This window comes from Perognathus longimembris, chromosome 6, assembly GCF_023159225.1.
Source record: "Perognathus longimembris pacificus isolate PPM17 chromosome 6, ASM2315922v1, whole genome shotgun sequence".
Lineage (NCBI taxonomy): Eukaryota > Metazoa > Chordata > Mammalia > Rodentia > Heteromyidae > Perognathus > Perognathus longimembris.
In genome coordinates this window covers 28,099,168-28,243,346 of record NC_063166.1, presented here as the reverse complement: position 1 = coordinate 28,243,346, position 144,179 = coordinate 28,099,168, and the positions used below count along the sequence as shown (strand labels likewise).

At 40.3% G+C, this 144,179-nt stretch overlaps 1 protein-coding gene across 2 annotated transcripts; it reads right to left on the bottom strand.

Moving 5' to 3' along the window:
• Positions 1-48,089: 48,089 nt before the first annotated feature.
• LOC125352256 (androgen dependent TFPI regulating protein) lies at positions 48,090-127,502 on the bottom strand. 2 transcript variants are annotated; one of them, XM_048347377.1, is made up of 7 exons: positions 127,441-127,502; positions 109,524-109,764; positions 103,362-103,496; positions 100,975-101,076; positions 72,465-72,580; positions 56,594-56,745; positions 48,090-48,975 (listed from the first exon to the last, which is right to left on the bottom strand). In XM_048347377.1, exons 2-7 carry the CDS (start codon positions 109,674-109,676, stop codon positions 48,941-48,943), a joined length of 693 nt encoding a protein of 230 aa, XP_048203334.1. In that variant the 5' UTR covers positions 109,677-109,764; positions 127,441-127,502; the 3' UTR covers positions 48,090-48,940. The 2 variants fall into 2 exon arrangements, with proteins under 2 accessions (XP_048203334.1, XP_048203331.1); XM_048347374.1 differs by lacking the exon at positions 127,441-127,502 and adding an exon at positions 110,379-110,508.
• Between the last annotated feature and the right edge of the window lie 16,677 nt (positions 127,503-144,179).

Genomic DNA, 144,179 nt, shown 5'->3' with positions numbered 1-144,179 from the left:
GAGGACTTTCCTATTTGTATAAAGTGCTTCTTTAACCATTTCATTCCTTCTCCATTAAGTGGATCTGGGTCTATGAATTTACCAGGTGTAGGATTGGCCCCAACACTCTATGCAGGCTGAGCATCCCTGATATAAGAATCTAAAATCCAAAATGCTCCCACATCAGATTACTTTTCAAGTACCAACATGACTCCGAAGTGGAAACTTTCACATTATTTCATAAATACAATTATTAAAAAATATTGCATCAAATTACCTTCAAAGTACAGGAATATATGAAACATAAGCAAATTTTATGTTTAGATGTGGATCCCATCCTCCAAATATCTCATTTTGTGCAGGAAAAATTCCCTAATCTAAAAAAAGTCTTAAATGTGAAATGCTTGTGGTACTACACACTTTGGGTAAGGGATATTCAACCATTTACCAGATCTGGAGGTTTTGTAGGTTCTGTGTATCAACTTGTATTCAAAGTTCCTCCATCAATTTGCTTTACTCTAAGATTCTTGGCAGGTCAGTCCTTTCAGATGAACCCTAATATCTACAAGGCAGCCATGCTCAGTTGGGTCTGACTGTTTAAAGAGATCTACACGTCCTCTGCCACCTCAGGACCTTCCTGTGTTCATCATTATTAAGTCATCCTTCTTAGTGGCAGCATCTTCCTCCAGTATCCCTAGCCCTTTCCAAACATTCTGGCATTCCTCTCACCAGTGTATATCTCAGGCCTTGTTGATGAGATGGTCCCTAGGTGAAAATGTGGTCACTGTCCCGACTCCCAATGCTTTTGAATTTGTGTGTGTGTGTGTGTGTGTGTGTGTGTGTGTGTGTATTGAATATCATTATTTTTGGCACTCAGCTTTCCTAGACTGAACTCTCACTGGAGCCCAAACTTCTTAAGCCAGAAAGTGGACTATCAGAACTACACCCAAGTGTTCACATTATTGCCTCTAGGTCCAGAATCATTAGCGAAAGTGTCCACATTTATTCTGATTGAAATGTCCTTCCGCCCTCCCTTCCCCTTTCCCTCCCTCCCCTTCTCTCTTTCTTTTCCTCTCTCTCTTTCTTTCACTGGTCCTGAGGCTTAAACTCAGGGCCTAGGTACAGAGTGCTTTGAACCTCTTTATACTCAAGGCTAATGTTCTACCACTTGAGGTATAGCACCATTTTCAGCTTTTTCTGAGTAGTTTATTGGAGATAAGAGTCTCATGGACTTTCCTGCCTGGGCTGGCTGCCAACTGCTGTGTTTAGATCTCAGCCTCTTGAGTAGCCAGGATTACAGACGTGACCCATCGGTGGCACCTGGCTTCTTTCTTTCTTTTTTTTTTGGCCAGTCCTGGTGTTTGGACTCAGGGCCTGAGTATTGTCCCTGGCTTCTTTTTGCTCAAGGCTAGCACTCTTCTACTTGAGCCACAGCGCCACTTCTGGCCATTTTCTGTATATGTGGTGCTGAGGAATTGAACCCAGGGCCTCATGTATACGAGGCAAGCACTCTTGCCACTAGGCCATATCCCCAGCCCCAGGCTTCTTCTTTCTTAATCATTAGTTCTTAGCATCACTTTCATCACCTACTTCCATAGTTTTGTCAGTCTAATGAAGAAAAGTCCTATAAATCTTCAGGTGAATAAATCTCCTGCTTTATAAACTCCCACCTCTCTTAGAAAAGTACCTGCATTTTATAATCATCATACATGCTTCATGCATGTTAAATGTTACATACATAATACATACATGTATATATGAAAACACAAACATTCCTATGAAGTTTCATCATTACCATTCAGGCAATATTAAGATGATAAGACTCGCTACTAGACTTGGAGATAAATTGAGTAAGATAAAAAAGAAGTTGATGTGTATATGGCAGACTCCTGTTTGCCAGTAGATATGGACTCCATTTTAACTTGAAAGGAATTGATTAGGAAAGTATTGGCAGACAATACTTACATTTACTGCCAAAGTACAGTGATATAAACCAGTACATTTCTTGTCAAACTTGTTACAAGGGCTAATAGGGAAGTTAACCAAAGAAAATAGTTCACATGGTGTGTGAGAAATAACAACAATGATCAACCTTTTGTTTCCATAATGGAGTTTGTTCCACTTAGCTTCATCTTATGTCATCATATGTACATAACTATTGAGCTATTGTGATTATCTGCTAGGACTATCCTAGACATATACTAACTATTACCACTGGGGGAAATCATGTAATCTATGTTTCTTTGGGTCTGGATCACCTCACTTAATGATTTTTTCCAAGTCTTTCCAGTTCCTTACAAATGAAGCAATGTCATTCTTTCTGATAGAAGCGTAGAATTCCATTGTGTATATATATATATATAGCACATTTTCTCGATCCATTCATCTACTGAGCAGCATCTGGGTTGGCTCCATATTTTAGCTATGGTAAATTTTGCTCCAATAAATATAGTTATGCTGGTAGCTTTAGTATGGCCTTGTGAGCCTTTGGGTAAATGCCTAGAAGTGGGGTTGCTGGATCATAGAGGAACTTTACGTTTAGCCTTTTGAGGAACCTCCACACTGCTTTCCAGAGTTGTTGGACAAGTTTACACTCCCACCAACAGTAGAGTAGGGTTCCCTTTTGGCCACATTCCTGCCAGTATCTGTTGTTATTATTTTCTTGATATTGGCCGTTCTTACTGGGGTGAAGTGGAATCTCATTGTTGTTTTGATTTGCATTTCTTTTATGGCCAGAAATGTTGAGCACGTCTTCATGTGTCTACTGGTCATTCTCATTTCCTCTTCAAAGAAATCTCTTTTTAGCCCATTTATTAATGGGACAGTTGTTTCTTTGAGGATTTATTTTTGGGGAACTTATGAGGCCCTTGCCTACCGTATGGTGAGTGAAACTCTCCCAATGTGTGGGCTTTCTATTTATCTTGCAAGCTACGTCCTTTGCCATGCAGAAGCCCTGTATTTTGATGCAATCCCATTTGTCCAATCTTTCTTTGATTTGTTGCGTTCCTGGGTCTTTGTTAAGAATGTTTCAACCTGCGCTAAGGAGCCCTAGTGTTTCTCCTATTTTTTCCTGTAATGTTTTCAGGGTATCTGCTTTTACCTCAAGGGATCTTTGATTCATTTGGAAATGATTCTGGTGTAGGGTGATATATAAGGATCTACCTTTAGTTGTGTTTTTGTTTGTTTGTTTGTTTGTTTTTACAGGTGTTTAACCAATTTTGCCAGCACCATTTGTTGAAGAGGCTGTCTTTCTTCCATCCTATTTGTTTTTGCTCCCTTATCAAATATTAGGTGGCCATAGGCCTGCAGGTTCATTTCTTGGTCTTCAGTTCTATTCTATTGGTCCTCGGGCCTGTTCTTGTGCAGTACCAAGCTGTGCTTTTTTTAAATTTAATTTTATTATTATTATTATACCTTTGTAACAGAGTTTGAAGTTTTGTATTGTTATTCCTCCAGCACTGTTCTTCCTGCATAGGATTGTTTTTGCTTTTTGGGATATTTTATTGTTCCATATGAATTTTTGGATTGCTTCCTCTATTTCATTAAAGAGTGGTGTTGGGACATTGATGGGTATTGCATTGAATTTGTCGATAGCCTTTGGCAGTATTGCCATTTTCACAATGTTAATCCTCCCAATCCAGGAGCATGGGAAGTTTTTCCACTTCTTTAATTCTGCTTTAATCTTATTTTTCAGGTTTTAAAAGTTTTCATCTTAGATGTTTTTCACTTCCTTGCCTAGGTATTTTTTGAGGTTATTTCAAAAGGAGTTGCTTTCTTTATTTCACCTTCACTCTTAGGAGGGTTTGGGGAGAAATTATCCTTCAAGCAAATACTGTTGGGACACTGCCTAAAATGGTCTTTAAAATAACCCCTAAAGTAGCTAACTTGTTTTAAGGCAATTTTTCTTCTTTCACAAAATTCTCTCTTATACACATGTACATATGATTTTTTTTAAATCTAGCATCCAACAAGTTAAAATGAGTTTGAAATTACTGAGCATGCAAAAGATGATGAGGAAAATATAAATAATAGGTGCTGGGGATATTGCCTAGTGGCAAGAGTGCTTGCCTTGTATACAGGAAGCCCTGGGTTCAATTCCCCAGCACCACATATACAAAAAATGGCCAGAAGTGGCGCTGTGGCTCAAGAGGCAGAGTGCTAGCCTTGAGCAAAAAGAAGCCGGGGACAGTGCTCAGGCCTGGAGTCCAAGGCCCAGGACTGGCCAAAAAAGAAAAAAAAAAAAAAGAATAATATTGAAGATAGAAATCAGGTAGTCAAAATTGATAATCGAATAAAAGCTGAATTGTCAAAATGACAGGACAAAGACATTATTACCACTATATCTTATTTGGTGAAAAAAGCTAAGATAAAGATTTCACATGTTAAGTGAAGTTGTAGAACATGTTTTGAAAATTGACCCAAATTGAACTGGTAGATGAGAAAACAGAAATGCCAGAAAGTATTGTATGGGAATAACAGCACATCATACATTGCAGGAGAAAAGATAAGTGAATTTGAAAACATATAAGTAGAAAGTATCCAAATGAAACACAGAAATAATAAGAGACTAAAAGAAAATGAAAGTCCATTGAGATCTATGGGGCAATTTCATGCAACATAAAGAAATCCCTGAAGAAGATAAGAAGGAGCTCAGAAAAAAAACAACAACAACAAACAAACATTTGAATGAAGAATGGCTGAAAATTCCCCAAATGTGAAGAAAATGGTAAGTCTATTATTTCAAGGAAGCACAGCAAGCTTTAAGCCGAAGAAAGACAAAACGATATCATAATCAAATTAAACAAAATTAGTAAAGAGAAGAATATGAAGCACAGAGAACTATTACTGCATGTACAAAGGGACAAAGAAGGGTAACAGCACATTTCTTTTTGGTAGTACTCAGGTTTGTACTTAGGACATCATGCTCATTTGGCTGCTGCTCTTGAGCCATGTCTCCAGTTCAGCATTTGCTAGTTAATTGGAGATAAAATCTCACAAACTTTCATGCTGAGATCTTCAAATCTCAGCCTCCTGAGTTGCTAAGTTTACAGGCATGAGCCACAGGTTGCCAGTGTTAGTAAATTTTCTACCAGAAACAAACAAAGGAAAGAAAGATTGCAAACCTAGCAATCTATACTAGTAAATATAAAATTCAAACAAAGGTTAAAAAAATATTTTGTTTCAGATATAGAAAGCCTGAAAGAACAAAAATACCACAATTACTGAAGTTCTTCAGTTAGGAAAAAAATGATAGTAAAGGAAACCTAGATAAATAAATGTAGGTAATGAAATTCACCAGAAACAGCACTTACATTGGTAAAAATTAATATTTTTATTAGTTACATCTCTAAAACATTAAGGATGTAATGCGGGACTTATTACATATCTGAAAGTAAAATGTATGGCAAACAGCAGAAAGGCTGGGAGAAATTGGTAGAAATACATAAGGTTCTTAAAATGTATGTGAAGGGTTGTAGCATTACTGTAAACAATATATATAGTAAATATCAATTTACCCCATCTATCTAGAAATACCGAGATAGATCTAGATAGATAGAGCTATATATCTGCATCTCTCTCTTTCTCTCTGTATATATGAGGAATAAATATACACACTAACTGCTATAATAACAAAGATACCTGGTTGTGCTAAAGATGCTTTTCATGGAATTGCTTTTCCTGCTGCTTCCTGGAGCTAGATGCCCCACTTGATGGCCAGAATGAACCCTGTTCATTTTCTGTATGTGCTGATTCTGGAGAAGAGACCTGAGTCTTCCTAGGAGGGCCCTATGCCATGTATAACCTCAACTAGAAGCTGGAAAAGTGCATGTTTGTCTTGCATGACAGAGGGGACCCCACAAGTTGAGTAACTAAGAAAAATAACAAATGTGAGCAGTCAGGAACATCTTCAAGCTAACCCACAATATCAATATCCTTAGCGAAGCAAGGGTATTATGATATTTCACACTAATTTATTTTGGTAACAGTCAAACTAGACACACATACATGTTCAATATTTACAGATGTTGCCACTTGTATGTACTGCTATATATATATATATATATACTACTCTTTTCAATATAAATGAAAAATGTTATTAAATTTGGAACTGAGCTGCATCTTTGGGCCAACTAAAGCCTTGATGGCATAAACAAGAGTTAAACCACCAAGGAAGAATGCCCACATGACCAGTGATAGGACAGTTTAGGAGAAAGAGGAAGGTCTAAGTACCTATCATGATGTGAGTGAAAGTTAGAGGTATAAATGAAGGGGAAAGATGATTCAGTTACTTGCTAAGGACATCCTATTCAGCTATTTCTGTAACTTTAAAATGCAATAAGGCATTGGAGAAATGCCTCATGCTTGTAATGTTAGCTTCTCAGGAGGAGATCAGGGGGCTTGTGATTAAAGCTAGGGGAAAATGTTAATGAGAATCCCACCTCAGCCAATGAAAAGTTGAATGCAATGGCTTGCACCTGTCATCCCAGCAAACTAGACAGTACACATAGGAGGGTTACAATTTAAACAGCTCCTAGCAAGAAGTGAGATCCTATTCAAAAAATAACACTCACTGCCTTACATATGAAACTTTAAACACTCTGTACTTCACTTTGACAATAAAGAAAAATAAATAAATAGCGTAGAGCATGGCTCAAGAGATAGATTATCTCCTTAGCAAGTGTGAGGGTCTGAGTTCAAATCTCTGTACTATAAAAAAATGAACACAGTATTACTGATGGCTCAGCAAAAGCACTGCAGTTAATACATTTATATACTTTGTATATAATGCATGCCTATTACAAATATTCTGAATAAGAATATTTTTTCTATTGTGTTTTTATATGAATCTGTATAACACAGATTATGTATGCAAATCTGAGGAAATCACATTGCTTCCACTCTAATGTAATTGTGTGTTCAACATTGTCTGACTGTATTATCTTGTTGTCTCATATTACAAAAACCATGACATTTGATTATTCCAATGGAGCTGACTAGATACTTAGAATCTATGCACAGTTTGTCTCCTGGCTTCACTTGCAGTTTGTACAGTGGCCATGACTGTCAATAAAAAGCATTTGTATCATCAGGACATGCAGATGAAGCATTACAAAACAGCATCGATTACTGTAGGTATTTATTTCTTATATTTTAAGCAAACGCTGTGTCTCAGAAGAGTTTTAGAATTATAGAAAAATGTGAAGATAGTTTTCATGTATCCCACTCCCAATTTTTCCTACTGTGAGTATATTATGTTGTATGAAACTTCTGTTAAAAGTGACAAAGTTTTGCTATGTCAGCACTAATCAAAGTCTATGCTTTATTAAAATATCCTTAGTTTGTATCTAGTGTCCCATTCTGTTTCAGCGTCACATTGAGGACACCACACCATATCATGCTTCCTTAGGCTCCTCTGAGGTATGATAATTTTATAGACTACCCTTGGTTTTGGCTTTGTGAAGATTTACAGATCAGATGTTTTGCAGGTAACCATCCATTGGAATTTATTGTCATAGAGTAATGCTATGAGCTTTTGGAAGGAAGACCATAGAATTTGGGTGTTTATCATGAATGTGTGTTATTTACATGTTCAGTATTATCTATTCTGCACTTGGTCACCTGAGTGAGATATTCAGTAATGTAAGCTACTCTGCTATATCTATCTATCTATCTATCTATTTATCTATCTATATCTTATGTATCTTATACTGTAGAGTATATATATATATATATACTGTCTCTACATATACTCTACCATATATATATATATATATATATACTGTGTCTATATATACTCTACCATATATATATACACACACACATACGTTGAGAGTGTGTGTGTGTGTGTGTGTATTTTGTCGGTCATGAGCCTGGGCACTGTTCCTGAGCTTTTGTGCTCAAGGTTAACACTCTATCCCTTTGAGCCACAGCTCCACTCCAGTTTTCTGGGGATTAATTAGAAGTAAGTCTCAGGGACTTTCCTGCCTGGGCTGGCTTTGAACTAGGATCCTCAGATCTCAGCCACCTGAGTTGCTAGGATAACAGGTATAAGCCATCAGTGCCTGGCTCCATTTATATGTCTATATTATATATTTATTATTGTTAAGTAGTTGTAAAAAGAGTTTACCATTCAACATACCAATTTGAGTACAATGCATCTTGGTTGGTGTTACCCCTCTGATTTTTCTTCCCTTATCCTCCCAACTCCACTCATAGCCTCAATTTTACTATTTTTTTCATTGATTTTTCAATATTTTACAGTAAGAGTTTCAGAGCATATTCTAATGTTGAGATTTTCAGCCTTCTATAATATTTTATATGTATTAATTGTGGGGGGTGATAAAAGAGGCCACAATTCAACCCATAAAACTCTGCAACTTTATTTCTTGTGTAACTTCTAAAATAATTTATAATAATTATGTATTTGATGCACATTTTTTTTTTTTTGGCCAGTCCTGGGCCTTGGACTCAGGGCCTGAGAACTGCCCCTGGCTTCCTTTTTGCTCAAGGCTAGCACTCTGCCACTTGAGCCACAGCACCACTTCTGGCCGTTTTCTGTATATGTGGTGCTGGGGAATCGAACCCAGGGCCTCATGTATACGAGGCAAGCTCTCTTGCCACTAGGCCATATCCCCAGCCCAATTGATGCACATTTTAATACTGATATTTGTTTGCTTAAGTCATGGGTTCAAACAGTTTCAAAGGATAAATATTTTGACATTTTGTAAATACTACTTTTATAAAAAGGCTGTATCACTTTTTAAGTATACTCAGAAAAATCTAAATACTACAACAACTTTATTCAATCATAACCCACAGTAAATATGTATTCATATCTTCTATGAAAATTCTGTATCTTTATTTTTCTTCTTTTCATTCCAACTCTTAAATTTTATTCCAATTCATCCAATTTTATCCTACTGTATTATGTCTTCATTACAGGAAATGTCTCTTTTGAGCAACTTATATGTCTCTTTGGCAAAATTGTGGGTAGAAATCAAACTTTTAAAATAAGGCCATAAGGCCAGGAGCCAATGCTTACTGGGATGCCTGCAATCCTAGCAACTCAGGGGGCTGATATCTGAAGATAGAAGTTCAAAGCCAGCTAGGGCAAGAAAGTCCTAAGATTCTTATCTTGAATAAACTACCAAGAAAAATCCTGAAGTGGAACTATGGCTCAAGTAGAGTTCTAGCCTTGAACCAGCACCAATAAATAAATAAGTAAAGCCATGAGATTGTGTTAAACACTTTTTTTTTGGGGACTGGGAATGTCACTTAATGGTAGAGTGCTTGCCTAGCATGCATGAAGCCCCGGGTTCAATTCCTCAGTACCACATAAACAAACAAAAATACCCCAAAACAAAAAAAACAAACTTCCCCCCCTGGATTGATTGTAGTTACTTTTACACAGTTGATCAGGGTAACAAAACTATACACAAAATAAAAAATGTTGTACTTTGTTAAATAAGAAAACTAAAACCACTTCAGATACTTCTCTCAATGACATATGGATTGCTTACCCCTTCCATTAGTTCCTGCATTCATTAGTGATGGACTTAATGCTTGAACTAAAGATGTCTCCCTCCCCAACATTGTAATAGAAATATCTGCTGAAAGAATTATTCATGGTAACAAACAAATGAGGATGAAAGGCATTAGTTGAATTCATCTAGTTGAATTTTATCCAACTCATATATCTCCAGTAATTTGCCATAAAATATTTTAGTTCTTTCTTTGCTAAAAATTCTATTAAGCACTTCTTAAAATTTATGTAAGTATTGAATGTTACCTGACACAAGCAAGTTCTACTGCCTGATACAATGATCTCAGGCTCTGGAAGACACACCTCTATGACAGGGGTCCACTAAGACTTCCACCAGAAAATTGGAAGGGGTGCTGGGGCTGAATGTGAAAGAGCATTAATTGAGCAAACGAGCTCAGTGACAGCACCCAGTCCCTGAGCTCAAGCCCCATGGCAGACAGAAGAAGAACAACAAAAAACCCTTTGTAGCTCTACTAAGACTTAGTAGCTCTTCATTGCATCTATCCGTTTGTCATTAAAACATCTGATTTAGAATGGACATGTTTTAGTTTTATTTTCCCTGGAAGAAGGTCATAAGATGAAGTCTTGGGTTCAGAAAGTTTACCTGAGAGGAGATCATTTAGTGTACAACTGACACAATGAGAAAAGTGAGACAGAACAGGAAGCAAAACAAATCAAAAGCTGGGTTAGCTAGGGGGTTCTCCTGCAAGCAAGGAGCCCAACCTCACTTCTTGGGGTTCCTGTTCCACTTCCTGATTGTGTATCCTATCCCACTTCCTGGTTATACTGACCTACTTCCCAAGTACCCTGTTGGGAACGTCTCAGAACTGTTCCGCCCAAGGACAGAGAAGTGAGGGATGAGTGCATGGATTCTTCATCTTTCACTACTCTCACTGAAACTTTCATTTTTTTTTTCTCTACAGGAGGAGCTGGAGAGAGCAAGAGTGCATCCTTCCTCGGAACACAGAAAGATTTGTGTTTTTCAGACTACAAGTATAAAGAGCAATGGGATGACTCTCTAAAAGACAAAGCAGTTGATCGTTCGTATCTATAATTGCTGGAAAAATAGACACCTTGCTAACTTTATTTTGGTAAAAATTTTTATCCCATAATATGTTGTGAAATATATTTTCATTAAAGTCCTGAAGCTGCAGAAAAATCTCATTTAATTTACAAAAATGTTCTTCCTCTATAGAGGAAGCCAATACCCTTTGTAAAACCTACCTCAAAATGAGATATTTTTCCTAACAAAAATAGCCTAACTTCATTTATAATTCAAATAAACATATTAATAAGAGAGTTAGTGTCATCAAGGATTTTTTAAATTTAATTTCCATTTAATATTAAATAAATATTCCTAAAACCATTGCAAAATACATTTCAAAATGCATATTCTAAAGATTTAATTGATGTAGATATGGTACAATTAATTTATTCAGTGTTTAATAAGTTATAAAACCAAGAAATGGATCATGATGCTGTTTTCATTAATTCATAAAAATAGTTCTGTTTAGCTCATGTAAGTTTCATTTGAGGTGATGTATATGGTAAATTACATGGTATTCTTTTTTTATTTTTAGAAAATATGTGCTAATATGATTACATTCTGCTTTAGTGGAGAACTAAATTAGAACTAAATATAAGTATCATAAATAATGTCATAATTTCTAAACCTCAGTATAAAACTTTCCTAATATTTAAGGAAAGAAGAAAGTCATCTTACTCTAAAATTTACCAATGTGAATAAAAGCAGGTAATTTTATTTATTTATTCACAGGAGCAGAAAGCATTAAGCATAAAATTAAAGATCCATTTCCATTAGACTATATCTTTAATGCTATGCTTATTTGTTTATTCATTCATTTTTGTGTTGGTTCTGGGGCTTGAGCTCAGAGCATATCCCTGAGCATTTTTGCTTAAGGCTAGCACTGATAACATGCAAGCCACAACTCCACTTCTAGCTTTTGTTTTGTTTTGTTTCAGTTTGGTTTGGTTTGGTTTGGTTTAGTGGTCTGTTGTGGATAAGATTCTCACAGACTTTCCTTCCCAGGCCTGGCTTCAAACCATGATCCTCAGAACGCAGCCTCTTAAGTAGTTAGGATCATAGGCATGAGCTACCAGTGCTCAGGTAATACTGTGTTTTCATAATATATATTTTAGCTGTTTTGTCAAAGAGTATACACATAAAATCAGGAAGAAATTATGAAGAAATCTCACTTGTGAATTTTATCTAATTTACTTTGGGAAATTTGGTTAGTCTAGAAAACATTTGAAATAGTTACTTTACTGTCCCATGTAACTTCAGAAACTCCTAGTCTTCATTAGATGAACCAGCCTTCCCTGTAGATTACAACCTTATTCAGTAGTTTCCACTAAGGCACACTACTCAAACACCTTTGATGTGCTTGTTGGAATCCTTATGGACACTGATTTGCCCATGACAACTGGCATTTTACCATCATACCACTTAAAGTTTGCTTAGCACTTTAGTTATGCTATCACTCAAGCCATTGACCTCTTCCAAGTTGATAAAACTCCTACAGCAGATTTGTAGACTACTCTGGGCCAGCAACCAGACCTCTTACTACCATTCCGAAGGTTTTCTGTTCTTAGCTGTTCCAGAAGCACAAATGAGACATAGAGGAGGAGAAAAGTAGACTAAGGCTCTAAGGTCCTGATAAATCACTTAGGCAGTCAAGGTAGAAGTTGGGTGGCAGAAGCTGTAGTAGTGATTTGTTCTGTGATAATTCCTTTTTTTTTTTTTGCCAGTCCTGGGCTTTGAACTCTGGACCTGGCCACTATCTCTAAGCTCCTTTTACTCAAGGTTAGCACTTTACCACTGGAACTACAGTGCCACTTCCACTTTTTCTGTGATTAGTTGGAGGTATGAGTTTCACAGACTTTCCTGCCTGGACTTGTTTTGAACTGTGTTTCTCAGATCTCATCCCCCTGAGTAGCCAGGATTACAAGCATGAGTCACTGGGGCACAACAACTTTTTCTCTTTTTTTTGGCCAGTCCTGGGCCTTGGACTCAGGGCCTGAGCACTGTCCCTGGCTTCTTCCCGCTCAAGGCTAGCACTCCGCCATTTGAGCCACAGCGCCGCTTCTGGCCGTTTTCTGTATATGTGGTGCTGGGGAATCGAACCTAGGGCCTCGTGTATCCGAGGTAGGCACTCTTGCCACTAGGCTATATCCCCAGCCCAACTTTTTCTCTTTTTGTAATCACTCATTAAGCTTATTTAGAAAGTCCCACTGTATAAAGACAAACACAAAGTAGCAGATAGTTCAACAAACAAATAGCACAGGATCAACAGCTACATATAGCAAAGATGATCAAATCAACTAGAAAAGCCAACAAAAGAAATCGAATGGGCAAAGACATGAACTGATACTTCACACAGGAAAGAATTAGAGATAGAAAATAAACCCAAGGAAATATGTTCACCTACATTACTAAATATGAATTAAAGCCATGTTCTATCTATCTATCTATCTATCTATCTATCTATCTATCTATCTATCTGTCTGTCTGTCTGTCTGTCTGTCTGTCTGTCTGTCTATTAATTGGCTGTTCTGGGGCTGGAACTCAAAATGTGTGCTGTCCCTTAGATTTTTCACTCAAGTAGGATTAGTTGAAAATAACACAATCTCACTTAAACCACTTATTATCTCCATGTAATCCTCTTGCAACTGGAAGAGGTAAATTTTTGTCACTAAATGAAAAAAGTAAAGTTCTCTGGCATGATTTTGGAGAAAAAGAAGCTTAAGAAATTCAGGGAAGCTGGGCACAGGGGGCTCAGGTGTAATCCTAGCTACTCAGCAAGCAGAGAGCTGAGGATCACAGTTCAAAGTCAGCCCTGGGAAGGGCAGCCCATGAGACACTTATCTTCAATAAACAAAAAAAAAACAAAAAAAACCTTAAATGGAGATTGGTTTAAATAGTAGAGCCCTTGCCTTGAGCAAAAAGAAACTCTGGATGAGCCCCCAGGTCCTGAGTTCAAGTCCCAGGACCAGAACCAAAAAAAAAGAGGGGAAAAGAGAATGCAGGAGATTAGTTTTGCTTTTAAACATTTTTAGTGCAGAAGGAAAAAGTGCATCTAGGAGTAATGCCCCTGTGATTTCACATCAGCGTGAGTGCTGTCTTATCTGGGATTTTTCCTATGATGTAATTCCAAATCGGTTATTTTTAAGCTATGAGCACCAACATTTATTTCTTGGCTGCTAGTGTTCTGTCTCACCTCAGCTGCTATTTTAGCATCTGTCCTATAAATGGACAGTGCTGGAAAGAGAGAAGAGAATGCAGAGACCAGCCTGAGCAATGACGTGAGGCAGAGGGCAAGGTCAGCCAGCGTGGATGTTGTCAGCAGCAATGGGAACAGGAAAAGTGAGAGATGCAAGCACTGAAAAGCCTGTCTTGTGCTAGGCTTTGTTGTTTATGGGGAGAAGCAAGGGGCTTTGAAATGATGCATTTTAAACACACTTGGAAGCTACCTAGTATTTTCACTAGCTAGGGTCTTGTTTTCTGCATATCATTTCAGGTAAGCTCTGAGAAATCTCAGAGGTACATCATTCTGATAAGAATGTCAAGAATCCTACTGAGGAAGGGGCTGGAGGGAGTTGACAGTGTCTTATGTTGTAGAACGTCCTATATTGAAGAAGACTTAGTCCCCTTTCAATCAGAAGTACCTGGATCTGTGAATTGCCTTGGATCTAGAAGGTTAGTAAGGGCCATCGTTATCTTCTATGTAATGACTTCAGTCAACTTCCTGTTGTCAGATGAAGTTTATTTATTATCAGTTGTAGAACATTGCGTAGTCTATGCCCATTTCTGACCTGCCAACTTTGTTTGTAACTAAGAATAGGTGTTATATCTTTTTATGGTCAGAAAAAAGAACTAAAAACACTATATAGTGGAAAATAAAAATTATACGATGAATGTTCAGAAATAAAATTTTCTTGAAGCATAATTATACTCATTTGGTTATTTGTGGCCAATAGATGTGTTCATGCTACCATGGAAGTTGAATGTATGCAGCAGAGACCATTTATGGTGCCTTGATCATTTATAAAGTGACATTGGACACTCTACAAATTATGGGGTGCAATTATGGCATTACTCAACAGTATTTTGAGTGCCATAAAAATCACTATATTGTTTCTTAATTACCAGTCAATACAAACCTACCATGATCAGAAAATGAGGGAAAAGTAGATTTTACATTTGTGCCTTTATGGCACTGTGAAAGGTCAATTATTTATCCTCAAGTGAAATGGAAACCCATTATGTGTATTCAGCAATGCCACTGTAGTTTCTAAGTGGTTCATTTGTTAGCCAAGCAAGCAAGAAAAGCCATTTCCTGATGGTGAGTTAATTAAATCACACTTGATCTAAATAGCCAAAGAAATGTATCCTGAGAAAATAAAATTTCTTAAGATTATTAGCATTTCAGCAAGAAAAGTGGCTTGGATAGTTCAGAACATTCAGTGCAGCATCAATGGTAAATTAAAAGACAAGGCACATGATTCGGAGTAGTTTTCTCTAGCTCCAGATGAGTTGACATTTGTTTGTGATACTGCGGAATTGCCTATTCATGGAGTCAATACATGACTGGTTTGAAGTGGCTTAAGAACTAGCCTCCTGTGACAAGGTAACAAACAGTACAAGAAATGTATCCAATGCCTAACGTATGAAACTGTAACCTCTCTGTACATCAGTTTGATAATAAAAATTTGAAAAAAAAAAAAAAGAACTAGCCTCCTGGAAGAGTCTGTGTAAATCACTGTTGAACAAAGGGCAGGAAGGCAGATATTCAAAGAAGTGGAGCAAATACAGTTTCACAATAACTGGAAGTCGAATTTGCTGTGGTGTATTGCAATTGGGGGTAGTAAAAACTATTTGTAAAGCATGCACACACATATTCACACATACACACAAGCTTAGCCATATTACCAAGCATGTGAAAATGGGAGTTATAGAGCTTATGTTTATTAAGTTGAATATAAATGCCCTTAAAAATACACACTAAGAATATACAAAACTATCATTAAGTACATACTCTGAGAACATATGAATCTATTATTAAACCAGTGGAATCAAAGGTGAACTTTCCACTGAAGAATTAACTATTATCAATGTAATGAGTTTTGGTTGAAATTGAAATATCTCAAAATGTCATGTATTTTTCTATCACTTGATTTTATGATTTGACAGTGGTCAATTATCTGAGAAGGCTGAGATCAACTTTTTTTCCCCTGAAAGAATAGAACTGTCCCATTTGTCCATCCTTTCTTTGACTTGTAGCATTTCTGGGTCTTTGTTAAGGAAGTTTCGTCCTGTGCCAAAGAGCCTATGTGTTTCTCCTACTCCTTCTTTTAGTGTTTTCAGGGTATCTGTTTTTATTTCGAGGTCTTTGATCCATTTGGAATTGATTTTGGTGCAGGGTGATATATAAGGATGTAGTTTTAGTTTGTTGCAGGTGTTGCACTAGTTTTGCCAGCACCATTTGTTAAAGAGGCTATCTTTCTTCCATCCTATTTTTTTAGCGCCTTTATCAAAGATTAAGTAGGCATAGTTCTGTAGGTTCACTTATGGGTCTGCAGTTCTGTTCCATTGGTCTTCCGGCCTGTTCCTGTGCCAATACCAAGCTGTTTTTATTACTATAGCTTCATAATACAGCTTGAAGTTTGGTATTGTAATTCTTCCAGCACTGTTCTTTCTGCTTAGGATTGGTTTTTCTATTCATGGTCTTTTATTGTTCCATATGAATTTCTGGATTGTTTTCTCTATTTCATTAAAAAATGGTGTTGGGATATTAATGGCACTGAATTTGTAGATAGCCTTTGGCAATATTGCCATTTTGACTATATTAATCCTCCCAATCCAGGAGCATGGGAGGTTTTTCCATTTCCTTAGTTCTGCCTTAATTTCATTTTTCATGTTTTTAAAGTTCTCGTCATAGAGGTCTTTCACTTCTTTGTTTAAGGTTATTCCTAGGTATTTTCTCGCAAGATAAACAGAAAGCCCACAGATTGGGAAAAGATCTTTACCAGCCATATAAGGACAAAGACCTCATATCTAAAATATATGGAGAACTAAAAAAATTAAATTCCTCCAAAACAAAACCGCAAAGAACCAAGAGCCCCCTCAAAAGTGGGCTAAAGACTTAAAAACAGACTTCTCTAATGAGGAAATGAGAATGGCCAAGAGACATAGGAAAAAGTGCTCTACATCACTGGCCATAAAAGAAATGCACATCAAAACAACATTGAGATTCCACCTCATCCAAGTAAGAATGTCTTTTATCAAGAAAACTAGCATTAATAAATGTTGGAGGGGATGTGGCCAAAAGGGAACCCTACTTCATTGTTGATGGGAATGTAAACTGGTTCAGCCCCTCTGGCAAGCAGTATGGAGATTCCTCAGAAGGCTAAACATAGAGCTCCCCTCTGACCCAGCAGCCCCACTTTTGGGCATCTACCCAAAAGACCACAAACAAGAACACACTAAAGCCACCAGCACAACAATGTTCATGGCAGCACAATTTGTCATAGGTAAAATATGGAACCAACCCAGATGCCCCTCAGTAGATGAATGGATCAGGAAAATGTGGTACATATACACAATGGAATTTTATGTCTCTATCAGAAATAATGACATTGCTCCATTCATAAGGAAGTGGAAGGACTTGGAAAAAATTATACTAAGTGAAGTGAGCCAGACCCAAAGAAACATGGACTCTATGGTCTCCCTCATAGGGAATAGTTAGCACAGGTTTAGGATAGTCACAGCAGAGGATCACAAGAGCCTAATAGCTATGCCCTTAGGAATGCATAAGATGATGCTAAGTAAAATGAACTCCGTGTTATGGAAACAACTGTTATATCACTGTTGTAATTACTTTCAACATGCCATGTGAAACCATAGCTTCTATCGTTGATGATCCTCTTGTATCCCTTTCCTGTGGTTGTACCCGCACTATCACGGTACCTTATCTGAGTACACTGGAAACTGTATATACTGGTATTAGAACTAGGGAAGTGAAAGGGCATATCAAAATTGAGAGATAAAGGATAAAAAAAAATGACTCCAAAAGCAATACTTGCAAAACCATTTGGTGTAAACCAGCTGAAGAACTCATGGGGGGAGAGGGAGAGGGGGTGGGGGGAGTGAGGGAGGAGGTAACAAACAGTACAAGAAATGTGCCCAAGGGCTAACATGTGAAACTGTAACCTCTCTGTACATCACTTGACAATAAATAAGAAAAAAAAAAAGAATAGAACTGACTTTAAGCCACTATTTTCAAACTGTGCATGAAATTAAAATTTGCTACAGACTTAATGGTGTTTATTGATACATTTAACCTAAAATCATAAGGCAAATGATACATATATGTGAAATGTAACATGATACAATTATTTTGACCACTGATGTTTGAACTGCAATTTAGGTTCAAGCTGCTTTGTATAATTCCTTAGGTATCAGTCAAAGAAGCAAGATCTCACTTGGTATGGTGAATCACCCCTGTAATCCTTGAAGGTCAGGAGGCTGACATCTGAGAATTGTGGAACCTACCTGGATAGAAAAGTCTTAGAGATTCTCATCTCCATAGCAAAATGAACTCCTATATTTGGGGTGATATGTTAGGTGATACTTAACTTGGCTGACAGTGGTATGTGGGTGTAGAGCACAAAACCATGTACAGGGTACTTGATCATGACAATGAATGACTATGTTACTGGTTTATGTTTTTACAGGATAACTTTTCATTGGTATTTTCAAGAGTATTCTTCTTCTAAAAATGAAAATTTACATGAGGTGATATGCTGTGTCATGCTGGAAGATCTCATGTTTGACAAATCGTTTGATTGTGCTTACAAAGTGTCTTGATTGTACCAAGAAGCTTCGTCAGTGATTGACCAATGCCATCTAGGTTTGTGTAAGTCATCTCTATAGTGTGTGTACAACCCCAAAATTGCCCAAGAGCACATTTCTCAGAACACATCTCCCTTGTGAAGCCACGCATGATTATGTAAAAGTAAAACCTCTAAACCAGGCAATGAGATTTCATACCTATAATCCTAGCTACTCAGGAACCTGAGATCTGAGGATCAGCCCAGGCAGGAAAGTCCATGAGACCCTTATCTCTAGCTAACCAGCAAGGAGTGGAGCTGTGGCTCAGGTGGTTGAGTGCCAGCCTTGAGCAAAAAGAAAATAGAAAACTAAAAATAACCTAAGGGATTTTGCCTAGATCCTGAGATCAAGTCCTATTTCTGGTACAAAAAAAAAGATAAATAAATAAATAAAAATAAAATATAAAAAGAATCTAATAGACTTCTATAATTAACTTCTAATTATAGTTAAAGTCTATAATTAACTACATAATAGGGATGTTCAAGATACATGCTTCTGAACAGATGTCAATATCCAGCAATAACTGCATAAACATAGCTTCAAAGATTAGATTAAATATATAAAGTTTCTTAAAGATCAGCATTAACAGATGTCTTTGGCCAATAAAGAGTTTTGGAAATGCTAACCTGGAAAACACAAACTTTGAGTCTGACCTGAGTGAAATATTATACTCCTAGTTCCAGAATCCTCACTATAGGCTATGTATTATGAGAACATACTCAATGATAGTATTATATTATATTTTTATTTTATTGTTAAGAACTTTGTCATTATTATAAAAATGATGTACAGACTAGTTACAGTTATATACGTCAGATAATGAGTACAATTTCTTTTATGACAATGTCACTCCTTCCTTCATTCTCTCCCAGATTGTTCCTCAGTGTTACACTTCAAATTTCATCAATAAAATTGAGTGCATTTGTTTTATCTTTTTTATATCAAGTACCTCTGTTGTGTCTTTGTATTATATTTGCCTCTTGGCCTTCAACATTTAGCAAACTCTGACCCAAGTCAGATGACTTTTTCATAGGTAGCCCATCTAGTTCATTCACAAGCACATTGTGATCACCAAAGATCATTGCAAGTTTAAAATGCTAATTATCCTTTTCTTTGTGCTGTGTTTTTCTGTAAATATTTCTCATCTTTGATTATTACTACTACCAATTACTTGCATTATTCCAGGATCTCATATTCCCACTGATATCGCAGTGAGGTGGCCTCAGTGTAAAGAGAGCAGCAACCATGTAACTATTCAAGGATGTGGTGTTCCTCCACCAATGAATTTCTCAGAGCTTTAGTGCAGTGCAGGAAGTTTCTTTGGGTCACAGTGTTGTGTCAAGTAGCAAATAATAAATACTACATTCTTGCCTCTTTAAGTCTTTCGAGGCTCACATTTTATCATCGTAGTTCAAACATTAACATAAGCCATGACTCAGTCAATTTACCAACCAAGCATACGTCTTTGTGCATGGAATAAAACTTTACACCCAGACTCTCTGCTCAGTGTATCCATATCAATAAGTCTGATAAAATCCAGTCCACTGTTCTATTTCATTCTCCTTGGTTTAACATACCTGGAAGATATTCGTGTGTGTGTGTGTGTGTGTGTGTGTGTGTGTGTGTGTGTGTGTGTATCTTTTAGTAGTCTGTCATAAATTTGCATAAACTTGCAATTATTTTGGAGTGTACATGATTTCTCCCTGGGTCGATTTTGTATTTGCCCTTTGGCAATACAGTAAGATCTCATCCTAATTTGGGGTGTATTGGCAAAAGGAACAGTTTAATGGGGCTTGAGAACAGGCAATCTATGGCAAGGAAACTACTCATGACTAAAGTTTATTTAAGAAGAGAAATCTGGGCTTGATAAAAATAATGGAAGTAAATTTTTTCTGGCCAGGGAAGATCTAGTATGTCCAGGGTTTAGAACTCAGAGCTTCATCTGAATCCACCAAACAGGGATCTCCATGCTGTCTGAGGTTCCTTGTCTTTCACAACTAATACTCTAATCATTGCTTATGAAACTTCACAATCTGGGAATTAAACCCCAATTTTAATTCTGCAGTTCACACAATTAACTTCAGTGAATTATTTTTAGACTACAAATAAGAGAAAGAATCAAGACTGCTTGAAGCTATCTGGTTTTCTATCTATAACTTGAGCTGAGCATTTAGAGATGTGACCTTGTCTTCTATAAGGGCCGTGGGGAATTTAGAAGCGATCTCATCCCAGTCCATGTAGTCATTATTACTGATGCTGCAACCTCTTGGTTCTTCCAAATCTCTTGCTTTAGTAAGCATTTCACAGCCAACCACAGGCACAAATTTAATTAACTGTGATGCTGCTGCATGCCATTAGTTACTAGAATTCTATTCACCACTGGCAGGGAGCTCCAGAGCTCCACTCAAGACCTAGGAGACAAATCAATCTCCACATTTCCTCGTCAGTGTAACCAAATTGTTCATTTCTAGATACCATTTCTTGTATGAAGTTTTGAGTAAATTGTGATCCTGTGAAGAGAACACAAACATTCGCATCTTTTAATAGATAATTCTATATCTATCTATCTCTATGTATGTATATATGTATGCAGGTATGTATGTACGTACGTATGTATGTATGTATGTATGTATGTATCTATCTATCTATCTATCTATCTATCTATCTATCTATATCAATAATTAACTAGAGAATACTGTGAATTCCTTCAAGTAGAAACAGTGGGAAGCAATTACCTCTGTTAGAATCAAGAGAACAAAGAGATGGAAAGTTTTAAGGCTTATGTGCTTAGAGGATTCCCATAGATCTAAAACTCAGAGCTTTGAGAATGGGCATCCTTTAGCTTACTGCTGTTGTCTTTCAGCTTAAAGGAAGGGTCCCATTGATCTGGGCCCTGAACGCTAAAGAAAGCGCACTAGACTGCTGGTGTTTCTGTGGGGGAAATGAAGGATGGAAAATGACACCTTTGCTGTCCCAGGAGAAGAATTGAGCAGGGTGATGCTGACAACAATGGTAAGAAAAAAAGGGGGGGTGGGGGTGTTATGGCTTATTGCTCTCTAGTTGCCAGTCTTCTGTATCTCCCCCTACTGGAAGAGGCAAGCTTAGAGGGAGGCTAATAAAGCAATGGTGGGGATTACAGCCTCAGCTGCAGTTGAACAAAGTGAAGTGTAGATTCATGAGTTTGAAGCTTTAAGAACAGCTTAACTCCTAGCTCCTGAACCAAGTGCCCTGAGGTAAGGTCTAAGCCACTCTTTCACATAGTCAATTTCTAAGACATGATCGGACTAGAGCAGTAATTAAGAATGTAGGCAATGACATGTTTTCCCTAGGGAAGGAAATATTATTGGCTTTCTTATGAAAATGCTTCTTTCAAAGGTAGCTGCAATGGGTTATGTCTTTCTACTATGAACATTATTTATTAGCTCATGCATTTATTTAACACATGCCACAGTGTCTGCTGCCTGGGGATTCTGTAGATGGAAAGAGAACTCATTTAAAGTTAAGTTTAGTCTTCTACTGTGCTGATAGCAAATTTATCTGAAGCCAGCCAGGGTTCTAGGCAGGATTTTTTTTAAACTATGGCCCATATATATCAAGAAGAGTCTATGTTACAGAGATGGGGGAGAGGCACGGAGAAAGCATAAAGTTAAATACATGCATCATTTCCTCCCTACTTAGTCTACTTTTACAATCACCTAGGGATCTAGGGAGAGAGAAGTAGGTTTCAGTCTCTCTCTTTTGGCAATGACTATGTAAGATGAGATGAGTTTCCTCTTACATGGTCTATGGAATCCATCTTATTGTTTTGAAGTAATTCTTCTGTTCTACCTAAGTTTATTTGCGTCTCACTAAGTACTGGATAAGGGACAGCCTAGGATAGAACTTGGCCTTCCAAGAGTATCTTGGGAACTTTTCAGAATGTGGCTGAAGGAAGCACTGTGTCAGCTCAACATGCCATCACCCATGTTTGTTCTGCGATGGAAGAGGAAAGTGAGAGGCTGCCCAAAGGAGGAGAGCTGGCTATCTTCTTGGCGGTACTGAAATGAACTTGTGTCTTTCCAAGTGTTGGGAGGCTTAAGCGAGTACAGAAACAGGAGCAGGTCAAATGGGGTGAAGGTTCTCTTATCTTAACTGTAGTTAATTAATAGCTATAACGTGACATTAACATATTGTGTATGTGTTCAGTCATAGTTGGATATAGTATTTTAAAAACCTAGATCTCTCTCTTACACACTTATCTTTTTCATGTAAATACATGGGTATAAAGACCTAATAAATGTTTACTCACATATCCTTAGACAAAATATTTATTTGTACATATCAAACTATATCTTTGAAAACTTACATCTCCCTTCATCTTTCCTTATCCTGCCTTTCAAAAGATTCTTTGGGAAACTTTTTAGGATGGTGATGAAAGAATTCTACCCACAGATATGGTGATATAATGAATTTATGATTTTTTAAGCTGCTCAGTGTAGTAGTTCACTATGTAGTAATATAGAACTTGTACAGTTATTACCCAGTGATCCACACCAAAGAGAGAGGCATAAGGAAAATATATTCTTTCTTCTCAGTTAATCCACTCTTAGAACACACATTTGTTCAATCAGATGTGCCCATCTGAATTTTGAATCTGGAGAGATGGACATTAAGTCTCAGGGACTGTAAGCAGTGAATTCCAGAACACATAATCTTCAAGGGTTGATGCCTAGTGTGAGCAGGTGCTGAGGCAGCTTTCAAGTCATAAGTCATATGTCACACAGAACCAAGCTCCCTTAGTTCCTGGCTGTTCTCCATATACTAGATTCTATGAACTCTCCACTGTCCTTTTAAGGCCTTTGTTTTGTTGCAATTATCCAGAAATGGCTCTGGGGATCAGATATATAAATGTGATTTGCAAATTGGGACAAACACTATAGTTGTAATTGACTGTTTTTATCGCTTGTCTTCTTTCCCTCTCCTTCAAATTCCTGTGCATGCCATTTCTGAGCTATTTTAATACTTGGTGTCATTTTGTATGCTTGTATTGTGACTAATAAATATACTTCTGTATTAATAAATGTACAAGTGGAAATAGTGAATGTGTGTGAAAACAAAATGGTCATTAGCAGATTAGATGAGGTAGAACATTTAGAGACTCAGCAGAAGAACCATTTCTTGGGATTTTGAAGGGATTGTTTAGATTTAAACTACTTGCTTTCAGTTGAGCTCAAAGGTCAAATAGAGAAATCTCTGTTTAAGCCTTCTATAACTTTAAAATAACCCATGTCTACTGCTGCAGTATCTGTAGAGAAGGCATGTTTTTGACAATGCTTTGGAGTCAGCTGGAATCTCAAACATATATTTTTGTGTACAAGGTCCACATTTTTATTACCTTCAATGAACCAGACAGAGGTGTATATGCATCAACTGACTCTTGAATTTATGTCACAAAAGATGCAGAATGAGACTCAATGCAATGAGAAGCATCATCTCAAAATCAATAATTGCAAGGCATTATTTAAAGAAAACCTCGCTGTGTTCATCAGAGCCATTGCAGGGGTTATAGATAAGAGTGGCAAAGAGGGATGGAGCTTTGGGCAACTGGCCACATTCAGTCATTGCAACTATTCTCGCAGGTTTCTTTGTTGAGTTTTTTCGGGGGGCGGGGGGGGTGGGGGTTGGCCAATCCTGGAGCTCGGGACTTGGGGCCTAAGCACTCTCTCTGGCTTTTTTTTTTTTTTTTTTGCTCAAGGCTAGCCCTCTAGCCCTCGAGCCACAGTGCCACTTTTGGCTTTTTCTGTATATGTGGTGCTGAGGAACCGAACCCAGGGCTTCACATATGCCAAACAAGCCCTCTATCGCTAGGCCACATTTCCAGCCCTATGTTGAGGCTTTAAGATCATAATATTTGATAATTATTTGTTTGGTTATCTAAATCTGCACCTAATTTGTTAATTTTCATATAAGGAGGTTGAAGGACTATTTATGCAAGATCTCTGTGTTTTAAGGAAAGAGCAGGTAACAACGATTTTCTCTAGTCACCACATTTGCATTGTTTCCAGTGACAATGAATTTTTTGCCTCAGATCCTTGAGAAGAGAGCTTTGATAAGGCAGGAAGCTGGGTACAATCACAGAGCATGTGCTTTCCTACGCAAGGAGAAAGCATTCAGAAGTAGAGTTAGGTTTTGTGTGGTGCTTTACCAAATAGCTTCCCCACATAATGACATAGGGACTTGCTTTAGGTTCCTAAATAGTGAAGAACTGCCAGCATGACCTTAGTTTGAATATCTAGGAAGGTAAAGAATTTAGGCAATCATGTACTATATAACTATGTTCTTTCAAGAAAAGACTACATGCAATGGTAGTACTGTCAGGTGTAATGGAACTGAAAAGGGCCTGATGCCCAGGTATAGCTGTCATGACTCTAGCACAGTGCATTCCTCATGTGTCTGATGGTGCTGGGGCAAACATCCCTATTGTGCTATTGGCCATATGAAAGACTAGGATATAAAGCTATGGAGAGTCATGAAACTTGGTAATGAGAATACATGAGATGTACTATGAAACAATCTACATGTGACACCAGCAGCAGCCTCCAAGGCCTTGTTTGCCATGTTTCTTCGATGGCATCAAAAGACCACACTGAGTGATAGCCTACCCCCTCTAGGCCTGTGAAACATTCTACTCTATGCTATTCCCAAAACTACTGAACTTCTCTAATTGTGCTTTGTTCTTAAGTGACATATTGCTACTTTGGATGACCTTAAATCTTAGAACAGAAAGAATGGACAGAGTAGAAAGTGATGGAAGGAGAGACATGGTACATTGCCTTGGTAGTAAACAGAAGCTGTAGAGGAGTCTGAGCACTAGCAGGAAAGTTGCCCACCAAGTTTACCAGCCCTAGATCCAATTGGAGGGTGGGGCGCCTAGAGAAGGCCAGTCTGAAGAGCATCCCAATTCCTGGTGGTGGGCCGAGCCCATCTATCCTGAAGGACCTTCATGCCTGGCCATTCCTGGAATGGCCAGGGTATATGGTGGTATTAGAATTCCAAGGTATCCATATAATCTTTGAGCCTTTGTCCTCAGAGACATAGGGTTGGCAGGAAATCAGGGTTAGGTAGCACTAGATGCAGCAGAGTCAACCAGACACTTTTGGTTGATAATGAAGTCCAAGTAGTTGGGTCTGTGTACCTTAGGTTTGCATTTATGGACATGGTGTGTGATTTAGTAAGACTGTGGTACTTAAAATGATCTTCCTATAAAAATGGCACTTCTGGAACTGGTGTTGAGGCTCAAGTGGTAGAGAACTGGCCTTGAGCTGAAGAGCTCAGGGACAGCACCCAGGCCTTGAGTTCAAGCCCGATGACTGACAACAAACAAAAACAAAAATGACACTTCTGCTAAGAGGTTATATAATTTTAGTATTTCAAAGCTCAAAAGATAACAGAACTAGTTAAAGTTTAAATTCTACTTTCGAGTTATGTAAGAATGGATAGAACTGTTAAGTTGAGACAGTTTAGTTTTAGAAAAAGTTCATCAATTTACACATATGGCTCATTTTATTCCCATCACTGGGAAGCCAGAGATACAACTTCTAAATTGAAGTCTTAAGGTCCAGCAGAAAAGGAACACTGATGTTTGCAATTACTTCATCTATTACTAGAACCTAACATGGTTGATGCTGGGGAATTTTTGCTAATGGGCATTCTAATTGCTTTAGAGAAGCTGAGAGAAAGCACTTCACAGAGCCTGATTAGGCGTCCCCTTACCTACCAGGGAGTGAGGAGTTGGTAGAACTGAAATTATAAACCACAAATGGGACTTGAGTAAGTCAAGAGCAAGATAGCAGCAGCTCTGTATTGAGTATTTATTCAGTATTAATGACAGTGTTGGTGTGTGTGTGTGTGTGTGTGTGTATTCATCTTCAGAACATGATAGAAGAAATTATTATTCTAGTGTTATAAGTTTATAGTAGCCTGCCACACAGTAGGTGGTCAAATGATATGATGATTGATGATGATGATGATGATGATGATGGGTCGGGGACGATAATAACCATGAGATAGTACCATGAATGATGCTTTTTATGTGGAAAGACTATATGAAACAAACAGATTGCATTTGATCCCTATAGTTTATGAGTGATGAGAGTATTGCTACCATTATATTAATGCTATATGGCAAAACTTGATCTGAAAGCGGTTTTAAAATGCAATACCCAAATAGCAAGTCTAAGTCCCTTTTCCGTGTCCACTGTGGGTGCACTGACTTTTAGCTATGTGATCTTATGCAAGTTACTTGTTTCCTGGTAGTGACTGCTCAGAGTAAAAGGAATGGATGTGATCATCTTGGTCCTCCTGATCTCAGCCTCCCAAATAGCTAGGATCATAGGTATGAGCCACTGGTGCCTGGAGATTATATCCTTCTTTCAAAGAGTATTTCCTCCTCGATAAATTGAGCAGAGAAGCCAAGTGTGTTTGCTCACATCTCTAATCCTACCTACTCAAGAGACAGAGATTAGTGGCATTGAAGTGGGCCCATCAGATCAGCTACACAGGAATAATAAATGGGGTGGGGGAGGGGAGGGACTAGACTACTAGTATGACCTGGGCATAAATATGAGATCCTATCTCAAAATGCTAAAAAAAAAAAAAAAAGCAGGCTGGAGATGTGGCTTGTATAAAGTCCTTGCCCAGCCAGCACAAGGCTCATCAATAAAAGAAAATAGAAAATAAATACACTAAAGCAACACCTAGTCAATGCTTTCTTTGTGTACTTTACTGTACAAGATACTTAAGATAAAACAATGACCTGGCCCTCATTTCCAAAGTCCACAGGACAATCATTTAGGGTAATTAGTGTAGGGGTCCTTCGCCCCCAGCGCTCTCCTGGCCAGCAGGAGAGGCAGGGAGTGTACCCCACGGGGCGAACCAAGATGAGGTAGAGTCGCGAACCGCCTGCTCCCAGCCCTCCTTTCCACCCTGTCGATAAAGGTGCCAAGGTCCTCCGTAGTCCTTTGAGTAATTCCCTGGTACCGGGGGCTCCAAGGAGCCCCCCCGCTAACCTTTTCCATGCCACCAATCCCAGGGCCCATGCCTGTTCTTGATAGGGGGCAGGAAGAGCAGCCTGTTGGAGGCTTGTAGAGTACGGATCAGTGGACCCTAACAACATTTCAAAAGTTATGGGGACTGGGGGATCGGCAGCTTGATTTCTCTCAGCCTGAGCATAGCACGTGTTTCTAAAAAAAAAGCACACCAGTTTATGTACAGTGGCCTGGGAAGTATGGTCATAGCTAAACTCCCCCAATCTTCCTCCAATCTTGGGTGCTGCTAAGTCGATGAGCCAGGCCACGGAGGAGTTTAGAGCAGGCGTGGGCCCTGGGATGAAAAGGTTAGGGGAGGGCTCCTCGGAGCCCCCGGTACCAGGAATTACTCAAAGGACTACGGAGGACCTTGGCACCTTTATCGACAGGGTGGAAAGGAGGGCTGGGAGCAGGCGGTTCGCGACTCTACCTCATCTTGGTTCGCCCCGTGGGGTACACTCCCTGCCTCTCCCGCTGGCCAGGAGAGCTCTGGGGATGAAGGACCCCTACAGCTGGTGCCCAGATGTGGGGCTGGAGAGCGTAGGTTTAGAAACTCTACTGGTGAGCCGAGCAAGCGGCCCCCAGAGGTAAGGGTATCCCGGAAAAGAATGGGGCAATCTCAAAGTCAATGGAGCGATCCACCCTTCAGGGTGCTGAGATTTATGCTCTAAAATACCAGACTGGACATTTCAGACTCCCAGGTGGTAAAGATTTGGGAGACTGCGTGAGACAATCCCCCAATCATCTGAGTGTCCTTCATTAACGTAAGGAGGGCTGGGAGCAGGCGGCTAGCTACTCTACCTCCTGTTGGTTTGCCCTGTGGGGTACGCTCCCCACCTCTCCCGCTGGCCAGGAGAGCGCTGGGGGTGAAGGACCCCTACAACTAGTAGTTTGGTGAGCACATTTTTGCCTTGCTGTTCCACTTGTAAACATTTCTTCAAGAGAAAGAAAATGTCCATCTATCAAATGCGTTGCACATGAAAATCCAAAACAACTTTATTTATAATAATGAGGGACAAGGTAACAAACAGTACAAGAAATGTATCCAATGCCTAAGGTATGAAACTGTAACCTCTCTGTACATCAGTTTGATAATAACAATTTGAATAAAAAAAAGAAAACAAAAAACAGAAATAAAAACCACAAAAAAAAAGAGCTCAGACTGAAGGGAAGATGAATGTGAAGATATGAAGGACTCTCAAAAAAATTCTGCCTCTACCAAAATAATAAAGCCAGATAATACATGCATATCTTCTATCATTTATTTGAAATTCTGCAGTAGAAAACAGAAATCCAAACAGGGATTGCCTAGGATTGGAGGTTGAATTGGGAAGGGACATGAAGAAGCTTTCTGGAGTGGTTAAAATGTTTCTATCTTGGGCTGGGAATGTGGCTTAGTGGTAGAGTGTTTGTCTAGCATGCACAAAGCCCTGGGTTCTATTCCTTAGCACCACATAAGCAGAAAAATCCAGAAGTGGTGCTGTGGCTCAAGAGGTAGAGTGCTAGCCTTGAGCAAAAAGAAACCAGGGACAGTGCTCAGGCTCTGAGTGCAAGCCCCAGGACTGGCAAAAAAAAAAAAAAAGTTTCTGTTTTGATTGGATGAACAGCATTTGGGATAGGACATTCACAGCTGTATGCATTTGTGACAATTTGTCAGACATAACATGTATGATATGAATATTTTAAATAAATGTAAATAAATTCTACCTTAATAAAAAATGTTCTGTGTATTTTGTGTTTGTGTGAAATATATGGTATCTTGGGGAAGCTTCAATTTCAGATTGTTACTCATTTGAATTTATGTATGGATATTGTATCTTACAACATTGATACATTCATTAGTGAGCTCTAAAATTATTTTATAAATGTAACTTTCTTAGATTTACATATGGCAGACTCATTTCAAAACTATTATCTTACATTCCCCATCCTTTCTTTCTCTGTTCTACAGCTGGCATGAAATTTCTTTTGGTCTATATTTTAATTTTCTCTGGTTTTATCCAATTTGTTGTCAAGTTCATCCAGTAGCCTTTTAATTCCATTTCCATGTATCTATTTTTGGAAGTTCTTCTGGATTCTTGTTCTTTCTTCCTATCAGCAAGGTCCTTCTTTAAAAAATTGTTTTGCATTTTCTGCAGTTGTTTTCTTTGGTTGTTTTTATAATTACTTGTACCTGATTATTTCTATGCTGACATCTTTCAAGGTCTGTTTGTAGAATATGGTTGCTGCTATTTCTCTCTCATGATAACTTCTTGTCTTGCGATTGTTTTTAACCATTACCCATGTGTTGCAGCTTAGTCTGTACATGAATGTTGGTGATTTGGGTGAATTTCACTGATTCTTATCACTTGGGTGATGGTACCCTCTTTTGGACACTTTGCATGTGCCCCCGTGCAGCATTTGGGAGCATTACCTCTGTAACTGATTTAAATTACGTACATGGCTTAAAGGTTTTTGGACGTCCCCATGGTTTTGAATTTTGGTTATGAATTTTAAGGAGGATGGATATCTAGGTAGAAGCACTCAGGGAAAGACTGCATGTGTGCACTCTCTTCCTCTTCACAGAATGGTTCAAATACCCATTTCAGGAGTACTTTTGCTGGGGAATAGGCAGCTTTGACTTTCTGAAGGTTCTCTATTTGGGATTCCAGGTTAATGCCAGGTCAAGTGCAACATTTGCCTTCTAATCTAGGTGGAAATGAGCTTTAATTTTTATTCTTTTTACTCTAGGAGCAAACACACTTCTAGCATGTGTCCTCTGGGAGAAAGGCTATGGCTGTTTTTCTTATCTTTTTGGACTCTCTTAGACCTTGTTCTGGTAATTCCTTACTATCTTGTCATTCCTTAATGCTTTTAAGGAGATTAGAAAATTATATTATCTCTTAAATTTTTTATTTGATTTTAGTAGGATGGTTGGTCCAGTTGACCTAGTTCTTTATTATTGGAAGTAGAGGAAATTCAGCATATATTTTATAGTATTTTAAAAGTATTTCTAAATATAAAAATAAAATTGATGCTTCATTTCTCAAAAACTAAAAAAAAAAGTACCTGCTGAGAAAGAGAAAAAGGGGAAAAATATCACAAAGGAGAACAATAGACATTCAATAAACAGGATGAAGTATTTGAAACTCCAGCAGTAGAGAAAGGACTAGTTTTCTTAGTATATTGAAAACAAATATTGTTAATTATGTGTTACAATTAGTACAAAACTTAATGGCTCAGAATAAAAACACACTGGTTTCAGTGTGTTAGGAATCTGGGAGCAGCTTCATGAGTGGTTCTGGCTCAAGATTGCTCAGGAGATTGCAGTGGAGATGCTAGCCAGGGGTGCAGTAATCCTGGATCTTGCCAAAGACAGGAGGATCACTTTTTTTTTTTTTGCCAGTCCTGGGCCTTGGACTCAGGGCCTGAGCACTGTCCCTGGCTTCTTCCCGCTCAAGGCTAGCACTCTGCCGCTTGAGCCACAGCACCGCTTCTGGCGGTTTTCTGTGTATGTGGTGCTGGGGAATCGAACCTAGGGCCTCGTGTATCCGAGGCAGGCACTCTTGCCACTAGGCCATATCCCCAGCCCAGGAGGATCACTTTTAAGGTCATTCATGGGACTCATGACTGGAGGCCTCTGATTCTTATTAGTTGTTTTCTAGAGTTTTGGCTCCTCGTCATGTGGCTCTCTGTATCTGACATGGCAGCTATCTTCTCCCAACACCATCATTCAGAGACAACCACTAAGGTAGAGGTTGAATATGAAATCATACTATTCTTCAAAATATAGATAATAGATAATAATAGCTGATATATAATATAGAAAATATAGATAATGTAGATGATCTAGAAAATATAGATAATCTAATAGATGATCATTTCTGCCATGTTTTATTGGCCACTCAGACTAACTGTGGTATAATGTTGGAAGGAACCATATAAGGGTGGAGGTCAATTGGCGCTGTCATGGAAATTCAAATGGAAAAAGGACAGAAAAATTCTGCTCATAGAATACATATATATATATATATATATATATATATATATATATATATATACATGTCTGGGGGTCTAGCTCAGTACTGGAATTTGCATCTTATGTATAAGACCATGATTTGTATTCTCAGCAGTGCCAAAAATACATATAATAAGTAAATAACTTATAGCTTATTACTTAAAATGATATACTTTAGGAAATGCTTAATATAACTCAAAATAAGAGTATTGTAAATTGAAACTATAGGAGATTCCATTTCTATGTATAAGACTGGTAAGTATAAATGAGAGTTAAAACTTAGAGTACTGCTGAGGACTTGGGGAAAGAGAGCTTCATAATTTGTCAGTGAGAATAGACATTACTATAGTCCCTATGAAGAGTAATTTGGCAATAACTATCAAAAGTAAAAATATGCATATCTTTGATCCAGTAATTCCTCTTCTAGGAATTTATTCTAAGTATATCCTGGCACATGCACAAAATGAAGTCTGTTTGTAGTTACTTATTGCAGTGCCAACTTGCAATAGTGAAAGGTTGGAAACCATCTGAATTTCCATCTATAGACAACTGATTAAATAAATTATGGCAATATACATACACACATAATAGAATTTTATGCAATTCTTTAAAAAGAATGAAGCATCTCTTTTCATATTAGATAAGTTATGGTAATATACACATAATAGAATTTTATTTATTCCTTTAAAAAGAATGAAGCAGACTTTTCCTGATTTAGAATTTTCAGCAATGTATTCTGAAGATACCAAAGCAAAACACACAATAGCACATTATCATTTGTGATCATATATGTGTGTGTATCTATATCTATCTATCTATGTATCTATTTATCTATCATCTATCTATGCTTATACCTCAGTGGAATCTCTTTAGAAGCAGGAGCAAGAGATTGGGCTTGTAGCTGCTTTTGTAGAGGAGAGCCTGGTGGTTGAACCCATAGAAAGGTAAAAGAGCAGTCCTTTTTATGACTTCATACCTGTATACTTTGAATTTTCTATTCTGCTGAAGTATGGCCCACTGCCTCAGTCTGTTTTTGTAGCTGTAACAGAATACCTAAGACTGGGTGATTTATTTTTTATAAAAATGTTTATTTTGCCTCATAGGTCTGGAGGTTGAGGAGGGTGGCACCAAAATTTGACTGGCCTCTGTTAAGGACCTTATGTTGTGTCATATGGAAGGAAGAGCAAGTGTATGCAAAGAGCAGCCACGATTGTAAGGGGGTGTGTGAGAGAATGAGAAAGACAGAGGAAGAGAGAGATGAGATAGAGAGAGGTGGGGGGAGGAAGAGGGATACAGAAAGAGGGAGATGGAGAGGGAAAGAGGGAGATAGAGAGGGAAGCAGAGGGTTGACCCACTTTCTAGCAAACCACTCTGTCAGTAACTTATCCAACCCAAGAAACGTAAATCACTCCCCAGAAAACGAATCTGATCTCCCTTGAGGGTGACATTTATTCTTTCATGAGGCAGTGTCCCCACAACCTATTCACCACTCCCTGGGCCCCTTAAAGGACTTACCACCTTTCAGTACTGTTACACATAGGACTTCACTTCCCATGCATGAACATTTGGAAACAAACCACAGTATCTACTCAAAACTAATTTTAAAAATATAATTTAAAAATGCAATTGTAATAGTCTAAAATGATCAGGCCAGAAATTAAGCTGGTGTTGACAGGAATGGAAGAATGGTGGCAGGAATGGAAGGAAGGTGGCGGGAATGGAAGGAACGTGGCAGGGATGGAAGGAAGGTGGCAGGAATGAAGGAAGGTGGCAGGAATGGAAGGAAGGTGGAAGGAATGGAAGGGGGTGGAAGGAATTAGACAGGAGAGTGAGAAGATGCCGGGGGCCTGGGAACATGGGAGCACACCTCTGCTAAGAAAAGTCGCACATTTAATAAAAAGGCCACGTCTTATAGAGAAGAGCATGTCGCTACAAACTCATGGTCTTTCTTTGCTTGCAATCCAACGTTATATCTAAAATCTCTTTGCATCTCTCACAGTGCCAAATATAATGTGGGATTTGTTAGAATTGCCCAGCAAGTATTTGTCAGAATAAATGTTCAAAAATTTAATTTCTAAAAAAACAACAACCTCCATGTTTTATCTTTTCAACAGATGGATTAAACATTTGCCTCAAAGCAGATTAGAAGTACAAAAGACTGAAAATACAATAATTCATCAGCTATTTACTGAAAGGGTGAAGGGACACAATTGGAGAATAAATGAAGTTCATAGAGCAAATTGCTAATTGGAACAAGACAGGGATTTCACAAAGGAAAGAAGCAACTTAGCCACCAGAGGGCTCTCAGCTTCTCCTTTTATGAATCTACAACCAAATATGACATCAAGACAAAAAAAAAAAAAAAGACTCTTAATGATGAGAAGCGAGAGAGTGTGTTTCAAATCCTCCCCCATGAATTCATACTACCATTGCAAGAACATTCTGCCAAACCATCTTACTGCAGGATGAAGGGACTGAAGCTAAGCAAATGTGCTTTAAGCACTCCCATCCCCAAATGCTAAGGCAGTCTCCTTGTCTTTGTTAATTCCAATTCAGATTTGTCTCTCGTACTCTGCAATGCAAGGACTGTGTGAAAGCTTTCCCTGTACGTGGGATGGAAGGCGAGAGGAGGTTGCAGCTTTAAGTTAGTAACCCTACTGAAATTGTTTCTTGTCGAGATCGTCCTGCTTTATAGAGAGACTGAAGGTTCTAAAACCCAAGATTGTTGGATTTTGTAGCATTGGCAACTTTTTTTTGGCTTTTCTTTCCTCATTTTAATTTCATTTACACTTCAGCTTAACAAATAGATGTGGTATGATTTGACACCTTGGTGTTGATGTTGTGACTTCATGTGGAAAGTACATGGGTTTTCTTTGCATTCATATGTCCTGACTGTTGTCACCACTGGTGCCTTTGTGCTCTGTGATTTAACCCTAAATCTACCAGGACTAAAAATTATAACCTATAAAATCCCTTATTGGATGAATAGATCTTTCGAGTTAAGAGAGCACAGAAGGAAATGAATGTTTATTGAGTTGCTAACACTAGGCTCAAAATTCTAAGTCCATTATTATTACTATATATCCTTGTAGTAACTCTAGCAGAAAGTATTGCACTTCTAATTTGCATAGGAGGAAGTCAAGCTCTGAAATGTTGAATGAATCACCCATGATTCTGAGTGCTCTGGAGATGGGACTAATTGAATTTTGAGTGCCTATAAAGCTTGTATTCTTTCCCCCTGATATCTTAGTAACCCCAGCAATGTGGACCTACCCTTTGGGGTTACTTCCTCCCTTACATACTACCTGCTCCTTAAGCCATTCAGGGTCTTTGAGGAGAGTCACTTGTTGATGGAACTATAAGGCTATCTACTGTACAGCCCCATAGAGCCCCCTGGGATTATGGCTTAATGGTAGTTGCAGCAACACCATGAAGGCATTTCTCCACATATGGTAGGAAGAAGAAGAGGGTAGTGTCCTTCCTCCCATATCATCCACAATGATGGGGTGGAGGCAGTGAAAAGACTTTTGCAGATTTTTTTTTCCCAGTAACTGCTATGGTTTGGCTATAGCTACCCTTTCCACTCCAGCTACTAATGGGCTCTGAACTGGGATGCACCCCATCCATGATATTTTGCTCCTTATGATGACTATGTATTGATCACTGACATTGAGGTTGTGTAATCATAAACCTTGTTTCTAGGAGGAAGGAACAGTGGTACACGATCCAGAGACTCTGGTGTGTGACATCACCAGCCACATGGGAGGGGGGCCAAACAGAAACCTATGTGACACAGACAAGAACCATTTTGCACAGCTGTCCCTAAGGCGGAGCATTTTACTGATGTGTTGGAACAGTCTCAAAACTTAATTTTCTAAGTAACACTTCTACATGAGGGTTCTCTGTGAGATCTGTTCCACAGAGAGGGTTCATGTGAGGGAGGACAGGCTGTTGTTTCCTTGATTAGATGATGTGGGATTTGGGGAGACTCTTGAATGAAGAGGGGAGAGAGTTTGGCAAGTGGAAGCTGAAGGATTATTATAGGCCTATGAGTCACAGAGACAGCAGGCAAAGGATGTGGAATGGGGCGAGGGAGCGAGGGCGGGTGCAGAACAGGCTGCAGGCAGACTGAGAGAAAGGAGGTGAGGTGGGGGAGGAAAGCTAGAGTAGAGTATTAGGACTCTGCAGAGAAACAGGACCAACACCATGCAGTAAGAGATTTCAGGCAAGGAATTGGTTCACCTCCTAAGGGACTCAGGCCATTCAGTATCTGCAGACTGGAGACTATAGCTGTCATTTAAGTGCTAAGGTTGGCTGCCTACAGAATCCCCACAGGGAACAACCATGGCTAGTCTAACATTCTGGGCTCTTACAGCTAGGGGTGCACATTGACAGCTGTGGGTAGGCATGCGAAAGAAGACCTCATAAGGAAGGTCTGCAGGAGTTTAGGGACCACTTCCCAAGCTATGGTCCACACTCTGCCTTACCTGTAAGTCACCTCTGCCTTTGAGTCTAAAGACATCAGGCTGATCGTCATGCCACTGTATTTGCTGAGCATGAGCTGGCATGGCTAGGCAGGAGCTCTTCCAGGTCATTGAAGGAAAAGTCAAAGGAAAATTCTCTTGCACCAAGAAACAAGGTGGATTCCAACCTGGTTTGCATATTGGAAAAATCTGGAAGAGATTCTACAACTCCAAATTGCCCAATCCAGGATTCAATCCAATTCAGAATCCCTGGAGGATGGATCTGGATAAGAATATTTTTATAAGATTCTAAGTGACTCCAGATAAGCAAGGAAGACCGTACAGCTTTTCCATGTACCCATGTCTTTGTCCATTATCTATTATTACAACAGAAACATAGAGTCTGGGTCATCTATAAAGAAGGGAAGTTAACTTGGCTCAGAATCCTGGAGAGGCTGGGAAGTGTGAGAATATGCTGTCACTATCTGCTCAGCTTTTGGTGGGGACCTGTGGTGCCATACAGCAAGGGCTTGCAAATGTGAGACAGAACATGCACGCTAGCCTGGCTGGCTCTCATCTTCTTTTTAGAAAGTCATTAATGGTACCACAAGGGCCTCATCCTCATGGTCTCATCTAACCTTTATTACCTCCCAGAGAAAAGCCATTAATACATGAATTCGAGGATTAAGTTTCTAACATATGAATAATTGGGGAACATCATAGCACTCTCTTAGAATTTGTATTTCCTTTTCCTGTTCCAGGTTTCTTTCAATGTCCATCATTGCTTTTCTTTTCATACAGTGCTGGGAATTAAGTTGTGTCTCTCCACTACTAAGCCTAACACTTTACCACTGAGTTCCATCCCCATCCTCAACCCACTTTCTGCCAGCTAAAGTCAGTGGGGCTCAGGGAAGAGGGTATTTTAACAAGGGTACTATTTTCTCTGAGACTGTACCCTACATATATGTTGGCTCAAAAAGAAAGATCCAAAGGGAAAATGTTTTGACCTTGTGGAACGAGAGTGAAAGTTGATTTGTTTCAAACACCATGAAGGAGACAAAAGCAGGATTTGGTAGAAGTTAGGGGGCAACTGTCATAGCCACACTGAGCTTTGGCCCTCTCTTTTTCTTAAGTAATTCTTTGCAGTGATAATCCATCAAATGACCCAAACCTCATTTTGTGTTTTTGTTGCCACTGGGATAATGATGTGTATGTCTTTAAGCTGTGGTAAAACCTAGAAATCATGAATAGCAAATGTCTTTCATAGTGGGCACGCATTCCATAGAGAGCAGAAATCTTTACTAGGATACATAAATGAGAAGAAAGAACTGTTATACAATCACTTTGGGTGCTGCATGTCATTTATTGAACAAGAGTCATGTGTTGGGTAGACTAGTGTCTCTTCTTCTGTCCCCTTACTATCTCCAAATAGCATGCTCACCTAGAACCTCTGAAAGTGAGCTTATTTGGAAATAGGATTTTTCACAGATGTGATTCATTAAGGATCCTGAAATGGACCCTCCTCCAATGAATGCTATTTTTAAATTATATTTTTATTATTTTAAGTAGTTGTACAAAGGACTTACCATTCAACAAGTCAGTTTAGAAATACATCTTGATTGATAGCATCCTTTCATCATTCTTCCTCATCCCTCCAAAACCCAATCCCTCCCCTCAATTTTCATAGTTTCATAGGATATGTGTTGAATAGTAAGACAGCTTTCTAGCCCTTAACTCCCTTCAATCACACTCTTCCCCCAGACCTCCCCCTACACCTTTCAAGTGCTGGCTTCCTGGTATTCATTTGTTGGGTTGTAAGTTCAAGGGTTTTTTGGTTTTGTTTTGTTTTGTTGCCAGTCCTAGGGCTTGAACTCATGGCCTGAGCACTGTTGCTAAGCTTCTTTTGCTCAAGGCTAGTCCTCTATCACTTGAGTCATAATGCCACTTCTGGCTTTTTCTGTGTATGTGGTACTGAGGAATCAAATCCAGGGCTTCACAAATGCTAGGCAAGCACTCTGCCACTAAGCCACATTCCCAGCCAAGTTCATGTTTTTATAAGAGAAAGGAGAGAGGGATTTACATAGAATCCAGATTTCCTGTATTGTAAGAAACAGAGGATGGGCTGGGAATATGGCCTAGTGACAAGAGTGCTTGTCTCATATACATGAAGCCCTGGGTTCGATTCCCCAGCACCACATATATAGAAAACGGCCAGAAGCACTGCCACTCAAGTGGCAGAGTGCTAGCCTTGAGAAAAAAAAAGAAAAGAAAAAGAAGCCAGGGACAGGCCCTGAGTCCAAGGCTCAGGACTGGCAAAAAAAAAAAGAAAGAAAGAAAGAAAGAAAGAAACAGAGGTGCCTAGGAAGGAGTGTCCTGTGAAGGTAGAGACAGGAATGGAAGTTATGGTATAGCAAGCTAAGGATTGATTGCTGGAGCCCCTGGCCCCCATAAAGGTTCTTTCTGATAGCCTTTGGAGGGAACATGATGCTAACCTGTTTAACTTCAGACTGCAAGCTTACAAAACTATGAGATCATGGCTATTGTTTTGAAGTTTCCCCATTTGTGGTACTTTGTGACAGCATCTCTGTGAACCTGTGACACATAAAAATATCTATGTGGGCCTGGGAATGTGGCTTAGCAGTAGAGTGCTTACTTATGCATGAAGTCCTGGGTTTGATTCCTCAGTATAAACAGAAAAAGCTGCAAGTAGTGCTGTGACTCGAGTGGTAAAGTTCTAGCCTTGAGCAAAAAGAAGCTCAGGGACAGTGCTCAGGCTCTCAGTTTAAGCCCCAGGAATGGCAAAAGAACTAAGTTACTTTTAGGTTTGGGGGAGCTGTAATTAATTTATACTGTAACTATAATTAGATTTCATGATATAATAGTTTTATCTCAGTGTTAAATGGACTTTTTTAGATATTGAGAAAGTGTTAAGGTCCTCTGTTCTAGAAGCCAAAATCACTGACAAAATCACAGGGTTTTTCCAGAGTGACCCTGGAAATGACAGGTGTAGAGTTGGAAGAGTTAGTAAGGTAGTAAGTCAACACCAAAGGGCTGCCCGTCCTGTGGATCTCCATCCACCAACAAAGGAAGAAGGGCTGGTCATCCTTTGGTCACTGTAGCCCAAGCATAGCCCCTGTACCACTAATGAGGTCACACTTGTACACAAATAGCCAAATTCCATTGGCTCTCAACTTGGAGATCCCCCAGGAGTTGTTTTCAATCTCCTCCCCAATAAGTAACCATAGCACCAAGTTTCACATGCCAGCTTGTTCATTGAGTTTCCTAGAATGAAGATGTATGTTGCTTTTAATATCATGACTCAAGCATTCTCCCCTTTATCTAAGCTTTGCCTTTCTGAAGTTTCTTATGGATCAACCACCATCTGAAAACACATGAAAAAGTCCAGAAATAAACAACTCAGTGACTTTTTATTTTTCAGTACACCATTTCAATTGTTCCATTTTATTATCATTTCTTAGCTTACTGTGCCTGGGGGAAAGAAAGGGGAGCTGCTATATAGATAGGGATTAAAAAGTGGGCAGACATAACATGTGGCAGATAATATGTAATTTATCATGGCACTTCTTTTTCCCATAGTGCTTTGGTCTCCTGCTCAAATGCTGCTTCTTCCAATAATACCCTGAGTTCCCACTCAATCACTTTTTCTCAATGTCCTGGGTGTGAAAAAGAGTCAAGATGGCACACATACAAGCAATCAGCAACAAAGCTTTAGGGAAGAGGGAGACACAGGAGGATCCCCATACTGTACAATCTCTCTCCAACAGGACTCCATTGGACTCTTCTTTGAGCCCCCTCTCCAAATGCAATCTTGCTACTTCCCTTTTGCAGCCTTCCTTTCGCTTTCAAGTAAACTTGCTTGGTCTGCTTTAAATGCTTTGCCATCTTTTAATTCCTTCAGGAGTGGAGAAAATGATTCTGTACCCCTAGACAGCCTCAGTGACTAATTTAAATTTAACCTTGTCACAGGTATATGTGTAAAGGTAAAATAATGTGCTGTAGACCAGTAAGTACTAGTCACATGGTTAGCATCTGGGAGCTTAGGACTTATCACCCCTGGATAAAGAGTGGGGTATGGTTCTGTATGGATGCCTGTCTTACATATCCAGGTCTCCCTGCCTTAACATGCTACATGGTGCCCACATGGGTTTTCAGAAGCTCACCTTTGAAGCACTTTCTACAGCCACTTTTTCCCCATCTCTTGATCTGAGCATTACACGGGAATATATATGGGAAAATGGTGACAATATTGTAGCCCCCAGCTCTCTTAGCCTCTTCATTTTACCTTGGCGATGTGTGAGGACCATAAAAGGTTACGATGGCAGGAAGAGTCTGGCAGAGGCAAACAGTGGCAGTGCCAATGAAATCTGTTTCACAATAGAGGGTTTTATTTAACCACACGATTTCAAAAATTGGCAAAGTTGAGTTAATGCATGTACATAAAATGACAGCATAATTGCCTTTCAGAATGTAATAAGAAATGTTTTTTTTTTTCATACGGAATAAAGCATATCTAGCTTGAAAATTTTTCACAATCATACAACAGATTCCCAACAAGGTAAAACCACGCAGGATTTGTTTTCCTAATTCCACATTACCCAACTTCATAAATCTTTGTAAACTGGTGTTAAGTGAAAACAAATCCCTAAAGTGTAACCAAATATATCTGCTCAGGACAGACTTGAGCTTCTGCAGGTCTGTAAGCTATTGGCGTTGGGGCCATCTTTCTCTTCTTCCTGTCAGCAACTCAGGGCATCCGGATCAGCAGAGCAGCCGCTATTAGACTGAGCTAAGGAAACCAGGTCTTCTCTGCCTTCTCAAGGGGTCCCCAAGATACAAACCCCTCATCTTAATGCAAATGTTCTGGTCAGAAGTCACCATATTCAAGATAAACAGAAAGCCCACAGACTGGGAGAAGATCTTTACCGGCCATTCAACGGACAAAGGCCTCATCTCTAAAATATATGCAGAACTAAAAAAATTACCTTCTTCCAAAACAAAACCGCAAAGAACCAATAGCCCCCTCATCAAGTGGGCTAAAGACTTACAAAGAGACTTCTCTGATGAGGAAATGAGAATGGCCAAGAGACATAGGAAAAAGTGCTCTACATCACTGGCCATAAAAGAAATGCAAATCAAAACAACATTGAGATTCCATCTCACCCCAGTAAGAATGTCATATATCAAGAAAACTAACAATAACAATTGTTGGAGGGGATGTGGCCAAAAGGGAACCCTACTTCATTGTTGGTGGGAATGTAAACTGGTTCAGCCACTCTGGCAAGCAGTATGGAGATTCCTCAGAAGGCTAAATATAGAACTCCCCTATGACCCAGCAGCCCCACTTTTGGGTATCTATCCAAAAGACCACAAACAAAATCACAGTAATGCCACCAGCACAACAATGTTCATCGCAGCACAATTTGTCATAGCGAGAATCTGGAACCAACCCAGATGCCCCTCAGTAGACAAATGGATCAGGAAAATGTGGTACATATACACAATGGAATTTTATGCCTCTATCAGAAAGAATGACATTGTCCCATTTATAAGGAAATGGAAAGACTTGGAAAAAATTATACTAAGTGAAGTGAGCCAGACCCAAAGAAACATGGACTCTATGGTCTCCCTTATTGGGAATAATTAGTACAGGTTTAGGCAAGTCATAGCAGAGCATCACAAGAGCCCAATAGCTATACCCTTATGAACACATAAGATGATGCTAAGTGAAATGAACTCCATGTTGTGGAAACGATTGTTATATCACAGTTGTAACTACTTTCAACGTCCCATCTGTATCTGTAGCTTCTATTATTGATGATGTTTTTGTATCACCTTCCTGTGGTTGTACCTACACTATCTCTGTAATCTTATCTGAGTTTATTGGAAACCATGTATACTGGTATTAGAAGTAGGAAATTGAAAGGGAATACCAAAATTGAGAGACACAGAGTAAAAAAAAAGACAAACAACTACAAAAGCAAAAAAACTGTTTGGTGTAAGTGAACTGAACACCTCAGGGAGGGAAAGGGAAAGGGGGAGGAAGGGGGGTATGAGGGACAAGGTAACAAAGAGTACAAGAAATGTATCCAATGCCTAACGTATGAAACTGTAACCTCTCTGTACATCAGTTTGATAATAAAAATTTGAAAAAAAAAGTCAAGGAAACTCTAAAAAAAAAAAAAGTCACCATATTCCTATTATTAGTTCTCATGTGGCCATATACATAGGAGGCAGTTTATAATTATTTGAATGAATGAATGAATTCTGTAGTGCAATGGAGAACAGTGCGATTCAGCTCATTAAGTTGAATAGTATTGATATATTACAAAATCATTTTAATAACAGTATCATTGGGTTTGAGGATCAATTCAATGGTCACAGCAGAGTTTGATGGAGGATAGAGACAATGAAAGAAAATAATGAAGTCTCCCCTGCATTTTAACAGTAAACAAGATTTTATGAAATTTTGTTTCATCTATATACATGTATCCAAAGGTCTGGGGAAGAGTGAGAAAGACAGAGTGTATTTCTGTAAGGTCGTAGTGTAAGATTTGTGCCTGTTGAGAATGAAAGCTGTTGGTGGAGGAGAAACTATTTGGGTTTGTGAGACAGATCTGGAGTTGAATTCCATTACCACCACACGTCACTGAGCACATTACTTCAAGCCGGGTAGGCACCACCCTTACATTTAAAGTCTATCACTCCTTCTGCTCTGCTCTGTGGGAAAGTACAAAAAGGATCTCTGCAACTGCTTGGTTAGTAGACAGGTATTTGAGTAACAGGGCCTGGTGGGAAAGCTCACTGCTGCCTCAGGCTCTTCAGTGTCCAATGGAATATGGTTTTATTCTTTCCTCTTGTTTCCTGTCTTCTGAAGAATGGTGTCTATTCAATATCCACTTTCCACTCCAGGCATACAATATGATTAAGCTCCTCAAGTGTAAACCTGGAGACTCAGAAGAGTGTCAGAGCTCTGCCTGCTCTGTCCACTCCTCCTAAGACATCCAATACTCAGTTGACCAATCAGCTCCTTTAGGGGGACTGTAAACATCATTAATGCTCTTCACACCTACCCAGGCATCTCTTGGCAACTCATGGTAGACAATTACAGACTCAATTGTGTGCCCTGGTGGCTGCAGTGCACCCCTTTTTGTTCCTGTTCTTTTGCACACCATCTTCATATTCAATAACTCAGCAATGCACACCCTCTGTCATACCAACATTCCATTGCAAACTAACCATCCACCAGTGACAAAAACATGCACGAATGTACTAGGAGATGGTTTCATGTGAACATTTAAAAAATGAAGGCTTTATGCCCAGCAAAAGATATTTTTTTATTTTACACTTGAAAGATACTTGCTATGACAGAGCAGAGGCCCTTTTATGGCCTTTAATAAATCTCATGAAACTGATGAGGTTATAGTGAAATTGATGCAGAAAAAGAGTAGACCATATGAGACTGAGAGCATATATCATTTGCTAGAAAGAAGTGAAGGACCATTGTGTACAATATATTCTAATGTAAGCAAGGTTGTTCCCTTTTTGCTTCTCTATTAAGGATCACTCTCTTGATTTGGACCTTTCTATCCCCGAGTCGTTTAAGTAGGACCTTTCAGTGTCCCACTCTGGAGTTCCACCTACATGAAGTCTTTATACCCTAGGGTATTCCTCATCTCCTTCACCAAAATTGGTTGTGTGTTCCATTTTCTTCATAGTCTTTCCATTGCCACACTAAGAAAACTATGCTTAGATCATCATAGTTAGAGATTCTAGTCCTAAGGACCTAGAACGGATTTTAAATAATCATCCCTAGAGCTAGGGAGCTCAGTTTCTGGGGAAACATAGGGTGGAAGATAATTGGCGAGGTCTTTATTTTCCAGTTCTTTCTAGTGGTTCAGTGTTAGGTTTTATTGAGGTTGTTAGCATTTCCCCTGTCTTAGGCCGTCAGGTCCTCCCATTAGCCCCCAGATCCACCCATACCTAAACTCACTGCCCTAGAGCTATAATGGGCCACTCCTACTCACCATTAAGACTTATCTACTTCCCCTTTAGCCCCAGAGAAGCTATCACCTGGATAAGGTGCAGCCACCATGTTTCTCTCTCTCCCGTGGGAGATATGGCCCCACTAATAAACCTCCTTGCAAACCCTCTTCTCCTGTCCGTGACTATCTCTGCAAGGTCCCCTCGGATGGCTGAGACATATCCTTTCAGAGGTAGACAAAGCCCTTAGCCTCAGGAGTTTATAATTAGGGAGGACAGAAAGGGGAAATCTCACACACCAGGCATCTAAAAACATCACTTTAATCATACCCAATCATGGTAGATAATAATCCTATCTGTTCAGATAAGAAATGAAGACTCAGAAAGGCAAACTGATTTCCCCAGGTTCAATACAGTCAGTCTGTGGAGTCAGACATGAACTCATGTGTGATCTGAGTCCAAGGTGGATTTGTTTTCTAGCACTGTGCACCTTTATGAAAATGGATGACAAAGGACCATGTGTGTATAGATGCAGAGAGGGAGCACCTGGGTGGACCCTGGGGTGGAATCTGTGGGGGGGGGGGGAAATTAGAGAAAGACAGAGGCCTTGGAGGGTTGATAGGACAAAGCTCTTCAGGAGATCTGAGAGATGGCCTTCTCTTGAGGTCTATGGCCATGGGCAATGACTTATTCATTCCAGGAGTTAGAAGACACAGGTCTTCCAAGATAGAGTACCTCAAGCAAATGCTTGGGGGAGCTGTATTAAAAATATATTGAAGACCAACATGGCGGAGACCCATGAAAGAAATGAACAGAATCCCTTGTGGGCCACCTGCTCTTTCATGTCATCATGATTCAGTGGAGGGTACATGAGCCAGAAGCAGGACAGAGAGTCCTTTAAAAGGGACAATGGCCAACTGGACTTCCTCACAAAGCACCTAGAGACACTACCTTAGGAGGAAAGTTTGGGGACTCCAGCTCTGCAGGCTAGGGTCCTTTCTTCAAAAGTTTCCCATGGGTACAAACTTCTGTGGGCTGAGGTTGGCCACTGCTGGTACCTGGTGGCTCTCCTTTCCTTTTTTGGAATGCTGGCCAGTCTCAATTTACATAACACAGTTTAATCCATAGAAACAGGAGCTGCAAGGCAGGTTCTTTCTTTCTTTCTTTTTTTTTTTTTTTCCCTCTCCGAGACACGGAAACCTTTATTTTCTCCCTACACCACAAACCGGTGCTGTTAAATAATATTGGATAATTGCACCTGTCGCATTCCCCATATTGTGCCGAGGAAAAATAATTGCTGGTTTTCTGCTTTGCCGTTTAGCTGTGACTCTGTCATTTGACTCGGAGCATGTCATTTTCTCCCATTTTAGACTGTGTACAGTCAAATGGTGTGAAAGGACTCCCAGATAGCGGCCCTGCATGTGTGAGTGGGCGCAGGCCTCATTCAGCAATGATTTCTAATTTATACAGCATTGAAAATCCACAGCTATAAATAAACAGTTCTGACTGGCTTTGCTGCCTACTCAAATGCTTTATTAAAAAAAAAAAAGGCACTGGCAACTGAATGAAGGAAAAAAGTAAGGCTGTTTGGATAGAGCTCTGAGTCCTGGGCAGGGATGGAGGAGGTTCTGGACACCTCTCCCCAGTCCTCCCTCAACCACTCCTACCCCCTTTTCTCCCAGCCCCAAATGTGTGGACCAACATGTTTGGGGATTACAGCATATGAAACTGGCTTCCTGTTGTGACAAATACTGAGAGCGAGTAGGCGCATCTGAGCTCAAAATAGCTTGGGGAATGTGTGACCCTTTTGAGGGGAGGAAGAGGCGAATGTATTGTTTAGGCAATATATAAGTCTTCTACACAAATTCCAAATTGATTTCACATGTGGGTAGTAGTCTAGGAATGGAGTTTGAGTATGAGCCAGTATGTACCACCCCCCTAGGGAAAAACAGTTGCCAACTTGAAGACCTTTGATCACTTTTTCTTGCCCAGCTTTGCAAGGTGTGTGTGTGTGTGTGTGTGTGTGTGTGTGTGTGTGTGTGTACGTGCGCATGCACACACGCACCAGTACTGGAACTGGGGCTTGAATTCAGGGCCTGAGCTCTGTCACTTAGATTTTTGTTCAAGGCTGGCTTTTTACCACTTGAGCCACAGCTCCACTTCTGATTTTTTATTTTTATTTTTTGCTGTTTAATTGGAGATAAAAGTCTCAGGGACTTTCCTGTGACAGGCTTTGAACCTCAATCCTCAGATCTCAGCCTCTCAAGTAAATAGTATAAGCATGAACCATGGACTACAATTCTGTTCTTAATAAAGACTTTCCAATGAGCACCTATTGCTTTGCTCTGTAATGAAAAGGAAGGAAGTGAAGTGGGAGAATCAGCTTACTATGTGGACTTGAAACTGTTGTTTCCCAGCTGGGGATATGGCCTAGTGGCAAGAGTGCTTGCCTCTTATACATGAAGCTCTGGGTTCAATTCCCCAGTACCACATATACAGGAAGTAGCCAGAAGTGGCATTGTCGCTCAAGTGGCAGAGTGCTAGCCTTGAGCAAAAAAAAGCCAGGGACAGTGCTCAGGCCCTGAGTCCAAGCCCCAGTTCTGGCCAAAACCAAACAAACAAAAAACTGTCTTTTTCCTGTTCTGCAACCAGAAGTGTGCTGGAGAGAGCCTCTAGAGAACCAAAGGGTGTGTGCATCTTTTCCCAACTCTGCATTCAGTGATGTGTTGGTACCTTGGAAAAGGTCTATTTTGGAATGTTTACACCAGGGAAAAGGGCAAACACTGGTTGTAATCTAGACTTTAGTTCTTCCCCTCCTACCCCCGCCCCTCAAAAAAACCCAAAAAACTGGTTGCTAAACATTGATGGGCATATCACCATCATATTGTACAATGAGAACATGATGCATTATTTTTGTGAAGCTAAAATGGGTTAGAGTGATTTTAAGTTACATGACACTATACACATGTCATTGCTATTATCATTATTTGGTTTCTACTACTATCATTTTCTAACTACTTGACTCCTTACAGTCCTACACAGGCAGCACATGTTAGTTACCAAGCCCTTGTGTGAATGTTTATTGGGTATTCATTACAGGTGTTTTGTTGCTCAATTGTGCCCGCACGTGTGTGTGTGTGTATATGTGTGTGTGTGTGCGTGTGTGTGTGAAGTCTGTGCTTAATAAGAAAGGATTCTGAGGTGTTGGAATAGACCATGGAATGACCATGTCTGTTCATACTAGCAATCAAGGTTAAATTTGGTTCAGGGGAGAGTAAAGCCACAAGTATAAAGTGACAGGCTTGTCTCAGCCAAATGCACACAACACCTCTGAGAAGAATGTGTCCCAGTCATCTTCGGGGTGTGGAAGATGTGGGTGATCCCCTGTGAGCTTCACATCTGGGGAACTTCCACTGTGACAATTGCTTCTGGCTTCTGCTAAGGCCAGGTGTTCAGATCAGTTAAGAGCTGCTTCAGGTGAGAGGAAGGGAGGGCTGTGTTCCCAGCTCAAGCCAAAAGAGGCTAAGTGCTCCTATCTTCCCATTCATGGGGAAGGGGTGGGGCTGAGCAGGTTTTGTAATCTCTGCCCTACCTTGGAACATGTCATGTTGGAATATGTGTCCCTTGGTGTTGTTTGCTGTTGGTGTTCATTTTAACCTAATTCCTCCTGTGTAATGTTAGGTCCAAGTAAAATTCACCATAGTATCTACACCCCAACCCACATGCATGGTAGTTACACATTAGAGACTCGGTCATATTTTCCTGCCACTAGTCATTGGCTCATTTGTGTTCTTTTAAAAATGGGCCTATAAATAAAGTCCTGTAGTGAGCCGCTTGTAAAATGGACAGCAGGTTTGTGAGTCTTTGTTACTCACCTGAACATCAGTTTGTAAAACTATACTTTCTCAGCCAAGTACCTTGTACCATGGCAATCTCAAGAGCCTCAAAATTATATCATTTTCTACCCAGATTCTTTCTCACATATAATGTACAACAGTGCTTACTGTACTATTTGTTGTTTGTTTTTGTGCTCATCCTGGGGCTTGAAGTCAGGGCCTGGGTACTGTCCCTGAACTTTTGTGCTTAAGGCTAGTGCTCTACCATGGGAGCCTCAGCTCTAGGACTTTGTGGTAGTTAACTGGAGGTAAAAGACTCACAGATTTTCTTGCCTGGGCTGACTTTAAACCATAATCCTCAAGTCTCAGCCTCCTGAGTAGTTAGGATTATAGGCATGAGCCTGTAATTCTGGCCCAGCCAGAATTAGTATTTGCGTGGGAAAGATTTTGATAATGTTACTATGTTGAATATTTATATCAAACCCCAAATGTCTGCTCTGAGAGAAACTTCCCAATATTCATTAGAAATGGTTTGCTCCTTGCCTTGATTAATTTTTCCTAGTTTCAGGTAGACAGTTTGAATAGCATACATTTCTAAAGCAAGAAAAGGAATAGATGAGATGCTCGTGAAAACAACTGGCTTACTAAAACAGGTCTTTTTAGAGAATTGGAACTACTGGGCTATGGCTTAGATCTGGGAGTTAGGAGATGTAGGAAGTGGGAGCCAGGGTCTGCATTTTGACCCCTATGACTGCTGCCTGGTCCTCTCCATCCTCCTTTCTAAGGTGAACTGTTTGGATGATTTCTAATTCCTCCATCCTTCTCTCTGTAAATCTCACTGTCACACCAACTTCATAGGAAATCCTTTATCCAGATTTGTTCAAGAGATCATCCCTGGTGGAGGTTACATATGGATACAAATTCGGAGGTAGCAGGAGTTGTTTCTAGAACATGCATTCCACTTTTCAAGAAACTACCAGTCTTCTAATGAGGCTACCACTGTAATCCTGTATTAGTTAAATTCTACTCTCTGCCCTTTCTACTTATCTACCTTCCACCCTTCACCAACGGACATCATACATTTTTAAGAGCTTAAAGACTCTAGTGTTCTTTTCCTCCTTGGCTCTTAGGAAGTGGCATGCAATTACCTCCTCTTCTTCCATGGCTGCATCATGTCACCTGTACAAACAAGAACAAAAAGCCACACCTTAGATTTCTTTTTTTTTTAATATTATTTTTTTTCATTTTTCTTTCTTCCTTTTTTATTTTTTTCCAGCACTGGGGATTAAACTAAGGGCCTGGCTCACACTAGGCTGGCACTCTATCATTTGGGCCACACCTTTAGCCTGTTCGTATTAATTTGCTTATTTTTAGCAACAGGGTCTCACTAACTTTGCCATACTGGCCTAGAACTTGCAATCCTTCCTGCCTCTACCTTCCTGAGTAGCTGGGATTACAGGCATATACATATACATCCTGTCTAACAGGTATTTTTAGTTGGTAGAGATTCTCCCTGGTGGGGCAGTGGAAATAAAGGATACCTTTTTTTCCTCAAGGAGAGAAGAGTTTTGGGAAACAATCACCACTCCTATGAGGACTGGTGATGCTCAGCTCATGGGTAGCCCTGAGTTGACAGCCATCAGGTCCCTCTACGTTTTACATTCTGATTGCTGTGAACTTTGCTGAATGCAGTCCTCATGCATATATGGGCAGACACTGAGATTTCTCACATAAAGACACCATGTCAATGGCGAGAGGAAATAGAAGGACGGATGTTGCCTTATTGGGATCATTCTATGAACTCTCACCAAATCGATCTACATATGTCAACCTCAGTGGAGAAATGCTGACATATGAATCTGTTTCAGGCAAGTTTATTAGAGGAACAATCGTCTACTGAAATTATGATGTTAAATTTCTAGAATGACTTCCATTCCTCCAAGTAGATACTGCCATCTTTAGTGATCATACATCTTTGCATAAGCTTTAAAAATGACAACGTTAGCTCATTATCTTTCTATGAAGGTTGCTAAATCCTGTGACTCCTGCTTTAAAGCCTTTCTCAACTTGGTTTGTTCTCCTTCACTGTAATGAGAGACCTGAGAGTTCTAGTCCGGTGATGGTCACAATCTTATGCTCCTACTTCCTGCCTGAATTCACCCTTCAGCCCCTGACACGTGCACTAATTCTGTTCTGAATAGTAAACATTAAATATCTTCTTTTCATTTTATTTTGATGATTTCCCTTCTCAGGGGCCATAGTGACTTAATGTCCTACTTGTTGTCCCTTCACTTTTGTTTTCTCACAACACTATCTTCTGATCACACAGCCATCCCTGCCATCATCTTTAAAGTCAGAACTCCCTCTTCTACTGCTCATCAACCCAGCCTGTCACAGTTCCCAGATAAGCCTTAGTATTTATCTAGTGCAGCAAGCTTCATATTGCTTCACATTCACTTATGCTTCCATCTTAGGTGCAATAGGTAAATCCCCACTGGTTAAGTTGATGTCTGTCAATACCACCACCTAAGTACTTCTCTCAGCTGCAGTATCTGCTTTGAGCCTTAAATGATTTATCAACTAAATAATAAGCTAATTCTCCCACATTCAAGGGCAGTTTAATATAAACTTCTTAATTTTGTTTCCCTTGAAGTTACTCTGAGGGCTACTAAAACTTGTTCGTTATCCATAGGGTTTACCAGCTACCTAACCCTTGAGTTCAACTCTACTCATAACCTCTTCCCTTAAATCAAGAGTCACAGATTCCCTTCTTTACAGAGAGAGCACAGTAGAATATACCAAGGCTCAGAGAAAAGCTGAAGTGGTGTTGTAAGTTACTGTTGGGTGAGAGCCTTCTTCTCCTTCATCAGAGTCTTCTCCCATCCAGAACCAAGCAGCTAGGTAGAATGGTAAGAAAAAACTAAGTAATCACTGTCATGGCCTGTATGTGGTTTGAGTGCTTCTCCACAAGGGTTTATGTGGCTAAAGTCTTGGCTACAATATGGCACTCTTGGCAGGTAGTAGAACTTTGGAAAGATTGGGCCTAATGGGAGGTCTTTAGGTCATTGGGGCATGTCCTTAGAAGTTGGTTATCATGGGCCTGTTGAATCTGGCCCCACTCAGACCTCCCATCTCCTGGTTTGAGATATAATCACTCGCTGGTTGCTATACTCCCATCACAAGATGCCACCATCTGCTACCCTCCTTAGAGGCCAAACCAGTGGGGCCATGCAATCTCACACTTCCACCACAATACTATGAGATAAATGAAACGTTTTCCCTTGTAAAGTTAGCTGCTTCAGGTGTTTCATTAGTGATGAAAAGCTCAGATACTCATCAATATGCTACAGAAGGCACTGTTCCCAAACAGCTCTTCATGTTGAGCTCTAACCTTTTCTTTTCCTTGTAGAGTCTTAGATAGTGTAAGAGATTATGTTTTTCTTTATGCTTCTAGCACATGGATTCATGAGGTGACTGCTCTGTTTTGAATTCTCAGAGCTGAGTAATCTTAGGCTGTTTTGAGTCTCCAGAATTTGTCTCTGATCATGCTTCTAAAGTGTCTAGGAACTATGACCTAGAAATAGATTGTATATCTTACCTAAACAAAATTCACAAAATAAACTTCAAACTCTGGTTAGTAATGCTGGTTTGTTATGTTTCTTGATTGAAGGGAAATTTGCTAGTAGGAAGTTTGCTAGTTGGCAACTAGAGTTAGATACATGAGTGATTTATTTTAGTATTTTCTTTATTCTCCCTCAGAGGTGCCAAGAACCAGAGAGATATTAAGCCAAACATTTACTGTTTACCTTGTGGCATATCAAAGAAGCCATTGTTTTAATCAATATCACTATGGATATCACATATAATTACATGCTTTATTAATCAGTAGTAAATAAAAAAAAGTATTCAAAGAGGTGTATTATTACCTATCTACAACTACAGAAGCTACTGCTAGACTTTGGGTGAAAAATGTATAGAATATTTGCCGTTTCAGTGGGCTTCCTTAGACAGGTAGACAAGTAGCTTGGGGTGGGGCCTGAGGTGTTAGAAAAATGCACCATGCATAAATATTAGGAAGGAGAAATTCTTGTAAAAGAAGCTAAAGAAAAAACAATAAGCCAGAGTGTATGTTCTTTGAAGTTAGGGAGTTAGAAGATTAGGAAGAGTAAAGTGAAAGAAGATATCTTTTGTTTCTCTAGCAGAATCATGATTATGAGTAATCATGTCATGATAAAATTATATTATGAAACATTTAGTGATAATATGTAAAACAGGTAGGCTTATTTCTTATTTCTTCATGGACAGAACCAAGGAGGTAGATCATAGGACCTCTTTGCAGCTTTCAATGATAAAATCTCCTTTTTAAAATCCTGGACTATAATAAATAAGATTAAGGTAATTTTTCTTCATTTAAAGAAAGCTGTGATGTTTTCTACCCAAGATAGTATCAAATATCACTTGGTCAGATTGGAATTTTCAGTTTATAATTGTTTTTAGGAGAAATGATGTATAGATTATTTTCTTAGGCTAAGGCCCCAACAAAAGATAGATTCCCAACATGTGAACATGTGTCACCCATGGATCAATCATGTGTGAGCCAACTGTCTCTTTAGCCACTCCCACATTTCAGGTACACTGCCATAAGTGCATAATCCCACCCCCCTTTTTTTTTTGCCTAATATCTCTTGTGAGTTAGTTCTCTTTCAGAGGGACTTGTGTCATGTGTCAGCATCCTTATGTCCTATCAAGGAAACAAAAGAAAATTAAGCACTTAAGTGGCAAGATGGGAGGCTATGATAACCACCTCTTTCCAGATCTCAGAGTGGAGAAGCATTTGCCTGAGGCACCCTGACAGGGTCTGATGAGGCGGGACCAACTTGCTGATGTCAGCTTCATTGTCATCTGTCATTGTCTGACACCCATGTTCTACTTAACTTGACATCCAAATTAGACATCAAATCTTTCTTGGTGTCTGGCTGATCCTGAAAACTGACCTAGTGCAAAAAGCATTTGCTTTCCTAGTGCATGAAGCCAGATCCTGTGTCAGTGTGTCATGGGGCACTTTGTCACATGTGTTCCAAGTTGCCATTGAATTCCAGCTATTGTTTCTTATTAATACCCTTATTGCTTTTTTTCTATTTATGCATGGGTGTGACTCAGGAAGAGATCAGTAGATATTTAGCAACTGTAGCCATCTCCACTTATACTCTTCTCTAACCAGCACATATTATGGAAGCATACTATACTGCACATGGGTGCCTGGCAATAGAATTGCAGCTATTGGTAGGAGTCTACAGTCCTGAGATATATGGGTCCTTAGACCATCAGTGCTGTTCTCTTTCTGGGAATACTTTACAAAGGCAGAACCCTCAGATGCATCTGAAATGTACTGAATGACAATCTGTATTTTTTTTTGTCATTCATGGAACTTGAACTCAGCCCCTGAGTTCTGTCCCTAAGCTTTTGTCATCAAGGCTAGCACTCTACCACTTTGAGCCACAGCTCTACTTCTGGTTTTCTGGTAGTTCATTGGAGATAAGAGTTTCACAGACTGCCTGGGCTGGGAATATGGCCTAGTGGCAAGACTGCTTGCCTCATATACATGAAGCCCTGGGTTCGATTCCTCAGCACCACATATGTAGAAAATGGCCAGAAGTGGCGCTGTGGCTCAAGTGGCAGAGTGCTAGCCTAGAGCAAAAAGAAGCCAGGAACACTGCTCAGGCCCTGAGTCCAAGCCCTGGGACTGGCAAAAAAAAAAAAAAAAAAAAAGCCTCACAGACTTTCCTGCCCAGGCTGGCTTCAAACCATGATCCTCAGATCTCAGGCTCTTGAGTGGCTAGGATGATGGGTGTGAGCCATGAGCGCCCTGAGAGAATCTGTATTTTAAGAAGATCCCCAGGCTTTCTAATATTCTCATATTTACATGGTTCTCAAGCTTTTACATGCTTCAGCCATAGCTCTGCTCTGTTGACTCTATACCATTATACGAAAATAACCATTAAATCTACATCTCCAAAGATGGACACAATTGGTTGGGGAATTACCACTTTTTTTTTTTTGGCCAGTCCTGGGCCTTGGGCTCTGGGCCAGAGCACTGTCCCTGGCTTCTTTTTGCTCAAGGCTAGCACTCTGCCACTTGAGCCACAGCGCCACTTCTGGCCATTTTCTGTATATGTGGTGCTGGGGAATCGAACGCAGGGCTGCTTGTATAGGAGGCAAGCACTCTTGCCACTAGGCCATTTTCCCAGCCCTGGAATTACCACTTCTAAAACTCCCTTAGTGTTTGTATGATACAAAGCTGGTCAAGAACTATTGTTAGGAATGTTCCTACCCACTTAAGGGATCATCACAGAGATTTTACCTGGTGTTCTTGACCACTTGGTGCCTGTGTAGTTATTCCCAATTGGGCCACAGTCCATTACAGGATTTCAGAAATGGAGATTCTAATGAATTCTGTCCTCACTTAGCATAACCTCCTATTTCACTGCAAGTTCTTGAGTATATGCACCATCTTTGTCCATTTGCATTCAGTTAGGTAGTCATTACTTTTAATTGCTTTCAGCTGGGAAATTGGTAATTTATGCATAAAATTGAAGGGGAAGATGGGAATACCATACAGAGAAGAAAGGGGGCAATTTTGCTAGAGAAGCAAAAAATTACAGCAATGGAGACTAACTGTATACAAGACTCTGCTTCAGGCACATGATGATCAGCGAGTCATCTGAGGACCTCCATCATCCCAGGAAAAGGGTAAGAGTACTGTTTCCACTGTGATGAGAGAAAATCCAGAGACTTTGAGAGGCTTTCTCAGGCTCACAGCCTCCAACTAACATCTCCAACTGCCCCTTCAGAAGCTTGCCTTTGAATTTCTACTCTATCAAAGGTTGCTCAGATTAGGGAAGGAAGAGATACAGCAATGTTAGCTGGCCACCTGCATGTTTCCATAAACCCAGACGAGAAGATCTGGAGATGGACTCACAGATAGAGAACCTTACAAATGATTGGCCAAATCAACACATATTCAACTTCTGGCTATAGCAGGTCGGAACTAGGACTACCCTAGACAAACAAGGCTGTGGTTTTCCTACTAAAATGTTATCTTATGTGAAGAGTTGAAGTGAATTGCCTTACATTTACACAGTTGTTTTGTGGCTAAGTGAAGTCACAAGCCAGCTTTCTTGATTTTTATTTCAATGTTCTTCCCCTGTTTTTGTTTTTTTTTAATCACTTACCCTAATCTGCACCTGTCCTTCAACAGCACCCCAGTGTGCCATATCATCACCTGGCTGTACTCTAAACTACCAGTCCAGTGTCCTATTCTACAGTTATTAGGATCATTTTTGTCTGTTGTCTACTTCATGCCTCCCTCCCTCCCTCCCCTCCTTTTTTCCTTCCTTTCCTCCCTGTTTCCTGACTTCCTTTCTCCTTCCTTCCATACCTCTCTCCTCTTCCCCTGTCTCATAGATTTGGAGAAGGCATCATAAATTTTTACACAAAATTTCAAGGAAGGATCCCAAAATAGTTATGTGCAGCTAAACATCCAAAATATCAGCATTATCAGCATTTGTTTCTAGATAAATTTCTGTGATTTAGAATTCTGATTTAGGGTGCCAATCATCATCACTATCCTTCTATTTTTATGTGTCATCATCACTATCCTTCTATTTTTATGTGGTTCCTCTCATAGAGGATATTGCCCTTGATGTTTTCTTAACCAAATTCTCTGGGCGTAGGAAGCATGTGACAAATCCAGCTTGTATGCTTGCTTCTCCCACCTCTCAGGCTCTCTTTAGAAGCACACTCAGACTGCTGAAAGTGAACATTTTGCACACATAAGCTTATATTTCATACCTGTTGGTGTAATAGATGCTATTTCTATTTTGAAAGAACAAGATGGCATGTGAATGAGGGAGTAGGGACTTGTTGGTGACTCTTGGCTTTCCTCTTTCCTTAGATACAAAAGCAGAGTAGAACCTCCCCTTGGATATAAAAATAATCATATATATTTTTCATCCTAAGTTTTGGTACCTGTATTTACTTTCCTAACAAGAACACATTCTATGGGTGAGGTGAAGAAGGGTGCAACAGGGAGGAAAATGGAATTTTCTCTTTTAAATGAACTCAACTGGGATTACTATCATTTAAAAAACAAAACAAAACATGATGCTATCCAAGTGATCAAGAAAGCTTCACCTACTGACATATGCACTTTGGCCAGGACTCATGCTCAATGCAAATTCCTATCTCAAGCAGAATGTGATTCTATCTGATAATTTGTTTATAAAGGTTGAGAAGCAATCTGATGGACTGCAACTCATCTACATTCAAACTATGAAGAGGGTGACATATCCATTTCCTTCAGAAAGGAAATTGGGACGTCTCTACAACTCACATCCCTCAAGTCCTCACATGGGCAAAGGAGCTGTTTATATTACACACATATATGCCATATACATACATATATATCCACACACATATATATGGTATGCATATATATATGGTATGTATATTTAAAGGTGGAATTAACAGTATTTTATTCTCTTGATCTTTCTAAATAAGATTTAGCTTTTGTTTTAAATGAGATGTTGACTTGAGGAGGAGAGACACCATCTGACTGAATCTTTGAGAGAAATCCAATGTACGCTAAGATTTTCCTTTGACAACTTTGGAAGGACCTATCTGAGTCCTCTAGACAGAATCCTCCAGTACCATAGCTTTCAGGTTGCACTTCACTTTCTAGGAGGTGTGAAGAAAGGGTAAGAAAGCAGTGGCTTTGTGAATGAGAGGAACCACTGACCCCATTTCCAGTAGTTGAGCTTCTCTCCAAACAGGTAGATACTGGCACTCAAGATGTAACTGAGAGAGAAGAAGGCTGCCATTCCCAGGGGGCTGAGTGTGGCAAACACAGGATATACCCATGTACCTGTCTGAAAGTAGATCCAGATGACCCTGTAGAGACCAAGTCACAATCATTAGACAACAGAGACAGGCAGCCATTTCCCCCCATCAGGATCAATGGGTGTACCTACATAGATGAGTCTTTTCTTAGTAAATTTACTTGATTTAGTAAGACATCTTATCCTATGAGGTGGGCAGGGCTTCTACTTATAATCCACTAAAATCCAGAGGTAGTTAAAGTATGTGAGAAATATATATCATTTATTTGCCAAGGAGACAATGTGACTACATGAATAAATTCTTCTTTTCTCTGAGATGGATGTCTTATTAAGACATTAAACCCACAAAGTGGAGTCCATTTGTTGATTCACAGCCAAAAGAAGGAGACTTGCAAGTTTTCTGCTTGCTTTGGTACCCAAGAATGAGGGACTGCTTTCTATTAGTTCTCAATGTCCTGTTGGAGGAGGAAGGGGATAGATGTAGCCTCATTGCTCTAAGATGGTATTCTTTTTTTTTTTTTTTTTTTTGGCCAGTCCTGGGGCTTGGACTCAGGGCCTGAGCACTGTCCCTGGCTTATTTTTGCTCCAGGCTAGCACTATGCCACTTGAGCCACAGCACCACTTCTGGCCATTTTCTGTATATGTGGTGCTGGGGAATTGAACCCAGGGCCTCATGTATACGAGGTAAGCACTCTTGCCACTAGGCCATATCCCCAGCCCTAAGATGGTATTCTTGAAGCTAACTCTTGGCCTTGATTTTAGCAGATACAGTTAACTAGAAATAGCATTGATTGGGAATGGATGGATTTATGTGGAGGCTCAGTTCTTGCAAACATAAGGATAGAATGGAAGTCATTTCTGTGAGCCAAGAGAAGGAAAGGGGATTCTAAGAGGAAAGCTGTGATGCTTTAGTGACGCCCCAAAATGTGATGTTTTTCTGGAAGCCAACTGTATTAGAAAACGCCAAAGTCTGGGGCTGGGAGTATGGCCTAGTGGCAAGACTGCTTGTCTCATGTACATGAAGCCCTGGGTTCAATTCCTCAGCACCACATATATAGAAAATGGCCAGAAGTGGCGCTGTGGTTCAAGTGGCAGAGTGCTAGCCTTGAGCAAGAAGAAGCCAGGGACAGTGCTCAGGCCCTGAGTCCAAGTCCCAGGACTGGGAAAAAAAAAAAAAAGATGCCAAAGTCTGAAATAACAAATAAAATAGGAGGAAGATATCACCTTAGCAATGGCTAGAATTCGGCTTTAGTGATTCAAATTCTAGTTCTTCCCCCTATTAGCTTTGTTGCTGTCAGCAAATTATTCAACCTTGCAATGAAATTGGGATCCCAGCAGCACACACTTTGCAAGTTAACACTTGGTGACATCATGCACATGTTCTATGTGAGCCACATAGGACCTTCCTTGTGTCACTATCACTTAATAAACATCCCAATGCTTCTGTTTCCACAGAGGGATGGCACCATGGAAGTATTTTCAGAAACATTCCTTAGACATTGCTGGTTTCTTGTAACAATGAACACAGGTCAGGTCAGGCTTCCAAAACAATTTTTGGAAGTGACTATCCCAGGTGGTTAAAGGATTGCAGATGAAAAAAAATGAACAAATTTTTGTGCTTAAACTTTCAGAAATCTAAATGTGGAAGAGACCACTTATGTATGGCCAGGTTTAAGGTTAGGCAAATGAGATCCCTGTAGTACAAAACTCTAAGGTTTATTGGTGCGTTAAGGGACACCCTTAATACATTCAATGTGCAAAGGCTGACTATGAAGTGGGAAAATACATTTGCAAGTCTTGTATCTAATAAGGAGTAAGTAGTCAGACATATAAATAACTGATACAACTCAACAAGAAACCCCTGAGAAGACCAATTTAAAGTGGTTAAGAAACTTGAAGGGATGGGAAGATGGTGCCGCCACAGTAGGGAGGCACCCCGACTCGCTCCAACTGAATAGTGAGCTGGGAACTCCAGCACCCAACACCCCATCAAGAACCCAGCAAAACCAGCAGCCAGAAGCAGTGGAGAAACGCAGGAAAACAAAAGGAGCAAAAAAGAAGAGCCGAAAACCTACACGGAGCCGGAGAATCTACGGGGCACCCTCCCCCACCAGTCAACCCTGGCCCAAAGAGGGCCAGGCTGGGAAAGGGGACCCGGCGATTGGCAGACTGACTGCCGGGAGTGCAGAGTCCAGACAGCGGGACTCCACGGACACCAGGGAGAGTGTGGGCCAAGACACATGGCGACGGCGACGGCGGGAAGTTCGGGTCCACACCAGGAACGGATGTAAGCAGCTGGGGAAACCCAGCGGTGCAGAAGGGGAGAGCTGGGGATGCCACCACGACCTTTTGCCACACCCGAAGGACCAACGGCAGCGCGGGACACACACACAATCCAGGACCAGTGAGTCCCCCATTACCCCCTACCCCAACGGGAGACCAGCTATCAGAGGCCCAAACCCTACAAAGAAGCTAGATCTCCCTCCCTCCTCCTCCCCACCCCGAGGGAACAAAGAACCCCCAAATCAGGCGGGAAGCTCCCATCAGGCTCTGGGAAGTAACAGGAGTTTAGCAGGGGAAGGTCAGAGCAGCCCCAAGACTGCCCAGGAGCCTGAACTGGCCGAACTGGCCCTGCCCCCTTCCCAACAGGGGCCAGGGGACTGCCGGCAGTGCAAGCCCCACCCGAGGCACCTGGATCTCGAGGACCTTTACAACTAAAATCACCGGCGCTGGTGGGCAATACCAGCACAGCAGGGACACCTGGGCCTGATCACGCACCCCCCCTTACAGCGGAGGCGCAGTCTGAGGGCGCTAACCCGCGCCTGGACAGTTGATCCCACTGGGCCCCACACATACCGCCCCCCACAGCGGACTCGCAGGAGGGTGCAAGCACACCCCAACAACCCGGGGCTCACTCTGGTAGGCGTACCCCGCTCAGGTGGACAGGGCCACAGCAGCAGCGCCCATTGTAGTGGGCTCACAGAGCACAGGTTGGCGGGGCCCCCGGGCGACAGTGCCTGCTCTGGTAGGCATACCCCGCTCAGGTGGGCGGGACCACAGCAGCAGGGCCTATTGTAGTGGGCGCACAGCACACAGGTGGGTGGGGCCCCGGGCGACAGCGCCCACTCTGGTAGGTGTACCCCGCTCAGGTGGGCGGGGCCACAGCGGCAGCGCCCACTCTGGTAGGCGCACCTACACAGGAGGGCAGAGCTCTCCATCGGCCCATGCCCACTCAGTTTGGTGCACTTAGCACAAGTGGGTGGGCCACCCCTCAACAACACCGGCCCCTGAGTGGTCCACACAGGAAGACGAACTGCCTGAGAGATGAGCTCCTCTGACCAAGATAAAGAGTGGAAAAAAGAACCAAAGAAGAGATAAGCCTCCACACCACGCTGAATCAGCAACCAGCAAACCCCCAACAGGGGCACGCTAGGGTCAGCACAGCACAGCAGCAGGACACTGTCCCACAGAGAAAGACACAGAACCTACCGGCCCCCAAGTGCAGGGAGAGTGACCACCTCAGCAACAACCGAGAAGGTCACGTTCACCAATTAGGAAGCAAGGTCCAACAGCCAAACCCAAACCCAGAGCCAGGACACCAGGGTACAAGGCTCCCACTGATGGACCAGCGGGAACCAGCACAAAACCAAACCAGGGAAGCCACCCACAGATCTCCAGATGCGCAAATCACAAAGAAATATAACACAGTTCATCAAAGGGCAAGCCAACTCGCCAGTTCCAAAAAGCAGCACGAATGAAGAGGAGATGGAGAATAAAAAAGCAAATGAGGCCATTTTAACAGAAATGATAGAAAGCGTCAGAAACGAAATCAGAAAACAATTCCAGGAGTTTAGAGTGGAAGCCTTGAAGGACATCCAGGAAGCCAAGAAAGAAATGTGTCAGAAACAAAATCAGAAAACAATTCCAGGAGTTTAAAGTGGAAGTCTTGAAGGACATCCAGGAAGCCAAGAAAGAAATGGAAGCAAAAATGGATACAATGCAAACCTCCGTTAAAGAAGATCTTAACATCCTGAGAAGTGAAATGCATGAAAAAATAGATTTAAAATACAACTCTTTAAAGGAAGAAATTTCCACGATCAGAGCTGATCTGACAACCATAAATAGCTCTCTGACATCCATAAACTCCACAGTTGAATCCACAGCACAAAGAATTGACCATATGGAATCCAGAATCTCTCTCTTGGATGATGAAGCAGCCGACAACAACCAGAAAATGACCACACTCCAAGAAACGGTGAAGCTTCAGGGCAGACTAATCCAGGAACTAATGGACAAAGACAAGAGATATAATCTGTGCATAACTGGAATAGAACAAGGAGCCGAATACCAGAGCAGAGGGCTTCAACATATTTTCAATAAAGTGATTGCAGAAAACTTCCCCAATCTCACAAGGGACCCCATCCAGGTAACTGAAGCCTATAGGACACCTGGCAGGCCAGACCCCAGAAAAGCCACACCAAGGCACATAATATTCAAGACTTCAGATCTCAAGAATAAAGAGCAAATTCTGAATGCAGCCAAAACAAAGAAAGAAATTTTCTACAATGGGAAGAGGATTCGAATAACAGCAGACCTCTCCACACAAACCTACCAAGCACGAAGTGAGTGGAAGAACACCATCCAAGTTCTACAAGCCAACAATATGCAACCTAGGATTAAATATCCAGCGAAATTGGAGTTCATATTCAAAGGGAAAACCAGATCTTTCCATAGCAAAGAGGATCTAAAGGAGTATGTGAATGAAAAACCAGCCCTACAGCGAATTCTAAGAGGGGAATCCCACCCAACAGAGATCGTACAGGACACACAGACAGAAACAGAAACAGAAAGAGCAGCTCACTAAAGACAAGGGAAAAAAAAGAGGAAAAAACAGCCCAACAAGGAAATGGAAGTAGAAAAAAACACTCTTATCCTTGATCTCTTTGAATATAAATAGTATAAACTCTCGGATAAAGAGGAGCAGACTGGCAGAATGGATCCACAAACAAAAAGTTGCCATCTGTTGTCTACAAGAGACCCACCTTACAGCAAGGGACAAAAACAGGCTCCGAATGAAAGGATGGAGCAAGATCTTCCATGCAAACGCACCTACCAAAACGGCAGGAGTAGCCATCCTGATCTCAGACAAGCTGGACTTTTCATTAAAATCAACTCAAAAAGACAAAGAAGGACACTACATTTTAATACAAGGAAAAATCCAGAATCAAGACATCACAGTGATAAATGTATACTCACCAAACAAAAGAGGCCCCACATGTCAAGCAAATTCTCACAGAATAACAGAACAAGATAGACGCAAACAAAATCATAGTAGGAGACTTTAATACCCCACTCTCTCCAAGAGACAGATCCAACACCCAGAGGATCAGCAAGGGAGCTGAGGACCTAAATAACACCATATTACAAATGGATCTGACAGATCTATACAGAATCTTCCACCCTACAGAGACCCAATACACCTTCTTCTCAGCAGCCCATGGATCATACTCCAAAATAGCCCACACAAAGAACCTCAGCAAATACAAAAGTATTGACGTCATCCCATGTATTGTATCTGATCACAGTGGATTAAATGTAACTCTCAATAACAACGTTACCACAGAGGCTATACACATTCTTGGAGGCTAAACCCCACACTGTTATCCAACACATGGGCCACAGACCAAACTAAAGATGAAATCAACGAATTCATAAGCCACAATGACAATGAAAATACATCAGAAAGAAACCTATGGGACACAACTAAGGCAGTACTGAGGGGCAAGATCATTGTCCTCAGCACTCACATTAAAAGAATGGAAGCAGAGCAGGTGAATAACCTCACGATGAAACTAAAACAACTGGAGAAACAAGAAATGACTGAATCTAAAATGACTAGGAGGAGAGAGATCACAAAGATTAAAGAAGAGATAAATCTGATTGAAAATAGAAAGACCATTCAACAAATAAATAAGACTAAAAGCTGGTTCTTTGAGAAAATAAATAAAATTGACAGACCCCTCGCAAGACTTACAAAAAAAAGAAGAGAAGAGACTCATATACGTAAAATCAGGGATTCCACCGGAAAAATTACAACAAGTACATACGATATTCAAACAATCATAAGGAGCTATTTCCAGAACCTCTATTCAGTAAAAAAACAATAATTTTACAGAAATGGATCAATTTTTAGAGAAGTATAAACTGCCCAAACTGAACCAAGAAGAAATAAATCAACTAAATAAACCAATAACTTACAGTAAGATACAGGAGGTAATCAGGAACCTCCCAACAAAGAAAACCCAGGCCCAGATGGATTCACCAATGAATTCTACAAAACCTTTAGTGAGGAGCTAATACCAATACTCCTCAAACTCTTCCGCGAAATAGAAACAGAGGGAGAAATCCCAAACTCATTCTATGAAGCTAATATCATACTCATTCCCAAACCAGGCAAAGACCCAACAAAAAAAGAGAACTACAGACCAATATCACTAATGAACACAGACACAAAGCTCCTCAATAAAATATTAGCTAACAGGATCCAGAAACTGATCAAGAAAGTTATACATCATGACCAAGTAGGCTTCATCCCACAGTCACAAGGATGGTTCAACATCCGTAAATCAATCAACGTAATTCACCACATAAACAGAACTAAAATCAAGAATCACATTGTTATCTCAGTCAATGCCCAAAAAGCCTTTGACAAAATACAACATCCATACTTATTAAAAGCTTTGGAGAGAACAGGAATAGATGGAACATTCCTCAAAACAATAAAAGCCATATACAACAGACCAACTGTTAACATCATATTAAATGGAGAGAAACTTAAATAATTCCCCCTAAACTCAGGGACAAGACAAGGATGGCCACTCTCCCCACTTCTTTCAACATAGTGCTGGAATCCCTAGCCATAGCAATAAGGCAAGAGGAGGACATCAAAAGGATCCACATCGGCAAGGAAGAAATCAAGTTATCCCTATTCGCAGACAACATGATCTTATATCTGAAGGACCCAAAAAACTCAGTCCCCAAACTCCTACATCTAATAAACCATTTTGGCAAAGTAGCAGGATACAAAATCAATCCACAAAAGTCAGCAGCTTTTCTGTACACCAGCAATATACAAACAGAAAAGGAAATTATGGAAACAATTCCATTTACAGTAGCCAAAAAAAGAATAAAATACCTAGGGATCAACTTAACCGAGGACGTGACGGACCTATTTAATGAAAACTATAAAAACCTTATAAGCGAAATCAAAGAAGACACAAGGAGATGGAAAGACCTCCCATGCTCATGGGTAGGCAGAATCAATATAGTGAAAATGGCCATATTGTCCAAATTGTTATACAAATTCAATGCAATCCCTATCAAAATCCCAGTCACATTCTTCACTGAAATAGAGAAAGCAATCCATAAATTCATATGGAAGAGCAAAAGACCTAGAATAGGCAAAGCAAATTTAGGCAAAAAAAGCAGTGTAGGAGGTATCACAATACCAGACTTCAAGCTCTACTACAGGGCCATCACAACAAAAACAGCCTGGTATTGGTATAAAAACAGATCGGAAGACCAGTGGATTAGAATTGAAGATCCAGAAATAAAACCTCACTCTTACAGTCAGCTGATATTCAACAAAGGATCTAAAGACATACAATGGAATAAACATAGCCTTTTCAACTACTGGTGCTGGGAGAACTGGGCAGCCATGTGCAGAAAACTCAAAGTAGACCCAAGCCTATCACCATGCACCAAGATCAACTCAAAATGGATCAAGAACCTCAATATCAGACCTGAATCCTTGAAACTACTGAAGGACAGAGTAGGAAAGACGCTAGAACTTATAGGCACAGGAAGGAACTTTCTGAATAGAGTCCCAGGGGCACAACAAATAGGGGAGAGATTCGACAAATGGGACTACTACAAATTAAAAAGTTTCTGCACAGCTAAGGACATAGCCACCAAAACAGAAAGACAGCCAACCATATGGGAAAGGATCTTTACCAGCACAGCAACAGACAAAGGCCTAATATCTGTCATCTACAGAGAACTCAAAAAACTAAGCCCCTCCAAGCCCAATAAACCAATTAGGAAATGGGCAAAGGAGCTAAGAGAGACTTCACAAGAGAAGAAATAAAAATGGCAAAGAAACATATGAGGAAATGTTCAACATCCCTGGTAGTAAAGGAAATGCAAATAAAAACAACCCTGAGATACCACCTCACCCCAGTTAGAATGGCCTATACTCTGAACTCAGGCAACAACAAATGCTGGAGGGGGTGTGGGGAAAGAGGAACCCTTCTTCATTGTTGGTGGGAGTGCAAATTAGTACAACCACTTTGGAGAACAGTATGGAGGTTTCTCAAAAAGCTCAATATAGACCTACCCTATGACCCAGTCCTACCACTCCTAGGCATCTATCCTAAACAGCAAGTCCCAAGATATCAAAAAGACATTTGTACTTCCATGTTTATTGTGACACAATTCACAATAGCCAAAATATGGAAACAACCCAGATGCCCCTCCACAGATGAATGGATCCAAAAAATATGGTACCTATACACAATGGAATACTACATAGCGATTAGGAATGGTGAAATATTGTTATTCGCAGGGAAATGGTCAGAACTCGAGCAAATAATGTTGAGTGAGACAAGCCTAGAACACAGAAAACAAAGGGGCAGGATTTCCCTGATATATGACTGTTAAGAAAGGGAGATGGAGAGACAGTAGAGACCAGGTCTGTGAAACCAAAAACTGCTTGTCAAATGGTATTTCTCACAGGATTGGGGCAGCGACCCAACAGTATGTAACTAAAACCAAACAACTACTCAACATATAAAGGTCAAAAATTGACCTCTCAGTGGAATAAAATAGCTCAAAAGCTATGTATGTACGTTCATATATATTGTCTAATACCGATATTACATTTAAAGCCCTAGGCGAATTTTCTTGGGCTTGGCCACGTGGCTACTGTATATGTTCTTGATACATTGTATATTGTATATATGTCTACCTGACCTATAGAAGGGAAAGAAAAACAGGGCGTAAGATATCGCAAGAAATGTACACACTGCCCTACTATGTAACTGTACCCTTTTTGCACAACACCTTGTCAAAAAAATTGTGTTCAATTAATAAATAAATTAAATTTTAAAAAAAGAAACTTGAATTGATGCTCTACAGAGAAGATAAACAAATGGGCAGCAGACACATTAAAAGATGGCTCAACATCACTGGAGGTAGTCTAGGTAAACATACATCAAAATCACAGCATGATATCACCTCATTGCACTCATTAGGATGGCTACTATGCCAAATACACACAGAAAATAGCAAGTGTTAGTGAGGATGTGGAGAAATTTGATCGCTTCTGCCTTGGTGGTGGGAAGGTAAAATGAGATATCCTCTTTGGGCAGGGCCTCATTATTACCATAGGATCCAGTCATCTCACCTCTGGTAACACATCCAGGAGGTCTGAATGCAGGAATCAGAAAGGCTATTTGTGTTCCTATCAACATGATTCACAACAGACAAATGATGCAAACACCTCAAGGATCTATTGCTGGATGAATGATACATGTAAAATGTGCCATAGCACATTAACATATATTTGGACAGGTGCTACAACATGGGTAAATCTTGAGAACATGATGATAAGTGAAACAAGCCAGTCATAAAAGTCCATAAGCTATATAATCCTAGGAGGAATCAATGGTGTCTGATTCATAGAATTTCCAGTGATCTCTTACACATCCTTATTGCACACTGTCCTGAGCCTCTTTCTCTCACACAAACGGAGAAGTCATAATCCCAAGGCCCCTGCATAGGACTCCTCTCCTGGGCACCATGCTTATCCTACTTCCAGAGTAGCCAACCGTGCAGGAGACTACTGGCCATCCCAACAGCCCAGGTAGCTCCAACAGACCCTCACTCTGTTCCTCTCAATACCATTCAATACCTTACACACTAGCAGAGATAGTAGAGATAACCTTTTGCACTCAAGGCTAGTGCTCTACCACTTTGAGTCACTGTGCCACTTTCAATCTTCTAGTGGTTAATTCGAGATAAGAGTCTTCTGGACTTAGCTGCCTGGGCTGGCTTTGATCCACAATGCTCAGGTTTCAGCCTCCTGAGTAGCTAGGACTATAGGTGTAAGCCACTAGTGCTGAGCTAAAGAAACCCTGTGCACAACAAATACTTGTCAAAAATGTAAACAAGCCAAAACTTACTTCTCTAGAAAAGATCTTCCCCTGCCTTATTTCTCTGCAGCAAGAATTCTGCAAGGGTAGCCATGGTGTCTACCAAACATCTCAGTTTCTAAGTGCCCAGAACAATCAAATATTTTTAAACAAACAGCTGTCTAGTGGCTATGCTAGGATTCATGGCTTTCTTCAAGTCATTCACTAACAGACAACTCTCAGCTACCAACCCATGCTATGCTTGGAAAGTTGGTCAATGTACCAATGTAGGAGTTTAAGCCCCAGACAGTCTGTGGTGGTTACAATGAGGATTTTTGGGAAGTGATTAGAATGGATTAGACTGTTAAAGTACGGTCCCTGTGAATCCTGGTGGTTTTATTGAGAGAGAAATTATGTGGACAGAGATATAACTGCTCCCACGATGATTTGATGGATTCAAGGGTGGCCTTGGTCAGAGTCTAGGCCTTGCTGTTTGGACATCTGACCCCTAAAGCTGTGAGATACATAAACCCATTTTCTTTATAGACTTCCTCAGGCATTTTGTTACACTAATGAACTATGGAACAAGACTATCAGATCAATAATTTTCCTGGATGGTGACCGTATCAGCAATGATGAGAGTTGTTGAGGTAACAACTCTGGCACAGCATATAAATGCATGGTCACGCTCTCCCTGACACACTCTTCTGATGTGAAGCTTTCTTCTTCTTTTGAGAATATGGGGTTCTTGTCCATCTGATTATTCTCTGCTGCTTAGATTGCCTCATCACCCCTTCCTCTCTTAGATGAGGATATTTCTACAGCTCCTCACCTCATCCTCTACACCCAACACAGAATGCATTTCCAGACAAGAGTTCTCTAGCCAGATGGTTAACCTCGGCTTAAAGTCTTTTAGAAGTTGTTTGGAATTAAAACAAAACAAAACAAAACACCAGTGCTCAGGATGTATCCTGAAGCAATTAAACCAACGTGTGTGTGTGTGTGTGTGTGTGTGAGAGAGAGAGAGAGAGAGAGAGAGAGAGAGAGAGAGAGAGAGAGAGAGAGAGAGAATGGGTCCTAGATGTGGGGTTTAAAGCTGACGTTTGTGTGTCGTGTATGTATGTCTGTGAGTATATGTGCCATTAATGGGGCTTGAATTTAGGGTCTCTCACTTGGCTTTTTTGTTCAAGGCTGGCACTCCTCCAATTGGGACACAGCTCCAGTCCTGACTTTCTGCTGGTTAATTGGAGATAAGAACCTCACAGATTTATCTGCCCTGGCTGGCTTTGAACTGAGAAGTCAGCCTGTCTTCTGAATAGCTCCTGAATTACAGGCTTGAATCTCTGGGTGCCTAGCTCTAACTTCACTTAATTATTTATTTACCTACACTCATAATTATTTCTTTCATAATTCCTATTACTTCTATTAACAGAATCACCATCTTTCCAGTCGACTAGCACAGACTTGCTAGCATTTTAATTTTCCCTTTGTATTTTTCCAGTATATGTCAATCCACCGATTCTGTTACTTCAACAGTGAGTCTCGGGTTATGTGTCTTATTTCTAATTGTATCAATGTTACCTTCTTCAAGCTGCTCTTATTTCTAATTTGTATTACAAGCATTGTGGTTAGACAGAAGCTGAGGCTGGAGGAGGACAGATGACACACTTCATCATTCTTTAATTTGCCTCCAGTCAGCTGGACCCCAAACATTGCTAATAAAAATGTGTGGTGTGACATGCTTATATTTATTTTGCATATTAATTTACATAAGGTATAAAGACTACTTCTTTAGAGAATGAAATGTTTTTTTTAGAGAATATACTTATTTGTGGGATTAAAAATGTAGCTGGGTTCAAATCCCCACTGCAATTTGAGGTTATCAGAAAGTGGCTAACTCTGATGGTCCCAGATGAAGGTCATAACTGAAAAAAGGTTAACAGTGGCTCTGAAAGGGAATTCACAAGGAGACATTAATACGAGGAGGGACTTGTTGGTGCTGTGTATGTCCAAGTGGTTGATCTAGAATCCGCCCTTTGCAGTTTCTAGTGTATTCTCAGGGCAAGACATGTAAGCATTCAGGTGTAAATGGGACATAAATGGAAGGATTGTTATATTTGAGGACACCCAGGAAGCTCCTCAGAGGAAATGGCTCTGCAAACATCTCCACCAAGCTGGGTGATAGCTGTGTGCCTTTGGGACATTTGTGCTTGGCCTACAATACCTTACACACTAGCAGTCCATGAGGAACAGAGTGAGGGTCTGTTGGGGCTACCTGGGCTGTTGGGTTGGCCAGGAGTCTCCTGCACTGTTGGCTACTCTGGAAGTGGGATCAGCATGGTGCCAGGGAGAGGGGTCCTATGCAGGGGCCTTGGGATTATGACTTCTCCGTTTGTGTGAGAGAAGGAGGCTCAGGACAGTGTGCAATAAGGACATGTAAGAGATCACTGGAAATTCTTTAGGGATGGAGATCTTGGAAGACTAGAATGCTCAGGCCAATAGAAAAAAATGTGTATCTTAGCACTGCTGTGGGATGTCGCTAGAACTGTGAAATGACCATGGAAAAGGACAGGACAAGTTGCTTAATTTAATAAAATTAGATAACTTAGTATCTGGCTTGTTTATTTCCTTATTTAAGCAGTTGGAGGGCCAAGGAATTTTTTTCTTCTGTGAGTCCCAGAATTGTGTATCGCACACTTTCGAGGCAGGCCCTCTTACTGCTGAGCCACACCTCCAGGTGTGTTTTCTGCTGAGTATTTTTGGTGCTGATCCACCTATATTAGGTTTCTCATCGTAGCCACGATGACAAGTATATTCCAATGCACCCACCACCTCTCTGTTAAGAAGAATGGACAAGGAGGATGTCCATGCTGGCTGGAATTGCAATCCTCTCAATCTCAGCCTGCAAATTAGCTAGGATTATAGGTGTGAGCCTCCAACACCTGGCTAGTGTTGTGTTTTATATCATTTCCTATCTCCGATCCCTCCAATTCATATTAGGTGCTATTGTCAAAATCAACTTTTGACAATTTATCAATATTTCTTGCTGTTACCTTCACCCCACAGAAACAAACTTCCTTTGTCACTGATTTACAATGTTTCAATTTTAAGATTTCCTTGGCTTTCCAATAATAGCAATTAGCTACTGAAGGACTGTTTAATTGGATTTGGGGATGTAGATCACTTCCCAATGATCTGGCAAGAGGGTCAGCGATATGCACAAGATAGGGAACAACTAACATGCTGTGGTGTGCTGTGAGGCTAAGCTCTGATGTCTAGCAGGGTAGAAGCATCAAATGCATCTTCGATTTACAATAGTTTCACATTAGGAAGAATTTAGTAGGACTAACCCTACTGTGAGTTAAGAGAGTGTCTATTAAATGTCTCCCGGCCTCTAGGTACTATCTGTATCCCTTTGTGAGTGGGTATTTCTGGAGCTATTTCCTATTAGTCCCGTTTTCTAACAGGTCCAGCAGAAGAGAATTGCTGACCTGTATTTTCACATAGTGTACATTCTCTTGAGCTAGATAATGTGCTTTTGGGGTTCACTTTCTCCTACGTGTTACACCTCCAGGCTTTGCTGGCTCTTCAAGGCTTAGGCCCAAGGCCTGCATTCCCACATCACTCAGCAGATACCCCCTCCCTTCACTGTGTTCCCATGGCTCCTTGTATTTTTAATGGCATGTCATCACTTTCTAGCCCACGTTCCTATATGTATACACGGCTCATTTCCACTTATTAAGTATAAACCCCCATGTAGGCTGCAGTTTGGCCTTATATGACTTTGCTTTTCCCATTAGAACCAGCCCTGCCTTAAGGGAAATATGTGTTTAATAAAAGAAGCTATTAAAAAAAAACACAGAAGAAGGAACATTTTGATTTTTCCAGCTCCTCACCACTGCCTCAGAGAGACAGAGAGGTGAGGTGTTTGGGGTGAAAGCAAGGAGGAGTGAACAAGCTACCATATTTATAGGTGACGAATGCTTTCCAAAGGAAATGAAAGATTTGCAGTCATTACTACTCGGCAAAGCTTTGTTTTCCCACTCTGGGGCCAGCCCTCCAATTTTGCAATCTGAAAAATAACAAAAAGTAAGCAGTACATGGCAGGAAGTCCCCAGGGGCCCCTTGGCTATTTTTAGGGCATCGTTAACATGGTTTCAGCACAGAAATACTTCTCCAGCTCAGAGGTATTGAATGGTTTGGGTGACTCATGTTTCCCCTTCATACTCCTTCTGGCCTGAGACTATTTCTTTACCTAATTCCTGCCATTCCATCTCCCCATTTGCCTATTCAGCTTCCTTGACAGCTGACCCATGGCTACTTCCCTATGATTTCTCTGTGGATACCTACCACGTGTGGAACTCACAAGACCATCTGTGTTTCAGGAAGGCCTACAGGTCCTAGCATGCTATGAAAGAATATCAGAGCCACTAATCATAGAATAGACTGAGAATGGGAAGCTTCAACCAGTGGAACAACAGGAAACATCAAATGCACTTGCATTCAATGTGTTCTAGCAAAAACCAGAGGTAAGTCCTCAGTGAAAGCCTATTCTCTGAAAATGTCCTTTGTTAAAATGCAAAGGCCTCGGAGACTGTAGAGCTCTGAAGTCTTGGGAGATATGTACTGAGCAAAGGCTTTCTTCAAGGGTGCTTAGGGATAAGGGTGAGAAGAGTATGGGGGAGCAGATAGATGCTATAAAAGGCCAGGGAGCAGCCAGCATCTGAGCTGTAGGCACCAAGCTCTTGGACAAAGGTCAGTGATATCCATGATACAGGTACTGCTGCTTCCCCATTATGTCCTTCACCCTCAAGCTCTGACAGAGCCCCCATACAGGCTAGAGGATGACTAGAGTGTTATACAGTAACAAATGGCTTGTGAGAGTGTAGAGCAGAAACAATGCCTGCCTTCTACCCAGCTTTAGATCTTGTGCTCAGTGGGATCCTCTCTGTAGCTGCAAAGACATTGTGCCTCATGGGAGGCTGGAGAAAAGAAACGAACTTTCCAGGCCTTTGTAGAGATCAGGAGTGTAGACATAGATGAGAATTAGTGTCTCCAGGTGATTGGATTAGGAAATCTAGGCCAGATGCTGATTCAGCTCCTAACAATTTTCATGAGGCTACTCTGCTTTTCCCCCAGGCAATCACCCTAAAGTCCCACCAGAGCTGCAAAGCCAGATGCAGATACAAATAGGCTCATAATAATGCAGGCTTCAAGAGTGTGTGCCACCTGCCATGTGCCTTTTTAGATGGAATATACTTAGATGCTTCACATCATTCAGCCATCCAACAGCTTATTTGTAAATGGAAGAATCAAAGATCAACATTTTCTTGGCTGAGCAACATGTATGAAGAAGTTGTGGGGTGTGTGTGTGTGTGTATGTGTATGTGTGTGCTCTTATGCATGAGAGTATTAAAATCAAGCCATAAGAAACTTTCTTACTTGGCAATTTAAGGATAGTTAAGTCCCCACTAGACAGACCAATATGAAGGACTCTGTCACAATGGTATGTTTTTCTGAGACTATTCCTCAGGCTCCAAGATAACAAGCATCCATCTATTTACTTTAGGGCAGTTCTTACCTGGTTATGTAACCGAGAACACCAGTCCCCAACAAGATGAGTCCTGTTCTTTTCGTTGGATAGTGATGTGGTCTGAGGATGACTTCAACCAATGAGAAAGGCAATATGCAGGTGTGCTGTAGAAGACAAGATGACAAGTCATAAGGGCAGGGGCCCTGAGTACCCATAATTCCCTCTGTGTACTCCAATCTGTCTAATTGTCATACTGCAAGATAGAACTTTCCAAAATTTGGTTTAGATCATACTCTTTGGGTGCCTGTGAACTTACAGTGGCTATTACTTACGATGTTGTTCTCTGTAGAGGTAGTGAAGCTCTTGGAAATGGGTTGCCACCTTTGCCAGTCCTGCCAACTGCCCATTGCCTCCCTCTCTTCACACTCACACACACATGCATGCACACATGTACATAAACAGTTATATGCATACACATATACAACATGAACACAAAGTAAGCATGCGCTCATACACCTTCCAATAAATCTATCACATGCACATATACTTTCTCATTCTCTGTCCCCTCTCTCTCTGCCTTCTCTTGAGACATAGCTGTCTCCACCTTCTCCTTTGTATCGCCTGGGCAGCCCCCACTTCCAGGCTTCTGTCCATACAAGCTTCCCCTCCATGTATAGACAGAACCTTCTCTCTCTATCCCTATATTCTGATCTCTGCACTTTTTGCAGCCTGTTCAGTCTTCCGTGATGTTGTCTCCAAATTTTCCTCTTGATATTTTCTCTCACTCAGTTCTCTTGTGATTACACCTGGGGCAATGGAATCTAGCACTATGCTGTAGCCCACAAGAATTTGTCCCACTGCCTCTATATCCCTACACATGCTATACCACGTGACAGGGCTCAGTTCTGTTGGGGGTGTGCGTTAACCTCCCTTTGAAGCCCTCCATCCCTTCTTTTTCCGAACACCTCCTCCTTATAACCATCTGTTCTGTTACATCTTTCAAGTTCTTAAAATTAGTTTTTTTTTGGAAAAAGGATGCTATAAAAGAAATTCACCTTTAGAGATGGTAATGTCTTAGAGGTGAAAAACACCTTGCTCAGTTCTTGGCTACAGAAGCTGACCTGATAAAGGTCCCCAGGGGACCTTTCATTTTCTGACATTTCTGCAACTCTGCATTATTGATAATGTCCAATAAGTAGTCATGTCTTCTGTTGTTATCATCACATTCTCTCACTCCTCCTCTATTCCTGAACTCTTGAACAACTCTTGACAGCCACTGGAACCCACAACCTTCACTTTCAAGCTCCATCCAACCTCCAATCCTGAGCTGCTAAATGTCTGTCAACACCTCAGAGGTGACATGGTCCCTACAGTTTGGGAATGCTGTTCCTAGAGGAGCAGTCCCCAGCTCCAGAGATCTTTGCTCTTAGACCCATAATTCCTATGCTCAGGTGTCCCCAGGAGCCAGTAGCAGCTTCCCACCCTCAGCTACAGAAATTAGGGCATGGTTCGGAGTCCAAGGTGACCCTTACAATGTGGAAAGCTTCAATGAGGCAGAGGTTGGGTAAGGTAGATCAAGTGTTAAGGACCATTGCTGGGTGAAGGCTTCCTGGGTGTCCAACCAAGACCACAACTGTGTGGTACTAAACAACTGGGCATTCTTCTAAGGGCCCTTGTCACCCCACATGTGGGCAGCAAAATATGAATGCATTGAAGACAAATCATGGTTTTTACATGACTTGACAGAGATTGGAGCTGCACATGATGACTAGTTGGATGTACAACTGGAAACCTTCCAGGTCCACCCTCATATTCTGTGCCTTTCTTTGATTTGAGGCCTCTGCTTTTATGTCTCTCATTCCAGTACTTCTCATTCACACTTGGGGCTCGTGGCCAACAACATGTGGACTTCAGCTTCTCTACTATCAAAGGGCACAAAACTAACTCTCATAGCTCATGTCTGTAATTATAGCTACTCAAGAGGCTGAGATTTGGAAGACCCTAGTGAGGCCCACCACGGCAAAAGAGTTTTGCCAGACTCCATCTCCAAAAGTAACCAGCTAAAAGCATGGCTTGCAGCAGGGCTGAAGGATTAATGTATTAGTCTATCATTCAAGAAACCATGAGTTCAAAGCCCAGAACCATGAACCAATAGGTAAAGTACACACAAAATCCACAGTCCTATCCCCACAAGAGCTTCCATTGAGCCTCTGTTGTGGTTGTCATTATCATCAGTGTGATTGACATCATATTGGTTCCAAAGGGTAGGAGGAAGACCAGGGTCAGAGAAACCAGCAGCTACTCTGGCCTGTGATTTGTGGGAGGCAGTGGTATGTACACCACTTGAGTGCAGGAGCATAGCCCTCTTGGGTCATCCTGGGGCCCCTCCCCCCAGTCACCATGGGTGCTGGAACTCTTGGCTAGTCACCATGGGTATTGGACACCTCAGAACTCCAACCACAGTGTGTGGCTGACTTCAGCGCTGTCTCTAACCAGAGGCCACCTCAGTAGGCAAAAGATGGAGCTGTCTGCCCAGCACATCCACCTGCCTCTCTGCCTGCCTGCCCTCTGCTGCAGCCAGGAAAGTCCAAGTTCTATTAAGAACCATTAACAGGCCCATTATGCTGGCTATTGATCTGACAGATTTTATTAACCTTGCCCACAATCAGCAGCTCCCTGTTCTCTACATTAATGATCATTTGGAACAGAATTCTCGTGGAATAATATAGTGTGTCTGCTTTAGGACTAAATGAGTTCATGGTGATTAATGCTTTTACAATAAACAACTTGGAATGCATGACTGGTCACCTCTACAAGGTGCCTACACTTTGCCAGTGACATTCAATTGGATTTCCAAATGAGCTCTCCCTGTGGCTTCTGGGAAATTCACTTCTGTGATGTCATTAGTGATGGGCCATAGATTGTGGTTCTGTACCAGCAAAGTGGTCTTTAAAAAAATGAGCATAATTTTCTGATTGAGGCCGGGGGAGGCAAGAGTGGAAGGGGAAGACCACAACTTGTGAGCTTTCTAAATGTTGAGCTGTTGTGTACAGCCAAGAATGATGCAATAAACTAAATGTATTGGCATTTCAAATGCACTGGCATTTCGCCTCACATTGACACAAATAATATAACCTTTGTCAGATAGCATATATCCAAAAAAAGGAGACAAAAATCAGTAAGAGAAAAAAATCCAATATGTTTTCTGCTTCCAAAAAATCTAATAATTAGGCTGGGATTGACACAAATTAGAATGTTGCCAACAATTACTGAAAACAGTGACTCATTCTGTATTTCAATTAACAGTTTCTCAGTTTCCCTTATAAACACTGAAGCTGACAAAAATTAATTATCTCCAAGGGGATAAAATATTTCCTTTCAAAGTAAACAAAACATCATGGGCTTAAAACAATAGTGTGTGTAGACAGAGGGCATAGAATAAAATGATCTTCCCTTGCTGCGGAAGTCATCCTCTGGATGGATTTGCCTTTCTAATTCTCCCTCCAAAAGCCTTGGCCATAAAAGACTGTTCTTTTCCCATCCTCCATTGTCTCTCCCTCTCCTATTCTTCCTATCATGCTATCTTCTGTCTGAATATCTTGGTGTTGGAAGAATAACCATGACATACTGAGATTCAAGTTTGATTTTGGTACCCTGGGTAGTGTGTATATGTTTATCTGAATTAGGAAGGGGAAAGGGGGACATCAAAATGGTGAGACAAAGGGTAAAAGGCGAACCAATACAACAGCAATACTTACAAGACAATATGTTGTAAACCAACTGTACAGCTTGGGGAGGGGGTTAGGGAGGAGGTAACAGGTTTGATAAGAAACGTACTTACTACCTTAGATATGTAACTGTAACCCCTCTCTACATCACTTTGACAATAAAACTAAAAATAAAATAAAGTATTAGGACAAGCATTGCACTTTAGATTCTCTGGTTGCAAGATAGCCTTGTAGATACTTACTCAAATTTACTAACCCACAAAGGAATGATAAATATGTAGGGAATTCTATTTACCCCACAGGAGTGGTATGTAGCTATGACAGACCATTTCCCGGCACCTATAGTAACTTACAGTTCACCAAAATTTGTACTTGGTTTGGGAAGGCAAGCTTTAATCTTGAGAGAACCTATGGAAGCCTACATTGTCAGATAGGCTAATGACACTGTCACTGGAAGGTTGACACTTGGTTTTCTCTAGGGAAAGACATCTCCACAGATTTTAAAATCAGATAGTAACATTATATAATACAATGTTTACTTTTCCCCTGTTTCGTCCTCAACAGTGTGGAATTGACTAAGTTTAACAAGCCAACTTCTAAGTCCTTAGATTGTAATCAAGGAGTTTGTCCTTCAGATGGCCTGTCTAGTGATGAGCTAACATAGAGTGACCCACTTTAATGTACCTTGTCTTTTTTGCCCTCTCTCTGTTCAGGCAACACTTGGACCTGAGCTTCATTCTTGTTATTGGCTTTTCTCAAAGGGAGATTCTTTCCCTTAAGTCTGGAAGATAATGCCTTTGATTTGTTCACGGATTTAATGAATAGATAGTTTTTTTTTTGTTTTTTTTTGTTTTTGTTTTTTTTTTTTTTTTGCCAGTCCTGGGCCTTGGACTCAGGGCCTGAGCACTGTCCCTGGCTTCTTTTTGCTCAAGGCTAGCACTCTGCCACTTGAGCCACAGCGCCGCTTCTGGCCGTTTTCTGTATATGTGGTGCTGGGGAATCGAACCTAGGGCCTCGTGTATCCGAGGCAGGCACTCTTGCCACTAGGCTATATCCCCAGCCCCATGAATAGATAGTTTTAAGGGAAGTTTTAGTGTATTAATCCGATCTCATTTCTGGATATATGGAGGATTTGCATGCTTATGATATAGTAGATGTATCATCTTTTATGTAAAAAGTGGAAGCCTTGACAAAAGCTCCTCAGGGAAAAACATATGGTCAAAACATCAATTACAGTTTCAAACATGAAGCATAGAAATGGAGAGAAAACAACCTTAATAGGATGTCATTATATGCAAGCTTGTTGTGACTCTGCTGGCTGGTGTTCCTTAAGCTAGAAAACTACAAGCAGTAAAGACACACAGTAGTAGTTTTGTAAATCCAGATAAGGCAACCTTGATTTTTCTACCATCCATTTGTCACCTACCAATGTAAATCCCTTTCCCTTTCAATTTTCCTGCTTGTCTAACTCCCTACAGGGCAATGGTGAAGTCTTAGATGTAATTCTCACTTTGGAGGAAAGTTCTTAATCCAAAAGCAGTATCATTTGTATTTTCCGTGCCCTTTCTTTTTTGTTAAAAGTATAGTTTTGCTTTATGTAATTATGAAAGAGAAATTCAGAAATGTGCATATAGATGATAGAGTCCTTTGTTTTTTATTTGTCCACCTAAGTAACTTTCAGGAATGTTTGTCAGCCTCAGATACTAAAGTTTTCAAAAAGATTTGTATTTGGAAAAAAAAATTCTTTTCACTTTCTAAGAAACCACCCAAAAGATTCCACTATAATTAAAGAGTCAATGTTAACAGGGCCTGGGGTAAAAAGGAGGAGGAGGATGGAGTGATAAACCATTCACAGACAGGGCCCTAGGCTTCTCTTTGATCCTTACAAATGCCCTCTTGCAAACAGCAGTTAAAACCCATCTCTCCTATTTACCCATCAAATACAAGGTCAGCTAATGTGTGGCTAGAAGGTTTTATGCTAAGGCAAAAAAGAGCCAATTATTCCCCATGGACTGTATGTAAGTGGTGAGAGACATAGGTGATCAGTGTAGAAATCTTTCAGTCTTGTTTTATATTGAAAAATTGTTACAACAAAACGTTGAGGCAAAGTGAATAGTTTTTAACTAACCTGGAAAGAGAAGTCATCCATTGGGCCAAGGAGGAAAAAAGAGCATAGTAGAAGAACCAGAGCTTCTACAGTGATCTTCAACTTGCTGCCAGTCTTGTCTTATGTGTGGATATGTAGCTTGATCAGAGTATCATTATTGTAATAGGAACCTACGCAGTAAGGGAAGGGTCCAACTTGACGAACAAGAGATCACTGGGATTCAGTCTAGTTAAGGAAAAGGCAAAAGAATCTGAGATCTTAGACCCTACAAACTAGAATATATATGTGCTGCCTCCTGATTTCTTCCTTTTCCCTTTCCTATTCTACTCCTTGCAAGTATCCAAATTCCTTTCTCTAATCCATCTCTGTCAGCAATAAAACCCATGTTTCACCTTCAGAGCTTCCCCCCCAATCAGGTGCACTGAAATCAGGCCAACTTTCTGAACAAGTTTGATATTACTACTCCCCTGATCACAAACCTTCTGTGGCTCCCCCGTTGCCTCGCTCTGCCCACTATCTATACTCTTACCCTAATCTCATTCTTCACATCTCTACAGGTTCCTTCTTTTCTGTCTAGAACAACGTCTTTATTATTGCCTTGCTGTTACCATTTCTTTCCTTCCTCTTCCACTTTTAACTTGTCTTTTAATCTTTCTCTCTCCACTAGCAATGCTCACCTTTCAGAAAAAGTGTATATGTTAACATGAGAAGATAGACAAGAAAAACAGGACAATGATAAAAAGCAGGTCTACTAGTCATAAGGCTAACTATACTGCTATTATTGAGACTTGAGGTTAGCCATGGGTCCAGACAGCCAACATAAAAACAACAAGCAATGGACTGCAAGAACTCCCTTCTTTCTCTCTGTTCAGAAAACAGGTTTTTCTGTAGTAAGAATGCTGAAAATAACTTTCTACTGTTGTATTTCACTTAGGGGTATGGTGCATTACAGTGATTCCAATAGTGTCATCCACACAAATAGCTCAGAGTTCCCAATACTATAAACAGCTCACATCTGAATGAAGAATATTAAAACATAGTCGATGTAAGAGGACTCTGCCAGTAAGGAGATGAGAATTGTGTCCTTTATTGTTGTCTTTTGTGATCAGGAGAGTAGACAAAATGTCATTTTCCCACAAGTGCTTTTGTTGGTGTCCCAGAGGCAAGGGAGACACAAACAGGTCTCATATGGCTTGTTTAAAGGCTGGAATGAGGGTATTATGATGGCACAGAAATGTATATGCCTGGGGAAATAGAAACATCAATGGTAATGTTGATACCCACTTACTGCAAAAGAGAAGCTCCTTCCTCCATTGCCTCAGTCCGAAGTGCTCCGTCTCCTGTGCTCCCTGATGGCTCTGCTGGGCATACTAGACTTCTGCTCTATGAGATTCAGCGTTGTGTTCTAATGCATCATTTTTATGTTTCTCCCTCATCCTAGGCTCACTGAAATTAGAAATTCTTTGAGGGAGATCTCTCATCTCTTAAATGTTTTCACTGATTGTCTTGTTAAGGGTATGATGTCAAGGTAGCTTGCAGAAGTCCTAATGATCTAGTTACCTGTTCTGTGTACCTCCATGCCAGAACTTTCCACTTTTACCTCCTTAACTCTCTGGATGTTCATCTGAAATCCCCTTGTTCCCTCTCTAACCATGGCACATTGCTTATTTTCTTTCCCCTACCCACTTCACCTTCTTCCCAGTGTGCAGGGCTGAGTAATCCTTAACTGCATTCCCACACTGCAATAGGCATCTGTCCTTTGCTCACCAGCCTGGAGCCTTCTGTCTGGACCCATACTCCATGTGTGATGTACACAGTGCCTTCATCTAATAAGGACCAAAGTCTCCCAGAGGCAGAAGCAGCTACAGGCTCAGGCCACTTAATATTGGTGACATTAATGAATGAATCTGTGGAATGCTAAAGTAGAGTCAAAGAGGAGGAAGAGGTCTTTCTCATAGCTTTGGTAGTGTGAATACTTGGAAATCCAGCCCAGATCAACATTCACAGATACCAGTAGCTATATCTCAAATTATGTCCTGGAGGGCAAGCTAACAGAATCAATCTCACTCCAGGATAATCACCTCTTTTCTCAAGGCAAAAGATAAAATCTAAGTGTTAGAGATTATCTTGAGGGAATTACAAGGAAGCCAGTGAACAAGGGTGACTTCTGGAAGCAATCAATACAATGGCAAACCAATGGGAGACTCAGATGGCACCACCAAGGAAGAGGCACAGGTCTGCAAGAAGCAGCAAGGCATGCATGCATCCAGCACGGGTGTCCTTTGGTCATCTTGGGATCCCTTGTTCTGAAGCCCTCCATCTGAGGCTGGGCCAAGTAGAACTCTCTCTCTCTCTCTCTCTCTCTCTCTCTCTCTCTCTCTCTCTCTCTCTCTCTCCCCCACCCCTCTGGCTCTCTTGAATATCTCCTCAACAGCCCCTCCTCTTTATCAATCTGCTACCCCCTCTCCTTCCGAACATGCTCTCGCTCGGCTCCACATGGTACTCACAGAGACGTTTTACAGACAGACAGATGGGCAGCTCTCTATAAAGCTGCTCCAAGTTGGAGAGAGAAGACTGTTCTTTTCAACAGGCAGGGAGTTTAGGAAGCACTGGGATTTGTTTTGCTTGGGCGGCCCCGTGTCTCAGGATCCTTGCTTCCTCCTGGACACCTCCTAGCCAATGCCAGAGAGGACACAGAATGTACCTGTCACTGGGTTAGCTGAGAGATAAGAGGATTCCAAAGTACCTGTTAAGTACAAGCTCCAGGGTCAGCTTCCAATTCCTCCTCAGGACTGTGGTCACAAGGGCCAGTTTTCACACTTTCTCCTTCCTGCCTTTGCCATCCCTTGTATACCCAACATCACCTTCTGAAGGGACTCATTGGAGTCCAGCAGAATGGTTGTTTCACTACTGGTTTTCTAAAGTTCACATGATCAACTGACAGACGTGTGTGTGTGTGTGTGTGTGTGTGTGTGTGTGTGCATGCATCAACACACACATGATAGGGGATACATGCTCAACTGTGGAGGTTTTGCCTGTGGAGAAGGAGATAGGTGAGAATGAGGCTCAGAGGTAAAAGAAAGATGTTTTCCTCAGGAACAACCACATTTAATATCCATCGAGTATCTCCAAAGAGGCAGTTCTGTTTTAGCATGTAAGATAAAATCTTTGCACTTAAAAAATATCAGCAAGTTTAAGTGTAGTTATTGCAACCCCATGGTGTCATCCTAGGACCAGGCCATTTCAAAATAATGATGTGGTAGTCTCTGAAAACGATAGGCAGTAAATTGAACATTTGGAGTCTACAATGGAAGATAACAAGTCCTTGCTTAACTCAAAGAGCTTTGTCACTTCTGATGGCTCCCTGGGTTAAAATCTTTCTATCCTAAAAGACTCAAGAAAATCTCTTTAAGAGTTTTTGTTGGTCTCCTAAGCCAGGTATGATTATCTCACAATGTATCATCAAATTGTGCTGTGTTAATTTGAAATGAAAGATAATTCCAGATAACTACATATAATGAGTATTTTTATGAATACTTTTTTTCCTGCTGAAAATCCTGAAACAAAATAAAGCTAAAAAGAGGATTTTCCATAGGATATCATATTGAAGCTGTCCAGTAGGACTATAAGTATTGCATGTGAGTTTAGTACTGAGAAGAGAAATCTAGCTGAAGACAGAAACTCAGGAGCCATCAGAATATAGATGTATTTTGTATGTGTATGTGCTAGTGCTGGGGCTTGAACATAGGGCTTCTGGATCTTAATTGGCTTTTCCTGATCATGGCTGGTCCTCTAACATTTGACCCACATCTTACTTTCAGCTTTTTACTGGTTAGAGATAAGAATCTTATGAATTTTTCTGCTCTTAACTGTGATTTTAAAACAGTAGTAAAGGAAAGACCGAAAGAGAGTGTGGAATGAGAAGAATAAAGGGTCTGCGAGAAACACTGTGGAAGCACATAGTCAAGTCAGAGTTTCTAAATATCCACTCTACTGACATTTCAGAAGGGACCATTCCTAGGCTTAGGATGTGGCTCAAAGAGTGGAGCACCTGCCTAGCAAGCATTAGATCCTGAGTTCAAACCTTAGTACCATCAAGGGGAAAAAATAGGTTTTGCCTAGAACAGACCATTCTTTATGTTGAGGGACTGGTTGTACACTCTAAGGTGCATAACATCATCCTTAACTTCTATCTACTAGGTATAGAAACCTACACTGCAGCCCTATCCCCCAACCAAGACACAACAATCAAAACTCTGCAGACATTGTGAAGCTTTCCCTAGAGAGGAAAATCCACCTTAGTGAGACTCTCTGATTTTAATGATAGACAAAAGGAGAACACTCTGTAAAGGAAATGGATGGGAATGGTCAGAAAGTCTATACATATGAGAAAGGAGAAAATTTAAGGAAGATGTAGGCAAATGTACCCAGAGTTGAGCAGTTGTTAAAACACAGTGCCTAATCCACTGAGTTCAGAGACAAGAGACATGTGTAAGCTTACTCCTTCTGTTGCCAGATTGTTTTCCCTCCTTTTCTCCCTCCTTCCCTTCTCTCCATCCCTCCCTTTCTTCCTCCTTTCCAACCTTTGTTTTAACCTGTTGTTCACAGTATTCAAGGACATGGATCTTGAGCCTAGGCAGTGGAAGGATAACACAGAGACATGCCCACAGCTGCTATTGGTAGTTGTTCCACAGAGACAGAGGATGGACGGAAATCATGTTTTCAAGTGTTAAGTTTGGGAACCTATATAGAGGACATGTTGGTAGCAAGCCCACTTCCTCAGAATCCTCCATAGTACTCCCAAGAACACGTCCCTGGGGCATTAAGACCAACCTTCCCGTTGCCTAGAAATTTGGTTCACTCTCTTCTGGTTTTCTCAGTGAAAATAAAACCACAATTTCTCCAAAGGTCACCAAATACTTTCTCATCCTTAATAAAATGGCTATGAGGAGATGACAAGTGTATCTGCATGCACATAAGCCAGAAACACACAGCCTTTGTTTCTCACCAATTTATACTAGAGGGTGGCTCTGGAATATCCCCTCTGAAATCTTTGTACCTATTTTTGGTTTCCAAACTCAGAAGAGAACAAAATAAAGAAAAAAAATCCCTCTTGTGTATGTGTCTATGTTGGGGTGTGAGGACTTGTTTATTAGCTTGCAAATCTGAGTTCTCACTGGTATCATGCTGAAAGGTCTTTTACCTTTTCTTTTCTTTTCTTTTTTTTTTTGCCAGTTCTGAGGCTTGAACTCAGGGACTGACCACTGTCCCTGGCTTCTTTTTGCTCAAGGCTAGCACTCTACCACTTGAGCCACAGCGCCACTTCTGGATTTCTCTGTCTATGTGGTGCTGAGGAATCAAACCCAGGGCTTCATGTATACGAGGCAAGCACTCTAACGGCAAGCCTCATTCCCTCCTTTACCTTTTTGAGACTTGTTTTTGAATTCTGATTTCAAAATAAAAGGTCCTTGGTTCCATGGTAGCCACCAAACAATTGGTTCTAATTTGACATACTAAAGAATTCTCTTTTCACAGACTCACCTCATGAGCCCATTAACCAGCCTGTCAATAGGAGCTACAGGTTTGGATGACATTAAACACCTCTCCCAGGCCTAGTGCTGGCCCAGCCCCAGCAACTAGGAGGGAAACTGGCCTTTCAACACCCATTCAGACAGAAAGAGGCTGTGTCTATCTTTACCCATGCCTCCTTCGATTTCCCTTGGCCACTTCTCTTTCATCTGGTTATCTCCCTTATGATTCTGTCTCTCTTCTTGAGTTTGGCCTCTTCCTCACTTCTTCCCTGATTTAATGTCTTTTTGAACTCTCTTTGGTTACACAAATACACAGTTAGCTAATTAGCACCTGGCACAGGTGGTAACCGAGGACAGTGTAAACCTGGAAAAGTCTGCCAGAGAGCATCTATCTTTGAGCGACAGCCAGAATCACAACAAACATTCTTTCTCCTTTGACAAAACAGATGTAATTACTATGGCTCTAAGCTTCTCTTTGAACATAAATCATCACTGTCCAAAATAGCTGGAACAGCTCAAAGTCCGATTGATATTCCAAGCTGCCAGGGCACTTTCTAGAATTTGTGTTACAACTCTCTGAACATGGTCAGATTTCAAAGCATTTAAGTGTCAACAACCAACTCTAAAGGAGGTCTGCCTTCAGTGGCCCTTTGACCTATACAACACTAAAGAGAACTGTGAGGTCAACCAAGGAACAAGGAGAACAGGAGGGAAATGCTTCATTCATTCTCTCCTGCAGTAACCTTCATGAAGTGCCTCCTGGAATGCCAGGTGTCGGGTAGGGTGCTTATGATGAAAAGGGAAACATATGTAGTCCCTGCCCATTCAGATTTTGCTGACTGATGGGCAATATAAATATGAAAACACAAAAGAACCCTATGTGCTCTGAAGGAAAACATCTGAGAAACTATGCATCAGAGTATGGGGTAAGGGTGGGGGCGGGTGTGTATTTTATGGAAGTAGTCAGGCTGTTCTGAGAAATTTATGTTAAAGCTAAGTCCTAAAGAGGAACAGTGTACCATGGAATGGTGATTGGGGGGAGCATTCCAGGCAAGAAGGCAAATGTGTGAAAGTCCTGGTGTAAGGCAGAGCTTCATAGATTTGCAGAAAAATAGAAGAGCCAAGAATATCTAAAATAAATCATACCAGGAAGAGAGAGGTTCAATCTGAGTCTGCAGCATTAAGCCTGGTAAAGCAAGCTTTATTCATCCAGATTGACTAGGAAGTGAGTTTTATTCTAAGTGAAACAAGAAGGTGCCAGAAGGGGGGAAGTCATTTCCAAACTCTTCTGCTATGGGGAGAGGTTGAGAATAGACACAGGAAGACCAGCTTGGAGATGTTTTATAGTTCATATGGGCAATGAATTTGGCCACCAGGGTAGGGTGCTTGGTGGTGATGATAAAAAATGAATAGCTTGGGCTGGGAATGTGGCTTAGTGGTAGAGTGCGTGCCTGCCATGCATGAGGCCCTGGGTTTAACTCCTTGGTACCACATAAATAAAATAATTTTTTTAAAAAATGAATAGCTTGCCATCTAATTTGGAAGAAGAATGGACAAGATTGGACTGGGTATGGACAGAAGTGACAAGGTCAATACTAGCTTCTATCTTGAGCAATTAGGGGGAGAGTGACCCATTTCCCAAGATGGAGAAGTCTCAAATACGTTTGGAAGAGAGAACATATATAGTACATCTAGTTCTGAACATGTCAACTGCTTAGAGACCTGTTTGTAACAGCCAAGATAGGCAGTCTGTTAGTTAGGCAACTCTGGAACTCAGAGGATGTCTGAATTAAAGACTGAGAACATGGAAAGACTGAAAGTCATGAAAATGAAACACTGGAAAAAAAGCTCACCTGGGCGCTAGTGGCTCACACCTATAATCCTACCTACTCAGGTGATTGATATTCAAGAATCATGGATTGAAGCTACCCAGGCAGGAAAATCTGAGACTCTACAGTTTATTACCAGAAAACCAGAAGCGGAGCTATGGCTCCAAGTGGTAGAGTGCTAGCCTTTGGGCAAAAAAAAAAAAAAAAAAAAGCACAAAACTTCAGGAACAGAGCCCAGGCCTTGAGTTCAAGTGCTGGAGACAGACACTGACTGTGACATGAGGAAAACAGGAGAGGAGGGTGGCCAAAGAAACAATTTTGCTGAGTAAGAAAGGGACAGAAATGGGAGCCTCCATTTGGGCAGTATTGAGATAGTTGAGAGACATGATAGGAATGAGCAGGATAAAAATAGACAGTAAGTACAGGTTTAGGGAAGGGCCTTGGAATCTGTTACATTTGGAGAAGTTGGTTCTTGCTTCTTTCCCTTTCACCTTGAACAGCCCTGAGGAAACTCTAAATAACTCCAACAACTCTTTGCTTCTTGTGAGAGTCCTTATGAGAATCGGGAAAATAAAATGGTGACTTGAGGTTAACCTCTGCTTCAGATATAGGAAGAAATACTGGATCTATTTTTTACCTTTATCGGCTCAGAGAAGGTAAAATGATCTGAATTCAGCTGGATACAGTAGCTCACTTCTATAATCCTAGGTACTTGGGAGCCAAAAATTGGAAAGATCATGATTCAAAAGATCATGATTTGCTCAAGCAAAAAGTTCATGAAATTGTACTTCAACTCAAAACTGTAGTTATGACACTGCAGGTGGGTATCAAATTACTTATTTATTTGAAATCCAACTTAATTGGACTGCATGTAGGATCATCTCTTAGTATGAAGTATCTTCACTGACACAGAAGTATCTAGATAGGAGTGATTTTTGTCTGTCCTCAGTCTTATGTGGAACTGCTTTTCTTTATTTCTTATTTTTAATTTTCTTTAATTTTTTTATTGTCAAACTGATGTACAGAGAGGTTACAGTTTGGGCTAGGATGTAGCTCAGTGGCAAAGCACTTGCCTAGCAAGTGCAACGTCCTGGGTTCAATCCCCAGTACCAAAAAAGAAAACACAAAAAAATACAGTTAAAAAAACAAAACCCAACCAGAGAGGTTACAGTTTCATACATTAGGCAGTGGATAAATTTCTTGTACTGCTTGTTACCTCCTCCCTCATTCCCCCCCTCCCCCCTTCCCCCTTTCCCTCTCTCCCATGAGTTGTTCAGTTGGTTTACACCAAACTGTTTTGCAAGTATTGCTTTTGTAGTCATTTGTCTTTTTATCCTGTGTCTCTCGATTTTGGTATTCCCTTTCACTTTCCTAGTTCTAATACCAGTATACACAGTTTCCAATGTACTCAGATAAGATACAGTGATAGTGCAGGTACAACCACAGGAAGGGGATACAAGAGGATCATCAACAATAGAAGCTACAGTTTCACATGGGATGTTGAAAGTAATTACAACAGTGATATAACAGTTGTTTCCATAATATGGAGTTCATTTCACTTAGCATCATCTTATGTGTTCATAAGGGCATAGCTATTGGGCTCTTGTGATCCTCTGCTGTGACTATCCTAAACCTGTGCTAACTACTTCCTATGAGGGAAACCATAGGGTCCATGTTTCTTTGGGTCTGGCTCACTTCACTTAGTATAATTTTTTCCAAGTCCTTCCACTTCCTTACGAATGGAGCAATGTCATTATTTCTGATAGAGACATAAAATTCCATTGTGTATATGTACCACATTTTCCTGATCCATTCGTCTACTGAGGGGCATCTGGGTTGGTTCCATATTTTACCTATGACAAATTGTGCTGCCATGAACATTGTTGTGCTGGTGGCTTTAGTGTGTTCTTGTTTGTGGTCTTTTGGGTAGATGCCCAAAAGTGGGGCTGCTGGGTCATAGGGGGAGCTCTATGTTGAACCTTCTGAGGAACCTCCATACCGCTTTCCAGAGTGGCTGAACCAGTTTACATTCCCATCAACAATGAAATAGGGTTCCCTTTTGGCCACATCCCCTCCAACATTTGTTATTGTTAGTTTTCTTGATATAAGACATTCTTACTGCGGTGAGATGGAATCTCAATGTTGTTTTGATGTGCATTTCTTTGATGGCCAGTGATGTACAGCACTTTTTCCTATGTCTCTTGGCCATTCTCATTTCCTCACCAGAGAAGTCTCTTTTTAAGTCTTTAGCCCACTTGTTGAGGGGGCTATTGGTTCTTTGCCATTTTGTTTTGGATGAATGTAATTTTTTTAGCTTTTCTTTATTTCTTGAATCTGGGAGACTCAGCTTTCTGAAATTCTGGGATATAGTGATTCTTTAAACATTGCCTTTACTTCAGTGGTTTTTGTTGTTGTTTTTGTTATTGTGTGTCTCCTGTTTCACTTTAGCTTTTGGGAATTTTTTATTACTTCCTTCTCTATAAGCCAAACATTCTAAAAGATTTTTGGAAAAACGTTTCATTCGACATTTTCAGTATTCTTTTGGAATATTTCCCGCACTCTGTATCTCACCATATAGTACAGAAATGCAGAACATGTAACCTTACTTCCTCTGAAAATGGATAGTTTTTTGCCTCATGCCAAAGATTGAGGTATGATTCAGAAGGAAGCATGAAATTTAAGTTTATGAATTCTATCATTTCACTCAAAAGAAAAAAAGACTCCATCTAAGCAGTCCAGAGAGCAAAGATTCCGAAGCTTAGGCAACTGCTGAGAAGTACTGGGTCATGGTGATTGGGCCACTTATACAAGGGGAAGGATGACTGGCAGGAGATCACCAGGAAGATACTACCTGGAAGTGTCCAGGTTCCCATGAATGCCTGCCACCCATCCCGCTTCTGCTCACGGGATGAAGAGTGAAGTTCCCAGAGGCCTTTGCTAACCTCATGTCTGTAACCTTCCCACACCTGTGTTTTGAACTGCCTCCCCTTCTCTTCTCTATCTCCTCTGGGGGTCTCTGTTGATGGGATTCCACAGATAATGTGTTGCTCCCAGATTCTCCCCTGCAAAGCAGAGGAGAATGGAGGAGGAGATGATGGTGAGTCCAAGTCGAAGACATTTTGGCATACATAATTATGTATCACTGACAGCAAGGTATACTGCACATATTTTATTTTCCCCTTGTAACAATGCTGAGGCTTAAGGAAGATAAATGTGCTTTTCTTATTCTATGGAATGCAAGACTCAGAGAGATTTGTTAACTTTTCCAAAAATCAACAGCAAGATAGCAGAAGTGGGGCCATGAAAACAAAGATAAATTTGTAGAAAATAGGTGATTTTAATTACTTCTCTAGCTTGAACATATAGATCAGAAATTTTGCTTATACTAACCCCAGCCTGACTTTTAAGGATTGAGCTACACACCTTTATTCCTAGTCATTCATCTCTTTCAACTTTTAGCCCAAGAAGACATTTAACATGTATGAAGGTAAATTTATGAAGACAGATTTAATAAAAATGAACAATTTCTAAATGGCCTATATACTCAGAGATGATGCTTTCATTGTATGATGCTCTGAAAATCGATATGTCAAAAAAAAGTTGGGTGTGGTGGTTCATGCCTAGAACCCAGCTACTTAAGAGTGGGAAATCAGAAGGGGTTAAAGCCAACCCAGGAAAAACATCAGAGAGATCCTATCTCAACAAATATGCTCGCATGTTGGCAAAACCCTATAGTCCCAGCTAGATAGGAAGCATAGGTAGGAAGATCACAATCTGAGGCAGACCTGAACAAAAACTGAAGGCCTTATCTGAAAAAGCACTAAAACAAAAAAGACTGGGGTTTGGCTCAAGTGGTAGAGGAAGACCCTAAGAAGTTCAAACCCCAACACTATCACAAATCAAAGGCTATTTGAATTAAGTACCAAGCTGATTAAATTTGTCATTACATACTCAGTTGTCACGCAGCATTCAACGATTCTTTCTTACAACTTCAATGATCACAATGATATTTTAACGCCAGTGATTCTGACATTAGTTAGTGAACTACTATTTTAAAATATGTCAGTAAGAGTATGCATATTAATTAAAATGTTCCTGTATATAAGCCTTAAACTAGACTCCCTGTGACGAATGGAGACAAAGGCCTTTATTAAATACTATTTGATAAGTTAAGTTTTTTAAATATCTCTGCCAATCATTCCTACAAAAGTCTATTCATTGTTGAGCTGGAAATGAGTGAAAAAGGTAATCTCATGAATTGATCTTGTATTAAAGCCCATATCCTAAGACAATTCACTAACTGCCTGTGTAGCAATGGCCACACCCTACCCTCCCTCAGAAGGTTTCCATCCCGATGAATACAACCATAATTAGACGGCCTAGGCTTTGAGTGGACAGAAGGTGTGTTCATAAACACACTTGGAGATTTTTGTATTAAGAGATATACTCTCTGTAATGTCATCTGGGGCTTTTTAGTTGTCAACCAGTGTTGAAATATTCCAAATGTACACAGGGTGTTCAGTATAGAATCACTGAGCATAAGAACAAAATCTCAAATTCGAGCACAAGTTTTACTCACGCTTCCCTTACACTCTGGCAGATACTCCTGTCTCTCACATAGCTTAACATGCCTGAGCTTCCTAGATAAATACCTTTCCTGTCCACTTTCCCTCACTCCTTTTTAGCTTTTCTTTAGCACACATTTTTACAAGATATGGATAAGCCCAGAAAATATATGAAAATGGAAGAAAGGAATGAAGCTGAGTGTTACCGTCTGTTTAGTGTCGCCATAACAGAATACTACAGACCAAGTAACTTACAAGAAATGGAGACCTTTGCTTATAGTTCTGGAGAGTGGGAAGTCCAGGGTTGAAGTATACACATCTAGTGAGGGCTTCCTGATCTATCATCCCACAGCAGAAGGTGGAAGGGCAAGGGGCAGAAAGGAGAGAGGAATAAGAACAGGGAAAAGCCACCCTTTGATCAGGAACCCACTAACATTGCATTTAATTAAACTTTCATTAGATCCAATTAATCTCTTGAGGGGGAATCATAATCATCTCACCTCTCAATACTGATTGCATTTAGTTCCCACCTCTCCATACTCATTGTTTGGAGAGTTATACCTAACACAGGGGCACATTAACACCAGAGCACCAGGGATCAGTCAGCTAGTAACATTTAAAAAGTGTTGGTGAGATTCAGGAAGGAGAGGGCAAAGCAAGACCTCATCTGTAAACATTAATGACTTAGCCCATGATTTAGATGAGGTAATTCTAAAGATGAAAGATGCCTAGAAAATGCCCTGCAGAGTTATTTGACTAATTGATAATCCAAGAATGTAGAGGAAACAGAATTCTCAGTTAGGCACAAGGAGCTGCTAGATGGGCAGAGGAGAAAAGGCCAGGGAGGAGAGATCTGGGGGCTGGTAGGAAGGCTATCCATAACCCTCTACTCCAGGCAAGGATGAGACCCCACAGATGGCTGAGTGTCTGCCTGTGGGGTGACAAAACAACCAGAGCTGCCATCAGGGCTTTTCTGTGCTTCTTATCTAATCAGGAAGGGGGCTGGGTGTCCAATCGAATCTGGCAGAAAATTCTCCCCTACCCACTCACCATTCTGCTGTTGGGCATTCTCACTTCTGTCTCAAGATAAGAAGACTGTAGGTTTTTTCCTGACTACTTAGGTTTTTACGTTTGTCTCCTGGCATTTCAGAGAGGTTAAAGATCTTCTGTTCTGGGTTTCTGCCTCTTGGTGTTCTCAGGCATAAAGTCATCCTTCCCACCCACTGGGGTATTAAACGTGGTTGTCATGGAAGTGAAGATTGGTTGATTGGCACCGTAGGGAGGAACCCCTGGCAAATTCTCACAGGCTCTGGATGGCTTCAGATACTTAAATTTCTGTAACTTCTCAGAAGCCTGCTATACTTTCCTGATCACCTTTGTTTTTTGTTTTGTTTTGTTTTTTGCCAGTCCTGGGGCTTGAACTCACTGTCCCTGGCTTCTTTTTGCTCAAGGCTATCACTCTACCACTTGAGCCACAGTGCCACTTCCAGCTTTTTCTATATATGTAGTGCTGAGGAATCAAACCCAGGGCTTCATGTATACGAAGCGAGCAGTTTACCACTAGGCCATATTCCCAGCCCGCCGCCCCCCCCCCCCCATCACCTTTGAAAACCTTTGAACTTGATTAAAAATTGAGATGCACATTTTTGGGGGGGGGAGGGTGTCTTAACTAGTGTACTTCTTTCTGTTTTAAATTCAGCATGTTTGATAAGCCACAGAGAATCACCGGGTAATAGAATTTCGAAGCAGGCTACTCTTGAGCACACATCGGAAATGCTCTGAATTGGAATAAAAAGGAAAGACAAAACAAGCCCGCTTGTGTCATCCTGTTTCTTGCTCTCCAGAGATGAGGAAAGCAGGCACAGGGAATACTTGATTGATTCTAATTATATAAAACCTTAAAATGGACATATAATCCTTTGGCAGTTCATTGTTTGTCTCTCTTTTGTTTACCTTAAGACTTCCTGTGGGGCAAGAGGGCTTCATTGTGTTTTTCAGGCAACTCTACTGCCTAATCCCAGGTTAGCTTCTGATTTTACTCTGAGTTTCAGGTATTCAATTTAACTTTATTCATTTCCCAGGTGAAGGCTGGAGGACAGTCCAACCTACCTTTGGCTGGCAAATGAATGAAATGAAAACAAAGATGGCTGGAAAGTGCTCCCAAATGCCTTAACCACTAACCCTGAAAGTCTATCCAGGTAAACACAGAGTGGTGAGTAGTGACCTCATTAAAAATATTATTAAGGAGTCATACAAAGTTATAAATTATGGTTACAATTCCATAAGTCAGATGGGTGGTTCCTTTTTCATTCCTGCTCAGAAGCTTTAGGACATATTCTACAATGCTCTGAACAAGGATCTTCTTCAAGATGTAACCTTCCCTGGCTTAATACTTTCCTCTCCCTAGATCACAGAATAAATTATTTTTCAACATTTTCAGGTTCCAGAAGACAGTTTTGTTTTCTCTTTTCCATGTAGACCTAGGTGCTATAGTTTGCATATGATTTTTCTTCACCAAAAGTCATGTTGAAATTTGGTTGTTAATGTAGCAGAGTTGGGAGGTGAGCTTATTCAGAAAAATTAATGTCTTTCACAAGTGACTTGATTAGTCCTGGGAGTGGGATGATTTTTTTTCACGTGCTCATTGGTCTCCTCATTCCCTTCTCTCCATCCTGACACACCCATTACTACTCCAATATACTCTTTCACTGTCTGATGACATCCACATGTCATGTGATGAGAACGTCAAGGCTCTCAGGTGCAGTCATTCATGAATAAAGACATCTCTTTTCTTTATGAATTTCCCAGTCTCAAAGGATTTTTTTTATAGAAATGAACTAAACATTAGTTTAGAGAGGAAAATGGACTTTTAGATCTTAATGGCACAACAGAGAGAGATCAAAAAAGGCTCAATGCAAAATAGCTACCTTTGAGAACGCAACTCAAAGGTATTTCCCATGTCCTATGGGAGGTGTTACACCAAGCCTCAGTTTCCCCTTTTAGAAGGTGATTGTTTTGTGGCAACGAAAGCATGTTAGCTCTATGAGTCTAGCCTCATGTTTGTGTCTTTGGAAAGTAACCCAAGGGAAGATGGATTTGGGTCTGTATGATAGCAACTAGAATACTAACTTGGACTACCATGACACAGAATATTGGCAAATAGAATGAAAATAGATATTTTAACTATGTATTAGCGTTTTTTGTCCCTTATTCTCATCTGGAAAACAAGACTTAATAGAGGAAACTTAATGTGTCTTTCCAGAATTTCTCCTTTTTTTTTTTAAGTAGAACCTTAAATTCATGGAGAGCTCCTAATTTTCTTTGTAAACTGTTTTTATTTAATTTATTTAATTTTTTTGTAAAGGTGATATGCAGAGGGGTTAGAGTTATATAAGCCAGGTAATGAGTACATTTCTTTTTGAACAGTATTACACCCTCCTTCATTTTCTCCCCCTCCTTCAATTCCTTCCCCACCCCTAAGTTGTAAAGTTCATTTCTAACATTGTGTCTCGTTAGTATCACTGTTGCATTGGCTCACCCTTTGTCCCACCTTTTCTGTGACTCCCCTTCCCCAAATCAGATAAACTTATATACAAGACAAAGGGTACAGAAATAAAAAAAATCAGTGACAACAGGGACTCAACCAAAGGTTGGAGGTAGGGGGAGGGGAGAAAGAAAGAAAGAACTGCAAATAGTGCACACCTCTTGTTTCCATTTCTTGGAGTTCATTTCAATAAGCATCATCTTATATGGTCATATGCATATAGCTGTTGAGCTATAGTTAGCCTCTGCTACAATTCACCACACATACTTCTCTCTCTCAAATCCTCTCATGTTTCTCTAGTTTAATTATTAATACTTGTAGACAAAAACAACTTCAAGTACAAAACCCTCTGCCAATGTCCCAAATACTTAACATTTATGCTATTCCACATTTTCCCTCTGCATTTATCTCCCGCTCTTTCTCTCTTCGATATCCCTGCTCTTGCCAAACTGCATGTACCTGGCTGAATAGTGTTCTCTTTAAACTTCATGTTCATTTCAAAACCTCACAATACCACCTAATTTGGAAACAGATACAGATGTAATTAACGAAGGAGATCCCAAACAGGTGTCCTTATGAGGAAAAGAGATACAGAGAGGTACATACACATAGAGATGTCCATACAAAGAGAGACTTATATTGGGAGAAAACTCCATGTGATGACAGAGGCAGCGAATGGTGTGATGTGATGGGTCAATAAGCCAAGGATGCTGGTCACACCAGAAGCCCAGAGAAAGGCATAGAATATATTCTCTTCACAAACATAATGGCTTAAGAGAGCATGGCTCTCCTAGAAACCTTGACCAAGACAAGTCTATAGATTATGCTTCTGTTGGCTTAAACCATTCACTGTGCACTTTGTTACCACATCTCTAGAAAACTAATATACTCATCTTGTTACCGATGATGCCCTCAGCTGGCCTAGGCTGGGCCATTGCTCTTCTTTGGCTTATTATTCCTTCTACTTACACATCATTTGCTTCTTTGCCACCTATTTGTAGAAATCTGGTTCAATTATCTACCTCATCATCCTTTCCTACTCTTGGCATCATGAAGAGGTGTTTTCCTCTAATACAAATCTCCATGTCATTTATCAGAACTTATCTTGTACTTATTGGTGACACACTGCGGTTTATTCTTTGACTTTTTACTATTTGTAGGAGGGGACGTTTTACTTTTTAAACACGATTTATGATCGGTGGTTATGAGACAAATGTTATAAGATGATAAAATAATAACAAAAACCAACATAATGAAAACAGGAGTCTTGGGTAGAGAAACTTAAGAAGTTTAATTTCCTTTTTTGTTGTTGTTGTTTAAATAATGACTGTACTAGGATTTAAACTCAGAGCCTGAGCCACACTATTGCTCTCTTGCTAACTTCGTGACTTTTATACTTAGCTTCTCCATGTAGCAACATCTAAAATTTAACTTAGGCATTAAAATGGGTTCTATATTGTTGTATACTATCCTGTCTTCTTAGATTACTGTGTGTGTGTGTGTGTGTGTGTGTGTGTGTGTGTGTGTGTGTGTGTGTCCTGGGGCTTGAACTTAGGGTTTGGGCACCACCCCTTCTCTTTCTTGCTCAAAGCTAGTGCTCTACCACTTGACAGATCCATGCCCAGCTTTTTGGTGGTTAATTGGCAAGAGGAGTCTCATGGACTTTTCTTCCCTGAGGTAGCTGTGAATCTAGATCCTTCGATCTCAGGCTCCTGAGTAGTTAGGATCATATCATGAGGCACAGATGCCCAGCTTTAAATTATTTCTACTTCAATGTAATTTAAAGACTTAGGCCTCTGATCTTGTTCATTTGTTTTTGTAGCTGTCATAAAGAAATGGGCCCAATGGGGTGAGAGGCTTGTCTTTTATCCTCCACTACCCCACCTAGTGCCTAGTCTGTGCTTGGTACACTCCTTAAGCTTAATGAGTATTGATTGTTGGATTGATTTCTTGATCGATGGAAATGCGGCATTCTTTAAAATAAAAGATCTAAAACTAGCCATGAATGGCCCAGGCCTTTAATCCTAGCTGTTTGGTAGAGATTGAAGGATTGTAGCCTGAGGCCGTTGGGGCCAAAAATAAAAAAGTGCACAAGACTTGATTAGTGGGCTAGGTAAACTGGCATGTATCTCTTTTCAACCTAGAAGGAAATCACATTGGGTGAGATTTGGGGGACAACTGTCATCTAAGCCTCATGGGAAAGCACAAATATGAGGATAATAGTCTCAGGTACTTGGGCATAAAACCTAAGCTATTGATTATTTTCTCTTGAAAACAACTAGCAAGTGGTAAAGCACCTGCCTAGCAAGTGAGAGACTCTGAGTTCAAACCTCAGTACTGCAAAAAATAGAAGCAAAAATGTACTTTTACTCATGGCTTCAAAAGTCTAGTCTATGGTACATTAGGCTTATGTTGAGGCAGAACATCATGGTAGAAGGATGTGGAGAGCAAAGCTACTCACCCTATGGCAGCCAGGAAGCAGAGAGACAGTGAGAGAGAGAAAGGACCTAAGGACAAATAATATCCGTCAAAAGCATGCCTCAGTGACCTACTTCATCTAGCCAGGTCCTATCTTCTAGTAGTTCATTCAGCCACGAGCTCATCAATACATGATCAGCACTCTAATGATCCAATCAACCATCAATCATACCAACAACTATAGGTCAAGCCTTCAACACATAGCTCTTTTGGGAGATCCTTCTCACCAAACCACAGCAATGTCACACATGGTAGTGCTTTGCACTCATTCTCCAAGTGAATAAAAGACAACATATTCAGAACCGAAGTAGGTGTATTTGGTACTTAAGAACCAGGAATGGCTATCCCTAGACAGCAGATTATTTTGAAGCCCCCGTTAACATCAGTAATGCATTTTTGTTTCTCTGCCTCTTACTCAGAAAGGAGAGCAGGACAATGGATCCTGGCTGGGAATTCTTACATTTGTTCATGGTAATGATTTATACCTAATGCAGTCCTTAGCAGTTTGCAAAGTGTGTGAATGTACATTCTTAATAACTATGTACCATTTTCAAATGCAAGGGGACTCTGAAGGGCAGCTCTGATCTATTTCACTCCTCTATTGGAAGGGCCACCTGAACAATTTAGGTTGATTCCCCAGAGATATAATTTCTACCATTCCCCTCCAATTAGGATCTGATACTTTTCTCAGTTACTAAGGGTTCTCTTCCTGCTATTTAAATCTGTCTGCTCTGGTGCTATCTTTAGCAAGCATTTAGATAAGACCTGAAGAGTTAATGTTTTCCTGGCAAATCCTTGAGGAATACTTTGCTGTTCTTTCCCTTCTTTTATGAAGACTGGAGAATTGCTTAGCAATAAAACAGTCAGGTTGATCTACTTTAGCAAACACAGCCAGGCCCAAATGGGAACTCCTCTGTTGGAGAAGATAGGCTTGTTCATAGTGGATACAAATGTCCCATTGATGTTCCTATTTTGGCTAACTACATAATAAGGGTAGGAAAATGTCCATTAGACAGAACAGCCAGTTTTGAAGGATTCTATTGCAATGCTGAGCTCCCAGTGAGTTAGAAAGGGTGGACTAAAATGGGTTAGTCACACAGTGTCTAGAACCACACTGTGTCAAAGGGGAAAGTGCTATTTCTGAACTTGATGACTACTACTCATAAAACCCAGGCAGGGAGCATTATAAATGGCACACACACACACACACACACACACACACACACACACACACACACACACACACACACACACACACAACGATTCCAGAACTACAGCTGGAATAGCAAACATAAGGAGTGTCGTGAATGGAAAGACCTTTCAACATGGAATGATCCTTGCAATACAAGGAAATAGTTATTATATTGTGCAGTGGGAAACAGAACAGTATAGGAATTTATTCCCTTGAAGAGAAGGCCTGGTCTTACACAGAAGCAACTGGTACCAAATATCCAGTGTGACAGCCCACTGTCATGCCAGGTGCCACCTTCTATCCACTCTTTATGAAAGGGCACCGGTCAGATGTGGGAAGGGTTAACAATTTAATCCAATCACCATTCCTTTACTCTGAAAAATACTTGAGATAATCAATTTATGAAGAGAAAAGGTTTATTGTTCCTTATAATTTCAGACATTCCTCTTCCTGATCAATTGGCCTCATTGTTTTCAGGCCTAGGGAGAAGCAGTTCATCCTGGCAAAAAGGCAAGGTGGGGCTAAATCTCCTATTTCACCATGGCAAAGAAGAAAAAAGAGGAACAGAAAGATGCTGGGATTCCCCTCACAAATTCCAAGGGCTCACTGTCAGTGATCTAAAGGCCTCCCACTAGGCCTTGCCTCTTAAAGGTTCTGCCATCTGCCAAGAGCAACACTTTTGGAACCAAACTGTTAATACAAGCACCTTTGTTTTTTTTTTTTTTTTTTTTTTGCCAGTCCTGGGCCTTGGACTCAGGGCCGGAGCACCGTCCCTGGCTTCTTCCCGCTCAAGGCTAGCACTCTGCCACTTGAGCCACAGCGCCACTTCTGGCCGTTTTCTGTATATGTGGTGCTGGGGAATCGAACCTAGGGCCTCGTGTATCCGAGGCAGGCACTCTTGCCACTAGGCTATATCCCCAGCCCCAATACAAGCACCTTTGGAAAAACACTTTATGTTCAAACTACAGTACTAACCAGTAGCAACCATTTCTTTAGTAGTTGACACTGGTATGTGAGGAATTGTAAAAGAACATTCCTTAAGGCAATAGACCAAGAGAATTTAATAGTGAAGGACAGAGAATGTCCAGAGTAAGGGAGAATCTGCAAAAGAAGCTTGACATGTAGCTACACTGATGCACAATTTGGAACAGACACCAAAGGCAAACAGGATGACTGCATTAGGGACATCCCAAGCCAGTTTTGCTGATGCTGATATTTTCTCCTCCTAGAAGTGGCTCTGTTGGGAATTTCTTCAGTTAAGAGAAATACTGAACCACTGGTGTCTGACCCAAAGCAGGCTGCTTCCTCCTCTTCTCCTTGAGTCATAATTAGCCCTACCCTGGCTCCTGCCTCTTCTACCTAAGTGACTTGTTTGACTGAAGGGAACGGATCAGGGTCAACAGGACCATCCAAATGGTAAAGACTGAAAGACTTAGGGCTCTCCATTGTATAAGATATGCCTTGATAATTAGTTTATGGATGTGCTGCCTTATCCAGTTCTGTGCTTCAAAAATGATCAACAATCCATATGGTTGTTTATTTAGCAAGGTCACAGATACTGGGCATCACATTCATAACTATTTGGAAGAAATCCAGCCATACATCAATGTAAAACAGAAATGGATCCCAAAGAGGCAGCTCATAGTCATGGCAAGAAAACCACTAGATGAGCTCACAAAGCCTTGAGAATATGTTTGATGTATGCATTTAACACCCCCCCCCCCAAAAAAAAAGGTACTTTCAAGACTCTGCCTTTTGGTTATTTTACTTAATAGGTAGCTCAGCCAAATATTTCCCATTACTTTACTTTCTCAGAGGTTGACTTATTAGCATACAGATGGGAATTTTGGACTTTCTAAAGCAAAAAATTCTCACTTTGCTATGCTAATTAATCAAGCAAAATGACATCCTATTGATTGGTGAATTGTGAAATGAGAAATGAGATAAAACCACAAATTCTGTTCTAAACTGTGTAACAAAGGCCACAAAGAGAGAATTAACCTCTGATTACAGTCCTTACAGTGCCTTGGATGGATGAGCTAAGTGGCTCCAGGCAAGTCACTTACCCTCACAGCTATTTTATTTATAAAAATCAAGATTATAGTAGCATCTAATGAAACGCATATGAATGAAATGAACTCATAACCTAGGGACTTGCCTACTTTCTATAGTATGATATGACATCAAAAGGTGGAAATGTTCTCTACATGGGCATCTCACATTGATAGTAAGGAGGAATGGGAAGTTGGGAAGTGGATAGGAGGGGTTCCTGAGAGGTGAGGCTTATTTAATGCATAGATTTTGGTCTTGAAAATTAGATTGGAGTGGCTGGGGATATGGCCTAGTGGCAAGAGTGCTTGCCTTGTATACATGAGGCCCTGGGTTCAATTCCCCAGTATCACATATACAGAAAACGGCCAGAAGTGTCGCTGTGGCTCACGTGGCAGAGTGCTAGCCTTGAGAAAAAGAAGCCAGGGACAGTGCTCAGGCCCTGAGTCCAATGCCCAGGAATGGCCAAAAACAAAAACAAAACAGAAAATTAGATTGGAACAGAAGCATCTTATTTAGTCAATGATCAGTAGAAAAAGGAGAAACCTATTTAAATTAAAGTAAGTTGTTTTTTTTTTCTGGATTGGAGGACATAGGAAAATTGTTAATGGATTGAATTGCTATTCAGCTTTGGTGATCATGTAAGTTTTCAGACTTGGAAGGGTTGACGGTCAAAAGAAAGTCTCTGCATGAACTTGGGACCTTAATATACTAATCTCTTGTGATTCCTCTTGCTTTTTAAATACCTTCCTTCCTAGAATCTAAAACCTCCTTTCAAACTCCTGAATAATGTGAATGTACATTCGTTGAATATTGAAAAACTGAGTTCAGATTTCAAAGACCTGATGTAGTTAGTGCTTGGGACTTGGGCCCAGTTCTCTGATGGAGACCTAAAGAACCTGCTCCAGTCCTGATTGTTCGGATCACTATTACTGGTCTTAGGATTCCAGTGGCTTGGACATCTCAGACAGATTCTATTTTCTACTTAACTCAAAGTACATGAGTGAATAAATAATACACGACTGAGTAAATACATAGAAATGCCTAAGTAAAAATATGACAGTATTAAAGAAGAGTCAGTTAAGGAACCCCTCAAGGAGCTGAGTGGTGAGGTTCTCTCTGGATATTTGGATTGGGTTTTGCTTCAAGCTTGCTTTATTTCCTTCCTAGGTTGGAATTTAATTCTTTGTTAGAGGTGGCAGGCACTTCCTTTTCAGGGTTCCAACTACCAAAAGATGGTCTGGTCCTCTTGGTTGCATGTCTTTACAATGACTTCCTAAGCTACATGACAGTAATCTGGACATCTCTTCTGCTCTCAGTAGCCTCTGTAGCTATAATACCAGGTTCTGTTTTGTTTCACATCTTCAACGTGTTCTTTACATAAACAGTGGCAGGAGGAGGAGGAGGAAGAGGAGGAGGAGTAGATGGGCTATTTGGAGTAGAGGACCACTTTGGAAATATGAATAAGGTACTTTGGAGTTTCATGTAGAGAGACTATTGGCATTCTATGTTCCCCTAATTTGTCTTTCACTCACCATTGCATGATTCAGCCATAGTGGAAAGACATTATCCAGGGCCTTGGGGTAAATGAGATTTCGATCATAAAGAAAGAGGCTCCAGAATGCCAAAAATACAAACTGGAAAGTGAAACAAAAAAAATGGCATCATTAGTTTTGTGTTCCAATCTGAGCACTCTAAGATCACCAAGAAAACATAGCAAAATGAGTACCTGTTTTAAGGCTATTTGTACACACCACATAGGAATGTCAACCGCAGAGGCAAATGGTTATTGCTCTATTTGTTCTCTTTGGATTCTGGTAGCTACAAGCCTGCTTGACTGCTTGAGCTCTGATTGTATGAATCACTGTTACTGGTCTGAGGATTCCAGTGGCCTAAACATCTCAGAACAGATTCTGTTTACTATTTAAATTACCAAAACACATAAGTAGATAAATAATACATCACTGACATGAGTAAATAAATAATACAAGGTTCTGGTGAGTTAGGAGTCCACTTTTTTCATGGCAAACTGGCTTCTTGCTCCTTTAAGTCTGTACCAAGGATGCTGAGAGTGTGGCCTATGGAATAGCTTGGGTTTTTACAAATTCTTTGCCTAGTCTTGCTCTGCTTTTATTTTTGTGTCTGTGTGACAATCCTGAGACTCAAACTTATAGCCTGGATTCTGTGCCTGAGCTTCAGTGCTCAACACTAGCACTTTACTACTTGAGCCACAGCTCTCCTTCTGGCTTTTTTTTGTGGGGGAGGGGGTGTTAGTTGAAGGTAAGAGTCTCAGATTTTCTTGCCCAGACTGGCTTCAAACCACAATCTTCCTAAGTAGCTAGGATTACAGGCATGAGATACCAGTCCCCAGCTTTTAAAGTAGGAAGAGCAAGGGGACACAAAAGAATGATGCTAAATGACAAGCTCCTAGGTAACTGGGGGTCAAATTTCTTCAAGGCTCAGAATTTTGTGCTCATCTCCATCTATGGTACTCCTTGAATATCTTGCCAAACAATCTCTACCCTATGTTATTAAAGCAAAACACATGATGGGATGGGGAACTGATAAACCTCTGATCTTACCATTTCCAAAAATTTCATAGACCTAATTTCTAAGCTTTAAAAATGAAAAAAAATTGATTGTTCATTTTCTTTTCAAATTTTTATTATCAAACTTATGTACAGAGAGGTTACAGTTTCATACATTAGGCATTGGATACATTTCTTGTACTGTTTGTTACCTTGTCCCTCATACCCCCCCTCTCGATTGTTCATTTTCAAAACATGATCTTTAGGACATTTCTGAGCATGGAGGGGGAGGTATTCTGAAAAGGAAACAAGAATGCAACTGTTTGCTTTACCTGAGAACTCATCAGTGTTTGGATGGTTTCATTTTATGTTTAGTTTTAGGCTCTCAGTATCAAAAAAAGGAAGACAATGAAAAAAGGTAGCCACTTCTAATCACAGGCTCTGTGGACCTGTCAGTCGGTTAGTATTGTAGCTAATGAATGGGAACACAAACAATGCCTTAACACTGTGGACAACATGAGCTAACAAGCTTATGGTGCCTAGCATCTATCTGATGCCAGCCAGCTCACTCAGCATAGCGAATGAGAGATTTACTGTCTGCTCTTCACTAGGCTATCTTTCGCTCCTAGATTGTCTTTTCCATGTGCCAACTTTGAATGCTTCATAGCTTTAATATTCCACTTGATGGTTTTCCACTTGTACAAGTAAGATACATTTATTGTAGCAAATAAAACAGAATGTATGAAAGGAAATAAATCACTTCTCTACCCAGGGACCTTCATTCATATCACCCTGGAATAATCAAAATTGTCTCAGCTATGCAGTCATCTCTCAATATCTGTGGGGGATTGGCTCCAAGATCCCTCCTTGGAGGGGTTCAAGTCCCTTATATAAAATGACTAATATTGCCATTCAATAATTATATTATGTTATATTATTTTACCATATTCTATTATTATTATTGTACAAAATGGCATGATATTGCCATGATTAACTTAAATCCTTTCTGGATTACTTTTCTGGATTAAGAATACTTAATATAGTATCATTATTTTACTGTTTTAATTTTATTTTTATTGTGTTGTTTTATTCATCTAGTTTTGGTTCACAATAAGCATGGATTGCTGACTATATTGTGATTAAGAAAGTTCCTTCAAGCCTCCTCATTACACAGCAATAAGGACCTAGCATCAAACTTTCACCAAGATACAAGATTAACGATGAAGCTGATGAGAAATATATTTGTCCAGCCCCTGGGAAATGTGGTGCCAGTCCTCATACAGGACACATATGCAAACGCAGTTGGGCTGACTGGAAACAATGTGTTCCCACCTAGCTGCCCAGTGTCTGTTTGTACATGTTTATTATTCTCAGTGCACATGTTGGTAACTTACAGTGGATATAGGAAAAGCCAGTGTGGTAAAAAGCAGATCTCTGAAGGCAGTTATGAACTTAATGTCTTTTCTTCCTTGAATTCTTTTTAGCACATCATCCAAGCAGGCGACCCCAAAGAAAATGGCCTGTAAGAGCTAAATTCATTACAACAAATGAGGACATTTTCATTTGCTTTAATTAATACATTCTTCACTGATATAAACCCACATTCCTCTGGGAGCAATGTTGGTTTGAGAAAGAGGGGGATACTGGGCTGTTTTGGTTGAGAGCCAATTCAAGAGCTGGGCTTCCAGCTCATTGGGCCTTGACCTTGCTCACTAAAACTGATTGAGGTAATTTGTTTAGGGAATAATAATGTGTACAGTATTTTGTGTAATGGATTTGAGCTGAAGTGAAAACCAAACAAAGAGTCAGCTTAAAAGGAGGATGTAATAAGATAAGATATAGCTGCACATAGGTGAGAAGAACCCCATCAACAGCACATGGGCAAAGAGCCACTTACAATGGTAGCATGGCTAGGTTCTCTAGTGTGAACTTGCCCTCCAGCCTTTGCTCTCCAGTGGACTCACAGGCATACATCACGGCTTCAGGGGCCAACAGTATGGTTGCAGGTTCACAGACAAGGCTGACCTGTCATCATCTATATCAACAAGCTATACTTTAGGAGCCCCACATCAGAGCTCTAGAAAGAGGCATCAGGGTGTTGTGAGGGTGAGAGCTAGGGCATGCAGCAGCCACTAACACTAGGCAGAGCAAGCTGTGGGGTGTGGAAAATGAGATGCCACGAATGCTAAGAGACTTCAGGAGACTGCAGTTGAGGACAAGTTTAGGTCAGCTCATCAGGTCAACAGTAGTGCTCATTCTTCCCAAACAATGCAATACGATAGTGTTTACAAAATACACAGAGTAAGCCAGGTGCCAGTGGTTCATATCTGTAATCCTAGCTACTCAGGGAACTGAGATCTGAAGATTGAGTCCCTGAGTTCAGGACCTTGTACCAACACAGGAAACAAACACACAAAACAACAGAGAGATTAATTTTGGGAAAAAAGTATTAGCTGCCACAGGCTCACAAATTTGGAATCCTAATGCCTTATCAATCACTCAGAATGTAACTCTGTTTAGAGACAGTCTTCTGTTTTCTCTAATAATTCAGGTTTTTCAGTTTATTTTGCTTTTAGTGTATTTTGCTTCTAGTTTATTTTGTGGATAAGGTCTTATGCTTTAGCTCAGGGAACTCAGACTGTAATCTTCCTATACTCACCTGGCCAGTAGCTGGGACCATAGATCTGTACCACTATGCTTGCCCTGAGGCAGGGTCACAAAGATGTAATCAAGTAAAATGAGTACATATGGGAGGCCCTAACCCAACAGAATTGGTTATCATAAGAGAAGGCAACTAGGATATAGGCACATAGAGGAAGACCATGAGAAAACACTTCTCCAAGTCAAGGAAAGGATTCAGAAGAAATGAGTCTTACTGGGTCTTTGATTTCAGACTTGTAGTCTCATGGGGCTTGAACTCTGGGCCTGGGCACTGTCCAGGAGCTCTTCAGCTCAAGGCTAGTACTCTGCCACTTGAGCCACAGCACCACTTTCAGTTTTTCTAGTGGTTGATCAAAGAAAAGAGTCTCAGGGACTTTCCTGCCGGGGCTGACTTTCAACATTGATCCTCAGATCTCAGCCTCCTGAGTAGCGTGGATTATAGGCATGAGCCACCAGTGCACAGCAGCTGTGAGCATTTTAAAGGTACCTAGTCTGTGGCAATTAGTTACTACATTCCTAGCAGACTGTATAGTGGCATTGAATGATAGAAACAATTGGTCTTCTTTTAAAATCTTTCAACAACATTACTATCATTCCCATTTCTCAACTATTTTGACTGCCTGGGAAAGCAGATTTCAGTGTATCTCCCTGTTTAAATTTTATTCAGACCTGTCACTCTGACTCATCTTTTCTCCTGACGTTTCCCTAACTTGGAGTATTCTGTGACTGTTCCTGAAACACTGATCTTCTAAGTTTGTTCATTTCTGTTATCGCTTGGCAAACATAACCACCAGTGACAGAGATTAATTTAAATTTAAAAAAAAAAACTAATGCAATTTAAGGAACTGTAGCTAAGGGATATATTGGTTCTATAATCTGAGTCTTCACAACTCCACAGAAATCATAAAAATCATCATAGCAATGTAGCCTTTCTAAACCATCAAGTTTATTCCCTTGCCTTAAAGCCAGAACCATCTTAAGCATGAGAATTCCTTCTACTTGCAAAATGATTCTGGAGAGGGAGATTCCAGAAGTTCTCCAAGGAAGACTTGATGACTCTTTGTGAGTGAGTCAAGAATCTGGGCTTGGATTTTCTATGCCCCTCCTTCAGCATGATGCAATACTGAAGTGAAAGGTGATTCCAGAACAAAAGAGCAACCAGTGCTGGCAGAGATAAATGGTTCATCTCTCATCTCTCTGTGGTGGTGGTGGTGGGGTATTCTCTGCAGAGAATAGAAGTCTATCTGAATTAATACCTGAAACACTAACTGCTTATTCATGTGCACTTAGTTTAAGTCGGAAACTGAGATACAAGAATGAAATAAAGAACACAGGAGGAGAAATAATGTGAAAAACACTATCTGGAATGAGGTGAAAACAATGAGAACAAACCATCATGAGGCTAGGTACTAGGCTCATGCCTGTAATCCTAGCTACTCAAGAGACTGCAGTTCAAAGCTAGGCCAGGGAAACAAAGTCTATGAGACTCATCTCCAGTTAGCCACCAGGAAGCTGGAAGTGGCGCTGTGGCTTAGAGGGGTAGAGTGCAAAAATGTGCCTTGAATTCAAAAGCTTGGAGATAGTACCCAAGCCCTGAGTTCAAGCCCCACTCCTGACAAAACAAAACAAAAAAATATATGTACACTGAATGACAAAAATACATATGAGGAATATATACATGTATATATATACAGAGAGAGAGAGAAAGAGAGAGAGAGGGAGACATCATGGGGTAGCTTAGGAAAAAAATATTAGAATGCTTGGCTAATGTGTATAATAACTGCCCTTGGTAGAATGTCTTGAGACAGAGTAGCTTACAGGTGTGATGGAGGTTTCTAGAAAGTGGCTCACACCTATTAGAATCATATTCTGGCCATTGATTCCATAGCACACCGATTACATACCCTAATTTCTACTACACACAATATAGGCCAGGACCAGCTGGGTGTTAATATGCCTTTATTAGAAAGGAGGGAAGACAAAGAGGAAGAAGAGGGAAAGGAGGAGGAGTTGAGGAGGAGGGAAAGGAATATTTTTGTACTGATATGATGAATTCTCTTGGAAACAGTCAGGGTTTCTGAGACACACCTGTGTGGAACTCACTGAGGTTGCTTTGGTAAAATCTGGAGAGGGAGAGAAGGAGGATTAAGCAGGACAGTTGAAGCTGACAGTGGAAGACCTCTGGAATCAGTCACTAGATGTAACTGCCCAATGAGAACCCTACATCTTGGTGGAGATGCTGCCTTCTGCCTGAGCAATTCTGGGAGGCAAGGTCACCATGAGCCCTCAGGGGCCTATGCTCTTCCTCCTAGGAGCTGTGGGATGAATCCCTCTGCTGTGGGAAGATAGGATGATACAGAGTTCTTTGTGTATAGTGATACATGAGCAAAGTAGGGCACAGATTAATGGCATAATTACTTGAAATCACACAGCAAATGAACAGAGACTCCTGTTCTGTTCCCAGACACTAGGCCATCAATCACTGATTTCTCCATTATCTGCAAAGACCCAACCACCATGCTGTCTGTCATGGTTGCTCAATAAACAAGAGCTATTTTAGAAAGCCAGGTGATTATTGCTGTTGTGCAATCAATCTTAGTCCTTAGTCTCTATCTGAGAGTTCTAACATTAGCCATAAACCATTAGCCAATCACAGGAGCCCAATAGCTATACCCTTATGAACACATAAGATAATGCTAAGTGAAATGAACTCCATGTTATGGAAACGATTGTTATATCACAGTTGGAAATACTTTCAACGTGCCATATGTAACTGTAGCCTCGATTATTGATGATATTCCTGTATCGCCTTCCTGTGGTTGTACCTACACTATCTTTGTATCTTACCTGAGTATATTGGAAACCGGGTATACTGGTATTAGAACCAGGAAATTGGAAGGGAATACCAAAATCGAGAGACACAGGGTAAAAAAAGACAAACAACTACAAAAGCAATACTTACAAACTGTTTGGTGAAAATGAACTGAACAACTGAACAACTCATGGGGAGGGAGGGGGAAGGGAAAGAGGGAAGGGGGAGGGGGAAATGAGGGACGAGGTAACAAACAGTACAAGAAATGTATCCAATGCCTAATGTGTGAAACTTTAACCTCTCTGTAATTCAGTTTGATAATAAAATATATGTATATTTAAAAAAATTAGCCAATGTATTTCAGTCATATTTATTTACTTGTTTATTTAGCTCAAGGCTAGCACTCTACCAACTTGTGCCACAGCGCCACTTCTGGCTTTTTCTATATATGTGGTGCTGAGGAGTCGAACCCAGGGCTTCATGTATAGGAGGCAAGCACTCTTGCCACTAGGCCATATTCCCAGCCCTGAAGTGCGTTTTCAAAAGGAGAAATCTCAGCAAGCCCAGTGAACCTGCAGGTCAAGTTCCTGTGGCTAAACACCTACCTGTGAGCACTACCATTGTGGCAAACACAAGGTAGAACTGTTAGCTAATAAGGATTAGCAAGAACCAAGATAGAAAAATTCCTGGTTTTGATCAAGTTAAGAGTTTGATTGGAAGTTTAAGGCTCACAAATGGGGAAGGAAATTGATACTTCTAAACATAAAAAAGCAGAGACAGATATCCTATAAGAGAGGGGGGAGGGAGGGAAGGGGGAGTGAGGAAGGAAAGGAGGGAGAGACAGGGAAAGAGAAAAAACAAACTTGGCCTGAAGTTGGTCAGCAAGGACTTTCAGGGAGACTATGAGATTGCAAGGAAAAGAAATGAAGGCAGAAGTCTATGGATGAGCTGGTGAGACAGGGACTTTTCTGCCGGGGAACAGCCTTCCTGGAGAAGGGGACCTGAGACTGGGTCAATAGGTTAGCTACTAAATCCAGAGTCTGGGATTGAGTCTTTAAAGCAGGGAAACCACTGACATTTTTTTTTTTTTTATCAGCACTGCATAGTTTTCAAAGAGGATTAAGTTCCAAAATTGGTTTTTAAATGGTTGGAAGTTTGTATTTGCTACTCAGTGGGGGTGATTTGTCCTTTCAGATGGAACTTGAGCCTATAAAAAATTGAAGTGGGAGCTAAGCATGGGAAAAATGTGTTTGCTTTTCTTAGATAAATCTGTTAGTCTGTGTGTGTTGTAAGATGGCATTATTCTTCCATTGGAAATCACACTTCCTACACAACATGCTGCCTTCTGCCACTCTGCCTTCTCTTCACAGACTTTCCTATGCAAGGTTCAAAATCTCTTATATTTGTAGTCAGTCCAATGGTGAAACTATTACTTTAGTCCCCTAGTTGGGTTCCAGGATGAGATTCTTTTCAAAAGAGCATGAACCAGGGCTGAGGACGTAGTGAGGTGGTATAACACTTGCCTAATATGTAGGAAGCTCTGTGGTTTTTTTTGTTTTTGTTTTTGTTTTTTTTTTTTTTGCCAGTCCTGGGCCTTGGACTCAGGGCCTGAGTACCTTCCCTGGCTTCTTCCCGCTCAAGGCTAGCACTCTGCCACCTGAGCCACAGCGCCCCTTCTGGCCGTTTTCCATATATGTGGTGCTGGGGAATAGAACCGAGAGCTTCATGTGTAGGAGGCAAGCACCCTTGCCACTAGGCCATATTCCCAGCCCCGGAAGCTCTGTGTTTGATCCCCAGCACTGCCATAAAAATAAGCAACTCCCCATGCCCCCCAAAACCTATACCAATTATCAACAAAAAACAGGCAAACAAATAACATAGCCCAGTCAGCCCAGTAGCTACAGATAACTTCCAAACTGGATTTTTCAGAGGAAAATTAAATAATAAAGACAAAACTTGCCAAGAAGGGAAAGAGCAGACAAATAATAGAATTCTGTATTTAGCAAAGTCCAAAAATTATATCAGGGGAAAAATGAGATCATGGATAAATAAATTGATTCCTGCTATGGGAATATAGACTTACCAGATTCAGGACTGTCAAGTACTTGGACTGTACACCATCTTGAAAGAGTACTAATTTCTCCCGATCTGTTCCATGTTGTGGGATGTAGTAATTGAGGAAGATATACCAATTTAAGACAAGAAAGTGGTATATACACGTTGATGTCTTCGTCATGGCAGCCTCTGACCAGGACACTGTGATACCTGGCGTCTTTTGTGGCGTCCTGTGTGTTGAAGCCTAATGTCCTATGTGGGCTGGAGAGCTGAAAAACACACCCATCTGAGATTGAGTTCCAACACAGGCTGGAGTTCGTTTCTCTCTCAAGCTATTGTCCTGATAAAGTTCAGGGCAAGAATTATTGCCAGTGTGCAGATACAGATATTTACCTAACAATAGATAAGCTGTAGATAGGTATGTTTCAACATTAGGCCTTGAGGAGGAATGAAGCATAAGCTGCCCTTTGTCCTGGGTTTAGTGACATGATTAGGTGATCTTATTATGAAATACCAACAGTATCTAATTTTTAAAAGAACACAGATTTTTTTTTCCCTTTTCACCTGGAGTTAAAAACTTAGAATGCTTAGAGCATGAAGGAAGGTAAGAAGAAAGGAAAAGTTGAACTTTGCTCTTGAGATCTCCAAGGCCCTATAAAGACTGAAACAACCTTTGATTCTCCAGGAAACAAAACCAAGGATCAGTCCCTTTTTCTCTGTCTCTCTGTCTCTGTCTCTGTCTCTGCCTCCTCTCTCTCTTGCTCTTAATCTCTCTCGTCCCTTTACATTAAGAAAAGTGAGAGTTCTCAGATGCTGCATTTACATAGATATTTCTGTGCCCAGAGGGAAGAAACCAATAGGGAATTAGCCATGGCATAAATACCTGGGTGTAGATATTGCTGAGAGGGAGTCAGAATGTTTGTGCTGCCCTGAAGGTGACAAGACATGATTTGACTGGGCAGAGTGCAGGACTCTTCTCCTGACTCCAGCCTTGGCAGCCTCAACAGAAGGGGGTGGGGGTGGGGGGAATCAGGAGAAATGTGAGGCCTTGTGACATCATTCACTGGTTGCCCTAGGCAACTGACTCAGAGGGTTGAACAAATTCCTCAAGAGAGCTGTTCCTAGGACAGTTCTGTAAGTCTCTACTTGGTGTTGGTGTTATTGACGATTTCCCTAAATCTTATACGAATTGGGAGAAAGTACCACAAAGGGAACGGAACGTAGAAGGCTAAACCAAAGCAAAAGCAGGCCCACCTAGTAAGTACCAAACATCAGGAACTCGGCATGGGAGGAGAGAAGAAAGAGCCAGCAATGGAATCAGAGTAACTAGGTCTTCACTTGTCAGGGCTGCTATAAGAAAACACACACTTGGAGGCTTATAAATATTTTATTACAGGCCTGAGGAATAGAAATCAAAGATCAAAGTGCTGGCAGGTTCAGTGTCTGGTGATATATCACTTTGGGTTCATAAATGGGGCTTTTTCCTGTGTCTTCCCATGGAGGAATGGGGAAAATAAGCTCCTTTAGGCTTCTGTATGGCATAAATCCCATTCAGGGTTCTGCCTGCACGATCCAATCACTTTCCCCAAATCCTAGCACCTCTTGCCATCACCTTAGGAGTGAAGGTTTCAACATAGACATGTTTCAACATGCAGACCCAAACATTCATATCATAAATCATTCCCAAAGGACAGAGTGATCCAAAAAGTAAATGGCATAATACTCTTACACAAAACACAGCTTGGGCTAAAACTGCACATGGTAATGGTAACTAATACTTAAAAAAAAAAACAAAAACTTACTGCTTGCCAGGCATTGTTATAAGCACTTTACATATATTAACTCATTTACTACTTTAAATCAGCACTATGAACTTACTACTAAAACCATGCATTTCATGACCAATGAGAATCAGAGCTGAAGTGTGAACTATAATCAGTATATCTTACTGTCACAAAAATTAATTCATAATAATGGGTACAGTGCATATGCTTTAACTCAATATGCTCTATTCTGCTGAATCCCTTTTATTCATTTATTCTCATTAGAAAAATTCAAGAAAAGATCAGAAATATTTTGTAATTTGATGCATATATGAGTTACTATGCTATCTCCTTTAACATGATTTAGTGTTTCCATTGAGACATCATAGATTTACTGATTTTATCCCTTTATATAAAAACCTTGAACATAGTCTAAACAAATAGATAAAGATTGAGGCAAACATGGGAAAGGAAGGGAGATAAATACCCAAATCTCTGATATGTGTGTCCAAACATGAAGACTGGCATTTTATTAACACATTTTTCTTTACAATTTTCACAAAGGCCACAGATGAAACCTCCCATTAATATTGATATGGTTATTCCAGTGTATTTCTAAGAGATTAAATGTTTGACACTGGTATCCAGTTTATCATCAGCATTTTAATAAATAGTAATATAAAATATGTGCATAGGAGGCCTTGTACATAAACATTATACAATCTAAACTCAATATCCATATTTTCTTATAAACCCTTCTACAAAAGTGTTGCCAAAAGAAAAGCTCTAAATCATGACCATATTTGCATCTGTTTATATCCCAAGTAAATAACCAGATGCGTTTTCATGAATAAGTCTTCCCAGTTCTCCCTAACCAAGAACCCAGGTAGAGTTTTTGAAGGCATATAATATTTAAACTAATATATATGAATCTGCCACTGCCTCCCTTCCTCCTCCCTTCAAGAATTTGGAAGACTCATGTCATATGGAGGAATAATTGGAGTGAAATGAGAATTGTTCACTGACAAAATTTTAAAGAAACAAGCCTGACACAAATTTAATTATTTCTGCACAGGAAATATTAAGATATAAGCCTACTTATATTAAGATATTTTCCTACTTTGGCTTGAACACTGTGGGTAACTTCCTTAGTAAATGTGACTTTCTTTTTCGTGACTTACCCTCAAGTGTAAGGGAGACTAGAAAACTATTCTTTAATTTGCCAAAGATTTGTTTAACAACTATTATTTCCCAGTCACTAACTATGCCAGAGAAATGATCTAGGAATAAGAGTCAATTGCTAATGTTATGTTGTTTATTTTATATTGTGACAGAGGAGACAGACAACAAACATGAAGATAATCAGAAGCTGATTTTGTAATGATGGAAATTTCTGTGCAGAACAAACACTTGGATGCATGGAGAGGAAAAAGAAAAACAAGTGGCTGGGAGGTGATGGGAGTCAGTCCTTGAAAAGCTTTGTGTGAGCAGCACAGTCTCTCCATGCACTCCTGACACGACTAGTCTTGAAGTCTTTCCAGTGAGCTCTTCTTTTAGTATTTGCTTCTATTATGTTCATAGTTCTTTGGGAGCTGGTCTACCTCCAGGCCCTCATACTACATATTTTCCTGAGTAGTTGATTCAGTCATGATTTCTACCATTCATTTTTATACCATTCTAAAGATAACCCTAAATCTATCCCCTCCAAGCTTCAAATACACCTTCAACGCCCTGTAGTTGTGAATCTTAATGAGTCAGATACATCGCAAATTGAACATTTCTAAAACAAGTTCATTTCTACCCAGGATGGCCTGTTCTTTGTCTTAAGAATGGCTCCACCAACTATGCTGTTGTTTCCTCTCTCTTTTGTACTCCTCAAGTGCAACTAATTACTAAATGATGACACTTCCCAAATCAGGCTCAAAACAGTTCCATTTTTTCTCTTAGTTCAAGTCTTCTTCATTCTTGCATGTACCATAGTGACTATCTCCTGTTTTCCAGGGTCCCAGTTTCATTTTTCATTATGTTCTTTACGAAGACTAGGGTAGTCTTTCCTGAAATGCCACATTCATCCTTGGTTCATGTTCCTATATCAGCATCAGCTATGGCATTATATCTTGTGTCTGTTTAATAAACTGCCTGCCTTCACCTGGCTTTGATATCTTCCGTAGCCTCATCCTTTATCTGGAATGTGAGACAATAATAACCTGTAGCACATTGACAGAGCTTCCCACCCAAACCAGTGCCTGTGCTCCTCCTGCCTCCTCCCTCTCTCAGCATGTCTGCCTAGTTATCTCAGAATCATCTTCTAAGATGAAGCTCAGCAGCTTCCTTCCCCAGGAATCCTTTCTCAAACACTTCCTCAGTCACATCATGCATGCCAAACTGGCTCCTCTGTCTTCCCTAATACCCTAGGCAGCTCTGAAATTGTGTGAAGAGTATGAATAAAATGTTTAAAATATGCCATTATGTCTGAGAGTTCATAGATACTGTATTTGAGTTCCTAGAACTTAGCAGAGTCCGGAGTACATAGTATTTTACAAATACTTGTTGAATAATAAATAAATAAACAATCTGATTTTAAAATGTGCCAAATACCTGAATAGAGACATCTTAAAAGAAGACATACAAGCAGTCAACAGATAAAAATTCCTCCACATTACTAACCAGCAGGGAAGTGCAAACTGAAGCCACAATGAGGTATAGCCTCAATCTCGTCAGAAAGGATATTATCACAAAGGTTTTAAGAAGTGATGGCATGTAGATAAAAGCATGTAGATAAAAGGTAGCCTTGTACACTTGTTGGTGGAACTGTAATATGGTACAGTTATTACAGAAAATAGTATAAAGGATCCTGAAAAAATTAACAGTAGAGTCATTACAAAATCTAGCAGCCTCAAATACAGGATATGCATCCCACAGAAAGGAAATCAGCATGTCATAGTGACATCCATGCACCCATTATTGTTGTAACATTTATTCATCATGATGTAGATGCATGCTAAACATCAATTAGTGAACAAGTAAATGTGTATATGTTGCCTATACAATGGAATAGTAGTGAGCCTTTACATAGGAAGAAGTCCTGCCAATTGTAACAATGTGAATAAACCCACAGGTGTGATGTTACGTGATATAAAGCAGACACAGAAAGGCAAATGCTACATGGTCTTACTTATCAGAAACATCTAAAAAAGCTATAGAAATAGAGGGTGAGAGCAAGGATGGAAAGTACAAGCTGGGAAAGTTGGCTAAAGGATATGAAATTTCATTTCAAAAGGAGAAACAAATTCAATAGATCTATTGCACATTATGATGCCCACAGTTAATAAAATGTACACTTGGAAACTACTAAGGCAGTTGATTTTGTGTCCTCACCACTAAGAATAAGTATATGAAGTAAGGCATATGTTAATTAGCTCAATTTAGCCATTCTGCAACAAATTCATATTTCAGAATATTACACTCTACATCATAAATGCCTACAAATTTTGTTCATAAATTCAAGAAATAAATAATTATAATGCATTATCTGTACAGGAAATGAATGTGATTATCAGGTATACCTGCTACATTATCTGTACAGGAAATGAATCTGTGACTATCAGGTATACCTGTTTACGCAGCTTTACTACAAAGATGGCTTGTTCATTACACACCTCCTACATTCAAAGCATTCAGCTGTTGGGGGGGGTGTAGGAAGAGATGGAATATTAAGATGAGTTTAAGTCATAACCTAAACCCTAGAGGAACTCAAAGCCAAGTGATAGAGACAGATAGGTAAATAAAAAAATTATGGGATGATGTGGTAAGTACTGTAATAAAAGTATGCATGAAACACTAATGGAGCCTAAATTATCCTGAACATTATTCTGTCATTTTAAAAGTACAGAAAATTTAGCTAAGAATGAGTGCACTGAGGAAATCATAGGAAACTCCAGACATCATACAGGGAAAGATAAAGTAATCTAACTGCATATAGTAGTCACGGGCTACAAAGAGAGCAGTTTTGCCTGGTAGGGATAGGACCCATTTTAAGGCCAGCCAATTTAGCTTATAAACATAAGTAAACACATTGGGGTGGTATGCAAGTGTATACAAATGTATAACTGAAATAAGGTAAATTCAAGATACAACTCAAACAATGTAATTTCTTAGAAAGGTAAAATCAAAGTTCTACAGAATAAAACACCCAAAGCAAGCACTGGAAAGGGGTGGGGTGAGATCCAAGGGGAAGAGGTGGACAAAGGAATAGGAGAAAAAAGGATGAGTGTGTGTGTGTGTGTGTGTGTGTGTGTGTGTGTGTGTGTGTGTGTGTGTTAAGATATAAAATTAAGGAGAGGGAAGGGGTGAGGAGGGATGATGAGAATGTTGAAAGTTGAAAGGGTAACCCTGATTAAGACATACTGTATTCATAAACTTTTGTTAAATGGCAACTCCTTTGTAAAACTACCTAATATTTTTTAAGTCAGCTACAGTAAAAAGAAAAAGAGGAGAGAATCAGGAAACCTGGGGCTTGAGGCAGACAGAATTCGTACATACTGATGTCTTGGTTACTGGATATTATTCTCATTGTGATTAATTCCTCCAACTATGAACAGAGCGTGTGGATACTGAAGGGGTGATTTCACCTCCCATAAATAGGGCATGAGCTAAGCTAAAGGGAAAACTGATCTTGGCTGACCGCTATAGAGTGTAGGGGGAAACCTGAGTCTATAAAGATACATCCCCACCCCATCATGTGGAGCCAGTCATGGTGAAAGGATTTGGAACGCACTCCATGGTGGTAGGAGTGTACATGGTAAGTGCAATGCTGAAGAGAGAGAGCTGGCCAGGGCACAGAGTCATGGAAGTAAGAGTGAAAAAACTGAGCGGGAGTGGCTTCCTTTTGGAACCAAGGAGAGACCTTTCAGCTGCTAGCTGTAGATGAGGGGGCCACTTGTCCTTCAGGAACACAACTGATATAGCCAATGGGACTAGGAGTAACTTCCAGGGCTGTCTGATGTGTGTCTATTCTCAGATTCTATCCATGATGGCAGGTGAATTCCAAATGCTCAGAAGGATTTGTTTTCTGTGTGGATTAATTCTGGCATTGAAGTATTCTTGATAATGACGTAGGGAGGTCTTTTACCCTTGAATTTTTCTAATTCTTATTAACTTATTGCTCAGTGCTATTGCTAGATCCCCGAAATTACTTCTGCTTCTAAATTAATATCACGGTCTCCACTTCTGCAATACCTCTCCCCAATGAAAGGTGGGTGATTGTGGTATAATGAAATGTGTGATGCTCAGATGTAATCAAGTTTCAGGGAGCCTGGAGTCTATGTCCAGTGCATTTAGTATTCCCAGGAGCCTTGTCCATTTATAGGACATGTGGCTGAGACTGAGAAAGAAATGCTTTACTCATGGAGTTATTTTTACCATACTCAAGAGCACTGGTTTCTCAGAGGCCACTGTGATTTCCCTGCTTTTAAAAAGCTAGAGCTTTTAGCAAGAGCCTTGGCTAGAGTCTGTTCACACCACACCAATGCTGAAAAGGCAATGGAACCTTTATTTTTTTTTAAGTCTGTAACTTTCTTCAACCCTCACTTTGTTACTTTGGGGCCACCAATCAGATCTGTCTGCCTGTTTCATCCCCAACTCGCATCCACAGTGCAATGCAGTATTTTGTTGTGGTTTTCACCTCACTCTGAAAAGCAGACTTCTCTATAACTAATTTTGAAGATGAATTTTCAGTGGAAAGATAAAAAATCCATCCTATTTACAAGCATGAAGTTTACTGACATTGTTTTAAGAGTTCAGATCAGGGGAAGAAAGGTCTGAGGTCAAGTTAGTGCAACCTTGTCATCTTTCAAAAGAGAAAATGAAAGCTGAGAGAGGTTAAGGGGTTTGTTCAAAGTCACAGAGCTATTACTGTGGAGGTAACTGATGGCTAGACTATAAACCTCCCACAACAGACAATCCAAGCATTTCTTAAATTATACATTTTGTATCCAAATTCTAGAATTTTCAAGTGAATTTCTGTTTCATAAATAAGTTTTGTGTCATGTGATTCTGTGAGTTGTTTTAAAGTTATTCACAAAATAAGTCTGCCTAGCAATGTGTCTTTCAGACTGTCATACTTTCATGTCATGCACATTCCTGATGATGAGAAAGGTACACATTTTCTCCTTCCTCAATTTCAAATTTTTATATCTTGGATTCATCATTAGAATTAGGGAATATATTCAGTGCTGAACAACTAGCACATTTCCATTTTCAAGCTTTCAAAACTTTTGTGTTAATTCCTGCTTTCCTGGAAAGTTCTTCACAAGAACAGCAATTGTACTCTACTTATTCTGTTTTTAGCACTTTCTCTCTCTCTCTCCCTCTCTCTCTATATATAACATGCCTCAGGTATACTCAAATACATAAAGTTCACTTCCCTTTGCTGATTTTTTTGTTAATGTTTCTATCATTTGTTGAGAAACAGGTGGGAAAGTTACTAAAAATAATCATGGATTGATCTATTTCTCTTTTTGGTCTTCTTAGTTTTTTGCTTTATTTTTAGGATTGCTATATCCTCCTATGGAATTGATCCCTTTATTTAAGATATTAATGTACCTCTTTGTCTCTAGTTTCTATGCTTGTATAGTCTACTTTATGTACAATTAATCTAGGTATTTCTCCTTTTGAAAACAAATGCTTACATAGTATATATTTTTCATTGTTTATATTATCAATCTGGCTATTTCTTAAAATTAAAATGAGTTTCTTATATGCAGAGTATAGTTGAAAATGTACTTTTTGTTGTTGTTGTTTTCAACAGTATGACCAATGTAATTGGTATATTTAGACCATTCATATTTAAGGTAGTTGTTGATAAGTTAGGACTCAAACTCTTCTATTGGATTATTTCTTCTTTGTCTCTTCTGTTTTAAATCCCAATTCCTCCTTTCTTGCCTTCCTGTGTGTCACTAGAATTAATTTTAAGATTCTATTTTGAATTTTTATAGTGTTATGATAATATCTTTTGTGTAATTTTATTGGTAGCTGCTCTGGATAGAACAATACATACATGACCTTTTCCTTATTCTACTGCTAAAATCATTCTACTAGTAAAGTTTTGACATCTCAAATAAAGTATGTGATGAAATATGAATTCCTTTCATTTTAATCCCTTTACTTTTCCTACTCTTAAATATCATAGTCTTGAGTCTTAAATGGTGATACAATTTTTGTATTTATTATTAAGCATGATTTTAAACCCATAAAAATAATTAGTCTATCCTATGCACCCTATTTCTTCCCTCTGTCTTCCCTGATTCTTCAAGTTTTCTTCCTTCCTTCCTTCCTTCCTTCCTTCCTTCCTTCCTTCCTTCCTTCCTTCCTTCCTTCCTCCCTTCCTTCCTTCCTTCCCTCTCACCCTCTCTCTCTCCCTCTTTCTTCCTTCCTTCCTTTCTTTCTTTCTTTCTTTCTTTCTTTCTTTCTTTCTTTCTTTCTTTCTTTCTTTCTTTCTTTCTTTTCTTTCTCTTTCTTTCTCTCTTTCTCTCTCCCTCTCTCCCTCTCTCTTTCTCTCCCTCTCCCTCTCTCTTTCTCTCTCTCTTTCTTTCTCTCTTTCTTTTTTCTTTCTTGTCATCTGTCATAGGGCTTGAACTCAGGGCCTGGTGCTGTTCCTGAGGATTTCTGCTCAAGGCTAGCACTCTACCACATTGAGCCACAGCACCACTTCCAGTTTTCTGGTGGTTAATTGGAGATAAGAGTCTCATGGACTTTCCTGCCCAGGCTGGCTTTGAACTGTTAATCTCAGACCTCAGCCTCCTGAGTAGCTAGGATTATAGGCATGAGCCACTAGCACCCTTTCAGTTATTTGTTTGTGACAAAGAATTGTTATGCAGCCTAGGCATACCTCAAACTTGCATTTTCTGTGAGTGTTGGGTTTACATGCATGCATCATATTACCCAGCTCCTTTGGAGATACTTTATAGGTGGGTCTACTAGCAGCACATTTTGTTCACTTTTCCTTCATGTGAGATCTTCATTCCTCTTTTGTTTCTGAAGAGTGGTTATGTAAGAAGAATGCAGTATCATCTGTTGGTTCAGCATTTGCTATATTCTGTGCCATTTCCTGTTGGCCTGGTACTTTCAGATGGAGAGCATGTAGCTATTCAAACTTGTGAGAGTTTTCTTTCTCTGTTTCCATGACTTTGTGTTTAGTTCTCAGGAGTTCAATTGCAGTGAGGACTTATTTGGTCTTATCATACGTGAATATTTTTTCAGTTTCTTAAATCTGTCTTTAACCAAATTTGGAGAATTTTCAGTCATTATTTTCTCAACCCTACTATTTTTCCATTATCTTTATGGAACTCAAATGACATTATTCTTTAAAACATTTGTTATTGTTTGGCATTCTCCTAAATACCCATGAATTTTTTTCTCAATTTATTTTTCTCTCTGGTTTTCACACTGGGAGCACTCCATTGATATGCCTTTAGATGTTTTGATTCTATTTGCTGCCCTAACCATTCACTTATTTAATTTTTATTTATTTTATATTTTTAGTTCTATAATTTCCATAACGCTTTGGTTTCTTTACTTATATTTTCTATGTTTATTTTCTGCAGTCAAATGCTCTATCCCTGAGCTATACCCCCACACCCTTCTATGTTTATTTTCTTCAAGTGAATTTGTAGTTAACTCATTGACTTTTTAAAAATAATAATTCCCTTAAAATGTTATCAGATACTTCTAGTATCTGATTCATCTCTGTTTTGTTAGCTTGTTTTTTGTAGTTTTTATCATGACTGAGACATTGTAATTATATCCTGGACATTATTACTATTATTCATGAATCTCAAGTCCTTCTTACATCTTTGATTTTAGCATCCACTTGCCCTGCTTAAATTTGGCACATTGATCCTAGACTGCCTTATTAACTTTCTGTCCTGTTTTTTTTTTTTTTTGGTTTTTTTTTTTGCCAGTCATGGGGCTTGAACTCAGGGCCTGAGCACTGTCCCTGGCTTCTTTTTGCTCAAGGCTAGCACTCTGCCACTTGAGCCACAGTGCCACTTCTGGCTTTTTCTATATATGTGGTGCTGAGGAATCAAACCCAGGGCTTCATGTATGCAAGGCAAGCACTCTACCACTAAGTCATATTCCCAGCCCCTTCTGTCCTGTTTTCTATACTATTTTAGGATGCCACTTGGACACTCAGGTTTACAACCAAAATTACCAAAGTTTCCCTGTGGAGGAAAATCCTCCCCAGTCAAAGACTATCTCCAAAAGCCAGAAGAGTTCAGTGTCCCCAGTGTGGACAATATAATGCTATGAGGAAAGGTGGGCCATCCTCCAAACTTGTGTGTACACCATGGGCTCCCATTCTGTTGTGTACCAACATTCACAATGACGAGACCATCCCTATCTTCCTCTTTCTACATCTATCCACACTGTAGATGTGTACTCATAAACAATGCTAACAAGGGACCAGGATTTCATTTAGTATATAACCCAGATCAAGATTAATCTAGCTTTGGGAATACAAGTGGCCTTTATTAAGAAAGTAGACCTATCAAATTTCAAAATGAAGTCTATCTAGAATTACATATATTGGTTACGTTTAGCTTTAAGATATGTTGCCAGGGATCATTATCAGATACATCCTTTTTTGTTTTGCTTGTTAGTTGGTTTTCTACTTATTTTTACATTGCTGAAATGATTATCACATGACATTTTGAAAGTTTTTGGTTTTCTGCTTGAAAACATAGGGCAGTGCTTCATAAACACAGGAAAAGGTTACTGCACTTAAAAAATCCCCTTATTTAAAAAAAAAGCAAGAGGAAAAATACAAACAGCTAGACTGCTTATTGCAGTGTTGTTCATATTCATTTGGTCAAAGGAGTTGTTTTGGTTTATCATTTACCACACCATGAGTAAAAGTGCCTTCAGAAAGCTGTTTGAAAGTAGAATGCAACGTCATAGAACACTTGTTTACAAAGCAGCTGAAACTGAAGGTCAAACCTATTGGACTGTGACATTTTTCTGCTTTCCCATTGAAACTGTATTATACATATTAATTATTCATCTGAGACTGTTTCTCATTGTTAGGTTAGCTGAGACCCAGTCCTCGTATCTTAAGTATTTTCCATCAGTTTCCTCTAGAATATTAATGGTATTTTGGGGTTACCCAAAGTGATTCTAATTTGTTTCATTGGTGCCCCAAACTATACAAATAAAACCAACTTCTTCCTCACCTTCAACAAAAGTAGATTTCTTTGGAATCTGACCAGCTAAAAAGACTTCCATATAAGTTATGAATTTCTGGCTGAAATAGAGCTGGTCATGAGCTTGTTAGGCCTTTCATCCCTGGTACCCAGCTCTGGAAATCTTGATTGAGGCTCTGTGTTTGCCATCAGTGACATCATTGTGTGAGTCCTAAGAGTGTGCCAGCCAAGGACTGCCAAAGAATGTGTGCAAGCTTCTGGGTGCCTTGAGGGGCTCTCCGTGTACTTCCTGTTCATCTGGGGATGTTGCTGGCCTACCGTACATTCTGAAGAAGTTTGTGCTTCAAAATGAAGTGAGAAAATATTTTCATAAATGGTGACTAGGATAAGCTTCGAAGTTAGGGTTTTCTATTGCAAATCTTGAGTTCAGCTTTTTCCACTTGTGTAGCCATGGGTGAGTCAACATTTGTATTTCAATTTCCCCAAGGGAGACACCAATAACACCAAACTCATTGCCTCTCATATTAAATGAGACAATACATGTGGGTGCTGTGGGAAGAGCCAAGACTTGTTTCTCTCCCTCTCTCTCTCTATCCGTGTGTGTGTGTGTGTGTGTGTGTGTGTGTGTGTGTGTGTGTGTTTGCCAGTATTGGGGCTTCAAATCAGAGAGAGCCTCCTGCGCTCACTCTTAGAGATTTTGTTTGAGGCTGGTGCTTTACCACTTGAACCAAAGCTCTACTTCTGGCTGGCATTGACTGGTTAATTTGAGATGGTTAACTAGAGATCACAGACTTTCCAGCTTGACTGACTTTGAATTAGCATTCTCAGATCTCAGCATCCTGAGTAGCTATGATTACAAGCATGAGCCACTAACATCTGAAGCCAAGCAGGATTTAGATACTCAAAACACACTAAGTATTATGAAAAGACAAACTTATAGAATTTATACAACATGTGTCTCCTACCCCCACCCCTTGGACAGAGCATTCTTATGGCCCAGAAGTGCCTCATTGCCAGGGTGGGTGTCCTAAATTTAACACTAGTTTCTCCACTGTTAGCAGCCCAAATTCTTTCCAGAAAGCATTTGGTGGGAACAATTTCCAAGCATATTTCACAGCTGTCTTGAGGCCAACATTAGCTTTCAAACTGAAGAAAAGTCTTCATTGACATTGGGGGTTTCCATGAAGATTGTAATGACCCAGAATTTCCCACTAGCCTCTGTGAAGTTTCTTAGGAATTGAAAAGGGCAAGTGAAATTGACCTAAAGTATAATGTTCTGACTTATCAACTCTCTTTGAGAGAATGTGTATGAGCATGTGTGTGTAGGCATGTATCCCAACTCCTTTCTCCTGTCTTTGCATAAGAAAAACTTCATTGATATCATAAGATGAAAAGATAGTGAATCCATTTGGCTTGGTATGGAATGAGTTTGAATGAAATTTAACCCTATGAATTGCAACTACCTGAGAAAAAGAACGGAATAAGGAAGAGAATTGAACTTGGCCTTTGAAGGAATAAATCTGTCATTGTTAGACACTGGGCATTTAAAATTGTTGCAATATATTACTTTCATTAACTTGTTGAAACAAATATGCTATTCATACAAATAATAATAATAATAATAATAATGTTTTTGAAACACACCAAATGGTTTATGTAGTACTTTCCACAATTCTCTCAGCTTCGTTTCCTATAGCAGTCTAAGAGGTGCATTATTACTCTTGTCAACATTTGGTGAAGCCACATCTGAGCCTGTAGGTGGGACCTGATGCCAGTCTTACCACTGGAAACCCATTTTTCCAGGGGACTCTGTATTGTATTTGCAGCTGTTCAAAGACCTAGCCTGTTTTGCCATAATAAAAATGGTTATTTTTACCAAATGAAACAAAATTCACTGTATATATTGCTCTACTAAGCTTTCTCATCAAATAACTTATAAGGGTTTTGCTTTATCAATCTTAAAAAAGAATGTCATGTTTTTCCCTGGAGAATCCTCTCAGCACCTGTAGCAGAAATACTGCCTTGTATTTTCCTACATAAAGTGGAGTTTGCCATGAGAAGAGTTCCTGGGAAGTGTGATCACCATGATTATCACTCTCCATACCACCATGCTCACGATGACTATTTCTGACACCATCTGTGGCACATCAGTGAACATGTTAGGTTCACACTAGACTATCTGGGCACAGGGAATGTAGCTAGTTCTGAGTAACATCTGCAACAAACAAATTGCTATGTTTACAGTGGTGGTTTTAGCATCGAATATGCAAATAGGCAATTTGTTTGTCTCTCTTTCTTCCTTTCTTTCTTTTTTGTGCTGGGATTTGAAGTCAGGGCCTCCAACTCTTGCTTAGCTTTTTCATACAAGATTCTCAAGTGATTCTCTGCTACTTGGGCCACAGCTTTACTTTCAGTTTTTTGCTGGTTAGTTGGAGATAGTGGTCCCAAGGATTTGTCTGCTTGTGTCTGAGCTTGAACCATGATCCTCAGATCTCAGCCTCTTGAGTGGCTAGAATTAGAAGCATGAGTCACTGGCACCCAGCTAAGCTCAATGTTTTAAAGAACAGTAGTTGAAGGGAAATTCAAGAAATACTCTTCGAGCTCTGTACTATCCAATAGAACTTTTTGTAATAATGCAAGTATCAGTCTATCCTTAATATGATATCACCAACCATATGTTGCCATTGAATTCTTGAGATGTAGCTGCTGTGAATGAGGAACTGAATTTCTATTTTGTTGTATTTTAATTGATTGCTACTTAGATATCCCTATATGGGCAGGAGCTACCTTGCTGGGCAGGGTAGGCCTAGAAGGACCAAACATCTTAATTTCCCTTTCTTGGGATGTGAGATTTTTTAGTGAGCAAGGTCTTTAGTAAATTGGGAGAATTGGGCACTGTATAGTGAATTACTTTTGAAAATATATTTGGTAATTTTGGAAAAAGGAATTAAGACATCTGGCAGCTATGGTGTAGAATAAAAGGGAAGAGCTATGCAGAATAGGTTACAGAACTGAGATTTCCTCCCCAAGAAAAGCACAAATTAGTGTTTTCAGAGTAATGAGTTAGTGAGGAATAATCCTGGTAACTGCAGTTGTCTATGTAAAATTTAGTGGAAGTATGAACATAAAGCACACAGGCAAGGGGTCTTCTCAAAGCACTTGCAGAACTCAACAGTGACTGTCCTGACTCCATCGAAGAGTGAAAGCCTGCTGATGGCTTCACTGAGATTTTAGGACTGCCTTGACTTCTTCATCACAGCCAAAATTATGATTAAGAATGACTGGAACTTTCCTATTGGATGATCATTTGCCTGTAAAAAGCTTTGTATTCCAACATTCTATCTACCTGCCAACCAGAATCTAAAGCTTTCCCCTCACGAGTTAAATATTGTTCTCTATTAAAACAAAATGTAAGCTGAGCGTCGGTGGCTCATGCCTATAATCCTAGCTACTCAGAAGGCTGAAATATGAGGATCACAGTTCATAATCATCCACAACATAAAAGTCCATGAGCCCCTTATCACCAACTGAGCACTAACAAAGCCAGAAGATGATCTTAACTGTCAAGTCCCGAAAGGGAGAAATAAATCTATTTGTCTCCAACACTTTTGATTACACATCCTTATCAATAAGTTTTTGAGCTATGTTTCACATAGGTGCACAGTTATGAGTTATTAGGATCAATCCATGCATTAATATATTTTGAAAAAGACTATCATTTTTATTGTGTGTTGTGTTGTTTTACTTTGCTATTCTCACATCTCTGCATCCTTCAACTCAATTTAGCATCCATATGAAAATACAAGTTGAGTGTCATTATCCAAAGAACCAGATGTGTTTCACATCTGAACTCTTTCCAACTTAGTAATATTTTTAGACTTCACTGGATGGACAATTATCATCCAAATATCTCAGAGAGTTTTGAGCTTTGGTTGTCATTCAAAATGCTTCACATTTGATAGCATTTCCAACTGGAATTCAGTAATACTGGACACATAGGAATGCTGTCATCTGTGTCATGAAAGTTCCACAACACCAGGGGTTTAGGGAAACCCATACCTTAATTTTAAGTAGTGCCTATGCTCAAATGTAAATCTGTTATTTGTTGCTCATCAAAACCTGAATATGTGGGATTGGGTGTGTGGCTCAGGGTGGTAGAGCCCTTGCCTAGTTACTATGAGGTGCTGAGTTCAATTCCAGGATGAAAAAAAAATCTCATTATATTACAAGAATAGAATCTTGAAGATTATTCCAAACAGAATCAACAAATAGGACTTCAGACCCAGGATCCAGAGGTTTTTCTGCTTTGATTCAATAGGAAATCTAACAGTAAAAGCATGCCTAAACATGTCCCAGTATGAGTGGCTGACATTAAGTATCTCTTCCTATCTCTCCTGTTGCCTATTTTTTCTTCTTTGATCCCCAAACACTCCACTAAAACTTATCCCTTTTTTCACTACTCTCCTCACAGTTTTCAGTGTTTGCCAGGTGCCTATCAGCTACTTTTACCCCTGGGTGGTTGAAGAATCTAAAGAGCTGGGGAGGGTGTAGTAGAGAGACGCCAGGCTTGAGTAACTGGCATGATATAATAGCCAACGATTTCTCCATTAGCTTGTAGTTGGGGGCAGGGTGTCAAGATGCCCTTCTTTAGACCTGTGGGTACCTGCCAACCCCAGCAAGGTCACATCCCCCTAAAAGACTAGGCACATGTGGAAATATGTGAGACTGTAGGCACACTGGCTGTACTGAATGTCTCTTCATGCCTTTCTTTCTCAGGGGATAGACAAGACTTGCTGATTGCAAAGAAGAGGTTAAATTACAGTTGCAATTCATTACAACTTGGGAAGGAAGGAAGATGGGGGAAGGGCATTTTCTGAACTTCAAAGCACCTGACTTCCTATGGAGAGCTCATCACATATGCTGAGCACTGCTGCTGCTGCTCCTGCTGTTCTGGCTAGGTGAGTTGGGTATAGCCCAGTGGGAAGCTGTGCTAAGGCTTCAGGTGATAGGACACACCTGTGTCTCATTGGATTCCTGTAGTCTATGTCATCCAGAATGGTCCCGTGGTGGCTGAGTTTGACATGCCAGATGTGTTTTACCAAGAAAAAGAACCTCAGCCCCACTTTGGTTGGCCAGTCCACTAGTGACTTCAATAGCTAGACTTTTAGAGGAGTTTAGCCTAGGTTAGTGAACAGGAGTGGAGTCCAGGCAAGTGACTGGGGCAGGTCTGGAAAGTTTGTCCTGCCACCAACCTGCAGTTTGTATTTGCAGGTTGTATGGTCCTTGTTGCCCTGGTTCTTACCTTGGAAGAAAGAGAGAAGCCCTGTCTATCCTGGAGCTTTTAATACAAATGTGGTCAATTGAGAAATCTTGGAGTGTCATAAGGGAATGGGATGGTCTTTGTGGTGTTTAAATTGAGGCCACAGTAGGAATGGAAGAGAGAAATATATTCTGCTCTTGGATCCCCTATCTGATAGACAGGAGCCCTCCCCCCCCCCCACCAGCACCCCTTCTGTTTTTCCACCCCAAAGCAGTTAATGGTGTTAAACCTTTTTCATGAGATTTTATACTGGAACTATATATGACCAGACATCTGGCAACAATTTATTGGCACAGAGGAGAAATACTCAGAGAAATCAACTTCTGAGAAGCTACGTAGAGCCAACCCCCCCCCCCCCCACACACACACTTCAATGCCTATTGCCTTCTAGGCAACCATTCACTCTCACCCAGTGCACACTTCACACACCTGCACTGACATGGGTGGAGCAGACCCTGCCACCTGACTCTTCTATCAGAACTGGAGACCAAGCTTGACTTCCAGTAGTCAGGGAGACTTCCAGGCTCACAGATCTGAGAAAGGCTCTGTTTGGGAGATCAGAAAAGTTCTGTAGGAGGAGGTGACCCCATTATCTCCTCCCCCAGGTCACATGGCCACCTCTTCATCCAAGCCAGTAAGTAGGCTGAAAGGAAGGACACTCACCTGCGAGCTATGTGGGATTTCGTCTAGCCTTATAGGATGCATCTCTTCCTGGATACCATCATCATCCTGATGTCCTGAGAGGATGAAGCATTAAGTAAGGACTTCTGGGAGGGTTAACATGAGTCATTTTGTTACTAACAAAGAAAAGACAGAGACAGCTCTGCTCCGGGTTGCCGATTGGCTGCTAAGAAGGCTGTCAAAGGTGAGTGGGCAGCATACCTTGGTGATGATGGTAGCAGCCAAGCTTGCTGGGAAGTGTGGGTGCGGTCCCTGGCAAGACATGTTTTTTTTTTTCTTCTTCTTGTGAGTGGAGTTTGAAGACAACACCCTCAGAGTTGGCATGACTTCCTGGAGCAGGAGGTGCAGGAGCTGGGGAATGGAAAGACAGTATGTGAGTGTGGGAATACTTGTGTGTGGGTGTGGGCTGTGCAATCCCTGTATCAGCATCCATCCATCTATGAATTTTGTTATTTTGTTACTGTTTTTGTTTTTGGTGTGTATGCTTGTTTCAGGGTTTGAAATCATGATGGCCTTGTGCTCTTGCTTGGGTTTCTTGCTCATGGTTGATTACCACTTGAATCATGCCTCTGGTCCAGCATTTTTAATCAATTGGGGATAGAGTCTCTTAGACTTTTCTTCCCTGGCTGGCTTTGAATTGACATCCTCCAAGTCACAGCCACCGATGAGGCCAGGATTATGAGTGTTAAGCCACTGTGCAAATGTCTTCCTTTCTTTTTTGATCTTCCTACCCAAACTCGTAGAGCACAGTCCTGCAATACCAAGACATCTGTGCTAAGAGATTTCCTTCTGTACAGAAGGTCTCCAACTCTGTAAGACTAAAGAAAAACTGCCTTGAGGATCCATGTGCCACTGTTTCTTCAAATGCTGAGTGAAGAGGGATTCTTTCTAGTAGCCATCCTGGGGGTATAGATTCATTTTCTCCACAAGTTAAAGAATTAAAAGCAGGAAAGTGTTTAAAGTAGACAGAGAAAGTTTATTTGAAGGTGGGAGGAAGGCCACAAAAGTAGAGAGAGAAGTCCCGAAACAAAGTCTAATGGAGTCCTCTTGGAGGACAGTTTTCATAGTATGGTGCTCCTTCCATATCTTCTCTCCTGATTGCTTGACAGCTTGCTCATGTATACTTCCCTAGCTCTGTCCATTGGTTGAATGGGTACCCAGTGCATTATGGGAAGGAGAAGCATTTGGACAGGAACCTGAGGCACTATGGGAACAAGAAGAATCATAGTGGGCTATCAGTTATCTGCCACATGTTACATCCACTACTTTTTGTCTTTATCTTCCCAACAGTTCCTCTTTCTTCACTAGGAGCAAGGCGCAGAGCCTCCTGGGCCTGACCCTGAGCCTAATACTTAGCACATTTCTTTCATCCTCATTCTCCTCTACTTAGAGGATCTACCCCATATTTCAGGCCCCAGCTTGCTCTATTTCCCTATTAAACCCCAAGCCCTTTCACTTGCTCCTTTGCTCAGAGGGGGACATGCCTGGAACTGTGATTTCAGGGATACTGAATGTGACTTAGCTCTTGGGCAGGTTGTGGAATCCTGTGGGCTGTGTTTGGCCCAGATACCACCCCTGTGGCCATGATTACTTTTAATTGGGGAGGGGCAATCGTTGCAGCCTTTTGTACAGCTCTCATCTGAAAAAAAATCTTCAAATTCTTCATACACTCCCCCTTTTCCATACCATCATAAGCCATTGATAATAATAATAATAGCTATTATTATTATTATTATTATTATTTTCTGAAAAGTCTCCCTTCAGCCAAGTCAAGGGTACCCCTGAGGGAAGGAACACTTTCCCAACACCAAGATGACCTTGCCTCACCTTTGCCTATTAGCATAAGTGCCTACCCAATTTAGGGGCAGCATCCTGCATCCTCAGCTCTTCTCTTTAAAGGCGGAGCTGACTTGTCTTGTATTTCTGTTTTCAACGACTTTGTTTTAGCATTCAACACCCAGTTTCAGTCCAAAGTACCTTGTCAAAGGCAGAAATAAGCTTGGGTGGGACACAGTGGAGAGGGGAGGGAGGGGGAGCTCATGAGGGGTAGTAGGGAGAAGAAGGAGTTCCTCTGTTCTTAGAGAAAGATTATGACAATCACAGCTTCCCTCAGATGCATAATGCATTGTAGTACCTCTGGGCACTTCTGATCCAACTGAAGGGAGGGAAATGGCTGATGAGGTCAGTCCTTCCCTTTCTCCCTCCACTTAGCAGGGTGGTGTGCTGGCATAGCGCACAGGCACAGTACTTGTTAACTACTCTAGGGGAAGAAAGAGCCACTCATTCTGATTAGCTGTCAGAACTAATTTGGAGCCATGTGATTAGATGGTGAAGAGGAAAAGAAAATCTAAGGAAACTGTTCTTAAGGCCAGTGCTTAATCACATTGTTCTCCCCGCAACCCATTTGTTTCATACAAAAGCTGCCTGGAATGTCTGGTGTGAGCCATTTCACTCCCCTCTTCAAGTGTTAATTAAATGTGATATTTTAAAACATCCACTCTTCTTTGCAGGTAGAACCAACTGAGCTCTTTGTAAATGGCTCCGTGCCTACTGGTTTCCCTAGAACAATTCAGCCTCCTTGCCTGGTACCTCCTGTAGCCCTGTTGGCCTACAACCTCAGCAGTATTAAGTACAGAGCAATTATTTCTGCCAGAAATATTCCCCCTAAAGGGGGTTTGCTTTATTTTGGTGTGTTTATGTGCCTACTTGAGAGAAAAACATATTATAAAATCAGGCCTCTGAATTTTCCCTTGTTTAATACTCACAGAGTCTCCAACGATGTTATTGGCAAACACGACGCCATTTGCTTTTGTTCCCTTTACAAGCATTTTCCACTTAACTTAAAACTGCGGAGTGGCTCACCATGGAAAGCAACTGTTCTCAAGTAGTAGGCTCAGCTTGTGTGGTTTCAATTTAGGAAATATTTACTAAGATTTTCGGTCTGCAACTCCTCTGAATCTGGAGCAGCTTGAAGTCTCTTGGATCTTTGAAGGCAACGGGAATGGCAGACGTGTGCGTGTAAGGTAGGGGCTGGGGACAATCGGGGGGGATGGGGAGAAGGGCCTCTGGAAACTCAACGAATCTGTCATGTCTTTTCCAATCACATAGTTATCCATGCAACAAGTAATTACTAAGTGCTTACTGTGCAATTTGCTGGGCAAGTTGGGACCTCCAAGGGTGGTCTGCCCAACCTAAGGAGAGTGCTTATTACAATGAATTCATGTAGGAGAAGAGCTGAACAGTCTGTAGCATGCTTAGAAGATTTTAGTGGACTGAAAAGCAATAATTTGATTTGCCTGTGGGCAAATAGTATATCCTCATTATTCCCAGGGGATATATTCCAAGACCCCCCAATATATGCCTGAAGCCACAGATCATACTAAACCCTATTAACTATGTGTGTGTACATACATGTATATGTATATACACACACGATACTTTTTTCTATATGTACCTACTTGCACTGTAAGGAAACATGTTATAGCTTGTTTTGGCATATCTGCATGATCAGCACCACTTTTTGTGCCTTTGTGCAATAGATTTAACTAAAATGAGAGTTACTTGAACAGAAGCACTGATAGACCATGGCATTCAGTCTAATGAGATGGCTACTGGTTTGGTAGCACATATAGGGAAGATATACAGCCTAAAGGAATGAGTCCAATCCCAGACAGGATAGAGTAGAACAGAATCAGATCTCATCACATTAAATTTACAATTTATGACCTATGTGCTCCTAAACATTTTCAGTTCATGTTTTCAGACCATTGGTGAACCTACGTGACTGAAGGGCAGAAAGTAAAACTGCATCAGGTGAAATTAGTGCAAATGAAATGTTATTCATTTAATGAAGTTTACTTACATAGGTACAGGACTTACAATGAGAGTCTTCCAAGATAGGAACATATTAGAGGTTTCTGGAATTCTAGATAGTGCTGACTTGCAGCCATTTTGAATAGAGTCTCTACACAAGTTTTCCACTTGGGGTGAATCATCATCTTGGTGGTCATAACTTGCTCAGGAGTAAGAAGAACATGAGAAGGTTGCTTTTAGAGCTGTATAGAAGATTTGGATGGGAAGACAATCCTGGGATGGCTAGGTATTCACAACAAGCAACCCAAGTGGAACAATGAGTTATGAAACAATTGCATTCAGATTTATGATTTAGCTAGAAGTACTATATTTGTTTAAGGACAGAAGAGGTGAAATAATACACCTGGGGCTCAAAGTTCTATATAACTGACCCGATGAAGCATGCACAATACAGGAAAATTCCACTAAAACTTACAATGCTCTTTTCTTTCAATAGTAGAAGGCTTAGAGCCATGCCTGTGAATCTACCTTGTGGCTACCTGCACAGAATCACATCTGCACACTAGATAGCATATCATTAAGATCCAGGGTACTCATCATGGAAGGTATCAGCTAGCTCCACTGGGAGTCATTTTGTCCTGAAAGAATCTAGAATTCTATGCCTCAGTTCATTGTTCAAACTACGTGAGTTCAAGTTGGGGACCAGAATTGATCATTTCCCCAAAGCATCCCTAAGGTTCAGGAAGGCTCATGTTTCTTAACCAATCACCCAAACACATCTAGAATATCAAGGAGCATTCCTTGAGCCAAAATGCAGCCTGATTATTTGCCTGGTATTGAAAGGTAGTTGATCGTAGGGCTTTGGTTGCATTTTTGTTGTTGTTAAATTTTTGGTTGCATTTTGGATGACTGCCCTTCTCTAATCTCTGAAATCATGCCATTTGGTATGACTAGTTACATGTGAAATTTAGAAGCATGGAAGAGGAGGAAAACCCAGGCCTATCTTTATTTGAATAATGACATCTTAGAGGCCTATGTAGAACTCACTGTGGAAGATGCTCAGGAGTGAAGGGTTAATGGCATTTCCCTGTGGTCTTGCAGCCTTCTCCTTCCTTCCCTTCCCCTATTCCTTACAGCTACCTATTACCTTAGGAATCCAAATCTACTTTCATTCAAGCAAGAAATTGATACTACTTATCTATACGTATTTACAATAGTAGGTAGCTAAGTGGGTTCTCTCCAAAGCCCTATCAGCTAGGACTCTCTCAATAGAAGGAAGGAGCCCAAAGTCATTAGAGACCTTCACAAAAATTCCCATGAACACATTGATCCTCTCCCTCCCACCCAAGATATTCTGGGAAGATAGTGAGATTATATTTTATTAGATTTTAAAAAGTTGGAGAAATTGGGATTCTCAGGAGATAAATAATATAAAATAAGAGTGAGTCTGCTTTGGTGTTTATATTATGGACAATCTCATTACATCACCTTATATTTGAACCCCTAGGTGAATGTCCTCTTTGCTAGAGACAGTTAAGTTGAAGAGCAGTACTTCTCATGCTTTAATGTGTCCACAAGTTTCATGGAATCTGCTTTTAATACAGATCCAGGGATACAGATACAGGTCTGAGGGATGCCCAAGTTCTGCATCTTTTACCAACTCTCAGATAATGTAGATTCTGAACAGATCTTGAATAGCAAGAATGTTGTGGATTTCCTCTATTGTGAGCCAACAGATATGTTTCAATTCATGTTCTTGCAGACTTTATGCAAATCCCTTAATCTCACTGAAATTCTGGCATTTGCGCCTTTAGGTGACCAGTAATCATTATCTGCCACCAAAGTGTTGTTTCAAGAGTTTAGTGGAACAATCCATACAGCACTGTATAGTTTTTGACATTGGCTGGGGAATCCAAAGATCTTTGAGGTTGAGGAACCGGACAACTACTAGGCAACTGGTCTCTTGTGGGCTTTCCAAGAAACAGTGAGAAAGTGAAGATTAGAGGGGAGCCCATTTTCTCAGTGACTAACTGGCCTCCATCACTTATCCTTTGAGTCTGAGTAGAGGTGTGAACAAAGGTTAAACATGATTGGGAGATAGGTACCAATGGCTCCTGTTTGTGACCCAGGAAGCTAAGAGCTGAGGATCAAGTTTAAAGCCTGGACAGGAAAGTCCATGAGACTCTATCCCAATTAACCACCAAAAAAAGCTGGAAATGGAGCCCTAGCTCAAGTAGCACAGTGCCAGCCTTGAGTGAAAAGGCTAAGGAACAATGCCCAGGCCATAAGTTCCAACCCCAGTACAGGCGCACACACACACACACACACACACACACACACACACACACACACACAGAGTAATTGTACTGCTTTGATGGGAGTCAGCAAGTGAGTCCCTTTTGAGCTTCTGAACAAAAGCTAAACTGATATGCAGTGTGTATGTAAGTATAATGTGCCTCCTAGTTCTGGTTCTTATGCTTGAGAAAGCATGGAAAGTAGGAAATGATGCTTTAACTGAGATGTTAACCAATTTATGAATTTATGGGACAGATGGAGCTGTGTTCTTCTTAGATTAAAGGTAAAAGGCCTTTGAGATCTATGACCCTATTATTATTTAGTGCTATTATTGAAAAAGACCTCACAGATCACATGCTGATTGTGTCAAATTGTTCAGAATCTTACAATGCATCCAAGTGGGTGTGGCTGAGCTAAGAGTGGGTGCTGTGTAATTGCTTGGGTAAATACGAGTTAACAAAAATCCCATTTGTTTGAATGATCGTTAAGCTTCTCAACCAAATTCATACTAAGCTGCCTAGGATGTTCTATAAGGTTTCTTTGAATCCTTTTTTACTTTGGTTTGTTTCCAGGAATGGATGTAGATGCATCAGCTACCTCAAAAGGAAAACCTGTTCTCACAAGTTTTACCGCAGCATTTGGCAGAGAAAAAAGCTTGGGTAGAGGCTGAGAACTTTCACATATATCCAGAGAGCTTGGGAACACAGCCATCTTGACTTACCGCCCACCATCACCAAGAAACTTCGGTGAAGTCTGAGAGTCTGAATCTAAAGATTTCCTCTCCTAATCAGAAAAGGGAAAAGAAAATCCTAGATGTTTTACAAAGCCTGGCCATTTTAGAATTTTCTAGTGAGGGAGCTCAGAGACTACACATCACAGTTGTCTACCCACATATCCTTTCACTCATCTCAAAATTTTCATTGGCATGACACAAGTTCTCCCAGGAGATGAACCCTTGGGGAAATGCCAAAATGAGGAATAAGGGCTAGGATAGAAAAGGGATTTGGAAGGGCAGTTATTTTTGTTGGGCCTTTCTGTGTGTTGGGCAGACCATAAGAAATATGAGGACTCCCTTTGAAAGGGTAAACAAGGAAGACATTGGGTTATGTAACTGGAATCTACTGCAAATGTTTACACATTGCTCTCAATTTAATAATTTCCCTAGAAGTGGGAGTTTCCTGAGGATATTGGGAAATTATTTTTAAGTCACTTAGAGCTTAGCAATCACACTCCTTTCTTATTTCCATGGTGTTCAGAGATTTCAGGTATTTTAGAACTCACCCAACTTTGACAGATACACACATATTAGAAACACACAGGGACCTTTCACACTCACATAACTTACATATGAATTACATATATATTCTATACCTTTCTATCTTCCTGAGTGTGTGTGTGTGTGTGTGTGTGTGTGCTGATTTCCTTGTACGTTTTCAATGGTAACATGCCCATCACGTTTTCAATGGTAACATGACCATCGTATGTATCCTCTGTCCTAGCAGTGACCCCACCTATCATCACTGCTTATGCAAAGTCACTTTTCAAAATCAGAGTGTGAAATACATAAGTGTACAAGTCAAGGCATATTTACTATGAATACTTCAGGTAGATACCACTGTGTAGGGACTGGAAAGGAAATCTGCCTCCAGATCTAAGTCTCCCCAACTGGTGAAACAGGTTTATGAAAAGTAACAAAGGGAGATAAAAACCAAAGGTGCATCTACCTCTCAATCAGATCTGCCCACGTTCCCAGGTTACCCAAAGAAAAAACAAACCATTAACCTTACTTACTACTCATTGATTTCAGAGATACTTTTATTCCAAGAATTAGTAGACTTAATACAAAAACAAAGCTGAGTGCAATGTGATTAATGGAGTCAGAATCAATACAGCCAATGAAGAATAAGTACATAAAAATATTGTCATGGTTTGTATCTGAAGTGTTTCCAAAGGCCCATATGCTAAAGGCATACTAATAGGCTATGATGTTGTTGGCAGACAGCAAAACAATTAGGAGGTGAGGCTTAGTGAGAGGGAGTTAGGCTAATGAGGGTACTAGGATCTCAGCCCCTTCCTGTCTCCTTGGTTTCCAACCCACCATGAGGTGAAGAGGCCTTCACTTCATATGCTCTAACCATGATGTGTTGTGTCACCACAGGCCCAAATCATCAAGGTTAAGTGGCCATGGACTAAAACTTCCACAAGGAGGAGCCAAAATAAATCTTTGCTCCTTATAAGGTGATTGCCTCTGGCGTTTTGTCACAGGAACAGAAGGCTAATATAGAAATGTTAGTTTCCTTTGTCACATTATCATTGTCCTTATCATTTCTGCAACAAAGGCATCTAAATCTAGCAGAATAAATGATACCTGTTTGAAAAAATATTGTACCGTAAAATAAGTTAATGCTCGTCAAATAGAAGGCATAAAATATTCCGAAAACTTATTGATATAAGTAAAAATCTGTGTGAGCTCAGATAAAGAAAAACTGGAGATGATAACAAAGCACGTATCTTAATGGGAGAATTCAATACCTTCACCTCCCCAGTGCTGTGTGTCTGAGAAAGCCCAACAAACAAGAAAACATGGTAATTTGCTCTTCCATATGAAAACACAGTGTTCCTGAATTCCTTAACAATGCATTGTCTCTAGGCATGATGAATTGATACTAACCTTCTACAATCTATTTATATATTTAGTTATAGGATCATTAAACAAAGGATTTTCCAAGCCATTGTTTGCTATGTGATTTGGGGTTATAGAATTATAATACTTGGTAAGTAATTCTGTAATCCTTTTATTTCTGTCTTCATGATTTTATAAGCTTTGCATGTCTTACCAGCCTTTCTGTAGTCTGAATAAAGTCTTTTAGCATGCCACTTATTTAACCTAAAGCAATTGTCCGGGCATTTTGCTCTTTGAAATGCCTTTGGGAATGTCTCTCAGTTTTCACTTGAATAATGTCCTGATTCCTCATGCAGATATATCTTGGTTATAGTCAAGAAGGTTATAATATTTCCATCTTAATACCGAAAATGATCCTCTGTTTGCATGAGTTAAGGGCCAGCTTCAAGCTGTCAGGGAACTGTCTGTGTTACTGGCTGTAGAGTGTTGTCTGTTATCTAGGTTACAGAAAAGAAGTCAGTCATATTCAGCTATAAATTGATAGTAGCTTCTTATATAGCTGCTTGTAAAGAAAGTGACTTAATATCCCATGTGACTTTTTACTTCTTTGGCTTGGGTCTATATCAATCAAATTATTTATTAAACATTACTTGTGCCTTCTTCTTTGTGCTAAGCACTATAGAAATTACCAGAAAGCATATGGTAGGTCTCTGGTCCTTGAGATTTAAATGTATTAGGAATAAAATGAATCATCAGAGGAGGTCAAAAGACCCAATACAATATACATAAGGAATACTGCAAAGTTAGCATCAGGCAAAACAGGCTTTTTAAGAGTGCAGAGGGGAGGGAAACCAATGTTGACCAGAGTAGTTAGGTTAGAGGCCCATTTGAGGGCTGAGGGGAGCTCTTTCAGTCTTCACTAGAGAGCCTTTTGTCATAAGTATCCTAGGACCTTTAGTGATATAAAAAAAATATTACAAGTGGGATCCTTGTCTAATGAAGAACACCATGTGCACTCTTTGCAAGTTTTCAAAGGGGGGAGATATAAAGGCTGGAGAGGAGATCTGTGAGCACTTTCATATACTCCATGTTATTCTTGAGCAGAACCAAATGATCAATCGCCTTTCCCTGAGGAAAACGTCTGAGTTATCTTGTCAGGGAAGATGAAAGTTGCTGTCATCCTCATCCATGCCACAAAGGAGAGGGAGTTATCTCTTAGCTGAAAGGGAACAAGTCTGGTCAGACTCTCACCATTAGTGCTTTAAAAATTATTGTATTTCCCCCCCCCTGTTGAGAACATGCTTTGATAGAATGGCATGGAGAGAGCCACAGTGCAAGCATTCATTTCACGTGATGATGCACTGTGCATTCTCTTTTCACAAATGAGCTTGCACTACCAGGCAATGAGAATTACTAGAGCCAGGGTGCATATTGGTTGGGCTGATCCAAGGGCTGCCATCTCGGATTTAAATCTATGTCTGTCTATAAGACAGTCTGGAGAGATTCCACTGGTCACAGATACCACTGACAGATGACTGCTATCTTTGCAAGAGACCATATGACTGAGAAGATACAAACTGTACATCAAACATTCATAGAAAGTTCCTCACTCATATGTGTGGCATATTCTGGGCCTTAGAACTGTCTATAATTAGCATATATGCCCCCAAAAGAAGCTTGGATCAAAGCCTGATGGCTGAGCAGTAGCCTCATTCTCACTGACTCTATAGGTTCATTCATCTCATACCTGTGACCTGGGAACCAATCATGAGTAAAGCTCTAGGTTTGGGGAGATGGGAATTCATGAGCAGATTGTGCTATGGAGAGAATGACAGAAGAGTTATAATCAAAGGGTCACTGATCTTAGGTGTGACTAAGTGCAAATACATTATGGCTGTCTCGACAAGTTGTGAGATGGGATGTTTTGAAGGGTAATTTGTTTTTAAAAAAAAAAGGGGGGGGAGGTTCTAGAGAGTGCAAGAGGTTGTAGATGGTCCCATATAGATGGACTGGAGCTGAGCCTGGCACCGGGAAGCTTAGCAGTCAGAGATGGGCACTGGGTTGAAAAGTTGGGCTGCAGGAAAATTCTTAATGAAGCCTTAGATGCGATAGTACATTCTGGAGTCATAAGGAGTCTCTTTGGGGGTTTGTCATTGGAGAAAAACATGGTGAATGAGGTCTTTGTTTTAGACTCTTTAACCTATATGATAAGGAATTCATGGGATGAGAGATTTGAGGCTAGAAGAGGTGTTGTAGGCTAATATCAGTGGATCTGGTGTGTGTCAGAGGAGTGATAACACTGGATTTAAAGGGCCAGGAACATCAGCAATGGAAAACTTATCAGCTGATTGTTACTCCCACGTGGTTCTTATCATTTACCCACCCAATGACTCACACTCCAGTGTTTGCTAACCAGATCTTCATTGAGCTATTACCACATTTAGACCTTGGAGATACAAAACAAAGTTTTATTCTCTTGGAGTTTGGACTCTAAGACAGTAGATGACAATAAATTCAGCATTTATAACTGATCTTCACTTACTTGGGTCTAAGCTGAGTAACCAAAAAAAAAAATCCCATGGCTGAAAGTATACTAAAATATTGCTTTTCAGAGTTTCCAGATCTATGAAATTCTTAATCCCTCGCTAATTTTCACAATGGTAGAACCCCCTGATGGCCTAGTATTGGTAGTAAATACATTATTTACTTACTGTAATAATTCATAAAGGAAGGAGTGTCAAAAGATTTCAACTCCTCCAAGTTGCCTACTTTTGGAATCTTGAAAACCTAGTTAGATGTTGGCAACTGTACCTCATTATCTGAGGGAAGTTCAGCCCATTAGTTAGGCCTTCAATTTCCTTTACTAAAAATGAGAGAGGCTAAAACCTACCAGGACAGGAAAAAATATGAAGACTTTAGAGATATAAGAATAAGGATGAGGGGCTGGGGATATAGCCTAGTGGCAAGAGTGCCTGCCTCGGATATATGAGGCCCTAGGTTCGATTCCCCAGCACCACATATACAGAAAACGGCCAGAAGCGGCGCTGTGGCTCAAGTGGCAGAGTGCTAGCCTTGAGCGGGAAGAAGCCAGGGACAGTGCTCAGGCCCTGAGTCCAAGGCCCAGGACTGGCCAAAAAAAAAAAAAAAAAGAATAAGGATGAAGTAAAATGATATGTTTCTATGCTAGACTTCAAAGAACAGAGTTTGGAATGATTGATATGACTCTATTGGGTTCACTTTCACCTTTCTGCTATAAGAGAGAATTAAAGAACTTCAGAGTAAATTCTTTATCATTGTTCTACCTTAAAAAAACAAAACCTAAAAAGCCTCCCTGTTGCTTTCCTTTAAGGTCTTGGATAAAGAGGAGCATATGATTTGAAGTCTTGGTCCCAAGGTGGTAATCTGGATAGATTATGGAACTTTGGGGAGGTGGCATTAGGGCCTGGAGGCAGTTATTGGAGATGTGCTTTTGCAGGGGACTATAAAACCATATCCTCTTCCTTCCACTTTCTCTTTTGCTTATTGGCCAAAAAGTAAGCAAATTTTGCTCAGCACATGCTCCTGTCACCATGTGCTGCTCCACCACAGGCTCAAGCGACAGGCTAACTGGTCGTAAACCTCCCAAACTGCGAGTTACAGTAAGCCTTTTCTCTTTATGAAGTTGATATGTCAGGTATATTTTATAGTAAGAGAAAACTATCACTGACAGCTCTGCTAGATGGAGTCCTAGTCTGTCTTGATAATCCCATGTCCCCCTGAGCCATGATAATTTGTCTGCACTATTTTCTGTTCCAGAGCCACCTCTGTACTACAGAGAAGGATTACACTTTCTTAAATCCTTTCCTTCTTGGTGCCCTGGAATAGAATTTTCCAATGTGAGGCATCGTGCATGATTTGGAAGGAAAAGGAAAAGTCATTTTGTAGCGGCTGCTGTGCTCCTGTGACCTGTGAGTTTCTGGGTCACACAGGCCTGCAGCTATGTCTCAAAATCAGAATGGTTAATGGAGAAGAGGATACAGCTATGTGTCCAAATCCTAAAGGTCTTCACAACTTTCTGAGAAAACTCTTATGGCATCATCCTCCATCCTATTTGATAACTTAGAAGTATGCAAGTTGTATTGCAGCTTATCCTGGATGTGTTGCAGATCCATCTCTAGCACCTGACCCTTTGCAAAACAACTGGGTTCAATGCTAACTTGGTCCATAAGTGACGACACTAACATACCTATCTATGATATCTGCAGCTCCTATAACTCACATGCTTTTGCAGCTGTTGTGACTCTTTCTTGGTGAGAGGAAGTACAAGATGCCACAAATTTGGCTTCATTTCAAAGTCTATATTCATTTTCCAGGCCTCTTGGACTTTACAGACTTCACCATGGTCTTGTCCTCTACGCTCCGCTGTGAGAGGAGGGGCTCTCAATTTGGGGCTGCTCCTCTCACCTAATTCCACAAATGAGAAGAAGTGGATCAGAGGCAGTGAAAACTTCAGACACCAGCAGATCTGACAGCAAGACGTAAATGAGTGTGGGTCTATGCTTCTAAGATATACAAATCACTTATTTATTTTTATCAGTTTTTTATGTTTTAAAAATTGTTATTGTAAAGGTGATATGCAGAGGGTTACAATATAAATCAGGTAATGAGTACATTTCTTTTTGGGCAATGCCACCCTTTCCCTCACTTTCTCCCAGTTTTTCAGCCCCATCCCATTCAGAGGTTGTTCATTTCCAACATCGTATCTACTGAGTATCACTGCTACATTTGTTCACTCTTTGCCTCTCCATTGCTGTGCTCCCTCCTACCCCTCCCCCAAACAGATAAGCTTACAAAAAAGACAAAAGGTACAGAAAACAAAAACAGCAACAAAGGAAAACAAAACCATCTCTTGTAAAAGACAAAAAAACTACACTTGGACATGATAAATTATACAGGACTCTTAGACATTCACACAGTGAGACTAAAGGATGATGTTCTTAGGAGAGGGTCACAAAGGCACAATAGCTCTGTGCAAATGATCATATAAAATGATATTTATCCAAATGAAACTCCAATAAATGGAAACAAGATGAAATCATTTATTAGGACAAAAAAGCCTAAGGGAGGGGGGGGGGTACTAAACAGCACATCTTCACATCCTCTATCTCAGGAAAATGGGTTCTGAAACTTTATATAACCTTATATATGCCCCATTCTTCCCATTGCCATTCTCTGATTGGTAAGTCAAAGGGTTCTTGTCCATCTTTTTGTGCTAAGTACACTCTTCCTTTCTCCAAGCTGAAAGCCTAAGGCACTTAGTTATGTCTTGATTCTGGTTCATCACTTTCTAGCTTCATGATTTTTTTACATGCCTGTTGTAGCTATTATGGTTAATGTCCCAGTATCTACTCTATCAGAAATAACTATTGTAGGCTGAACATTCTAACTTGTTATTAGTGTTAGTTTTAGCAATGGACTTAGAACCAATGAGAAAATAGGAGAATGTTGGGGGGTATAAGTCATGATAGGAGGCTTGCCTGGTATCCTAAGGCCCGGGGTTTGATTTCCACCACTGGAAAAAGATTTTAAGAAAATAAAAGGTGAGAGATCTGAAGGTTGTTGGAAAACGTTTACTGCTTGTTCTCTCTCCCCCCTTACATACACACGCACACACACACACACACACACACACACACACACACACACACACACACATACCCCAAAGACAAAGAGACAGCCTCCATCCACCACTCTGGTTCTGTGTGTAACTAACAATGTGGATATTAATTAAACCTAAGGACAGAAAGTTGATGGAAGCCAGCATCTTGTGTCACCTGGAACTGAGTCTGTATCACCGACAGGCATTCTCAAAATAGACATTCAAATAAGTAAAATAAGTAGGTAAGTAAATAAATAAAGCCTTTAAAATCATTACTTAAGTTTGAGATTTTACGAAGTCTGAGTGAAATGTGAGATAATCATGATTATTGGAGCCTGGAATGTTACTGGGGAAACTACCTAACCACAATTGTCATGTATCGTTTTTATTTAATAAAAAATTGAGCAAACAAATGGAAATAAAACAAAACAAACAAAAGGGAATAAGAACCAAAAACCATGAAAAGGAAAAGCAAAGAAAGGCAAAAACTTTCTGTAGCTAAAAATACATAATCCTGGCTTTTTGAAGTAGAAAAAGAAACCCAGGTTTCAGTTAAGTAGGTTAAAGATTACATAGATGTTCATCTGTGCAGGAAGTCTAGGTTTAATTCTTCCATAAGATTCCAGTGAGGGTAGCCAAACCAAACAAGAATGGAAATTGGAATGATTAACCAAAGGTCATGATATATATATATATATATATATGTATGTATGTATGTATATATATATATATATGTATGTAACTGAGTGTGTGAAATAGAATGGAAGATATTCCTGGTATTCACTTAACATCTGTGTGCATTTAGTCATTTCAGATGAAGTCCTGTAGAGAACATAGTATGATATTTCATCACCATTGTTAGAGCTATCAGGTTCTTATTGCTTCCAAGAGCAGCACAAGGTCAGACTACTATCTCCAAGCCAAGTTTCAACCGTATCTAAACCAAACAAACAGCAGGTATCACTTCTTTGGGACCATCTTAGGCATGTATATTTATGATCTTGAAGTTCCAGTAGAGGAAATAATTTTTAGGGATTATTTTTAACTAGTCCAAATTGCTCAGCCTCTTAGCATGGGGTGCTTACAGGTTCTGGTCAATGAATATTTTCTTTTTCTTTTCTTTCTTTTGTCAGTCATACGCCTTGAATGCAGGGCCTGGGCTCTCCCTCTGAGCTCTTCTGTTCAAGGCTAGTGCTCTATCACTTTGAGTCACAGCTCCACTTCTGATTTTTGGGTGGTTAATTGGAGATGTGCATCTTACAGATTTTCCTGCCCAAGCTGGCTTTGAACCGCAATCCTCAGATCTCAGACTTCTGAGTAGCTAGGACTACAGTGCTGAGCCACCAGCACCCGGCAGTGAATACTTTCTTAAAGCAAATTGAACTTAGCACAATTTTATTTTGTCTCCAAAATGGTAAAATACATTGCTCAGGGTTCCCTGGAAATAGAAACTGTTGGGGTTTCAAGCTTGGGGTGAGAGGAATGTTTATAAAACCTATTATATAGTTATTAATTCTTTGTCTCCTTCATATTTAAAAAGAAGGAAGGCTCGGCATTTTCTTTTCATGGGGTCTACTTTTGTTGCTTATTGTAAATTCTAAATGCATAGTTACTAAGAAAGAGAATACAGAATCAGGAGGATTATAATGATGGGAAAATTTTAAATAGAAGTTTTCAGGAAAATAACCAACATAGTAGGACGCAGAAAACCCCAGATTACAGCTGTTAGTTTTCCCTTTGTAATACTGAAAAATTACTTTGTTCCAAAGAAATGGTATGTCTAATACACTGGATTATTAAATAATCAATATTCCGTTGCAAAATATGTCATTTTTTTCTTTTATACACACACTATAAATGATTCTCAGATATTGATGTGCTCAGCTTGCAAAAGTAGTGCCATCTCAAGGTAGTTGTTTAGGTTGGTGCAGGATTAGAAATGTTTACAGAATATTTCTGTCTTTGGTATCAAGTTACAAAGAAGTATGAATACAAAATCCTATGTTGGGCACTGATTGCTTACTTCTACAATCCTAGCTACTCATAAGGCTGAGATCTAAGGATCATAATTTGAAGCCAACCCTGGGCAGGAAAGTTCACGAGGCTCAGCTCCAATTACTTACCAAAAAGCTGCAAGTGGAGGTGTGGCTCAAGAGGTAGAGTCCTAGCCTTGAGCAAAAAATACCTAAGGGACTAGTGCTCAGGCCGTGAGGTCAAGCCCCAGGACCCACACCAGAAAACAAAAATCATTCTTTTTCTGTGACTCAGTTTACTGCTCTGAAAATGAGTATGAAAAGTCATATTGTTCAAGCCATAACAATGAGTGAAATCCTGTCTTTTGTAGTGATATGG

What these genes read in the sequence shown, in the direction of transcription:
- LOC125352256 (XM_048347377.1), bottom strand. Translation starts at nt 109,676, where the DNA reads ATGACGAAGACATCAACGTGTATATACCACTTTCTTGTCTTAAATTGG. An exon ending in ACTTGACAGTCCTGAATCTG is followed by an intron (nt 103,497 to 109,523) that starts GTAAGTCTATAT and finishes TAATGAATTTAG; the next exon opens with CTCTTACAGGCCATTTTCTT. An exon ending in GTTCTCGGTTACATAACCAG is followed by an intron (nt 56,746 to 72,464) that starts GTAAGAACTGCC and finishes TGGTCTCTACAG; the next exon opens with GGTCATCTGGATCTACTTTC.